The sequence below is a fragment of the Meles meles genome, chromosome 7, assembly GCF_922984935.1.
Source record: "Meles meles chromosome 7, mMelMel3.1 paternal haplotype, whole genome shotgun sequence".
NCBI lineage: Eukaryota > Metazoa > Chordata > Mammalia > Carnivora > Mustelidae > Meles > Meles meles.
The window spans coordinates 24,977,641-25,082,090 of NC_060072.1; the positions used below are offsets into that span (position 1 = coordinate 24,977,641).

General features: G+C 38.6%; 2 protein-coding genes and 1 pseudogene across 2 annotated transcripts; 1 reads left to right on the forward strand and 2 right to left on the reverse strand.

The window, feature by feature from the left end:
* The first annotated feature begins 6,196 nt into the window (after nt 1–6,196).
* CCDC38 (coiled-coil domain containing 38) lies at nt 6,197–50,528 on the forward strand. The gene is made up of 16 exons (XM_046010562.1): nt 6,197–6,236; nt 9,881–9,981; nt 11,814–11,979; nt 16,988–17,052; nt 18,743–18,906; nt 19,014–19,094; nt 21,502–21,662; nt 23,114–23,203; nt 23,934–23,985; nt 28,293–28,362; nt 37,645–37,796; nt 39,046–39,181; nt 43,278–43,463; nt 44,459–44,664; nt 46,603–46,696; nt 49,517–50,528. The coding sequence occupies exons 1-16, from the start codon at nt 6,197–6,199 to the stop codon at nt 49,628–49,630; spliced, it is 1,878 nt and encodes a 625-aa protein (XP_045866518.1). The 3' UTR covers nt 49,631–50,528.
* Nucleotides 50,529–50,658: 130 nt separating this feature from the next.
* On the reverse strand, nt 50,659–57,435 carry SNRPF (small nuclear ribonucleoprotein polypeptide F). Its single transcript, XM_046010564.1, has 4 exons — nt 57,300–57,435; nt 55,319–55,444; nt 51,380–51,444; nt 50,659–50,783 (listed from the first exon to the last, which is right to left on the reverse strand). The coding sequence occupies exons 1-4, from the start codon at nt 57,300–57,302 to the stop codon at nt 50,717–50,719; spliced, it is 261 nt and encodes an 86-aa protein (XP_045866520.1). The 5' UTR covers nt 57,303–57,435; the 3' UTR covers nt 50,659–50,716.
* Nucleotides 57,436–62,156: 4,721 nt separating this feature from the next.
* On the reverse strand, nt 62,157–62,554 carry LOC123947158 (annotated as a pseudogene).
* Nucleotides 62,555–104,450: the final 41,896 nt, after the last annotated feature.

Here is a 104,450-nt window from a genome sequence, read left to right on the forward strand (position 1 = left end):
CATTGGCGCCTCTGCCCAGTGTCCCCTAACGTCTTCCTGAAGGATAGGTTTGGACGGGCACCTGGATACGAACTCTTGCAGGTAAAAGTGGTTTCAGCTCCGTGCCCGCCCCCATCATCACCCCAACTGTATCTGGGGCGGGGTGGGGTGTGGGGGTTGCTACTCTCAATTTGCCACCAAGGTTGGAGACAGAATCAAACTTGTTCAAGGAAGATGGTCGGTAATTTTCACCCACATCTCTCCTCACCTATCAACTGCTGTGAAAACACTGGCAGGCACTGGGTTTTAACTCTTAATTATTTTATTCTATTTATACACTTTTAGTAGAAGCTCTGTGTTAGGCTGTGGAACATAGAGACAGAAATGGCACTTTCCCTGCCTAGCAAAGACTACAATCTAAAGGAAGACACTTTATAAACAGGAATAACAGACCATCAAACCAGGCTGAGGCCTGTAAAACCATAAAATACAAAAGTAAGTCAATTGTTATTTTAAAAGCCACTTAAAAACAAGAGAAAACAAAAAATCCTCTAGATGAACACAATAAATAATATACTTTAGTTTCGTATTTTGGTCTTACAGAGAGAAATCAATTGGTAGGAAAGAGAGAAGAAGAAAAAAATGGGAAAGAAGTCGGTAGAGGATGTGAGTAAAAGAGACCAGATGGGCGGAAAAAATCCATATGTTGCTTACAGCTCAGACATAAAATCACAAACAGATGTGTGTGTCTATGCACAGTTTTAAAGAGAAAGATATATAGAGAGAAATAATACAAGAGAAATAGTGAAACGCAAACACATAAAATCACTAATTCATAGAGAAATACTAAAATTTTCTCTCTAACATTTCTGCTAAAGACTTGAATCTGTTCCGTTTGCTATTACAGGTATATTTGCAGATTTAGGAGGTTGTAGGTGTAAAGGAGGGAGGGGCATTATAGAAATACAGAAGGCTTTGGTCTTCCCTAAACTGGTCTTAATCCCACTCTGTCACTGATGAGCTGTTTGACCTTGGGAAATGTCCTTCCTTTTCCCAAACCTCAGTTTTCCATCCATCTTCTCATAGGGGAATTGTTTCTTTCTATTGTATGGTCTTGTTTGAGTTTTAGAGAAGATGAATGGAAAACACTTCGCCCAGTCATTAGCTCTAAATAATAGGTGTTATAATCATTATTATTATTATTATTATTCTGCTGCTGCTGCTGCTAGTTTGTTTTAATCCTGTTTTTTCCTCTTCTTGGTCAATTAAATTCAGTATAAGATTCCGGCCGTGAGGTCCCCTTCTGAGTTCACAGAATGTACCATGAACTGAAAGCTTACACGTTTTGAGGAAGTCAAAAAGGAATGGTCACTCTATTCACGGGGATGATTTGTGGGTGACATAGACATGGCCTGAGTAGCCCCTGCAAGCAAGAGGTTTGCACAAGCAAGGACAAGGGTGGGCTTCTCTCCTCCTTGGTCATTTTTAAATACATAATTATAGATAATTTCCTCAGTGATTACCAACATCTCTATAGCACCTCTTCGTTCACACAGTACATTTTACCACCCCCAGGGTTGTTTTGTTTTTTGTTTTTTTCAGTTTGCGAAAGGGGCAGTCAGAAATGTCAACAGGAAAGTCTATACAAAATACGCCAGCAGGGCCTTAAAGGTCAAGCTGAAGGTAATTTTCTTATCACTGTGCTCTGCTTCTGACCTAATCAAAAGAGGCAGGTCATTGAACAGGCCAAGGACCTACTGGCTCCTGGCTCTCAGGTAAACAAAAAATTGCTAGCTCTGGTTCTCCACACCATCCAAGGACACGGTTTACAGCCTTTTCTCCTAGTATTTGTCCAAGTGGGTGGGAAAGAGGTGGGCAAAAACCGCAAGGCTTTTGGTCTGAATCTGTCTAATCTTTGTTTGCATATGAGGGATCAACAAAGCTTTTTATGTCCTACTGAGAGACTGGAAATCCATTTTCCCTGAGTTGTAGAGAGTGTTGTTGAGAAAATCAAACAAACTGCTTCAGATAATATTGGGTAGATACTGTTATCGTTCATTGTATTTGGAGTTGGTCTTGGACTTTGGGGTTGGGCATTGTAAAACCCCACTCCTCTTTTTCTACTTCAACGAAGCTTGGAAGGTTAAGAATGTGCACAAAAGTGGGTCAGGTTCCCCACACTTGCACCGATATTGCTTGAGATTCCTCTCAAGTGAATCGGTTTTGAGAATTTGGGTTCAGGGTTTCTTAAAAGAGTTGGTTGTCAGTTATCCCTTCTTTTCAATGCTGGTCGTTATTTGCAAGACAGAGCAGACTAGAGAGAAGACAGATCTGGAATATCGACTTTAGGAAATTATAGGCAATTAATTATTTCCTTATCAGCCTACTGTGAGTAGGCACATTGCATGCATTACTTGTGGTTGAAAATTTCAACAAGTCTGTTAAGGAAAGTATCTGTACTAGAGAGAAGAACCTAAGGTGCACGGAGTTTCTCAGATAGGCCTAAGAGAAAGAGCTGGTAAGAGCCAGAGGCAGGATTCAAACCTGCCTGCCATCAAGGCCATGGTCTTTCCATAGTGTCATCCACGCTCCCGCCGTGATGATACACATCAAACATCTGACTCAGCAGCCACATGTAATTGCATAATGTTAGTGGAATGCTAGCATTCATTAAATCAACTGGTATGGTGTTCACTTGGGAGAACAGTGTATTTTACACCCACACCTCCTTAGATGTCTAACATATCTCAAATGTAACATGTTCTCAACTGAAGCTTTGATGTTCCCAGTTGCCCCTTCCCCCACAGCCGCTCTGTCTCCATCTATTCCAACTCCATCCTTTCTTTCCTGGGCTCTTCATCTCATACCCCACGCCCAGACCATCAGACAGTCCTGTAGGCTCTACTTCCCAAACGTATCTGGAATCTGACCACCTCTCACCGCTTCCATGGTCTCTTGCTCCCAGCGACCGTAGCCTCCCAACAGGGGGCTTTATTCCCCTCTCACCCCCTTGTACAGTCTCTTCGCAGCTCAGCAGGCAGAGTGGCTCATTCCAGATTCTCATTTCACCGAGGAAATGACCCACAGGGCCCTCGTGATCTCTCTGATCTCATCGATTACTCTGCGCTTTGTTCACCTCGCTTAAGTTCCACGGATCTCCTTGCTGTTCCTCGTACATCCCAGGCATCCTCCTCTTTAGAATGCTTTCCCCATGGACTTACGCTGCTGTGGTGCTCACTGAGCCCCTGATGCTGTCCAAAGTGGGGGATACATGTTAACTCACCTAACCATCTCCTGAGCTGGGTGCCATTCTCACCCGCCCTTTTGAAAGATGGGGAAACTGAGGCGTGGGGATTAAGGAGCATAATGACAGTCCTTGCTCTTCACAACTGGCCTCTGCCACCTCTGAAAATGATGGCCTAGAGTCACACATAATCATTTTAAGGCCCTCCTTTTTCTGAGCCCCTCATCTTTTTCATCTGCCAGAAGTTGGATTTGAACATACATTTCATATTTTTAACATATATTTTTGATGTGAATTGGCAGGCATTTGCTATGCAATCCAATGACATTTCCCCCCTATTTTAGTACAGAGTCTTTGTTTAGTCATGCTACTTTGATTTTGCACAACTAAGATATTCACTGGCTTTGACTTTCTTTTCCTGGTTGGCCCATTATATTGGTTTAGTTCAGAGACCTTTACAGTCCCTTCTAGAAACAGCTGGCTCTCTTCTCCCCTAGGTTCTCACCAACCCTTCAGTCACCAGTGGGGAGATAAATATGTATGGAAGTACAGAAGTGTACCAACTTCTAGGGACTGCTGGTTCCATTCGCATGTTTTATGAATTACTGGAAACATGGAATCAGAGCAGATACCTGCTATTAGCAGTTGGCTTCGAGGAACGACAAACTCTGATTTTTCTAGCAGGGAAAAAGTGCCAGAACCCAGGGATGAAGATTTTTGTTCCAGGTAGACTTAAGACAAACGAAGGAAAGTGGAGCTGGATAGGGGAGTGAATTTAGATAGACAGGAGAATTGAAAGAGGAAATGTATGTCAAGAAAGAACTGAGCAGAATCTTAGGGATTTGGGTGAGTGCAGAGCACATAAATATATAAAAACCTACAAATCTTTACTATTGGCCACCCAAATTCCGAATACATCAACCAAGGAGACTGTTGTCAATTTTTCACCGACCCTTCTTTTCCACTGTCAGAATGAACCCAACACCTGCGGAAAAAAATCTTAGTAATCTGAAAAAGTATAACATCAATGACATAGGTTTTTTGTTAATCTTTTCTCTTTTATAAGCTCTAACATAATTTCTTCCCTCTTTTCCATTTTTGTTTTTTATAATCACTGGAAGGAAAATCACATTCTCCTTGGTAAATATTAGCACAAAATTGCTGCCACTTACTGAGTTTGCTGTGTGTGCTGGGCACCCTGCCTGCTGGTTTATACACATGTCATTGCAACCTCATGAAAGCTTGAAGAGGTGAAATTATATTCCCATTTGATGGATTAGGAACTGAGGCTCAGAGCTGCTAAGTAATTGACACGTAGGCCCCACAAAGAAAGTGTGTTTTTTTTTTTGTCTTTTGCTGTTGGTGCTGTCATTTTTAAATTGCCCTGTTTGGGGCACCCAGAATAGTGTCTAGCACATAGGAGGTACTCAATAAATATTTTTTGAATGTTAAATGATCTTGCTCACTATCTGTAAATTCCCATCTGTAAATATCAAATCTGTAAATATCAAGCCGGCTTCTCCGTTCCAAAGTGGGCATCTTTAATCATCTGCTAGAAATGCCTCCGGGAGTCTCTTCAACTTGGCTCTTTGAGAGACTTGAGGCATAAATTTAAATGGGCAGCTTGAAACGGGATGTTTTTCCCATTGTTCTTGTGTGGACACACCTTTTTATATAAACTCCTGAATATCCTTTTTTCCTCCCCTGTGAAAGTATCATTATTACTTTTTTCATTGTAAACATTACACAAGCTCATTGAGAAGTAATAATATAAAAAGTGTAAAAAGTCAAGACAAGGATTAGGTGAAGCAAGGGAAACGTTTACCTTTGGTGCAAAACCTAAGGGGAGGGCAAACAAACAACATTTTAGTTCACTGTTTTTAAAAATAAAAATGAATGCAAAAATTCCGCGATGGACAAAATATCAAAAATGTACATAAAGACGAGATCCGTGGGCCGGAACGAAGGTGTGTCAAGGGAGGCGCTCACTCTCCAGGTCATGGGGCGCACAGTCAGATCCCGTCTGTATTAAAATCCTAATATTTTGTTCACCATGGACTTTTCCCCCTGGAATTCTTAAAAAATTGCATTAACATGTTATTGATTTTGATAACCAAGTTTTGGGGGTCACTTCCTTAAATTTGGTACCTAACCTTAATCCCAAACCAGATAGAATGTGAGGAGGGGTTGCTCCAAATTGAAGACCACACCCCCTCATTGACGTTTGGATAACTATTTTTCAAACATCTGATTTGGCAGGTGTTCTTTTATCCACACCACTCCCGACCTTTGGAAATATTTTGTTTTTCACTTTTTTTTTTAAAGACTTTATTTATTTATTTGACAGGGAGAGATCACAAGTAGGCATAGAAGCAGGCAGAGACAGAGAGGGGAAGCAACCTCCCTGCTGAGCAGATAGCTCGATGTGGGGCTCGATCCCAGGACCCTGGGATCATGACCTGAGCCGAAGGCAGAGGCTTTAACCCACTGAGCCACCCAGGTGCCCCTTGTTTTTCACTTTTGATAGATAGCTAACAGAGGGACTAGTGACCTGAGCATTGTTTTTGAGGGACCACAGGGCAATCTGTGTTATGGGTATCCCAGAGTTATTTAATCAACTCCCTGTTTATTAAATAACATGTCAGCAAACATTATTGTACATACTTACTTTGCCCACTTACCTGATTATCTTCTTGGGGTACATTCCCAGACTTGGAATTGCTGGACCAAAGAGTTTGTGCTTTTAAAAGCAATGAAGGCTATTTGGAATCACTGGTTGTTGAACTCAGCCCCTTTCCGCAAGGTTTACAGAATTTTTTTTTTAAAGTTTTTATTTCAATTCCAGTTAGCATGAAGCGTTATATTTTTTCAGGTGTACAATCAAGTGACACTTGCATACATCACCTGATGCTCAGTTTTACAGAATTTATTTTTAATACATTTCCTTTTCTTTGGACAGGGCCAGGAGACAAAATGTCATCATCTCTTTTGCCGGTATCACGGGCTGCTGGAGGTAAAGAGGAAATCTGTCAATGAGTTCTTGCTTTGTGCCTGGTATGGTCAGTCTCCACGGTGGATTGGGAACGTAGCAAAAGGAGAACGGCACACGACAAGCATCACACATGGCCTTTCTATGTCAGGAGTTTATCAATGGCCTACCGAGAAGAGAAATTTCTCTTCCAATTTTAATTCTGCCAAGCAAAAATCTTCACATCGGAGAGGCATTAAATGGTCCTACTTAGCTAGATTGCTAGGGAATTTCATAACATAAAACAATTAATTCAATTATTTGTCATAATAAAGGACATGAATAACCACATTTTATCAAAATCTGTCCTCTTCTTTCCTTTTCCAGCCTTTCTCTCCTCCTCCTGCTTCCTTAAAAGTATACAAGGAATTCATATTTATTGGTATAGAAGAATAACTTCTTTATCACTGACAGGTTGACAAAGCTTCGAACATTGGATAACACCAAGAGTGTGTTACAGGGGACAGGCGTTCCATAGGCACTTTCCATGGGCTCAGGGAAAGTCATGCCATAGATTCTTCCTCAGAGACTCCGGAAGGAACCAAGCCCACACCTTCTTCTTAGACCTCTGGCCTTCGGGACTGGGAGAGAATCTGTGCCTGCTGTTTTAAGCCTCTCTGTTTGCAGTGATTTGTTGTGGCAGCTCCAGTTCCACGTGACTAGGAAGTCATTCAGGTGGAGAGAAGGACTGGCTAAGGGCCAGTGCTTAGAGTGAGTTTATAATTCAGGAGACTTGTTAGAGTGGGTTGAAAGTGGTCCCTCCAAAATGGTAGCTCTCCCTGCGACGTGACCTTATTTGGCAAAAGGGTCTTTCAAATGTAATTGAGGTAAGGATCCCAAGATGAGATCATCCTGGACTTAAGGTGGGTCTTAAATCCTAAATGACAAGTGTCTTTGTGAGAAAAAGAAGTTCCTGTGAACACGGAGGCAAAGATTAGAGTTACACAGGCAATGCATGCCTAAAGCCACCTGAAGCTGGAAGAGATGAGGAAGGATTCTCCCACAGAGCCTTTGGAGGGAGCACAGTCCTGCTGACACCTTAATGAGGGAAGCCTGAGCTCCAGGACTGTGAGAGAAATTCTCTTTTCTTAAGCTGCCAAGTTTGTGGCCATTTATTATGGCAGCCATAGGAAACTAATATACTTGGTGTTTAGAGTTTTACTTTTTTTCTATTTCTTTATAACCAAAAGGAACTTGGGTTTGGAATTGGAGGGGAAAAAAATATCTTGTCAATCCAGATCACTGAAACCTGGTCGGACAGAATTTAAACTCAGGCATTCCAGGCTTTAAGCCACCTAGGATGGAGTGGACAGCAAGTTTACGAGGTTTTTCTTGGGAGGAGAGAGGGTTGGTTGTCCCTCTATGTCTAGCCTATCAATGGTTCGCCCTTTGGAGGACATCAGCGGTCCCTTCCTGGGATGCCAGGCCTAGCTCTGGCCTGAGAGTGTAGGTTACAGGAGGGTACAGTACAGGGTACAGGTCATGAACTCTGGCAATGCCACTCAAGCCCAAGAACCTTTGGGTCCTTGACTTCTCTTGCCTCCTAGGCCTCAGCCTGTTGGCTATGCCCTTCCATACTCCTGCTGTCTCCAAGCCCAGCTGCCTGGACCCCCCTCACCTGTCTTTGCTCATGTATTATAAGGCCCAAGATTTCATGTATTGTCTTGACCTCTTTGATGTGGCCCTGTATGGCAGGTGGTGTCCTCCTCCCTGAACTGTGAGTGTAAGTGACTAATAAACCTCTATCTATCTCATCAGTCCAATGTGGAGTGTCATATGTTCAATCACCTCATCACTATTTGGGGCAGGGGATCCCTCCTTTACCCACAAGGTCAATCAGAAGCTCAAAGCTTCCACCTTTGCAATTTTCTTTCTTTCTAAGCCATTACCCACAGAAAAACGTGCTTAAGGTTTCTATCCCAGACATTCCCACTTTCCCAACCGAATCCCTGGCAAGCAGCTCATTCTCAGGCAGCCTTTAAGCTCCAGACCAATAACTCCTGGCCCTGTTGTCTCTTTCAGCCACTTAGAGAGGAGGGGCACTTTTCAAGATACTCTGGTATTTTGGGAGGTGAAAGTGGTTCAGGGGCTGGGGCAGGAAGGGGAATATGTTTTCAGTTGTCCCCTCCCCTTCTCTGACTTAAGGTGTCAGTTGTAAGCTCCAGAATTCCTGCTTTTGGCTCTTTGGTATCTGAAGCTAAAATTTCCACCCCCAAGCATTAAAAAGCCAGAAAGAAAGAAAAAGAGAAAGACCTTTTATCATTTCAGATTTTTAAAAAAGATTTTATTTATTTATTTGACAGACAGAGATCACAAGTAGGCAGAGAAACAGGCAGAGAGAGAGAAGGAAGCAGGCTCCCTGCTGAGCAGAGAGCCCGATGTGGGGCTCGATCCCAGGACCCTGAGATCATGACCCAAGTTAAGGCAGAGGCCTTAACCCACTGAACCACCCAGGTTCCCCATCAGATATTATGAATAAAAACAAAAAGTTCATTCAGAAATTCAGTTGACTTCTCTCTCCCTCCCTCCCTTCCTCTCCCTTTTCTTCACCAGCCCCCTTATGGCCAGGCTTCCTTTTTTACTAAGTGTTTAAGTCCATGCTTTGCACTCACAGGTATGTGCCACCATCACCACAGTCCATTTGAGAACACATTTATCATCTCAGAAAGAAACCCTGCATCCCTTAGCTCCTAACTCCCGTCCAGCCCTAAGCAACCGCCAATCTACATTTTGGTTCCATGGTTGAGCCTATTCTTGACATTTCATGGCATATAATGGAATCTTATAATGTAGGGACTTCATGTGGCTTCTTTTACTTAATATAATATAATATTTCCAAGTTTCATCAGTCTTAGAGTATGTATCCTTCTTACGACTAATAGTCCATTGTATGGATATACCACATTTTGTTTACCCATTCATCGGTTGATAGGTATTTGGGTTGTTTCTATCTTTTGACTATTCTCTATAACACTGCTATAAATATTCATGTACAAGTTTTCATGTGGACATATGTTTTCATTTCTAGGATGGAAGTGATGAGTCACATAGCGACTATATGTTTAACTTTTTGAGGCTGTTTTCCAAAGCGGCTGCACTATTTTCCCTTCCCATTAGCAGAATGTTAAGATTCCAATCCCCCCACACACTTGCCCATACTTGTCACTATCTTTGAATTTTTTTTTTTTTTGAAGACTCTCTAGTCTGGACCGAGGATGTCCCTAAGGGTAGTGACTGCGTCTATTGCTGCCAAAATGGCAGTGTAAGGGTAATGGTACATATATTTATTTGTAGTGACCAGAAGAAGCAAAATCTTAATGCCTCAAGATAAGATCCCACTATCCTGTAATAGGCCCCCTTCTCTATTTACACAACAAATATAGACTCATTCCCCTGAAGTATTAAGCACTGTGCTTGGTGCCAAGGGAAACAGACAGATGAGCTGTGTCTTCTGCCCTTGAGATCCAGGCCCTGAATCTCTACCTCAGTTGGAGGGGCAAGGGCTGCTTGTGCCCTCCAGCTCAGAGACCCACGCATCCACCGGCTCCAGCCTGGCTGGTGGAAGCCTGGTCCTTCTGGTCAACAGAGCAGGGATGACAGTTGTTTTCCTTTTTCTTTTTTTTTGACAGATAAAGGAAAAGATGAACCAGTCAAAAAGGACAAGCCATATAGGATCTTTTTCAAAGATCTCTTTCTTTTCAAAGAAAATGAAATGGCAGCAAAGAAAAAGGTAAAGTTTTATTAAGAGCCCAATCCAAATTAATGTTAGAAATTTATCCTCTTATCCTTCCCTTTTATGAACTCTGCTGGGTGAAGACAAGGGGTCAGGTGTGGGTGTGTGCATCGCCCGCTATGCTGGGGCATAAGCACGCACAACAGGAAGAGCATCCAGCCCATGGGAAGGACCCAATGATCATTGCCTACTGGGGGAAGACAGACACACTATGACCAACACATATGACAAGTATGGTATATCCCACTTCATTGATTCCAATGCCCATATTTTTTTCCCACATTTTCTCATTCCTGAAATTGGGATCCCACTTATATAGATGGGATGCCATGCACAATGGGCAGTGCATAAAATAATAGTGCAGCTGCTACCAATGATATCTTAGAGCTGATACATTACAGTAACAGAGCAAAGGACATGGACATGTAGAGAAAGGAGTGAGCATTTTTGTTGGAGAGGATGATGGTGGTGGTGTGTATGTGTGTGTGTGTGTGGTTGTCTCTGTGCACACACATGCACAAAGACGTCACTGAAGAGATAGCCAGGGCTGAATTATTAAGAATAAGTTAAAATTTGCCAGGCAGATACAGATAGAGAATGTGTATGTGTGTATTAGGGAAGAGGGCAGGGAAGGAAGAAGGAACAAAAGTGGAGGAGGGAGTCATTTTAGAATTATTTGGTATGAAGCTAAATTAGAGATGAGGCTACCAAAGCTGTGTTTTGCTTAATATAATATTTCCAAGTTTCATCAGTCTTAGAGTATGTATCCTTCTTACGACTAATAGTCCATTGTATGGATATACCACATTTTGTTTACCCATTCATCGGTTGATAGGTATTTGGGTTGTTTCTATCTTTTGACTATTCTCTATAATACTGCTATAAATATTCATGTACAAGTTTTCATGTGGACATATGTTTTCATTTCTAGGATGGAAGGGATGAGTCTCACTACTTATATTATACTATTTAATACATGATTTAGATTTCAAGAGGTTTGCTTGTCCTTATTCCTAGAGATAAAGATTGATTATAGGATTTTTTTTTTTTAAATCCCATTTGGAATGAAGAAGCTATCTTGAAATGCTCAATAACAGATTCATCTGTAAGGTGAAAGATTTATGCTTGTGTTGTATAGTTTTATTGAAAGTGTCCTAAATTAAATTGAGCAAAGATCCATGAACTTCAAAGTCTGATTTATTTATGTGTACTGGGGAGGTCCTTTTCCTCTCAAGTTTTCAATTCAATTCCACAGAACCAGTCCTTTCAAATCAGTGGAATTTCCAAGTTACCTGCAGTTGGGCAAGACAAGGATTAAAAAATAAAAAATGAAAATGGGGGCGCCTGGGTGGATCATTGGGTTAAAGCCTTTGCCTTCAGCTCAGGTCATGATCCCAGGATCCTGGGATGGAGCACCTCATTGGGCTCTCTGCTCAGCAGGGAGCCTGCTTCCTCCTCTCTCTCTGCCTGCCTCTCTGCCTACTTGTGATCTCCGTCTGTCAAATAAATAAATAAAATCTTTAAAAAAAAATGAAAATGAAAATAAAGGCAAAACCCTTCCCAGGCTCATATTTATGATGTGCATGTTTAGTAAAGGTTGAATGTTTTTATATTTGTGCTCAGCTTCGTAAGAGAAGGAATTGTAAACTATACCCACTCCATCTGAGATAGAACTCAAAGTTGCTTGTTTAATGTATCTGTAATGAGAAATGTACCAGTAATGAGAAAAAGACTTACTGTAAGTGATAGTTTTATATCTGGTCATTATTTTTAAAGACAACATTATTTTGGTATATTAGAAATTCTTTTCAACTTTTGCATTTGGGCAGGAAAAATTTATAAACCGCAGCATGAAAGTCTACCAGAAGTCTACATTTTCATCTCGAATGAAGAGTCGTTCACACCTGGGCCAAGAAGCCTTCTACTCTGACACAGCTGGTGGTGCATTCGAAAAATTTGGGCTAGATCCCTCTCTTATTCTAAGATTAACAGAAGGTAAGTCTAGATTACTGTTTAAGAATATTGTTTTGAGTATTTACTGTTAATGTCAGGTTTAGGGGCTTTTTTGGAGGTTAAAAAGAAAAGTATGCTGTTTCATACTATGGTTGGGGAGGTTGTAAATGGAAACTGAGAGTTGGGACAAAATCTATTTTAAATAAGAAAACATATTTGTAAGAAATACACTGTTACTCATTTTCATGGCTCTAAGGAAGAAAGTCATGCTAAAATGATATAGTATTAAAGGTTATGGCTACGGCCATTAAAATCCATTTCTAAATGTAGAAATATATAGAAACTTTCTAAAGAAAAGTGTTGATTTTCTGCACCATACAGCTCATATATCCAGAATCAGGAAGCTAATAGAATTTAATAGGTTTTCCTGTTGTTGCAAAAACACAACCTGTTTTAATGGCACTTGAGGACAACAAGATAAAATATTACAGGATATGAATTATTGCTCTATGAAAAGGAACAATATGGTAATCAAAATGTCATTGACTTTTCTTACTTATCAGATCAAGAAGTGCTTACAAGTGAGATAGAAAGCAGTTTAAAGTGTGGTTGAACTGATTAATGGTAGGATGATGGGGTCATAAAATCTTCCCCCAAGATGAGCCTTATCTAAATTTTTAAATTAAAATTAAGAAGAAAGGAAGGGAGGAAGAAAGATACATTGAATGCCCAGGATTTGCTGTGGTAACTTAAAAATTTGGTAACTCTGCCAAACTGTGATTAAAAAAAAAAAATCTTCAGAGAGCAACAAAAAAGAAACACTTGGGAAAGAACTTTGGAGTCGATAATTAGTGTAGAAGAGGGAAGCCATGTTAACTTTTTTAGATCTTGGAGGTGCGTATTCTTCACTATAGTTGTACGAAGAAGTGCAAATGTCAGGCAACGTGGCGGTATCAGTGACTATACCATGGATAGGGTAAAGCTAGCTTCAGTCTTGTGTCTCATAGCTCACCTGTGTAGAATGGTGAACCCTAAGTCATCAAGAGCCCTTAAAATTATACGTGACATGTTTTCGAGTTCTACACAAAATGGCTACCTTCAAAAATCCATGCCACACTATCACTTCTGAGAGAACAAGCAAATATGACTTTGCAGATGACCCTACTCGACACCAGGCTGGTTGACAGAGGGGTTACTGGTCTCTTAACAGTAAATGAAATACACTAGACTCTTAAAAAAGGAAATGGTAAAATTGTTTGGTATTATCCAAGACCATCTGAGCTCTGTCAGCAATGGAAATCAGGTTGCCAGTTTCTGCTGATTACACAGATAAGAAATTTGGACGTTTTCATTGAAAATAAAGAAATCCCCCTCAGACTCTTTCTAATCATGAGTCGATTTGGTGAAGCACCCATTTACCAACCTCACGTTTCCTGCCTGAATTCTGATTAAAGACAAGCCTATGTGGTATAAAATGAGCAAGTGACCCCTTCTTTGGGAGCCCAGTTATTTTATTTTTGTGTATGCAGTAGTAGCCAACTGCTAGATCACCTCAACGAAATTACGCAGGCAACCGTCACAGACAGATGAGTTGGGCTGCGTCTTATAAGTGCCATCTCCCCCTCCAGGGAGCCGGCAGCCTGACCATGGTTTTACTCTCAAGGGGATCACATCCCCAGTGAGTGGTGAGATTCTCTGGTGTTGAGGGACACTGGTGCTTGGAAGATGGTTTTCAAAAAACCATGGTCTTGTTTCAAAAAACCTTCTGGATAGCTAGAAGAGCCAAAGTGGGAAACCCACTATAACTAGTCTATTTACCCGAATAAAGATAGTATCAGAATCTTTCAGAATTACCAGAATAAAGATCACAGAAAGAATAAAATCACATCAACTCAACCAGATAGTATCATGTTAAAGTAGTCTGAAATGATAAGAATGACTCTAATATTTAGTAAATGGACAGTACAGGATTTTTAAAAATTGAAATGTATTCCAATTCATGTGACCCATCATAAGTGATGGAACAAAAGTGACAGTAAGCACTTTCATGCTTCTTTTCTATTAAGAATATTCTTTAGGCCAATCGAACCTGAATCTGATCAAGTAAACATGGGCAATTGAGCACATGTTAAATAATACCATGAGGATGCAATCTGCCAGATCCATTATACAGGAAATTCTACAGGGAAATTGGTCTGGTTTTTGTTTTTTTTTTTAAAAGAGGGAAAGAGGCGGGGAGGGGCAGGGGTTTGGAGAGAGAGAAGGTTAAGCAGACTCCATGCCCCCATGGAGCCCAATGTAGAACTCGATCTCATGACCCCAAGGTCATGACCTGAGCCAAAATCAAGTCAGACACTCAACTGACTGAACCACCCAGGCGTCCCTGATCTGTTTCCTTAAACTAGTAAGTGGCATGGAGAAAAGGTCGTGTGTGGGGGGACGTAGGGATGGCAGTTATAGATAAAAAGTTGACTTTAGGAGTTATACCAACCAAATTGATTTTTGTTTAGATTTTAATTTTTTTAATTCTAAAAAGTTATTTTTGAGACCACTGGGAAAATTTGAACCGAGACTAGGTGTAAGATGATCCTAAGGAATTGTTCATTTTGTTTGGGATGATAGCTGTATTATGGCTATGTCTTAAAGCTTTTTCATCTGATGGAATTACATACTAAAGTATTTGTGGATTAAATGATAATGATGGCTTGCGTTTGCTTTAAAATATGCCAGTGGGGGGGCGGGGAATGAGGGATAGCAATAGATGAAACAAGAGAGGTAAGATGTTGATCGTGTTCAAGTAGGTGATAGGTACAGGGCAGTTCATTTTATGAATGTTGAGGATCTCTCTTTTTTTTAACATTATATTTATTTATTTGACAGAGAAGGAGTACAAGCAGGGGGAGCAGGAGAGGGAGAAAGAAGCTCCCTGCTGAGCAGGGAGCCAGATGCAGGGCTGGATCCCAGGACCCTGGGATCATGACCTGAGCTGAAGGGAGGCACTTAACGACTGAGCAAACCAGGCACCCCGAATGCTGAGGATTTCTATAATAAAAAGTTTTTATGTATTAAAAAGAAAACCGATATAACTAGGTGCTTATTATCTTCACATATATTATTTTATCTAATCCGCAACAAAATGCTGTTAGATGTTTCTCTTCTCCTCCTCTGATGAAATGGCTCAGTGAGATTGAATCACTAATTAAAGGTCACTAGGTGGATGCAGAATTCAAACCAATGCCTGTCCGAATCCAAGGCTTGCTGTTTGTCACCCATAATTACAGAACTAATTTTTATGATTAAAATAAATAATCATTATATTGCTATTATTGACCTGGAAAAATTAAGTGATTACTCATTCCAATTGTATTTTTAATAATAGCTAACAATTGTTAAGAAGTTGTTATGTGTTGGGGTGCCTGGGTGGCTCAGTCAGTTAAGCTTCTACTCTTGACACGTTGGGTGTGGAACCTGCTGAAGATTCTCTCTCTCCCTCTCCTCCTGCCCCTCCCAGCTCACGGGCTCTCTCTCATTCTCTCTTTGTCTAAGAAAAAGAAGTTATTATGTTTTATGAAATGTTGCTTCACTTCCTTCTTCTCATAATACCACTATGAGGTAGAGGTAATAGTAATTACCCACTTAGACTAATTTTTGCTGTGGTCATAAACCATTCCTCAATTTCAGTGGCTTGCAACAACGTAAGTTTATTTGTCATTCACCTTTCAACGTTGGTGCTTTTCGTTGGGTCCTGCACTGAAGGAACAGCCCCTGACTGGTATGTTGCTGGAGTTACAGCAGAGGGAGGAAAAGGGAACCAGTGGTGGTTCTTAAAACTTCTGCCTTGGGGCGCCTGGGTCGCTCAGTGGGTTAAGCCTCTGCCTTTGGCTCAGGTCAAGATCCCGGGGTCCTGGGGTCGAGCCCCGCGTCGGGCTCTCTGCTCACAGGGAGCCTGCTTCCTCCTCTCTCTCTCTGCCTGCTTCTCTTCCTACTTGTGATCTCTGTCTGTCAAATAAGTAAATAAAATCTAAAAAAAAAAACACCAAAAAAAAAAAACCAAAAAAAAAACTTCTGCCTGGAAGCCATGCAGGTCACTGCCACTGGCGTTCCATGAGCCAAATCAAGTCAGTGGTCAAGCCTGACACCAGTGAGGGGAGGAGGAGATAATCTTCTTCCACAGAGGGGCAGAAAATAGTTCGGAACAATAATACAATCTACCACAGTTAGGATCCTCATTTTTACAGACAAAGAAACTGAGCCTCGGAGAGGGTGAGTAATTTACTCAGGTCCTCATAGCTACTAAGAGGCAGGGGCAGAATATGACCCAATGGGACTCTGGGCTTCCCAGGGCATAGGCTCACTGGTTATTCGGGAAACACTATTTTATTTCTACTTTTATCTATGTTTTAATCAAGAGACTTTGTTTTATACCACATTCTGTTTGTTTTTCATGAAGCGAACATTGTTGAAATGCAGCCTACATGTAACTTTTCCAGAATGAAGAAACCTTAAAAGGAAACTTTAGTCTTTTTTATTAGATGGTAAAGCTAGTTGTCATCTTTTTCCTTCCTGCCGTAAATTTGGTTTGTGATCCCCACACACGTTTCGCTAAAGGACTTTGGTTTTATATCCAGATTGGCCGAAACACTAAGATTTAAAACAGCTCCGTCTCCTTCAGCACGGGCTTCAGAGTCATATGCCCCTTCTGCCATGTGTTAGCTTTGTTATCTTGGGCAAGCGTCTTGACATCTCTGAGCTCACATACAGGATAGGTTCAGAAATATGTACCTCATTGGGGTTATTGTTAGGATCAAATAAAATGATTTATTTAAAATGTCTAATAAAGTTCTTGGAATATGATGGACACAAAATAAATGGTAGTTACTATTAGGAAATTAGTTTTTTGGTGATTAGAAAAAAACTTTATTTGAAGGGATAGTGGTTTTTTAAGTCAGATACATACCATATACAGTAATTTAATTACATAGCTTTTATTTTATAGGCGTTCTTGAGGGATAATGAACTAAACCTAGGTCTATTTCAATTTTTTTTGAAGGTGCAGACACAAAAAGGACTATTCATGAATTTATTAATGACCAGAGAGACAGATTTCTGCTGGAGGTAGTAAAAATAATTTTTTTCTCCCATTAGTCACACAGAGGACTTCTGGCAGAGCATTGCCAAATTTTCACCCCAACAGCTTATTTTTTTCATTACATGCTCCAGATTTATTGCACCTCTGATTCTTTCCTAAACAACTTCAGTTGGGCTTTTATCCTCATCATTCCACCAAAACTGCTTCTGTGAAGGTTCTCAGTGACCTTCCCATTGCCAAGTTCAAATTGTCACCTCACAGTCTTGCTTTTCCTTCCTTTTCCTTCCAAGTAGCAATTAGATCATTTGGTTACTTCCTCTTTCTCGAAATGTCTTCTTCGGCTGGTTTCCAGGACCCACAGTCTCTGGTTCTTCCTTGTCACTGGCTGCTGACTTCTTCACAGTTTTTTTCTCTTGTTCCTCTTCTCTCGGATCTCCAAATGTTGGAACGCCCCCAGACTCACCCCTCACCCTATGCTCTATCTACCCTCCTCCAGGCCCATGGCTTTAAATTCCACTTCCCAGTTAACAACTTCCAAACTTCTTTCTCTACCCTGATCCTCTTCCCTGAACTCCAGACTCACAAAGGCAACTGTAGTTCTTAACATCTCTGGTTAGACACGCAGTAGGCACCTTGGACTTCCCATTTCCAAAATTTTGCCCCTCCTATACTCTTCTCTACCCCTGCAGATCTCCATCTCATGGAGTGCCCCCATCGTAGCGAGTAGCAGTTTCATTTTTCCAGTTGTTTAGGCCCAAAACACTCCTACCTACAACCCACATCTGAATATGCTTTCAAATGTATTTTTTTCCAATATACCCATACTCACACTACTTTTCATGACCTCCCCTGCTGCCACTGTTACCAACATCACTTGCATGAATTATTGTTACAACTTCTGAACACTGGTCTGCCTCCACTTTGCTCCCTACAGTCTGTTCTCCACATGTGTCCCACGTCAACTGAAGAACTCCGGTGACTTTGTCTGACCCCTGGCTCCCCAGTTGTTATTTCTTTAAAATGATCTCATTTACATATTTTAAATTCATTTATATTATAATGTATGTAATTTTATTTATAATTTCTTTTTCATGCATGGCATTAAAAGCCATAGTGAATTCTTATATTCTGTACTAAAAAAATAAAAGCTAGATATCAAAGTTGTATTTGGGGATTTACACAGGGTTCTTGGAGGCTGGTTAAAGACCCCTACCCTTGGGCAGCTTGGCGGAATGTGTCATAGGCATAGCAGGGTGAAAACCTCATTGTTCTGGGCTGCTTCCTAATGGAAGAGGCTTTGTGACTGCAGACCACCCGATATCCCAATGGCCAGAAATATGGGGGGGGGGGGGTGGCTATAGTGGATCATACCAGGTAGACCTCCTCTTTGGAGGGACACATAGTTGTTGTTGTTTTAATTTTTATTTTTTAGGCTAGAGCCTGAGGGGATATATAGCTACTTTTGATTTTTGGGAACCATATTGAGCCTTTTCATAAAAGTGAAAGAGAAGAATGAGTCTCCCTACTAAAGATCCCAAAATAAATTCCTTCATAAAATAAAGGCTATCGTCTCAAGACTTTGCAGCTATTATTTCCAATACAAGTGATCACTTACTATGCAAGTTACTTTCCCCTTTATTAGCAGATTGATGAACTGTACTAGCAATGAGCTGGAAATGTGGCATAATGTTGCACTTCTGTTTTCAATATTCCTAGTATGCCCTGTCAACCAAAAGAAATACAATTAAAAAGTTTGAAAAACACATGGTGGCAAAGGAACGGCAACTCACAAGAGCCGAAAAAAAGCTCCAAGAAGACGCAATGGCCTTTGAAGAGTTCCTTCGAGAAAATGACCAGCGATCTGTAGATGCTCTTAAAATGTTCGTTTTTGTTACTCGGGCCAAATTGCCTTTTTCCCTCCCTCTTTCTTTTTAGTTTTTCAGAATACAACACAACACAAAACGAACTAATGCCTGTTACTTTTCAGTGCAGCACAGGAAACTATAAACAAACTCCAAATGACAGCAGAACTCAAGAAAGCCAGTATGGAGGTGCAGGCCGTGAAAAGGTGAGCCCGGGGCACCATCTTTTCCTTCTCAAATGTCCCAGCACCATGGAAATTTCCCTGTGCTCAGCAAGACCTTTATGGGAATATTCCTAATCAGTTGATGATTTCCTACATATAACCTTATTTTTAAATACGTAATCTGTCTCTTTTAAATAAGGACCATCTGTCTCTGCCTGGATATCAGAGCACAGTGACCTCTGGCTGAAAATTTTCTGTAACTCGTCAGTGTAGAAGCCCAGAAACTGGTTGAAAAGAAGCAAGCCAATGTTAAGAGTGTACCACAAATTATTTTCTAAGTGCCCTCTTTCACTCATCTGAAGGCGTATTTCTTTCCAAATTTTTAACATCTCTAAAATTGGGATTCATTTTTACAACCATCTCTCTACTATAATTGGCAGGATTTTTTATAGTTATACTTATTTGAACCTAGAATTGATATTAAAAGCCAGAATCTATAATGACAAATTTACAGGAAGAAGAGTTGGGATAAAATTATACCCCCCACCACTACCCCCCCCAAGCCTGAATGTTTTCTTCTGTAGTCAAGTGTATCTCACTTGGTCTAATTTTAAAAATCTAAAGAAGCTTCCTTCTATCATCATTCTTGGACAGTAATTTCATGACCCAGGAGACACTAGTCTTGGTATCAAGTCATACTATAACTTCTTTTGTTTTCTTTTTTCTTTTTGAGGATTTGATACTTACTCTTCCTCTAAAACTAAGTCCTAGTTTCTGGAGAAGAGGACACCAGCTTGTCTAAAATATAGCAAAGGAACCGGATGGTAGTTTCTTTGAAACCAGCCAGTTGATATTAACAGAATGTGTGTTTTCAAACACATCCTGGCTCCAGAGCCTCTTCTATTTTAGAAGCCTAAAGTTGAAGGCATTCCAAGGTGGAGCACTCCCTTCCTGCCTTCACTCTGTCGTGTAATTAGAAGATTCTGTTCTATCTGTGGAGCCAGAGTAGCAGCCTCTGTGCCTGCACGGAGTCCTGTGTTTATGCGCAATGGCCACCCCGCCAACAGCCCTGCTGAAAAGAGCTGGCTTAGTGTGTATGTGTCTCGTCATCCTAGAAAGGTGCAAAAGGTTATGAAAAACAAGCTGGGGACAGCACAAAGGATGCAGGCACCTGCTATTTATTTCCTTTTTCTCTCTGTGGCCTGACAGGGCCCAGGAGGGTTGTCCACTGCAGGTAGGGCTGGAAATCTGTTTACAAAGGGGAAGGAAGCTTGTTCTGAAGCTTTTGCTTGAAAGCTGTGCAATGCTAGCCATTTTAACCCTGTTCTTGCAGCGCCTCTGGGAGGCTTTCCAACTAAAAACAAAGTGGCAGCAGAATGAGGGGCCCCCAAGGTTGTTGATGCGTGAGCCAGCTGCTTGCTGGCTCTTGAATCTCACTCCCATCAGGGAGGAAGGAGGCACTGCCTGCAAGAAGTAGCGGAGCTGACCCCCTGGGGTAGGGGACACTGCTGAGGGCGTTGAAGAGGGCATGACTGAGGACGCCCGGAGGAAACGGGTGGAGCTTCCTTTCATGAGGGCCTTCGTGGCTATTTTAAATTATTTATTTATTTATTTGAAAGAGAGAGAGATCACAAGTAGGCAGAGAGGCAGGCAGAGAGAGAGAGGAGGAAACAGGCTTCCCGACCAGCAGAGAGCCTGATGCGGGAACCGATCCCAAGACCCTGAGATCATGACCTGAGCAGAAGGCAGAGGCTTCTGCTCCCACTGAGCCACCCAGGCGCCCCCTTCGTGGCTATTTTAAACATTCCTTCAAGGTCCACTTTGTAGCACGATTATGGGAAAGCAGTGTGAGGCTGGGAAGAGCTTTCAGTCCAAGTCCTTGGGTAGCGGAGGCGAGAGCTTGGGCCTCTGAGTCAGCGACAGCCCCATCTGAGTGCTGACTCTGCCTTTACTAGACAGATGACTCTGTAAGTCATTCATTTCTTCTTCCGAAAGGTGGGAATCGTACCGATTGTAAAGTGCTGTACAGAGAATGCAATGGTATCAGTCACGCGTCCTGCGTATTGCCCACTCCATAGTAGGAGCTCGCTTATGTTAGTTTTCTTTTTTCTTCTCACATAAGCCCCATCATCTGCTGCCTACTAATTTCCTCCTATGTCTAAAATTTAATACGAGATTTCCCTCAGAAATAATGAGTAAAATTGCATCAGTCTATTCCATGTGTGTATATCCTGGGCATGTTTTATTCAGTAGCACTTCCTATGGGTTTTTTCTTCTCATCTTACCTTCTTGATGCCCATATTTTTATGACCCTACTTACAATTTTTGTTATATAAATTGTTACTCAAATACATAGTCAAGGGAACAAATTTGGTGAAACCTTTCTTTTTTTAAATGAACATGCTTTCACATGAATATTTCTAATGATATCTTCATTTCTTTTGAGTAGTGAAATAGCAAAAACAGAATTCCTCCTTAGAGAGTACGTGAAATATGGATTTTTTCTGCTGAAATTGTCTCCAAAACACTGGCAAATCCAACAAGCGCTGAAAAGGGCGCAGATGAGAAAGAGTAGAGAGAGTATGAATGTCAGTCTTCCAGTACTAACAAGTGAGTCACATGTTCTTAATTTCAATTAAGTAAATATCCCTAATTCTCAGATGTTTCAATGTTTATTTGAGTAATTTATTAAACAGTCAGAATTTCTGTTTTAAGCAGAACCTGAACAAGAATTCCCACTATCTCTGATATTATTTTTTTAAGATTTTATTTATTTATTTATCTAAAGAGTGAGTGTGTGCTAGTTGGGGGATGGGCAGAGGGAGAGAATCTCAAGTAGGCTCCTCACTGAGCATGGAGCCCAACGTGGAGCTCCATCTCAGGACCCTGACTGAAACCATGACCTGAGCCGAAATCAAGAGTCAGTTGCTCACACTCTGAGCCACCTAGGTGCCCTGGTATTACTAATCTTTTAAAGTATTATATAATATGTTATCACAGATCTCAGAAATTAACACTGCATGGTACTTGTATTAGGAAGTCAGCTCAATGGACCAAAAACAGATCTATTATAGGTAAGAATCGAATAAGTGATCAGAATACAAATCAAAGAGGAAAACTACCACTTCCAGCAACATTGGGGTGACATGGACCAGATTTATCCTCCTGCTTAAAAAAAATGTGAAAAATAAATATGAAAAATATATGAAGGTTTCAGGCATCAGGCATCAAGGAGAGAAGCAGAGATATCCATGAGAGAGGAGAGACAAATGAGATAAGCCAAATGACGGTCTCAGCGTAGTGCCTAGGGAGGATTTCCAGGATGCAGCAGAGGAAGGAGGAGCCCAGCAGTCCCCATGAACTGCAGAGATGGAGCTAAGGGTATAGGGAGGCTGGAGTTCCCAGAGCAGAGTCCTGGAGAAGAGAGAGCTACATAGAGAGTTCTCTCCAGAGTCTTCAGCTGAGCGCTGATCCTGAGACTCCTGGATAAGAGCATTTACCCCATAGAAGCCAGTAAACTACAAAACCAGAGAGAACTCTTCCAGAGAGCTGATGGTTAAACACTTCCCAGCTCAGCAGCGGTGGCTATCACAGCTCACTTTGCTGTGATTACATTAGATCATGTGTACAGTGTATTGAGCACAGTAATGGCACTGGGTTAAACTCAACACAGTTCGACAAGAGAGAAAACCTATAGAAAGGAAAATCAGGAAGTAATTGCATTTAGCAGCTTAAACTTCAGTGCTCCTAGACTTGTCCTTTAACTAGAGGATACTTAGAAAGCAAAGAGTCCCTCAGTCTAGAGGAGTGAATGGCTGACACGGGGATTATAGAAGTTATCAGGCTGTCGACTGAGGCAGGAAACAGGGACCTCCCTGTGCCCTGCAGGTCAGTTCCCCTCCATTCTGCCTGTTCCAGAGACCAGCCCTTGCCTTCAGCATCATACATTTGCTTGTTACAATGCCCCCATCCTATATTTCTGTCCTTGTATCATGAGACAAACCTCTCAGAAGTGTTTTCCCCTTTCTTCTCTCTTCCCTTGCCTTTTTTTTCATTTCTAGAATTAAATACAATGAAAACAGATGGCAGTACTGAGGATCCCAGGAAGATATCATTTTCAGATGACTATTACGTGGAAAGAGATCGCCAAGGTAACACCAGAGATTTGGGACTTCACCTAGGTGCCCCTTCACCCAGATTAGGGCCACCCAGGTGCCCCTACTTTGACCAGAAAGGTGCCTATCTCAAACTGAAAATCCGGGACCTCTGAGCTAACCTAGTAAACAAACGGTAGTGACCACATCACCCGGAATCGTTGGGAGCTAGAAGTTCTATTTCTTTCTCTCTGACATGATTATAAGACTCGCAGAGGTGGATGAATGGACACGACAGGCACAGAAGTCAGGGGCAGAGAACCTGGCACCAAGACATCCCCTCCACAAAATGTAACAACTGAAGTGTTCATCATTTTTATTTTTTGCCTTGATTTTTTAAAATCTGTGATTATATTTGAAATATACCTGGCTAGGTTAAAAAAAAAAAGAACCATGATTTATATTTCACAATTTATGCCCCTGATTTGGGACTATCAATAGTTATATCATGTTTTTGACAATACATACCCTGCACTGTCCCCCCCACCCCGCCCCGCCCCACCACTACCTTTGATTTTATTTTTAGGCTTGGAATCCAATTTCATTAGAATAAATAAGCTCAATCCCCTTTCTATTATTATCATTCTAATGAAAAGAATGGGCATATCCATGCAGAAAAAATGAATATCTTGCACCAAATAACTAGGACTCATTTCTAATTCTATGTTATTTCTTTTTACCTCCACCATCACCAATGATGTGGACTTTGCCGGGACATTATGAATAGGAAAACCACACAAGAAGCCCACTCCAGAGAGTAAGAAATCATCTGTATCAAGGTACGGTACCTACTTCATTAACTCTTTTGGAAATGTTTTTTTAGAAAATATCCCTTTTAGCCTTTCTTCAACATAGAGACCACCTACAAATACCTGTCCTAACAGATACAGGAAGTGGTCGCTGTCATTTCCGGGTGCTCCTGAGGTGGCTGAGCTCCCACAGGCCCACGCGCATTCTTTGATGAGTGCCTGCCACTGCTGTTTGCAGAAACCACCTGTCCTCTGCATCCTGGGTCTGGCTCTCTCAGAGAGCTAAGATAAGCTACCTGCTGACTCCTGTGTTTGCAGTTTTATCACATCATTCAAAATTGCTGCAATTGGATCACAAAACTTTTTTGTTTGTTTTGTCCCTTACACGATTGTTGACTTGTTAATACTCATTATTTCATAAGTTGCTAGTTCTCAACCCTGGCTATTTAAGAAAATATATTGATGTCCAAGATGGGTACACTGGCCCCCAGGAGAGGATCTGGGCCAGCAACACAGTATCCATGCCAATCACACATGACAAAAGTCAACACAGACACTGTACTCTAAATTCTAGGGACCCTGAGATCACTCCACTTCTGTGGCACTTAAAGAGTCATTGTTTTACTTTGCTTTGTTTTTTTTTTTTTAAAGATTTTTATTTATTTATTTATTTGACAGAGAGATACAGTGAGAGAGGGGACACAAGCAGGGGGATTGGGAGAGGGAGAAGCAGGCTTCCCGCTGAGCAGGGAGCCTGATGCGGGGCTCGATCCCAGGACCATGGGATCATGACATGAGCCGAAGGCAGATGCTTAACACCTGAGCCACCCAGGTGTCCCTACTTTGCTTTTAATTAATTTTTAAAAAATTTTGAGATAGTTGTAGATTCACATACAGTTGCAAGAAATGATACAGAGAGATCCGTGTACCCTTTATCCAGTTTCCCCCAATGGTAACATCTTGCAAAACTGCATTACAATATCACAACCAGGATATTGGCATTGGTACAGTCAAGATACAAATAAATACAGAACATCATCACAAGGATTCTTCATGTTGCCCCTTTGTAGTATACCCACTTCCCTCTCTCTTCCTCTCCTTAAGTCCTGGAATCACTAATCTGTTCTCTATCGCTTTGATTTTTACCATTTCAAACTGTTACATAAATGGAATCATACAGTAAGTAATCTTTTGGGAGTGGATGTTTTACGGATCATACATTCTCTGAAGTTTCATCCAAGCTGTTGGGTCTATCAGGAGTTGGTTCCTTTTTATCGCTGAGTAGTATCACAGTTAAACCCTTGAACAATATGGGTTTGAACTATGCATTTTCCCTTATATGTGGATTTTTTTAATAAACATAGTATAGTACTGTAAATGTATTTTCCTTATGATCTTCTTGACATTTTCTTTTATTTAGCCTACTTTGTTGTATGAATATAGTATATAATACATATAACATACAAAATGTGTTAACTGTTTAAGTTATTGGTAAGGAGTTGGCTTCAGGTCAGCAGTTGGCTATTAGTGTTAAGTTTTGGGGGAGTCAAAAGTTATATGCAGATTTTTGACAGTGTAGGGGTTGTTACAGGGTGAATGATAATATGGTATGGACACACTACAAATTATTCACTCACTGAACGACATCCAGGTTGTTTCCAATTTGGGGCTATAAAGAATAAAATCGCTATAAATATATTTGTGCAACTTGTGTGCACATCATTTCCATTTCTCTAGAATAAATGCCTAAAGTGCAATTGCTGAGTTGGATGGTAGGTACATGCTTAGTTTTTAAAGAAACTGCCAATTTTTTTCCAGAGTGGCTACACCATTTTACATCCCCACCAGTAATGAACAGGGATCCAGTTTCTCTACATTCTCATCAGCATTTGTTTTCATTATTTTAAAAATTTTAGCCATTCTGATCAATGTATATATCTCTTTTTTTTTCTATCTCATTTTTTGTTAATTATTTTTAGATGTATATATCTTATTTTGGTTTTTTTTTAAAGTTTATTCTGGTTATTTTTTATTTTTTTATTTGAGTTTAGTGGACATACATTGTTACATTAGTTTTGGGTGTACAACATCATGATACAATGCTATGCTCATCACAAGTCTAGCCATCACCATGCAGCACTATTATGCTATCATTGACTATACTCCTTATGCTGTGCCTTTTATTCTTGTGACTTATTCATTCCATAACTGGAAGCCTGTATCTCCCACTCCCCTTCACATTGTGCCCATCTCCCATCCTTCCTCAAAATGGCTGGGCCGCAGGGTGAAAGTGAGAGGCTCAAGGAGTGAATAGTTCTTGTATCATGAGCAGGTAAGCAGTGGTGCTTTGTCCCAAGGGTCCTGGGGAGCCACTGATGGTTTTAAGCAAGGGTATAACAGAGACTCAATCAGATGTACATTTTAGAAAATTGGAAGTGGGAGTATTTTAAAGAATGAAATGGAGGGAGACAAATCTAGAGGTAAGAGGGTCCAGTTAGGAGCCTGGTGTCACAAGTCAAGGGAGAGATAATGAACAACCTCAACCTCAACCACAGAGTGACAGTGGGGACAAAGAAGAAGGGCTGTAAGACACCTCAGGGAAATGGCATTGATAGGATTTGAAAGGCTCGAATAAAGATCAGAGGAAGTATGAGGAAAAGAGAATGGTCAAAAATAACTCACAGAGTTCATCAAGCATAACTCCCAAATCTCTGTATGGCAACTGGGTGTATGGTGTTGACATTCAGTAATACTGGGAACATTGTAAAGGAAGCAGGCCTGAAGGGAAGATAAGGAGTGTGATTTTTGGATTTTTTAGTTTTAGCTCCTTGTAGGACAGCCAAGCAGACACTGACGTCCAGTTGGAAGTTGGACACTGAAGTCTAGAGCTCAAGAGAAAGAGACAGATATGTGGGAGCCATTAGTATATTAGCAGTGATAGAATCCATGAAAGAGGGTGAAATAACCCCTAAAGAGTGGGTAAAATGAGAGGGGAAGAAGGCTGAGGAACCACAGACATTTATGTCAAAAAGGAAACCAAAAAGGTAACAAGAATTTCAGAGAGGTGGGAGAAGACTGGTGAGAAAATGATACCATTGGATCAAGAGAAGAGCTGGTGGACAGTAGTTATCAAATGCTTTCTCAGGGGATGTTTCCCAAATATTCATTTACTTCTATGGCTCTTTCTCCATGTTCCCACATTTTATTTCCTATGCCTTAAAGGGCAGTTCCATTTTGTTCCCTCAAACTCAACACAAACAAAGCAGATATTAATTTTTTTCTTAGTTCATCCTTTAACTGTTTTCCATCTTATTAGGATGACTTCCATTATTTCAGATTCACAGACTACAAATGTTGGAGTAATCTCTGTCCCTTCTCTTTTGGCTCCGGTAGCTCTTTCTACTCACGGTTCCAGGATTTCATTCTTTCATGTATCTCTAGATTCTCCTCCCATCCCCAGCCCATTTACTCACTCTTCCCTTCATCACTATCCTCTATTTGAACGTGTTCATTACCTAGATCACACCAACAGCCACCTTACTCTCTCTAGTCTCTGACTCTTTAATTTTCCAATCATTTTCAATTTATCCTTCTTAAAGGATTTTTCCAAAGCCACTATGCAAACCACAAAATTATTCTTTAAGAGTGTACCTCATCTCCTGTCCCCCCAACCAACATTCCTCAGCTGGATCAGAAGATATTTTAAAAAGTAAAATCCACTCTTCAGAAGACAAATATTGTGTTACTCTGGGAACAAACTTTGTTTTGAGCACCAGAACACATGTTTAGTTTGTCAAGAAGACTGCATTAAAAGAAGCAAAACAGATGCAGCAATATAGGTTGTCATGTGTTTCTTTAAAAAGATTTCTTATAGGGGCGCCTGGGTGGCTCAGTGGTTTAGGCCGCTGCCTTCGGCTCAGGTCATGATCTCAGAGTCCTGGGATCGAGTCCCACATCGGGCTCTCTGCTCCGCAGGGAGCCTGCTTCCCTCTCCCTCTCTCTCTGCCTGCTTGTGATCTCTCTCTATCAAATAAATAAATAATCTTTAAAAAAAATAAGATTTCTTATAAATGCACCTCAAATAATTAGTACCATATGGTTTGGCCCTTCCTTGTGGTCTCACTTGTTTAGATATGTCACCCTTGTCTGGATGGAATCTGATTTTCTTTTGCATATGTATGGAATACATTGATTCCTGCAAACAGCAGTTTCCTAAAAGGCTAAAAAGGCTATTGAAAAGGACTATGTTATAGTTAGGTTCCAAAGACAATTTAGAAATGAAGCAAATCTGTTGACTGAAAGTGGCTCAGAAATCAGACGTTTTCTTTCTTTTACAGCCATGCTGAGAGCATCAGTTCAGAAGACAGCTCGGAATTATTTCTGGAGAATGATATGGACTATGATCTGGTAACAAGATTATCTTTTTAAAATTTAAATATTGTGTTTGGTGAAGAGAATAAGAGCTCATTTTTTTCTTTTAAAATTAAAATTTCCTAGGGGTGCCTGGGTGGCTCTGTTGTTAAGCGTCTACCTTCAGCTCAGGTCTTGATCCCAGGGTCCTGGGACTGAGCCCCACATTGGGCTCCATGCTCAGTGGGAAGTCTGCTTCTCCCTCTCCCCCTGCTTGTGTTCTCTCTCTGGCTGTGTCTCTCTATGTCAAATAAATAAATAAAATCGAAGATGGTGGAGGAGTAGCAGACTGAAATGACATTAGGTCACAGGAGTTCAGCCAGATAGTTATCAAACCATTCCAAACACCTACAAACTCAACAGGAGATCTAAGAGAATAAAAGCAGCAATTCTAGGAACAGAATATTGACCACTTTCTGAAAGGCAGGATGTGCGGAGAAGTGAATCCTAGGCGATGGAAGATAGACCGTGAGGGGCGAGGCTAGATCCTGGCAAGCGGCAGAGCAGTGGAGCACAAAATCCAAACTTTTAGAAGTCTGCTCCAGTGAGGGACATCGCTCCAGAGGCTAAGTGGAGAAGGGGGAGCAGTAAGCCCTCGCAGGACAGTACAGTCTCAGGACCTGCGGGGTCACTGAAAGATCGGAGGTGTTAGAGTGTGGCAGAGCTCCCAGGAATTGGAGCAGGGAAGCCGTGTACAGAGACAGAGCCGAGGAGTGAGCTCTCAGCTCGGAATTACCTTAAACTGTGATCTGCGGCACAGCTGGACCACTGTTCTTTGAGCAGGGACGCCACAAGTGGCAGATCTGGGGAGATTCACCTTCCTCCTCTGGAGGCAGGAATCTGCTGGGTTTGGAGACTCCAAATGGGGCTGTGCATCAGAGATAGAAACGCTCAATCACAGGCTGGGTGAACTCAGAGCAGAGCCGGAGACCAGGGAGACGGGAATGACTGACCCCTTTTCTCTGAAGACGCACTGAGGAGTGGAGACCCAAGCTCTCAGCTCCTCCAGGCTAGAGATTCCCATTCTCCAGAGCTCTACAGAAAGCGTTCAGGGAACAAAAGCTCCCAAGAGAGAACTCGAGCAGATTTCTTAGCTCAGCCCCTGGCAAAGGTGGTGCAATTCCGCCTCAGGCAAAGACATTTGAGAATCACTACAACAGGCCCCTTCCCAGAAGAACATCCAGCCAAGAACAAGCTCACTGATCAAGGAGAACAGCGGAACTCCATAGCTAGGGGAAAGCAATGCATGGAATTCATGGCTTTCTCCCCATGATCCTTTTAGTCTTGCAAAGTAAAATTAAATTTTTTTAATTTTATTTTTTTCTTATTCTATTTTTAAAAATTTTTCCTCTTTCCTCTTTTAACGTTTTTTTAAACTAGTTTATCTTAATAATACCTTTCTAAAAAATTCTTTTTAAACTTCATTATTATAGTCATATTTTATCCTTCATTGTATTTAACCTTATTTTTTGTATACATATAGGGTTTTCCTTTTTCTAAAAAATGTTGGGATATAACTTCTTCTAATAGATCAAAATATACCCCAAATCTAGCACAGGCTTTGTTCTAGTCTCCAGCCTGAGCACATTCTCTCCCCCACTTTTTTTTCTTCTTTCTTTTTCCAACCAACTTATAAATTCTTTTTTTAGAATGTTTTTAAGATTTTCATCTTTACAGTCATAGTCCATCCCTTCATTATGCTTACTCTTATTTTTGTATGTATATAAGTTTTTCTTTCTTTAAAATTTTGGGAGGTAGTTTTTTCTAAGAGATCAAAACACTCATAAAATACTCCTAAAAATACTCCAAAAACTCCTAAAGTGGGTGGCTCTGTTCTATTCACCAGTCTAATATATATATATATTTTTTTTTTTTCTTTTCTTTTTACCCCCTTTCTTCTCCCCTCAGTTTGGGGTCTCTTCTGATTTGGTTAACATACATTTTTCTGGGATCTTTGCCACCCTTTTAGTGTTTTATTCTCTCGTAGGATAAAATGACAAGGCAGAAAAATTCACCACAAAAAAAAAAAGAACAAGAGGCAGTATTGACGGTTATGGACCTAATCAGTACAGACATTGATAATATGTCAGATCTAGAGTTCAGAATGACGATTCTCAAGGTGCTAGCCAGGCTCAAAAAAGGCATGGAAGATATCAGAGAAACCCTGCCTGAAGAAATAAAACCCCTTTCTGGAGAAATAAAAGAACTAAAATCTAACCAAGCTGAAATAAAAAAGGTACTAATGAGGCAGAGTCAAGAATGGAGGCTCTTATCTGTACCCCAATGTTTATTGCAGCAATGGCTACAGTCGCCAAACTGTGGAAAGAACCAAGATGCCCTTCAACGGATGAATGGATAAGGAAGATGTGGTCCATATACACAATGGAGTATTATGCCTCCATCAGAAAGGATGAATACCCAACTTTTGTAGCAACATGGACGGGACTGGAAGAAATTATGCTGAGCGAAATAAGTCAAGCAGAGAGAGTCAAGTATCATATGGTCTCACTTATTTGTGGAGCATAACAAATAACATGGAGGACATGGGGAGAAGGAGAGGAGAGAGAGTTGAGGGAAACTGGAAGGGGAGATGAACCATGAGAGACTATGGACTCTGAAAAACAACCAGAGGGTTTTGAAGGGGCGGGGGGGGGGGGCGGGTGGGAGGTTGAGGAACAAGGTGGTGGGTAATAGGGAGGGCACGTACTGCATGGAGCACTGGGTGTGATGCCAAAACAATGAACACTGTTATGCTGTAAATAAACAAACAAACAAACAAACAAAAGAATGGAGGCTCTTACTGCTAGCATAAATGAGGCAGAAGAGAGAATTAGTGATATAGAATACCAAATGATGGGTAATAAAGAAGCTGAGCAAAAGAAAGACAAACAACTACTGGACCAAAAGGAGAGAATTCGAGAGATAAGTGATACCATAAGACAAGACAATATTAGAATAATTGGGGTTCCAGAAGAAGAAGAAAGAGAGAGAGGGGCAGAAGGTATACTGGAACAAGTTATAATAGAGAAATTCCTTAATATGGCAAAGGGAACAAGCATCAAAATCCAAGAGGAACAGAGAATCCCCCCTCAAAATCAATAAAAATGGGTCCACACCCCATCATCTTAGCGACAAAGAGAAAATCCTGAAAGCAGCTCGGGACAAGACATCTGTAACATACAATGGTAGAAATATTAGATTGGCAGCAGACTTATCTACAGAGACCTGGCAGGCCATAAAGAACTGGCATGACATATTCAGAGCACTAAAGGAGGAAAATATGCAGCCAAGAATACTATATCCAGCTAGGCTATTATTGAAAATAGAATGAGAGATAAAAAGCTTCCAGGACAAACAAAAACTAAAAGAATTTGCAAACACCAAACCAGCCCTACAGGAAATTGAAAGTGGTCCTCTAAGCAAAGAGAGAGCCTAAAAGTAGCCCAGAAAGGAACAGAGACAATATACAGTAACAGTCACCTTACAGGCAATACAATGGCACTAAATTCATATCTCTCAATAGTTACCCTGAATGTAAATGGTCTAAATGTCCCAGTCAAATGACACAGGGTATCAGAATGGATAAAAAACAAAACCCATCCATATGCTGTCTACAAGAAACTCATTTTAGACCCAAAGGCACCTCCAGATTTAAAGTGAGGGGGTGGAAAACTATTTACCATGCTAATGGACATCAAAAGAAAGATGGGCTGGCAATCCTTATATCAGATAAATTCGATTTTAAGACAAAGACTATAATAAGAGATGAGGAAGAACTCAAGGGTCAAGACTCAAAGGGTCTGTCCAACAAGATCTAACAATTTTAAGTATCTATGCCCCTAACATGCGAGCAGCCAACTATATAAACCAATTAATAACCAAATCAAAGAAACACATCGACAATAATATAATAATAGTAGGGGACTTTAACACTCCCCCCTCACTGAAATGGACAGATCATTCAAGCAAAAATCAATAAGGAAATAAAGGCCTTAAATGACATACTGGATCACATGGACATCACAGATATATTTGGAACATTCCATCCCAAACCAACAGAATACACATTCTTCTCTAGTGCACACGGAACATTCTCCAGAATAGATCACATCCTGGGTCACAAAGCAGGACTCAACCAGTACCAAAAGATTGGGACCATTCCCTGAATATTTTCAGATCACAATGCTCTGAAGCTAGAACTCAATGACAAGAGGAAAGTTGGAAAGAACTCAAATACATGGAGGCTAAAGAGCATCCTACTAAAGAATGAATGGGTCAACCAGGAAATTAAAGAATTGAAAAGATTCATGGAAACAAATGATAATGAAAACACAACTGTTCAAAATCTGTGGGACACAGCAAATGTGGTCCTGAGAGGAAAGTATATAGGCATACAAGCCTGTCTCAAGTACACAACCTAGCTCTACACCTAAAGGAGCTGGAGAAAGAACAGCAAAGAAAGCCTAAACCCAGCAGCAGAAGAAAAATAATAAAGATCAGAAAAGAAGTCAATGAAATAGAAACAAACAAACAAAAAAACCCCAACAGTATAACAAATCAACAAAACTAGGAGCTGGTTGTTTGAAAGAATTAATAAGATTGATAAACCCCTGGCCAGACTTATCAAAAAGAAAAGAGAAAGGACACAAATAAATAAAATCATGAATGATAGAGGAGAGATCACAACTAGCAACTAAGAAATACAAACAATTATAAGAACATATTATGAGCAACTATATGCCAGCAAATTTTGACAATCTGGAAAAAATGGATGCATTCCTAGAGACATATATATAAACTACCAACACTGAATCAGGAATAAATAGAAAACCTGAACAGACCCATAACTACTAAGGAGATTGAAGCAGCCATCAAAAATCTCCCAAAAAACAAGAGCGCAGGGACAGATGGCTTCCCAGGGGAATTCTACCAAACACTTAAAGAAGAATTAATACCTAGTCTCCTGAAACAGTTCCAAAAAATAAAAATTGAAGGAAAACTTCCAAACTCATTTTATGAGACCAGCATTACCTTGATCCCCAAACCAAAGACCCCATTCAAAAAGAGAATTACAGACCAATATCCTTGATGAACACAGATGCAAATATTCTCACCAAAATACTAGCCAATAGGAACCAACAGTACATTAAAAGGATTATTCACCACGACCAAGTGGGATTTATTCCTGGGCTTCAAGTTTGGTTCAACATCCGCAAATCAATCAATGTGATATGATACATTAATGAAAGAACAAATAAGAACCATATGATACTCTCAATAGATGCTGAAAAAGCATTTGACAAAGTACAGCATGCTTTCTTGATCAAAACTCTTAAAAGTGTATGGATAGAGGGTACATTCCTCAATATCATCACAGCCATCTATGAAAAACCCATGGCGAATATCATTCTCAATGGAGAAAAACTGAGAGCTTTTCTCCTAAGATCAGGAACATGGCAGGGATGTCCACTATCACCACTGTTATTCAACACAGTACTAGAAGTCCTAGCCTCATCAATCAGACAACAAAAAGAAATTACAGGCATCTGAATCAGCAAAGAAGAAGTCGAACTCTCACTCTTTGCAGATGATATGCTCCAAAACTGCTAGAACTCATACAGAAATTCAGTAAACTGTCAGGATATAAAATCAATGCACAGAAATCGGTTGTATTTCTATACACCAACAGCAAGACAGACGAAAGAGATATTAAGGAGTCAACCCCACTTACAATTGCACCCAAAACCATAAGATACCTAGGAATAAACCTAACCAAAGAAGCAAAGAATCTGTACTCAGGAAACTATAAAGTACTCATGAAAGAAATTGAGGAAGACACAAAGGAATGGAAAAGCTTTCCATGTTCATGGATTGGAAGAACAAATATTGTGAAAATGTCTATGCTACCTAAAGCAATCTATACATTTAATGCAATCCCTGTCAAAATACCATCAATTTTTTTTCAAAGAAATGGAACAAATCCTAAAATTTATATGGAACCAGAAAAGACCTCGAATAGCCAGAGGAATGTTGAAAAAGAAAGCCAGAATTGGGGCATCACAATCCAGACTTCAAAGCTCTATTACAAAGATGTCATCATCAAGACAGTATGGTACTGGCACAAAAACAGACACACAGATCAGTGGAACAGAATAGAGAGCCCAGAAATAGACCCTCAACTCTATGGTCAACTAATGTTCGACAAAGCAGGAAAGAATGTCCAATGGAAAAAAGACAGTCTCTTCAACAAATAGTGTTGGGAAAATTGGACAGCCACATGCAGAAAAATGAAACCGGACCATTTCCATACAACACACACAAAAATAGACTCAAAATGGATGAAAGACTTCACTGTGGGATAGGAATCCATCAAAATCCTTGAGGAGAACACAGGCAGCAACCTCTTCGACCTCAGGCACAGGAACTTCTTCCTAGAAACATCACCAAAGGTAAGGAAAGCAAGGGCAAAAATGAACTATTGGGATTTCATCAAGATCAAAAGCTTTTGCACACAAAGGAAACAGTCACAAAACCAAAAGACCACTGACAGAATGGGGAAGATATTCACAAATGACATATCAGATAAAGGGCTAGTATCCAAAATCTATAAAGAACTTATCAAACTCAATACCCAAAGAACATATAATCCAATCAAGAAATGGGCAGAGGACATAAACAGACATTTCTGCAAAGGAGACATCCAGATGGCCAACAGACATATGAAAAAATGCTCAACACCACTTGGCATCAGGGAAATACAAATTAAAACCACCATGAGATACCGCCTCACACCAGTCAGAATGGCTAAAACTAACAAGTGAGGAAACGACAGATGTTGGAGAGGATGCAGAGAAAGGGGAACCCTCCTACACTGTTGGTGGGAATGAAAGCTGGTGCAGCCACTCTGGAAAACAGTATGGAGGTTCCTCAAAAAGTTGAAAATAGAGCTACGCTACGACCCAGCAATTGCACTACTGGGTATTTACCCTAAAGATACAAATGTAGTGATCCGAAGGAGTACAGGCACCCAAATGTTTATAGCAGCAATGTCTGCAGTAGCCAAACTATGGAAAGAACCTAGATGTCCATCAACAGATGAATGGATAAAGAAGATGTGGTATATATATACATATATAAATATACACACATATATATACACACACATATATAGCATTCCATTGTGTATATGTATATACATATATATACACACACATATGTAGCATTCCATTGTTATGTATATATATATGTATATACATATATATGCGTGTGTGTATATATATATGTGTGTGTGTATATATGTATATGCATATATATATATATATATATATATATACACACACATATACACAATGGAATGCTATGCAGCCATCAAAAGAAATGAAATCTTCCATTTGCAAGGACATGGATGGAACTAGAGGGTATTATGCTGAGCAAAATAAGTCAATCAGAGAAAGACAGTTATTATAGGATCTCCCTGATATGAGGAATTTGAGAGGCAGAGTGGGGGGGTCTAGGGGGTAGGGAAGGAAAAAATGAAACAAGATGGGATCAGGAAAGAGACAAACCATAAGAGTCTCTTAATCTCATAAACTGAGGGTTGCTGGGGGGAGGGGGGTATGGGGAGGATGGTTGTGTTATGGACATTGGGGAGGGTATGTGAAATGGTGAGTGCTGTGAAGTGTGTAAGCCCGATGATTCACAGACCCATACCCTTGGGGCAAATAATACATTATATGTTAATAAAAATAATAAAAGAAAAGGAAACTAAATAAAATATTTTTTAAAAATTAAAATTTCCTATTCCAAATATTCCACAACTTTCCAGAAGGGATGGTTTTGACACTGTTTCCCAGTTGCATCTATAGTTCATCTTTGTCATCATCTAATGAAAAATGTTTATAAAAAGTAATAATTTAGGGGCACCTGAGTGGCTCAGTGGGTTAAGCCTCTGCCTTCAGCTCAGGTCAAGATCTCAGGGTCCTGCGATCGAGTCCCACATCGGGCTCTCTGCTCAGCGGGAAGCCTGCTTCCTTCTCTCTCTCTGCCTGCCTCTCTGCTTACTCGTGATCTCTCTCTGTCAAATAAATAAATCTTAAAAAAAAAAGTAATAATTTAGAAGATATATATATTCTCTACAGTCTTCCTGCAGAGCATAAAATAGTCACTTTCTGACTGCTTATCATTTTACTGGAGCTTGAGATATGCTGTGTAGCTGTACTGTAAGACAAATTTACTTTCCACGAAACAATCCTTTATTTTACAAGACTGACTTTGAGCTAACCCCATCCTGAATATAACCACAGAAACTCACAAGAAACAAAAAACGCTTCGAAACGCCATCCCTTATTACATGTAACACATCTTATACAAGTGATCTTTTTTCAAAATTGCGGTTAAAAAAAAAAGTAACAGAATTTATCATCCTAACCATTTTTATATTTAAACGTACAGTATAGTGTTAACTATATGCACATTTTTGTGCAACAGATCTCTAGAACTTTTTCATCTTGCAAAACAGAGACCTGTACCCACTGAACCTCTCTATTCTCCCTCCCTGTAGCCCAGGCAACCATGGTTCTACTTTCTAAGAGTTTGATTACTTTAGATACCTCATAAAAGCGGAATCATGCAGTTTTGTCTCTCTGTAACTTGGCTTTTTTCACAGAACCTAATGTCCTCCAGATTCACCCATGTGGTAGCATGTGCCAGGATTTCCTTGTTTTTTAAGGCTGAATAATATCCCATTGTATGGCAATACCATGTTTTCTTTATCCATTCATCCATTAATGGACCTTTAGGTTGCTTGCACCTCTTTGCTATAGTCAATATGACGAACATGGTGTGAAATACCCACGCCATCTTTTTAAAAATTAAATTTACTTAAAGTAATATGTATATTTATTAAGTTTTGGGAAAATATAAAATAAAATGGAGGGAGAAAATGACCTTCACTTAGCCTCCTTTTTCTTTCTTCTATTCCCTTTCCTGCCTTTCCCTTGACCCATTTTCCCCTTCTTCCTGCCTTGGCCTCCTCTTCTCCATCCCTTCTTCTTTCTGTTTTCCTTACCTTCCTTTTTTCCTTCTATATTACCTTGCATCTCCCCCAGCACCCTAAATGTCCTCTTGCTGAAGTCCAGTTGTCATGGAGATAGGCTCTTTTGCCATTCTCTGCCTACCTCCCTCATAATCAGAATGGCATTCCTTTTCCTCACTGTATTTTTCTAGATAAGTATAAGTAGCATATTTTTAAGTGAATTATATTCATTACTGACTAATTAGGAGCCAGAGCTTTACTTCAAAGAACCAGAAGAGTTACTTCAAGTCCTCACAGAGCTGGAAGAGCAGAATCTAACTTTGGTACAATATTCCCAAGATGTAGATGAAAATCTTGAAGATGTAAATAAAAGAGAAAAACTTATACAGGATAAAATGTAAGTTATTAAGAACAAGTAGATTTATTCCATTAAGCAGTCTCTAACCAGAGACAGACTCCATCTTATTCCTAAGTGAACCTTCCTCAGGGTCTCTCTGGATTTAGGGTGGGATTTTTATTAATAATAATTTATATTATAGGGTGTAAAATGTAGAAGTTATGTTTACGCAGAATAGACTTTCATTTTAGTCTCTACTTCCTTTCACTTGTCAAAATATTTTCCTAGCTAGCAATAATAAAAGGTAGTTTGAAAGATTATAAAGAATTAAAAGGTACTGTTTTAATTTTTTTCTTATTGAAATAGAGTTGACACACGTGTTACATTAGTTTCAGGCACACAGCACAGTGATCCCACAACTCATTAGGTTTTGTTTGGGGCAGTTTTCACTACCATCCGATGAATCAAATCAGGCATTTTCCTGGTATGACTCTCAACAAAGTTATGTGCCTCAAATATTATAGCATTTTATAACGTACATATGTAGATAGAGCTGGCCTCTCATAAAAGGGATTTCTGTCAGGGGAAGGAGTCTGGATTTGATGACTCACAAAATTCCTTCCGTAAAATTTTATATACCTGGAAGTAATATTGGAAGCTACTGGCAAATAGCTTCGAATTGCAGAGACTAAATGTGTTTATCTACCCATTATAAAAATGTGTAAAGCCTTTTTAGGAAGTTTTCTGGGGCAAAAGATGGCAGTCTTTTCAAACAGTAGGTGAAACTACACTGAACTTTGGAACAAATTAACTTACTCAAAAGTTAAGACCCTACAAATCATGATTTTATAGCCACCCCATTACCACTAGTGTATCCTTTTCATCCTTGTCTCCTCTCTCCCAATCCTTACCACACATGGTGCTCTCACCCTGACAGTATGAGTTTTGGGGACGATGTGGGTAGGTTGGGCAGGAAAAGGGGATCTATGTCAGAACAGAATCTATCTAGATCACATCGCAACTTGGCTTCCTGACACATCATCTCTGCTGTTATTTGGAGGGTTTCAGAGAAACCACAGGAAGAAAATGCTTCCTGGTGGAAGTTAAAAGCAGCACCTATGCATTTACTATTCTCATTTTACCTGAAAAGTTGCATGTAATTTGACAAAGTCTTAAACTACAAACTTGTATTTGGCTTGCTAGACATAGGATATTGATACATGATATGGTAAGTGTTGAAAGTCCTGACTGATGATTTATTTCTAAACCACAAATTACAGACAAGGGTCTCTCTCTTCTTTTGCCATAGAAATAGCAATATAGAGTTTCTTCTGAAGCACAAGGAAATGCTTAAGGCTAGCTGTGAGAGAGAAGAAGAAAAAGCAGCAGAACTGGAATTAAGGTCCAGGCTATTTAGTTTTGGAGAATTTCAGTCAGACACTCAGGTAATCCTTCTTTGCCTATGGTAACTTTATTTTGGCTGATATTAATAATAATGTGCATTCCTTGTCCACTAAGCATTGGAGTGGGGAGTTAAAGCACACCTAGGCTGATGACAGGCAGAAAACCAGCTTGGAATTATCGTGTCAGTACGCAATAATCAATTTACAGAATAGAAAGCATTCAAATTGGCAATGGGACTCTCTTAAAATGTTGCTCTAATTATTACAAGGTCTGATATTGACCTTTTCCCCCCTATAGATACATTTCTTTTAGTCAGAGTGTATATACATGAAGTAGTTCATTGCTTAAGATCATTTTGAAACAGGGGAAGCACTGAATCAAAACTGAATGGAGTATCTGCCCAGCACTGAGCCTCTAACAGATTTTGGCTTCTCTTGCATATGTAGATCCATTATTGGAGCCCCCATAACACACATTTATGTACTATTTACCTGCACATCTCTCCCAGCTGGGTGCAAATCCCTTCAGGGCAGGGACTGTATGAACCTTCCTAGTTCGATATGGTTAAGTGTCCCTATAAATAGTAGGTGCTCAATAAATGTTTGTTGAATGAATGATTAGTTTCTAGACCCACAACAAACTCCCACTAGCATTGATTTCCTTGTAAAAAAATCTCAAATGAAATAAAAATTCAAATCTCATCTGTGAGGCTAATAAAACATTTATGGTTATGAACTTGATTTTCAAACGGAGGTAGATTTGGGGGAATTCATTCAGAAGATTGTCCTCCCTAACCATAGGATGGGTAAGGTTACAAAAGCCAAAGTTATCTGTGACTCGTTCACACATAGACATATCCTAGGGTGGTAGAGTAAGTATCCTGAGTTAGGAGGGAAAGGGGTCATGCACTGCTAGAGCACAAAGTGTGATGACAGCCACGTATCAGTTCTTCAGTGTCGGCTTTTTCTAAACCTTGTGTGCGGTAAAATATATGTAACAGAATTGACCATTTAACCATTCTAAGTGGACAGTTAAGGGACATTAGGTGTATCTGCAGTGTTGGGTAACCATCACCACCATCTATTTATAGAATTTTTCATCATCCCAAATAGAAACTCTGTACCCATTAAACAATCTTCCTGGCCTCTGGTAATTTTTATCCTCCTTTCTGTCTCTATAAATTTGCCTATTTTTAGGTACCTCACATAAATGGAATCATATAATAGTCGTCCTTTTGTGCCTGGCTTCTTTCTCTTAGCATCGTGTTTTCAAGGTTCATCCATGTTGTAGCTTGCGTCAGAATTTAATTGCTTTTAGGGCTGAATAATATTCTACTGTATTTACATTCCACATTCTGTTTATCTGTTTGTCTGCTGATGAACGGTTGGGGTGCTTCCACCCTTCAGTTGTTTTAAATAATTCTGAAGCTGACTGACACAAAAAAATGTCAGATAAGTATCAGCGATGATTCACCCTCCCCCAACCAAACCTTCTTCATCCAAGTTTAGGACAGTTATATAAAACAGTAACATTTTCAATACTCTTAAATGTCGAGGCAACTGGATCCCTAAACACAGTAGGTAGAATTGATCTGAAAATTACTTTTTAAAAGATAAATTTGGGTCACAAGTATAATTTTGGTATTCAAGTATTGCACAATCTGGGAAAATAGGCCTAATAATTCATAGTGTGTCCTAGAGATGCAAAATGCTAGTGTGGAAAAGGGGGGACAGAGCAGGAAAATTGACAGGGGAAAAGTATCCTTAGAATCACTCCCATTCTTTCAGATGGGCAAAACATAATCCTTTATGAGTAAACAGTTTTATCTAATTTTGATATTCATAAATCATCATAGTTACTTTGGATTTGTAATGATAAAAATCAGTATTTTATTCTTTCAAACTTCCACACTCCTAATTACTTAATCCCTAAAAACATTTTTGATTCAATATTTTACTTTTTTTTTTTTTAAGATTTTATTTATCTGAGAGAGGAAGAGAGAAGCATGAGATGGGGAGGGTCAGAGGGAGAAGTGGACTTCCTGCTGAGCCAGGATCTGGATGTAGGACTCTGATACTGGGGCTCCAGGATCTTGACCTGGAGACACTTAATGAAGACAGGCACTTTAACCAACAGAGCCACCCCAGGCATTCTTAATATTTTAAAATAAAATTTAAAATTCATTTATAATGTAATATTGAAAAGCACACAAATTGTAAGGTGATTATAAATTATCTCTTAAGAAAACTATCTCAAGGGGCGCCTGGGTGGCTCAGTGGGTTAAGCCTCTGCCTTCGGCTCAGGTCATGATCTCAGGGTCCTGGGATCGAGCCCCCGCATTGAGCTCTCTGCTCAGCAGGAAGCCTGCTTCCTCCTCTCTCTGCCTGCTGCTCTGCCTACTTGTGATTTCTCTCTGTCAAATAAATAAATAAAAATCTTAAAAAAAAGAAAATTATCTCAAGAAATTTCTTCACAGTGAATATACTCATGTAACACCCCTCCACCCTGGATTAGAGAATCGATCATTATAACACCTCAGAAGCCTCCCTCATGCCCTCTTTCCTGTCTCTACTATCCCTCAAAGGGGATTGTGGTCACAATCCTGACTTCTCTTACCATCAATTAGCTTTCATGTTTTGAACTTTATTTAAATGGAATCATGTAGTATGTCAGGCTTCTCTTTCTCAAAATTGTATTTGTGAGATTCATTCACGTTATTTGGTGTGGCAGTTATATTTTCATTGAACTTGAAATGGAATGTAAGCTACTGCACAATCTGCAGGATGTATTAATCTCTTGTTTCTTTCTAAGAGGGAGCTGATCTAGTTCAATTGGGAGTTATTTGCAGTCAGCACACAGGCTTGAACTACAGAAACTTAAAATGACAGAAACAGCTCCTGCTCTTATCCAAATTTGATATATCACTCCTAAACATCACTCTGGTCAGATCACTTCCCAGTCATTGTTGGAAGGCATCCAGTCCTTACTCATCCGTTTCTGGTCTCCCACAATTTTGGTCCACTCTACCACTATTTTGGCCCACTCTACCTCTCCAAACAGCAAGAGCTCCTCCCATCTTTTGCAGCCTCCCCCGCAGCCCCTCCTTTGAGGGACTTTGGGCTGCGTCTGCCATCTAGTGGCAGCTCCGGAGATTGGACACCTTTCACTCCTCTGTCATCGGAAGACCTGTGCTGTGAGCTCCCCTTTTCCTTTGCCCTTTTGCTCTGTTGGGCCAGGCCCTCAATCTTTCTCATACCTGAGTATTTATTCCTTAACTTCATTTCCTAATCCTATTTCTTCTGCTGTTCTTACCTTGTTATCTTAACAAAACATCTCTCCTTGTCTTTTCCTTTCCTGTTTCACAAGGAAAACTTAAAAAAAGGCATTCTGGAAAAAAGACATCCTGAAAGGCTACTGCCCATCTACTCCTGAAACTCTTAAGTGTTCAAGAGCTCTCCTTCAGAAATTTTCATTAACTACTAACCGTTCTTATTAAAGTTGCTTTTTTCTCAGAACCAAGGTTCAAAATATTTTTAAAAATAGGACTCCTACTGCAGCAAAATTGTTTTTACATACCCAATACATACTTCTTGATGGGTGGGCTGCTTTTATTTTCCCTTTTATAGTTTTCTGTATTTCTAAAGTTTTCTAAAAGGAATACACTGATATAAATAGGAAATATAATAAATATTATGTAGGAAGAGAGAGCAAAAAAGAGCTTTATGGCAAATAGGCCTTTTGCTTTTTTCTTTTAGTATTACTTTGTGCTTCTCCAAGTTTTCTAAAACGACCATTTTTTAAAGTTTTGAATTTTAATTCCAGTAAACAAAGTTTTATCAGTTTCAGGTATAAAAAGGAGCATGTTTTAAATATAAACAGGAAACACCTAAGTGTCAGAGAAGAAAAGGGGTGCTTAGTGGTACACAGTACCATCAGAAAGGTGGTTAAATCAGGAGGTGGGAAAGACAAGCTGTTGGAAGTAAACTATTAGTAACAGGTCTTGACTTGTAGTTAAGTGTTGGTGGCTCTGTAAGGAGACTGTGATTCCAGGAAGGGTTTCCCATGGCTCCTGGAGCCACATCTGTCTTGAGTGTTATTTGTCGCTGGCTTCATGATGATTCTCATCTTCTTGAGCAGAATCAGGAATTGGGGCAGGATGCTACCTGGAGAACGATTTACTTTGCCCAGCAGTTTATTGAGATCCTCTTAACTGCGAATGCCAAATTCACGGAGGAGAAAGAGGCTGAGAGTTTTTTGGTCCCGAAACACGTTACCTACCAGCTCGAGCGTATCTACCAACAGTTAAGACGACGCAGTGGCCAGGTACAGGGATCAGCAAGGTTTGGCCTAAGTGTCTGCTTAGACCAGAATACTGCAATGGCTTTCCAATGGCAAGAGTGAAAATTAAACTCCTTGAAAGACTTTGTAGGTCAGCCTGGCAATCTGTTTGCTTGTAACTTTTTTTCCCTCTGAGAATGCATTCAGTCATTTATTCAGCAAACATTTATTAAGTGCATAGTTATGAGCAAGGTGCTGCTTTAGGTATAAATGTAAACATAAGAAATAACTCCTACCCTCCAGGTGCTTACAGTCTAGAAGGGGAAATAAGGCAAGTATGCAAATAACTTTCATACAGGGATGACTGTAGTTTCAGCAATGAATAGTAAGTGCAAAAGAAAACAAAACAAAACACCAAAGCTCACACGCTGTGTTGCAAGGAAATGCACTAGCTTGGCAAAAAACAAAAAGGATTTAAAATGTATATATACGTTGCCTCTACCTGAATGCTCATGGAATCAGATACACAAAAACACTCAAGCAAAAAGATACTGTCATACTAAAATTGCTTTTTATACCTAGACTGCAATATCTTTAACAGAAAATAGTCCAAGATGTTACTACAGTATAATTCAGATTATAAATTTTATTGCTGCTGCATTTTCTCACCGTTCTATGTTAAAGTTTTTCTTTTATTTTAAAGATTATTTATTTATTAGAGAGAGAGAGAACATGAGCAGGGAAAGGGGCAGAGGGAGGAGAGGGACAAGCAGACTCCCTGTTGAGCAGGGAGCCTGCCCTGCAGCACGTGGGCTCAATCTCAGGACTCAGATCATGACCTGAGCCGAAGTCAGGCCCTTAACTGACTGAGCCACCCAGACACCCCCATTAAAGTTTTTCTTTTAAAAAGGAAGTATGTAGTAGCATATAAGAGCCTTTTCATTGTAAGATAGTAAAATGGAATTTTACATTTATTGAATGAACAAGAAAATGGTGATGAGATGTTATGTTTTCTGTTCCCTTTTTCTTTTCAATCTCAGGAAAAACTGATAGACTCTCTTAGTAAAAAAATTAATCAAGTATACAGAGTCTGCATTGGAGATGCTGAAGTTGGCAGCCTCAACCCGGTTCAAAAGCTGGTAAAAGTAGAGTCTCGCCTGGTAGAACTGAGTGATCTCATTGAGTCCATGCCCAAAGAAAATGTGGAGGCAATTGAGAGGATAAAACAGAAAGAACGGCGGCAAAAGTACAGTCAATGTCTTACGATAGAAGTGTAGTGAGCGACTTAATGAGATGAGAATTGATCTTTGCTGGGATTCCACAACACTGAGCAAGCCCCTATTACATGGCAAGGATCACGATAAAGATGCAGTAGACCCAAACCCAGACATGCCCTTCTCAGAGCAATTACTTAATGTGGAAGACACACTCATCAAATATTCTTATGAAATAATGTGTCATTACCAATAATGAGCATTGTGAAGAAGAGTTCACTGGGGCAACTGATCTAGTTTGAGATGGATAAAGGGTCACTTTAGCCTGAAAAAATGGATTTTCAGAATGAGTATTCACTACTTATTATTTTTTGAAGAGGTATCTCTTGCACTTGTAGTGGAGGGCCCAAAGTGTAGAATTAGGAGCCCTTCACTGCAAGACTTTATATAAAGGAATTGTTTGAAAGTCAAGAGCCATGCAATGAGGGTTTTTCTTAGTGCATGACTAGCAACACTTACACACAGCATCTACACATTTACTCATTCATTCCTCAAGACAACTTCATGAGAATTATCAACCCTGGAACAGCACCCTCTCCTCACCCCGACATACCCACATCCTTGCCTACCTGCCTTTCCAGGAGATGTACTGATTTACAAACTTCCATATCAAGTTAAATAAGGATAACTACCTTTGAGGCAATGATTATAAAAACATGATCCCTAGTATAATGCAGCAGGTAGAGAATGCTTATAGGTGGACTATTGTTCCTGTCATAACAACAATAACAAAGTTAAGAGGCAAACAAGCACTATGGCTGACCTGCTTGGCTTCAATGCAGGTTCCGCCATTTACAATTTCTGTGACCTTAGGCAGGGTAAATAACCTCTCATAAGTCTTAGTTATCTGTAAAATGGCAGTAATAATGGCACTTATCTCATAGGGTTTGTGCTTGGCACATAGTATTCAAATATTAAGCATTAATGTTAGATATCTTGTTATTGCTTACTGGTTGGTATATGGGGGATATTGTTTTCCTCATATCAGAACAAAGTCCAGAATATATTAAGGTGATCCTGATGGGATTTTATTAAATATAAAGCAAAAATTTTTAATTAAAATTCCTCCTTCTGTAAGATGACCTATGACCAATTACATTAATAGCACTTGCATCTTTTCTGCAGTCGGAAATATATTCTCACTGAATTGTAATTATAACTTATTTTCAGTTGTGATATATGAACCTAGTTCCAATTGTTTATCCTTCTTATCAAAAAGAGAATTTTGTTTTTCCCAGGTACATAACACCTAATTTTGCATAAAAAATGTTCAGTAAATGTCATGCTTATAACTGTGTAAATCCATAAAATAGCTATCACTTATTGAGGGTCTATTCTGCACCAGGCATTCGCCTGGACAGTTAACATGGGTCATTTCATTTGATTTTATCCTCACAACAACCCTGAAGAGAACAAGAAAAAAAGCATTTCTTGGTCTTCATTTCGGGATACCATTGAGAAAGTTTAACTGGAAAAGTACACTTTTGTGGTAACTCACTGAACTGTATATACTGTGGTTTGTGCACTTTTCTGTACACTATACTTTACTAAAAAGGCTAATGGGGATCTGGGTGTTAATTCAAGAGGACTTGTACACATTAACTGTAAAGTGCTAAAATGTAAGTGGGGTGACAAGAAGGCTTTGCTGAGAGATCTAGACCAAGATCTGGGTAGATTTTAATTCTTCAAAATGGTGACGAGCAATTTTTTCCCATTTTAACACAAATGGGATCTGTTGCTGAGATTTCACTGGAATATTCAAATGTCATAGTATGGGTGAAGGTGAATTATTATGTGAGCTTTTAGGGAGATTTTTATAATATTTAGGTAGTCTATTACCCAAAAATAATGCAGGTCTTTTTTTACTTTCTGTGATTTATAGTTACAAGAATGTTTTCCCTTTTTGACAGGTTACGTGAAGAGAAAATGAAAGAAAAACAAAAACACCAGGAAGAAAGGCTAAGAGCTGCTCTGGAAAGAGCAGTAGCACAACCGAAGAAAAAGGTTTGTGTTTTGTTGCCAATAGGTCCAGCTACATCAATATGTGAGTGCTTCTGTAAAAACAAAATACCTAATTCATGCAATTTATCCAGCTTTGATTGGTCTCCTCCTGATCCTTGTTACTTTGAGGAAAATTCAAATTTCCGGGTCTACGGTTCTCCATTAGACCCACTTTTTTTTAGTAAAAGAAACCTTTCCCCTCTCCTCTTTTTCTTTAGCTCCTGGTTCATGAAGCCAGGTAATTTCTTCTTTAATTATTTGAATAGGTAATAATAAGCATACGGCCAAATTTCAAAAGATAAAATAATATTTAGTGGAAGTGGGGCGCCTGGGTGGCTCAGTGGGTTAGGGCCTCTGCCTTCGGCTCAGGTCATGATCCCAGAGTCCTGGGATCGCATCCGGCTTTCTGCTCCACGGGGAGCCTGCTTCCTCCTCTCTCTCTGCCTGCCTCTCTGCCTAGTTGTTATTTCTCTCTGTCAAATAAATAAAATATTAAAAAAAAATTTAGTGGAAGTAAGTCATCTTAGTTCCCCTCCCTGGATGCAACATCTTAAAGTTTCATCTGCATCTTTCTGGAAATATTCTATGTATTTATGTATATCTTCTCCTTCTTACATATAATAGCCATGAGCCTTGCTACTTTCAATCAACAATGGAGATAGCAAATCCAGAGAACTGCATATAATTGGGAGGGTCTTCTAATCCTCACTTTGTGAGAAATAATGAGATTAATAGTTGATGATTTACCCAGAGTCGCTTTAGATTTAGTAGTAGGTTCAGCACCAGAAGTCAAAGTTCTTCATATTGCAAGATTACCTAACCAATAAGAAGCATGGGATTAGGCAGTCACATGTGGTCCATGACTTCCCACTGGGTATGGAGGGCCTTGTGTTTCTATATGCCACTCTCCTCTGGGTTAGGGTCTGAAATATACTTGGGGAAGCTAATTTTATGGTTATCTACAAAGCTACTATGGACATTGATTCATACCACAGTAATAGCTAAACTATGGTGAATGCTTATTGTGTGCCTCACAACCAACTTTTCAGGTAAGTATTTGAAGAAGTTTCTGAAATATAGTAACTGTTAATATACATGTCAAAAGGTGTTGATTATCTTTATTTCATTTAAATAAGCATGTCAACTTAAAAAGGGTCTGGCTTCTCTAGTTCAGCTTTTCCTATGAAGACCTGACTTGTCCTCTTTCTCCCAAAGGCAAATTAACCATTCATCATCCTTTCATGTAAACATACTACTATTCACTAAGTTCACCAAATTGAAATGTATTTTTAATAGATCCAGCTTTCCTTCTAGACCATGAGTAACTTCTTATGACCTTTGTGTCCCCAGTGCCTGGTACACAGAGGAGATTCAATAAATGCTTACTGAATTAGCAGACTAAAAATGAGAGTGAAAACTAAAATGGGAAGAAAAATGAAAAAAATGATGCCCATTTGACAGCTGACAATGTACAAAGACCTCTAACAAAAGTTCTTATCAGTCCAGGCACTTTATCACTGGCAACTCTCTCAGACAGTATTGATAACAAAGACTACCAAAAGATCATTGAGAGAAAAAAACAAAATCTGACATTAAGAAAGGAATTTGGGGATTCCAGTCCCAAAGAACATTTCTGTTAATAAAATGATGGGGAGAACTGCCACTATTAGTTCTCATAGGCCAGGAATGTCAAATTCTGCATGCAGGGGACAGTCTCACATAGTGATAGTGCCCCTTTTGAGACACAGTGGAGATATTCCATCAAAACTCATTTTCAGGGACACCTGGGTGGCTCAGTTGTTAAGCGTCAGCTTTCAGCTCGGGTCATGATCTCAGGGTCCCAGGACAGAGTCCCGCATTGGGCTCCCTGCTCAGTAGGGAGTCTGCCTCTCCCTCTGCCCTGCCCCCTGCTTGTGTGCATTCTCTCTCTCTCAAATAAATAGAATCTTTAAAAAAAAAAAATCTCATTTTCAACAGAGTAACTTTCTCATCCATTTCTTTTACACAAATTCAGCTATAGAAGCAAAACCAAATAAATACATAGAGGAGGGGGGGAAAGATTAAAAAAGAAAAATAATTAGTATAATAAACTTGAGTATATGCCCCAGAGAATGAATAGGTACAAATCAAGGACTTTCCCTAAGACTCTCCTGGTGGGAACACATCTAAGGGCCAACAGGATTACTAGTGTTGAAGATATACATGGTTTTCTCAAGTTTTTGTCTAACAGAATTTTTTTTTTTAAAGATTTTATTTATTTGACAGAGAGAGAGAGATCACAAGTAGGCAGAGAGAGAGGAGGAAGCAGGCTCCCTGCAGAGCAGAGAGCCCGATGCGGGGCTCGATCCCAGGACCCTGAGATCATGACCTGAGCCGAAGGCAGCGGCTTAATCCACTGAGCCACCCAGGCGCCCCTGTCTAACATAAATGCCAGTCAACTGGTGTTCAGCAGAGGAAAGTGATCTATTCTAACCAATGGAGGAGAAATTTGCTATGGCACTGAGAAATGAAATGTTGGCCTCAAAACGTGGTGCTTTTCTAGGCCGACCATATCTGAAGCATAGGCTTTTTGATACTAACTAAATCTCCCGACTTTCCCATATAACCTAACTGCTTTGTCTCCTGCATGCTGTGGTGCTTTGTTACTTAATCCTGCCTAGCATGCTGGACACCCATTAGGTCATCAATCCCTATGTAACTGATTATTTACTATTTTGAGTCATGTTATTCCTTGGAAAAATCATGTTAATGTTATTATTTCACTGATGGTTCAACAGAAAATAGTTATGCTAAAAAATACTAAGTATTTTTCTTTTGTTTCAGCTGGGAAGACGACTTGTCTATCGCTCAAAACCTCCATCTGGTAACAAACATGAACTACTTTTAGTCAAGGATACAAGAACAAAATCACTAGAGGATGAATATTTTTTCACTTGAATAGAAGCAGTAAGACATTTATTACCAGAATATTTTAGGCATATTTTGTAGATTCTGGTTTCCATTAATGGCAATATTCTGCCCCATATGCGGGCCTAACCAATTTGAGGAAGACCACACTTATTCTAGTGGTTATAGGATTGGGAATGGGAGTTATTTTCCTTTGTTGAAAGCTTTTATTAGCATATACTAAGTAAAATTCCATACAGATGAACATTTTTATCCTTGAGTTGCCCCAGTTGGGGATACACATCCAAAGTTTACCTTACAGGTGTAACTATGTGGTGAATGACCACTGAAGTCCAATGGCATTCTCTGACAACTCCGGACTTTAAATGGTCTAATTTGTTTTTAACCAGTCCACAGTTCATAGTATACATTTTATCACTGTGGAGAATACATTTTAACAATGTATGATTCTAAATGGTTTTGAAGAGTTTAAAACATAAATGAAAACCACTAGTATATACTCAGAATTTAACTGTGAGACTGGTTTTTAATTCACATTAAGGAGTTCGTTCAGAACACTTAATTCTTGCAAGTGAACAAACCATATGCTTTTAGCCTAAGTATCAATTCACAGTTTCTACTGTGCTCTATATCCACAATCATTTTAATTTTCCGGTGATGTTTCAATTTTAGCTATAATATGTACATTACTTAGATTATACTGACAGAATTTACATGTAATTTGTTGACTATGTAAAACAGTATATATTAATTCTAAGAAAATATTTAACTTTATATATGTCAAAGGTTGTTCAAAAATAACTTTGAAAGAGTTGTTTTTAAAAGGTCTCAGTTAATATATAATTACAAGAAAAGGGCTGAAATTCACCTTCATAAATGTTTATGAAGCAAAAAAATTAGCCCTGTAGAAAAAGAGAGTACTGAGCTTACAAAAGAAAACCAACTTGAATGAAGCTGAGTGGCTCTTAAAGTATTAATTCTGAATAATCTTTCAATTGTTTCAACATCTGAGCTCTACATTTAAATATCTGAATATGAATAGTTCATGAGTCAAGTTGAAAAAAAAATGTTTATTGTCTAGAAATATATATAAAAAAAACTTCCCCACAAAAGATGCTATTCTCTCATTTCCCCATCTTCTTCTTCTTCTTCAACACCCCTGATATAAAGGACATTATTACACCTGTAAACAGAAAAACAATCCATTTTGTTGTTCCAACTGGAAACCACATCAAGATTTGAATTACTATTGCTAGATATTTTTGGTTACAAAAATACCGAATGCTAAATTTACAGTGTATCATTTCTTTCTTTTTTAAAAATGTTTTTACCATTCATTTGTTAAAAAGCACTTGGCACTTACTCAGTGGATGTTACAAAATAGTATATTTATGATCTTCCAAAAGGAATGACTCAAATTTGAAAATGTGACTCTAGTTCAAGAAAATGAATAAAATAAAAATACCCAACTCCAGGTAGATCCAAGTAAAATTCAAAACCAAGCTCTTGCAACTAAAACCACTGAAAAAGGTTATAGCTAAGAGCTAGAAAGTTTAATATCATCACTAGAAAAATCTTACAGATGAGTAACTCCAAAAAATTTCCATCTTCTTGGACAAATTAAAGGATTTCAAAATTCTTTAAGTCTAATTGCAGAATATGTTAAATTAATAGTGATTTAAACAGAGTAATTCTGAAATTGAGGCACTAGTCTATTTAAACAGGTTATTTCTAATGCTCTCTACTCACTCCTTATATATATTACTGCTGTTTTGTTACCTTATTAAAACTTCACCCAAATGTCCAGACAATGCTCCATCTATGTATTCTTCTGTGTTTGCAAGCTTTAAATCAAAAGAAAATATATTAGTATAACACAGGAGGAAAGTAGTATAGCACTATCTAAAAAATTATTAGATAATACTGGTGAGAGAACTTATTAACTGAGACCTTTCTATACCAAAAATTATCTATAATTAATAGATTAGCTTTTACTACTGCAGTACCTTTGGGTTTTATATAAACATTCTGTAAAGTTAACACTGATGGATGTAGAATATATAATAAAGCTTGTTTCAACATAATTTTTTAGATCTCTCAGTTATGTAACATTTCTATTAGACATTAAAACAGTATATTAAAGAAGACAGTCTCCAATTTATGAATAAGTTATGATTTTAAAGCTTTCCAAAAATTCAGTTACACAAAGTTACAAAATTCAGAGCACAAAATCTATGGCTAAAATATCAAATACTCTTATATTAGTTAAGACCCAAACCAAAAAACTGAATAGTAATTTTTTTTTAAAATTACTGTTCTGCTAACAGAACAAAGTAAGTTAAGAGAAAGTTAAACAATTCAGAGTTACCTTTATAGCTATTTCAGGAAACTAATTTTACAACAAAATGTTTAGTTTCCTTCCATATATAAGTAATAAACTTTGTTACTTTTAAAAACCACAGTCACTTAAAAGGCTCTCTATGTCTACCGTTCCAACCTTTTTATCCTCTTCCCCTTCAGCTTTTTAATTTAATTTTCTATTAAATTTTATTTATTTATTTAAGAGAGACAGAGAGAGCGACAGAGAGCACAAGCAGGGAGGAGAGGGAGAAGCAGACTCCCTGCTCTGGCACAGGGCCCAATCCCAGGGCCCTGGGATCACCGCCTTAACCTGAGCCAAGGGCAGACACTTAACCAACTGAACCACCCAGGCACCTCTGCTTTGGCCTTCTTGCCCTGCCTTGAATACACCAAGCAAGTTCCTGCCCCAAGGCCTATGTACTTACTGCTCCCTTAAACTGAGAGTCTCTTCCTTTGATACTCTCTTCAGTTGCACACTCAATCCTTTCTCTGCTTAAATTCATTTCCTCAGAGAACCCTTCCCTGGCTATCCTATCTAACACTGTACACTCTTGTCACTACCCCCCATTTTTGCTTTCTTTTTCTCAATAGTGTCTATCATTACCTGATATTGCATTGTATTGCCATCTGCCACCACTACAACACAAACTCCCTGAAAGTAGTGACTTAGTTTTGTTCATTGCTATATACACAGAGCCAAGCACATAATGGGCTCTTAATAAATGTTTGCTGAATAAACAAATTAAAAACATCATTAATGTGGCTACTCGGCTACATTTCATAACTCTAGCAGCTCAACAGAACTACATTATTCCTAAAATCAAATATTCAGTGGGTATTCTTTCTTTCTTTTATTGAGATATAATTCCCATAGCATAAAATTCATTTTTACAGTGTATAAGTCAGTGGTTTTTAATATATTCATAAAGTTGTATAATCACCACCACTAAGTCTGGAACTGAGCAGAATAGTACACTCTTCTGCTCTAAGGCCTTCGTATATGATTCCTACTTGAGGAATTTTCCAGGCCAAAACCATGCTCTGTAAGAACTCTGGGGACCTAAGCATCATCTGTTCAAGTAATAACCTCTTAAATTAAGGGAAATCTCAGCTTTCTGCCTACAAGTGCCCCTATTAGTACTTTTCCTACAAATACTCCACTATGAAATACTTGGGAGTCATGCTTGGACTGACTACCCATCTAAGTAACCTTTAAAATCCATCTGCTATCAATCAGTCACATAAATACCTATGCTTCAGGAAAATAAAACTTCAAACTCCCTCATTGAAAACCTGGCTGGAAACTACTACAATTAAGCAACAAAGAAATAAAACACCCAGTTTTGTTTTTTGTTTTTTTTTTTTTAATTTATTTGACAGAGATAACAAGTAGGCAGAGAGGCAGGCAGAGAGAGAAGGGGGGAAGAAGGCTCCCTGCTGACCAGAGAGCCCGATGCGGGACTCAATCCCAGGACCCTGAGATCATGACCTGAGCCGAAGGCAGAGGCTTAACCCACTGAGCCACCCAGGCACCCCAAAACACCCCAGTTTTTAAATGAGCAAAGGACATGAACAGGCATTTCTCAAAAAAAAAAAAAAAATATATATATATATATATATATATATATATATATATATATAAATGGCCAATAAGCACATAAAAGTCCCAGTATCACTAATCATTGAATTAATGCAAATAAAAACCATGAGATATTTTATACTGATGAGGATGCCTATTATCAAAGAAACTGAAAATAACAGGAATTGTGAAGAAACTGGAACCTGTATGCTTTGCTGGTGGAATGTAAAAATGATACAATTGCTAGAGAAAACAGTCTGGCAGGGCGCCTGGGTGGCTCAGTTGGTTGAGCGACTGCCTTTGGCTCAGGTCATGATCCTGGAGTCGTGGGACTGGACTCCATCCTGCCAGGTTGGGCTCCCTGCTCAGCAGGGAGCCAGCTTCTCCCTCTAACCCTTCCCCTTCTCATGCGCTCTCTCTCATTCTCTCTCTCAAATAAAAAAAGAAAGAAAGAAAACAGTATGGCAGTCCCTCAAAAACTTAATTAATGTATAATCTAGCAATTCTACTTCTGGATATATATCCAAAAGAAGTGAAAGTAGAACCTCTAATAGGTATTTGTACACCCATGTTCATTGTATTATTCACAATAGCCAGAAGGTGGAAAACAATTCAAATGTCTACCAACAGATGAATGGATTAAAGTGTGGTATATACATAAATGGAATATTATTTCAGTCATTAAAAGGAATGAAATTCTGATATACGCTATAACATGGATGAACCTTAAAAACATTATGCTAAATGAAATAAGCCAGACACAAAAGGACAAATACTGTAAAGATTCCACTTATATGAGCTAGAACAGAAACAGAAAGAATAACATTTACCAGGGAACAGGCGAAAGAGGAGTTACTTTTTAATGGGTAGAGTTTCAGTTAGGGACAATATAAGAGTTTCAGAAATTGGTAATGGTGAATAATGTGAATATTCACATTGTGGTAAGGGTGAATAAATGGTGAATAATGTGAATGCACTTAATGCCACTGAGTTCTACACTTGAAAATGGTCAAAGTGGTAAATTTTATGTTAGATATATTTTACCACAATTACAAAAACAAAACAAGGGGCGCCTGGGTGGCTCAGTCAGTTAAGCATCTGACTCTTGATTTCAGCTCAGGTCACAATCTCAGGGTCATGAGATGGAGCTGCATGTTGGGCTCAAAGCTCAGCAGGGAGTCTGCTTGAGATTCTCTCTTCCCTCTATCCGGTCCCCACTGCCCCTCCAAATAAATAAATCTTTAAAAACAAAAACAACAACATCCATCCTAAACATTTACAGAAGCTAGCTTAACAGACATTCAGTCACAGTTCCTTTGGTTTGGCCTGTCCACTTCTCTGAGAAATTCTTTTACTGAATAACTTTGATATTATGTCTTTAGCATTCATTAAAAGACTTAAGAAATTCACTTGAAAAATTTCTTTCAGTAAAAAAAAAAAATAAGAAAAATTTCAGAGCTAAATGTTGGGAGTATTTTGCCTCCCAACAAAAACCAAAACCTCAATTGTGTTTCCCTTATGCCACCGTGACTCCAATATCTGAGTTCTTTTTATTTTAACCACTAGAAGTCAATTCTGTGGCTTAATTTTGGTTTTACAGGTTTCATACACAGTTTATCATAGATATAACATCCTCCCTGACCTTGACTTTATTTCTGAATTTTGTTTTATGTCTGTCGGTTTGGTTGATTGCATTCTTATAAATCACAGTAAACCTTTGAGGAGTTAAGGTAAAGCAAAATAAATACAATTTAATGATTCTTATAGCTTTAGCTTACCTGCATGTTCATATAGCCATCTACAGATACCAGGTAGCCTTTGTACTCCATTCCCCACTTAAGTTTCACCATTACTGGCTTTCCTGTTAATCCATTCAGGAAAGGTTTGGGATTGAGAGGCAAACTCTGCACAAAGAACAATAACAAGACTCAATCAATTACTTTTCCTTAGCTCAGTTTCCGTTACCTACTCCCCTCTACCAAATTACCAATATTTTATCGTATCCAAATAAAGCAAGCTCTGGATTCACTCTCACTTTATTACATAATTTTCACTTCTATTTGTTGAAAAGAGTTAGAGAAATTTAAATACCCAGTTAGGGAATTTCATTCTGCATTCACTTAAACAATGAACACCTACTATACATTACTCATTGTTTCAGGCTATCAAGAAACAAAAGTAAAAGCAGTGGGGGAAAAATGCAGATTACACTCCTTGTCCTCAAGCTCACAGGAGGAAGAGAGGCAAAACACATACAGACAGACATTACATTGCAATGTAGTAAGAGGAAATATGCTATGTATAAAGGTACCAAATCAACCCAGAGTCAAAAGGAGAGGTTGCCCCAAATAAGGAATGCCTCCATTTTAAAGGATGAGAGGTATTTCCAGAGGGGAAAGGGGTTGTTCTAGGTAAAAGAGGCTACCTATGTAAAAGGAGGGAACAGTAAAGCAACAAGGCGACCTCACGAACATACAGAACAATTCAGAGATGTCAACAGTCCCAAATATGAGGCTACAGAGGGAAGGAGGGGGCAAATGGCATTTGACAGCTTTCACCTAAATTCCAGGAGCTTGGTCTGGTGGGTCTTATTTGACTTAGCAAAGCTGCCTATACATATGGGCAATCATTTAATGTTTGTTTATTCAGCAAACCAGTAGTAGTATGCCTCTGAATTCAGACTTTTCCTTCCCTCATCTGTATCACCCATCAGCCCAAAGAAAGAAATGAACCAAGAAACTTGAACTAAAGTTCTTTAGATAAGCATATTCAGAGTGATGTCAAAGAACATGGGAGCTACTGCAATGACTTCCTAATAGGTTTTACTTGTCTTTCTCCAACTTATGCACACGGCAAGTATTTTGACCATGGGATATCTCTGCTTAAAATGCCTCGATGGCTTTCAACTGCACTTTTAAGTAAAATCCAGACCTCCTGACATGACCTAAAAGATCTGCCCGACCCTATCTCATAACCACTGTTCTTGCAAGCTTAACGGCTTTCTCTCAATTCCTCCAACTGGTCAAGCTTTCTTTCCGGCCTTGGGGCCTATGCTCATGTTCCCCGTCCTTTGTACACTCTTCCCCTTGCTCTTTAAGGGGCTGGCTTTCGTATTTCCCATCATGTAGGTTTCTGGGTCCCATCCCTGACCATTCTTCCAATGTACCACCGCGCATCTTCATAGCATCCCGTTTGCTCTCTTCTTAGCACTTCACATTATTTGCAATTACATGTTGATACTATTTGATAGAACCTGTCTCTCATACCCGACTGAGTAAATCTCGAGCGAGGTCCGCGTCAGTACTTTTCACCGTATTTTCTTACGCCTACAATAGCACCTGGTAGGTAGCAGGAGCTCAAAAAAATATTTGGTCAACGAACAAATGAATGCTCCAGTGCTTGTGCTCTGCATTCCAAAGGGCTGCGGGGCTAAGAATCCCAACACGATGAAATGAAAGAAAGCCGATTCTGGGCGTGATAAGTGAAACCTGAAAACCGCTTCATCTTTACCCCGACCCTGCGGTCCCAGGCAGCAAGGATACCTCAGGCTCACATTCAAACGAAGAGGAGAAGGGGCCGGGCACTTAGGGGAAGGGCATCCGAAAGAGAGCGCGCTCCTTAAATCCCCAGAGCAGGGAGAACCGGGCTGGGGACCTGGTGCGCGGCTCCTCACGCGGATGAATGGGAAACGCGCGAATCAACCACCAGGCCCGGCGAGCTGGTCACCGTTCTCTCTTGCTCTCCCTTTTTCCTCCTTACCATCGCGACTACAAGCAAATGTTGCAGGTAACTCGCCGCCGACCCAGGTGTAGTCCGTCCCTCGTGACTGGAGTAGCTCCCGCCGGGCGCGAATCGCGGAGCTTCCAGAGAAATGGCCGCCAAACAGCAGCGTAACCTTTCACCTCCGACTACAGATCTCTCAGCTTCTGTGATTGGGCACAGAGAGACGCGTCCTGATTGGAGGAGATGGCTGAGCAGTGTCTCCTGGCAACCAGCTGTAGCACTACCTTTCGAGCCTTCTGCGCGGCGCACAGCCCTGTGGGAAACTTCAGTAGCACGGCTTGCGGTAAGGGGTCCCGGATAGGCTGCAAACGCAGGGAGCTGGTGGGGGTTTCTTGTCTGCTCACCTGCCTGGAGGGTTCGGCCGTGTACCCTGTACAGAGCAGATATGATTTCTTGCCTGCCTAGCTAATAGGGGTTTCTTCTCATTTTACACCTATGAGGACGGATCCTTGGCTCTTGCTCACTTTCCCACAGGTTCTGTGATTTGGGGACTCCTATACCACAGCCCCCTTCTCTATTTTGTAACGCTTATTTCAACCCACTTTAAAGGAAGGGGGAGAAGCAGGACTAGACTAAGAGAGGTGAAACTCACCAGAGAAAGTCAAGTACAGAATGTGGTTCAGAGGAGATCGAATTGATTCTAGAATATAGTGTGGTGGTCTCCCAGCAGATCTGTTTCTTTTGCGTTGCCACCAGAGACCCGGCGCAGTCTTTAATCCTTCGGGTTTGAAGGATTTAATCAACGGTATTAATCAGAATCTCATTTCAGCTCTGATCTGAAAGGCTAAATGCAGTTCTTGGAGAATAAGCACTTTGAGAAAGTGCTGGGTTTTATTTTTGTTTCCTGTTTTGTTTTTGCGGCCCTAAGAAAATGGATTTGGAATTGAGGTTTGAATGTTGCCTATGGAGGCATTACGGAGTCGTGGGTAAGACTTTGGAGGCAGCTTGAGTTCAGAACCTCTGTCCATCACTTAGGGACGGTGCTGGGTAGTTTCTTAACTAAGGCCTTTGTATCCTCCTTAAGAGCTTTGTTTACTTAGCCGCAAATGGCCTCAAAACCGGTACTCTCCTAGGGTTTGTGAGGAATAATGTAAAAGCGGTTGGGACTTAAGAGCTAGTGAATGTTTACTGTTATTTTAATGTCCTTGAAGATGGTGGAGAATACTGACAAAATACACTAATTTTTAGTGTAATTTATGCCGAACAGTTGGAATTATTTACCCCAAAGTTCAATGGGTTTTCCCTTAGTTTGACCATCCCTTAATGAACATTTAGCCTTTGTACAGACTTTGCGTTCCTATTATTTGCCAGCCTCCTTCAGTTGCTATAATGGAAGTCTTACTATACAGCCTATGATTTGGGTGTTATGCTCCCATTTTAGAGATGAGGAAAATGGCTCAGCAGGCAGCCAGACGAGGGCTACATAGCTGGCTTTTACTCTGAAAACTCTGCTTTTTCTACTTCATAAAGTTACCTTTCAAAAGCTCAGTATATGCTTTAAAAGTGATTTTAAAAAAAAAAACCTGTTTTCTGAATGAAGTGAAACAAAGTATTACCATAATCTTTGTAAACATAGCTGTGTTTAAAGTTGTTGTTGTTTGTTTGTTTTTTTAAGTAGGCTCCACACCCAATTCAGGCCTTGAACTCACAACCCTGAGATCATGACCTGAGCCAAGATCGAGTCAGATGCAAAACTACCTGAGCCACCCAAGTGATCCTAAAGTTGGTTTTTATCCTCATGTTAAATATTAATCTTATCTTTTTGAAAATAAAGTGGGCATAAGGGCATTAGTACTTTTTGAATTTTAAAAACCATATGTACATTTTTGTGAGAATTTGGAAATACAGGAAGTTCTAAAACAAACAAAAATAACTAATATTACCAAAGTAAACAACTTCACTTTTTGGTGTACTATTTATTGTAACATATGCACTTAAGATATCTACATAGAGTCTTTAGCTGATTTTCTTCACTTTATATTGATCAAATGCTCAAGTAATTAAATATTCTTCTAAGGGCGCCTGGGTGGCTCAGTGGATTAAGCCTCTGCCTTCGGCTCAGGTCATGATCCTAGGGTCCTGGGATGGAGTCCTACATCGGGCTCTCTGTTCAGCAGGGAGCCTGCTTCCCTCTCTGTCTCTCTGCCTGCCTCTCTGCCTACTTATGATCTGTCTCTGTCAAATAAATAAATAAAATCTTAAAAAAAAAATTCTAAAAAGTAATGTAACATCTATTATGCATAATTGCTATTATATATATGTGCAAGTATATTAATCATTCTATTGTTCCCGTTTTCCCCATTATAAACAATGTATTTTGTTTTAAGATTTTATTTATTTATTTGACAGAGACACAACGAGAGAGGGAACACAAGCAGGGGGAGCGGGAGAGGGAGAAGCAGGCTTCCTCCTGAACAGGGAGCCTGATGCGATGCGGGGCTTGATCACAGGATCCTGGGATCACGACCTGAGCCGAAGGCAGACACTTAACAACTGAGCCACACAGGCGCCCCTAAACAATGTGGGGTTTTTTTTGTTTTTTTTTTTTAAACAATGTGTTTTGAACATACTTTTGAACATGAGTCTTTGAGTATATCTCTGATTCTTTACAATAAATCTATAGAAGTAAAATTTCTGGGCTAAAAGGCATAATTATTTTAAAAGCATATATTGTCAGGTTAGCATATAGCTCAACAGAATAGCCATCAGAATAATTGGCTCTAATATGGTAGAAATACAGGGTCTATATTTTTTGAAGATGAGATAGAATACATTTTGAGCACATTCTGAGAAAAACAGCCCCTAATTACTAATTAGGGTGAACAGTTTGGTAAGACCTGGGTTCTACTGCTCAGCATATAACCCAGAAATTCTGGTGGTAAATAAACATTTAAAAAGTAGTTTGTTTAGTGACCAAGGAATATTTATTAAGATGAATAAAATGAACATGTGATCTCTGCCTCATGGAACTTGAAACCTCTTTGAGAAGAAGGGAACCAATACATATTGAGTGCCTGCTATGTTATGCTAGGATATATCATATAATTTATTTAATATAACACTTTCAGGTAGGTATAATTAGCCACAATTTAGAGATGAGAAGACAGATTCAGGAATGTTATGTATTTTGCTAAGGGCCATGTAGAAGGTGAAATGTCTATAAAACCTAAGATTTTTTCCTGGACACAATGCTGCCTGTCCCTAAAATGTGTTTGAGTACAAATAAATACATGGATTTGTATGGATTATATCAAATCCATACAAATATATATCAAATATATAGAAAACATAGAAATATAAACATAAATGCAAGACGAAGTGGGATCGTTTAGAAAGTTACTTATGAAATTGACAGGCTCTTCCTTTTATTTTCTTTATTCCCATAATCTTAACATTTTGTTTTCCCATGATTATGGTCATAATCAGTTATGGCCAAAGTAGATGTAAAGGGGTGAGGCAGAAAAGGGTAGGAGTGTGAGGAGGGAGGCAAGAACTGAGGGCCTTGGTCTGGTGGAAGCTTTACACATACTATGTCAAACTTGAAAGGTGTGTTTTTTCTAGAGAAGAAATTAATGCTCAAAATATATTCACTTCCTTGATCACATAACCACTAAACCTAGATTAGAATCCAGGCCTTTTTGTGGTGCAAGGCCCATATTCTTTCTACCATCATAGAGAGAGAATCATATTTTAAGGGAAACCTAGTATTGTGATTAGGAATCAAGTGTGCTCCAATTATTAAGTTGGCATTGATGAATCATTGAATTTTAAGTTTTCTTTTTAAATGAAGATTTTACTTATTTGAGGAAGAGAGAGAGAGCACAGCAGGGAAAGGAGCAGAGGCAGAAGCAGGCTCCCTGCTGAGCAGGGAGCCCAATGGGGGAATCTATCCCCAGACCCGGGGATCATGCCCTGAGCCAGAGGCAGACACTTTTTTTTTTTCCCCAAGCCAAATTGTATCCAACTTTATTAAAGATACTTTTCATAAACAATCATGGTATTTCAGGCAGGACATGGGTAGATGATCAACAGTATACAATAACTTTCAAATTCCCTTCTCCAATGGATTACCAAAATCAGAAAGCCACTATAAAACCCAGTGAAGTCTTCATGTGTTGCTCTGAACAGGGAAAGTTTAGAGTGAGAACTGACAGTTCATATTTAGCATGTCATTTAGCATGAAAGCTGACCCTTTCAGGAAATGAAATGAAAATGGTAGAATTATCCATCTGAAGATCCAAGAGGTGAAAAAGAAACTCTTTTTTTTCCATTTTATTTTATTTTATTTCTTTTCAGTGTCCCAGCATTCATTGTTTATGCACCACACCAGTGCTCCATGCAATACGTGCCCTCCTGAATACCCATCATCAGGCTCACACACACCCCCACTCCAAAACCCTCAGTTTGTTTCTCAGAGTCCACCATGAGAGACTTCTCATGGTTTGCCTCCCCCTCCAGTTTCCCCCAACTCACTTCTCCTCTCCATCTCCCAATGTCCTCCAAAAAGGAACTCTTTTGAGGGACACCATCTCAGTGGTGACACTGTAAAATCCAGATTGTCTGACATACTGGGAACCATGTCTTAGGGGACAGTTCAAACACATCTCTAGATTTAAGGGAGTCAAGTCTATGTTGAAGGCAGAGAGGGGGGAAAGGACATAAAAAATGAGTTCTAGTTTTTCTACACCACCCAGGGGTTTGTGCCAAGACGGCTCATGCGTGTCAATGTCAAGAAATCCCTTGGGAACCAAGAGGAAGTTTCTCAAAACTAGAAGGGAAAGGTGTTTTTCCCCTTGTGTCATTACTAGCTTCGGAGATATTCTATTTGTGACATGTGCCCTTCCCTCAAAACAATATAAAGCTTAAAAAAAAAAGTAAAACAAAATTCTGCATTTTTATAAAACTTGATAAAAAGGTAGTATTTCCAACTGTATGGTCACCAGATATACACAGTTATCAAAAATGAGCGCACTTCTCTTGGCCTCTCCAGCACCTTCAGCTTTCTGTGCCTGGTCTGTTTTGGCGACTCCATTTTCTGCAGGGCTTTTCCCATCCTTGCTGGCATCAGCTTTCCCCTTTTTCCCTTTGGGTACCTTCTTTCTCGTCTTTGCAGGGGCCTGTTTAGGCTTGGGCTCTGGCTATGAAGGAGCAGATTTAGCAGATAACCCTGCAGATCTTCACGGTGGCTCATCCTTCACCTTGGCTTCCCCTTCAGCCTTTCTCTTGGGCATGGTACGTGCTGATGGCGGGGATGCAGCGGCGCGTGGGCTTTGCCCCGTCGGTTGGGGGCGAAGGGGTTGTTCTTGCCTCTTCACACTGCTCCCCGAGCCAGACACTTAACTGACGAAGCCACCCAGCGGTCCCACATCACTGAATTTTGAACTTAGGACAGAACCTAGAGATACCTAGCCTAAACCTAAAATTTTGTAGATGATGAAAACATGGTCATCACATGATTTAGAGAGAACCCCAGAATAGCCTCTGTCTCTCATTTTGTGCTTTTGTTATTATTCTTAGCTACATTGTTTATCTTCTGGATATTCTACAAATGATTTTAAGTTTCTTATAAAAAACACACAAAAAGAAATAATGAAGTAATGAAGGATGAAGAAAAAATACAACCAGATATAAGATTAGAATGCAGACATCTACACCATATTGCTTTATGCACTGGGTAGAGATGGACTGCACATTTCTCTCTAAACTTTTGGAGTCCTAGCAAAGAGAAATATGATTGGTTACATGATCCAATTTCCATAATATTTTTTTAAAAAGTCATTCAGGGAAAACACAGCTGTTTCTATTTAGTCTGATAGAAGAGAAATTTCTCCCATAGTGTCAAGTCTGTGATTCCTGTAATTGGACCCCAAGGCAAAATTTAAGTGTGAATGTTTTATTGGCAGGCACAATCCCAGGGCAGTACGCATGAAACCAAAAGGTAAGACAGGGAAGAATGAGAAGCAAATACTAGGTTTCACATTATTGAGCTGCTTACAGCTCCTTACAGAAATAGTCAGTTGGTCAGCCATGCAGGATGTCTCTGGACAGGTTTATTAAAATATGCACCGGAACTGTCCCGAAAAGGGTGCCTAGGTATGGAGAGGGAATTTCCCTACTGATTCTGTCCAATCTCCTGGCTGAGCATAGCTGAGGAAATCAGCTCCCAGGCTTTACAGCTTAGTGTGGTGGGAGAAGCCTAGACAGTCAGCCTCAGGTGCAGGAACCTAGGACCTCAGGAAGTAGTCCTTGCAGAGGCAGAACCCCCGAGACAGATGAGACTGAGGAAATCTGAGTTGACACATAAAATGTATTCATATGAAAAAATTTATTCATATACATGAGGTTATATTAAAAATGGTAATATAATTTATAATGCTGTGGATGGAACTGGAGGCTGTTGTGCTAAGTGAAATAAGCCAATCAGAGAAAGACAATTATCATATGACCTCTCCGATGGGAGGAATTTGAGAAACAAGATAGAGGATCATTGGGGAAAGGAGGGAGAAAATGAAACAGGATGAAACCAGAGAGGGAGACAAACCATAAGAGATTCAATCTCAGGAAACAAACTGAGGGTTGCTAGGGGGGAAGGGGGTGAGCGGGATGGGGTGGCTGGGGGATGGACACTGGGGAGGGGATATGCTTTAATGAGTGCTGTGAAATGTGTAAGACCGATGATTCACAGACCTGTACCCCTGAAACAAATAATACATATGTTAATTTTAAAAAGGGCAATATATAAGATAGAAGTTGTCACTGAATACATTCTTGTGGTGGATTTAATAGCACATGTTACGTGATTGGTGGCTAACTGATTACACAGTGGGGAAAAATAGCTTTATAGTGAAAAAGCCTGGCAGGTACCACCTTAATCCAGTGATTAAATGACCACTGTTAGCAATGGGACAAATCAAAATAGTGTGCCACTCGCTAAGATGCAGCTGAAAAGACACACTTCTGTGGTATTCTTACCAAAAACACATAATCCAAATCTAATAATCAGGAAATATCAGATGAACCAGATTGACAAATCTGGTTTCTCTAATTAACTAGCCTGTGATATTGAAGGGTGTCCATGTCTCAGATGATCACTGAAGTAAATTACTGAGAAAAGCCCAGCACAGAATAACTTATTTAACGTGCTACCTGTGTGTGAAAAAAGAGAGGAGATAACAATCTACCCATTTGTTTCTTTATGCATCAGTCTCTTGGAGGATTCCTCAGATACTAAGAGTACTGCTTACCTGTAGGTGGGTATGGTAGGAACTGGGCTGAAAGTGGACCAAAGATAAGCTTTTCACGATATACCGTTTTTAAACTTACTTTTATTATGAAACTCACCTAATATGAAATTATTAAAGTATACAGTTCAATGGAATTTAGTATATTCATAATGTTGTTGTAACCACATCTCTGTCTGGTTCCAAAACATGTTTATTATCTCAAAGAAAATCCTGTACCTTTTAGGCAGTCACCTCCTCTTTCCCCCTCCCCTGTAGCTGCTGGCAACCACCAATCTGCTTTCTGTCTCTGTGCATTTACCTAGTTTGGATGTTTCACATAAATGGAATAACATGTGACCTTTTGTCTCTAGCTTCTTTCACTTCATATAATATTTTCAAGGTTCATCTACATTGTAGCATGTAGCAGCAGTTGATTCCTTTTAATAGCTGAGTAATATCTCTGTGTGTGTGTGTGTGTGTGTGTGTATGTGTGTGTATATATATCTCATTTTACTTATCCACGCATCTGCTGATGGATATTTGAGTTATTTCCACTTTTTGGCTACTATGATTAATGTTGCTATGAACATCCAAGTACAAGTATTTATTTGAGTACCTATTTTCAAGTTCTTTTAGATATACGCATATAAGTAGAATTGTTGTGTCATATGGTAATTCTATGCTTAACTTTTTGGAGTACTACTCAACTGCTTTTCCAGTGCATGCACATTTTACATTCCCACTAGCAATGTACAATGGACACTAGCAAGTGTCCACATTTCTCCACATTCTCATAAACATCTGTTTTTTTTCTATTTAAAAATTATTGATAGCCTAATAATAATTTTTAAAAACCTTCTCATTGGGCGCCTGGGTGGCTCAGTGGTTTAAGCCATTGCCTTCGGCTCAGGTCATGATCTCAGGGGCCTGGGATCGAGTCCCGCATCGTGCTCTCTGCTCAGCAGGGAGCCTGCTTCCCTCTCTCTCTCTCTCTCTCTCTGCCTGCCTCTCTGCCTGCTTGTGATCTCTGTCTGTCAAATAAATAAATAAAATCTTAAAAAAAAAAACCTTCTCATTGTAGTTTTTGATTTGCATTTCCCTAATGACTAATGATGTTGAGCATCTTTTCATGTCATTACTGGCCGCTTGTATATCTTTGGAGAAATGTCTGTTTGAGTCTGGATACATTTACGTACGTTCTATTTTTGGAATCCTTGAATGTATTGCCTAATTAAAAATTAAACTAAATTTTTTGAAATAAAAGGAAGAGTCATTTAACAGTCCTGGGTCTCATTTTCTTCATTTGTACAATGAAGGGGTTAGACTAGACCGGGGTTTTCAACCTTTGGTACTACTGACATTTTGGGCCAGACTATTCTCATTGTGAGGCCTGTCCCTGTATTGTAGGATGTATGTATTGTAGCGGCATCCCTGGCCTCCACCAGCTAGATGCCAGTTGCTATCTTGCACTCCCCCTCTTTCCCAAGTTGTGACAACCAAAAATGTCTCCAGACATTGCCCAGTGTCCTCCAGGGGGCATAATCGCCCCCTGTTGAAAATGAGTGGATTAGATCAACCATGGTTTATAAAAACATGCTCCCCAGACTTGGATCACTTTGTAGGTAGTATTGGAGCTTGGCAAACTATTTTTATTATTAAAAACAAAACAACTAACCAATCAAATATAGTTGAACAAGTGTACATTTATCTAATGTAGAATGTATAAAACAAATCTTGTGCTTTTTTGCTTTTATTAGAATGAAATCAACTCAAAATATAAATACTGGTTGATTATCACGGATCAGGAGCTCTGATTGGCATTTATATTTGTATCTGATTTATAAAAATAGGAAAGCAAATTGTCAATAAATGATAATTTAACTTGGGGTGGAGGGTAGATCATAAAAAAAAACTTTGGAGATAAAAAAGCCGGGAATCCCTCAAATGGAGGACCAACATTAAATATTGACTTTAAACATACTGCAGTTCCTTGTCCTCCTTCCATGGGGTGGCATTGGTGAGTTTTGAGTAAAATTTGTAATTGACACACAGGCATTTGCAAGTTAATCTGTACAAATGGGGACTTCACTGTTTGCACAACACAGATGAAACGAAACAAAAGCTCATGGAATTTCTCCCACAGTCGCCTGTTTTGTACAATCTCCTCCCCCCCACCCCCCCACCCCGCCACTTTCCTCATCTGGCAAATATTTACACTGAAAGTTTTAAAAAATAAACCTTGGTATCCTACCTCTTCACCTGTTACCCACCTTTTACCAGAGGTGTCTCTGAACTTGCCTCCTCCAAAACAAAATGAAAATCTGGACATACAATTCTGTTGCTTGCCAGCCTTGGATGGTTCCCAATTACTAACAGCCTGAAACAAACCCTTTGCCCATGTTCCTCTCCAACTTCATCTCTCTCCATTCTGTCCCACAAATCACAATGCCTGCCTTTGAATCACGGACCAGCCTTCTTTACAACACATGATATTCTCTCTGTCTAGAAAGCCCTTCCCCTATTTGCTTTCAGCCTCAGCATTACTGATTTTTTTTTTTAACGTGGTAAAGTATACATAACGTAAAATTTACCATGTTAACTATTTTGAAGTATACAGTTAATCGGCATTAAGTACACTCACGTTGTACAACCATCACCATCATCCATCCTCAGAACTTTTAATCTATGGATATTTTGGATCAGAGAATTCTTCACTGGGGTGGTTTTGGGGGGGGGCTGTCCTGACCTGTACGTTGTAGCATGTTTAGCAGCATCCCTGGCCTCTACCCATTAGATTCCTCTTCTCCCAGCTGCGATAATCAAAAATGTCTTTCGACATTTTTGTCGAAAAATGTCCTCTGGGAGGCAAAGTTGCCCCTAGTTGAGAATCCCTGTGTCATTTTAACTGTAAAGAAATAACTTCGGGGGGCGCCTGGGTGGCTCAGTGGTTTAAGCCGCTGCCTTCGGCTCGGGTCATGGTCTCAGGGTCCTGGGATCGAGTCCCACATCGGGCTCTCTGCTCAGCAGGGAGCCTGCTTCCCTCTCACTCTCTCTGCCTACTTGTGATCTCTCTCTGTCAAATAAATAAATAAAAAAAAGAAAAGAAGAAATAACTTCGGAAAAATGCATTATGGGCATTCATTAATATCAGACACAGAACTATTTGTAACTTGACTGTGTGTCAGATCAGTTGTGCTTTCAGTAGTAAACAAATAGAGCATTTAATTGCCACAATGGTGATAACATAATCACTGTGATTGGCATTGCTTCAAAATAGCAAGGACTAACCAGAAAAAGTCTAGATTGGAAATGACAGCTTTACACGCATGACTGAATGTGTATGGGTGAAAATTTTTCAAGTATAGGGTTAAAAAGTCTATTTTAGTTTTTTTTAAAATCATAATTACTGCAAATTTTATAGAATGACATCAACTGGCCTACAGGAACAACCCATTCTGTGTTATTCTTAGACCAAAAGAATATATCTGTCAAAAAATATTTTATTTGATCTTGTTGGCCAATATATAATGTAGTTACAGTGAACAAGACAATACAGACAAATAATTGAGAGAGATATTAATTGTATGTCAGGAAATGCGTAAAATTTCCCAAAGCAGAATATTCTGCATCCAATGCTGTGTATCCAACACCTAAAATGAGGGATTTTGAGTACGACTTTAACTTTCAGACATTAGAGAATGTTTCCATGTGTTATCAAAATAATGTGAGCTATTATTCAAAGAACTAGAAGTGAGGCATTTAATGGTATCCACAATATTCCAAATAGCTGAGATTTATCCTTAGGTGTGAAACCAGTCAAGTTAGAAAAAGTCAGGTTTGTCCCATACCAAATTAGTGCCATTATTTACTTCTATCATTTATCAGGATATATTATGTATAGGCGCTGCAATACCAAAAACAAAAATGTTAAAGTACCACACTTGCTATTTGGTTATGTCCCAGGCCTTAGTTTTGCCTCAAATTGAGGAAGTGAAATAGTTCACTTTAAGGAAATTTTTAGCTTAATATACTGTCGTTCTCTGATAGTTTAAATTAAAAACTGGAAAAAATAAAGATTAAAATAAGTAATATCCCTTGAGTTCTAACTATGGTTTCAATTATAGATTAACCCTTTATCCTCTTAAAGGACAGAATCACTTTCCAATTTAAGTAACAATAAGTTTCTAGAAGGCTAAACCTTTCAGTTGACCATGTATGTTGAGGACATTCGGCAGGAAAATATAATTATTTTAAAACCATACACTGAAAAATGACATCTTTCGATGATGCTGTTAATACTTATACCCAGATTCTCAAAATATGGTAGAACAATTAGAAATGTGATAAAGTAAGAATGGGAACTAAAACTGGTTCTGTTTCTGCCTAATCATTGACAGTAAGTTAGATTGTGTTAGTGACAGTACAAGAGAAAAAATTTATCAACAGAATATATTTTTCTTCATCATGTAGTTAATTTATCCATACATATTTAGGTTTAATAAAGGTTTTCTTCTTCCTATCAGAACATACTATGTTCAGAGAAAAGTCTAGACTATCCTTGAATCTATATGATAATAATAATAATAATAATATTTAAGCCAGCAGCAACATCGTTATGACTGCCATTTTTTAAGCACTTATGTGTCAACACTTTACATATATTATCTAATTTAATCCTTAAGGCAAGTCTGTGAAGTAGACGTTATTAGCTAGAGTTGCTAAGTAACCTGTTCAAAATCCTACAATGAACAAGCCTCAGAGCCCACATCTGTCTTTCTCTAAACTTTGTTCCTTTGCTCTTCTAACCCAAACTGTAAGAACTTTGGGGAAGACAAGCAAGCAGTTTTAATTCTTAATTACCATTTACTTAATAACAGCCTCACAAAGACAGTGAAATCCTGGTGCTGCCGACTGAGTGTGAATTATTTTGACATTTTTGACTGTCAACTTAATTACCCATACACGTGACCTTCTGTATAGTATCAGATTCATCTGTCAGTCTCTGAATTAGGTTTTGGTGAGTGGTCAAAATTAAGATCACTCTTAAATCACAATGTCTGCTATGCTTCATTTATTCTCTGTCTGTAAGCAGAAGGCCCACAGAAAGTACCTGGAAGTTGAAATTAGGGGAAGACTTTCTTAACTTCTCACAAATCTATCCTCTCTTTTGAATGGTAGTCCTTCCTAGGCTTGCTTAAAGAGTAGACATTTTCCCACGGCCCCCTGCTGATTCTGAATGAACAGATTCTCAGCCCCCTGCTGACTGATGAATATATTGTTTATCCTCATCTTTACTCTTTACTGACAGCCTTCATAATAACTTGCTTAGAAGACAAATGGCACGGCAGAATCTCTGACAACTCATTAAGGAAGAATACAGTAGATTTTTGCCAAATATCCCACCATTTTAACGTGAAATAATAGCAGGTTTTTATCAGGACAGAATAAGGAAAAATGCTGCTGAGCACTATTGCCTTCTGTCAAAAACACATCATGACTCTTTGCATTGTTGTTTTTTAAAATATTTTATGAAGAAGCCAACATACAAACTATCAAAAGCATTTTACCTCTGCATATGCTGTTCTCTCTGTATGGAAGGCCTTCTTTCTCTCCTTCCTCTGCCTTTCTTTCCTTCCTCTGCCTTCCTTTCCTTCCTCTGCCTTCCTTTCCTTCCTCTGCCTTTCCAGAGCCAGCCCAAGTGGAACTTTCCATTTGAGCCCTTCCCTGACTCCCCAGCCTCACTTGTTCTGAGCTCTGACCCCACTTTTTTCCTACCTCTATGATAACAATTATCATGTTGCAGTGTAGTCTCTATAATTATTTGTCTATCTGGACTCAACTAGAAACATCTTGAACACAGGGACCATAGCATTCATCTTTGCAGATCCAGATCAATGCCTAGCACAGAACATGGTCTAAGTTCCTGATTATTAAATGACTTCACTACCATAGTATGAATTTTTCCTTGTTGGGGTCCAGAACTTCTCAGAGTACACTGGTTGCAATAGTGGAAACTATTGACAAGGACCAGTCCTGCTAATTTCTTGATGTGTAGCCTTTCAAGTTTCCCCATTCTGTAAATGGGAATCATAATGATACTTACCTCGCAGAAGTAAGTTTCTGCAAATGTTTCTAGGTTTTTTTCCTAGTTATAGATCTATTCAGGTTTTCTGCTATTTATTCTTGAGTCAATTCATGTAATTTATATTTTCTTAAGAGATAGTTATATCGGGGCACCTGGGTGGCTCAGTGGGTTAAGCCTCTGCCTTCGGCTCAGGTCATGATCTCAGGGTCCTGGAATCAAGCCCCACATCAGGCTCCTTGCTCAGCAGGGAGCCTGCTTCCCCCTCCCCCTCTGCCTGCCTCTCTGCCTACTTGTGATCTCTCTCTCTCTCTGTCAAATAAATAAATAAAATCTTTAAAAAAATTAAAAAAAAAGAACCAGTTATATCTTGTTTTATTTTCATAAAACGCTAGTAAGTATTCTCCTATTGATTGATTTTATCTATACTTCTGGTTTTGTCCCATTCCTCACTTGTATGTATATGTGCTCCCCTGTGTTTCTCTTTTCCTCTTTCTTGAAAGAAATATGTCAAAATGTTAATAGTTGTTTTTTCCCCAAATGTTCAGAAATCAATGTATATATTACTTACATAGTCACAAAAAAAATACTTAAATAAAAAATCTCTTTCAGATCCTTTATTTCCAAACAAGGAAACTGAGGCCAGGAACACAGATAAATCATGACCTTATATTGGAACCAGGAAACCTGTACTGGACCAGCCACTTTTTGCTCTAAGGTAAGACCCATGAAAGTACCATGCTTTCTCTAATTCTCATCTGATATGAAGAAACATAGGGGTGCCTGGGTGGCTTGGTTGGTTAAGTATCTGCCTTTAGCTCAGATCATGATCTCACGGTCCTGGGATTGAGCCTCATGTCAGGTGCTCTGCTCAGCTGGGAGTATGCTTCTCCCTCTCTCTCAAATAAATAAATAAAATCTGTATTAAAAAAAAGAAACTGAGCCACTAAACTATGTCAATTCCCCTCTTGTTTTCATCTTGCGTAGAGGTGACAATTATAAAAGAGTTGGGTGAAAGATCACTAAGAATTTGTTTTGGGGCCTGACTCACTTTATGTGATAAACTGAATTTTTAGGCAACTCAGCATTATAGTTGGTGATAAAAGTAATTACTATAGTAGTAAAGAGCAACTTAATGTGTGAGGATAATACATATGACAATGAGTGAAATATTTGAATGTGTAATTAGAAGGTGGATCTATATTTTTGATATTTTTAAATTTCCTATGATTCTGTAATAAAATTTTTAAAGGAAAACTATTTTTAAGGAATATTTTTATTTTTATTGGAGGAAAACTAATTTTTTAAGTGACGTCTATACCCAATGTGGGGCTCAAACTCACAACCCCAAGATCAAGAATCACATGTTCTAACTGCGCCAGCCAAGTGCCCCAAAGGAAGACTATTTTTTTAATAGTCTTTTTTTTTAATAGTTAAGATTTATATAGTTAATATTTTAAAAAAAATAGTTTTTTTAATAGTTAAGATGCCTGGCTGGGTCAGTCAGTAGATGCAACTCCTGATCTCAGGATTGTAAGTTTGAGCCCCATGTTGGGTGTAGAGATTGCTAAAAGAAAAAAATCCTTGGGGCACCTGGGTGGCTCAGTGGGTTAAAGCCTCTGCTTTCAGCTCAGGTCATGATCTCCTGGTCCTGGGATCGAGCCCCACGTTGGGCTCTCTGCTTGGCAAGGAGCCTGCTTCCCTCTCACTCTCTGCCTGACTCTCTGCCTACTTGTGACCTCTGTCTGTCAAATAAATAAATTGTTTTTAAAAATCTTTAAATTTTAATCAAAAACAAACAAACAAACAAACAGGAGAAGGCTCTTTGTGGTTTTCCAGCTCAGCAAATTTGCAGGAAGAGATATGCAGTTCAATTTGATTTAACACATATTTTTTGATTACCTACTTTGAATCTTTTACTAGACCACATGCAATAGAATTGCATGCTCTACCAACTGAGCCAGCCAGGTGCCCCAAAGGAAGATTGTTAAAAAAAAAAAAAACACAAAAAACTGTGTGGGAAGGGGTGTCATCTAATAGTAGAAGACATTTATCAACGTGCCAAACATTGTGCTATCCCTTGAATGAATTATTACATTTAATCCTCACAACAATCCGTGAGATGCCGTTAGCATCTCCATCTTGCTGAGGTTTAGAAAGAGTAGGTGACTTACTAAAAGTCACATAGCTTGAAAATGGTTTGGCCAGAATTTGATCCAGGTCTGTCTGATTCCAGAACTGGATCTCTTTACTACTCTGATCACCAAACTTAATAAATACTTGGTTCAGTGAGTAAGTGAAATTTCACTTGCAGAAATTTGTATTTATCTTGATCACTTTTCTTTATTGTTTTTCTTTAAAAAGGAAAAGATTTCTGATTTTATGAACACCTTCCCATAAGAAAGAACAAATACAAGTGTCTATGAGATTTTACTGTATCTCAAAGATGCGCCATTGTTTTATGTACCAATTTTGTGCCAATTATAATTATAGGTATCATTTAAGTATCAGCTTATGTATGAGTTATATTTGTAGACACCCATTGATTTCTGGTAATATCCGAACTTTAGAAACATTAAAATTTGTACTTTAGAATAGGTAATACAAGGAATGTGTGCATATGTATGTTTTCTTTATTGCAACATTAGTTTTTTTTCCTATAAGTTCTGAGGCAATGCAGCATAGTTGTTAAGCATGTAGACTCTGAAGCCAATCTGCCTGGTTTCAAGTCCCTGTCTGCTTCTTATCTGCTTGTAGCCCTTGGAGAAATTACTTAATTTTTCTGATTTAAAAACTTTATCTATAAAATGAAGATAGTAATATTTTCTTTTGGTTCCCTCATAGTACACTTCAATTAGGGATTTTTAGTTTGATTTCTAACGAAAAGATGGATCTGATTCTTTGCTTAAAATATCTATCAACTGTCGGGTATTAACCTTATAAAATAAAGCTGCTGGTTATTTTTGTCAGCAAAAGATGGGTTTATTCAGGAATAGCAGAGAATTGCAACCTAGGACAAGAAAGCTACGACAAAACCATAAACAATTCCAAAAAACAAAGGAGAGGTATGCCCTTTTATAAAGCAAAGGGGGTAGAGAAGTTGGGGGGGGCTATTTTAAACATAAAGTCTATTGGATTAAACTGGGAGTTCAAAGTATAGTGGCTTCTCATTGGCTAAACTGTGCCCCTTCTCATTAGCTGGGCTATTGGAGTGGGAGTTAGGGGAAGGCTTTCTTCCTTCTGCTGGGATAGTAAAGTAGTGTCTCAAAGGTAAGGTCCCTCTGTTCTTGCTGGGTTTGCAACTGATCCTGCATGCTAGGGCATAAGAATGCGCCCTGCCAAACCTCTAACTCGGTTTTAGTGATGTATCCCTTTATTAAATTTCACAATAGGAACTGAGCCCTTATTTCTTCCTGTATTTTATTTTCAAAGACTATCTTTTTTTCTTGTAAAGATTTTATTTTTTTTTCTTTCAAGTTTTTTTTTTTTAAAGATGTATTTATTTGAGAGTGGGGAGGGGCAGAGGGAGAGAGAAACTCTAAGCAGAGTCCATGCTGAGCACAGAGGCTGAGGTGAGGCTTAATCCCATGACCCTGGAATCACTACCTGAGCTAAAATCAAGAGGGGGGTCACTTAACCAACTGTGCCATGCAGGTGTCCCTCGAGTTTTAATTTAAGTTCCAGTTTGTTAACATACAGTGTAATATTAGTTTCAGGTGTAAATTTTTTTTTAATATTTTATTTATTTATTTGACAGAGATCACAAGTAGGCAGAGAGGCAGGCAGAGAGAGAGAGGAAAGCAGGCTCCCGGTTGAGCAGGGAGCCCGATGTGGGGGCTCGATCCCAGGACCCTGAGATCACGACCTGAGCCAAAGGCTCTAGAGGCATTAACCCACTGAGCCACCCAGGCGCCCCTCAGGTGTAAAATTTAATGATTCATCGCTTATATACAATACCCAATTCTCACCCCAAGTGCCCTCCTTAATTTCCAACACCTATTTAACACATCTCCCTGTGCCCCTCCTCCACCCACTTCCCCTCCAGTAACCCTCAGTTTGTTCTCTATAGTTAAGAGTCTGTTTCCTGGTGTGCCTCTCCGCTGCCCACCCCCGCCCCCCAACATCCACGTTCATTTGTTTGGTTTATTAAATCCCACATCTGATACAGGGTTACTATCCAAAATATACGAAGGAACTTATAAAACGGAACACACAAAAAACCAAATAATACAGTTAAAAAATGGACAGAAAACATGAATAGACTTTTTTTTTCCCAAAGAAGATATACAGATAACTAATAGATACATGAAAAGATGCTCAACATCACTTGTCATCAGGGAAATACAAATCAAAATCACAATGAGATATCACCTGACGCCGGTCAGAATGGCTAAAATGAACAACATGGGAAACAACAGGTGTTAACAAGGAGTGGGGAAAGGGGAACCCTCCTTCACTGTTGGTGGGAATACAAATTGGTGGAGCCACTCTGGAAAACAGTGTAGAGTTTCCTCAAAAAGTTAAAAATAGAGCTACCCAATGATCTAGCAATTGCACTACTAGGTATTTACCCAAAGGATAAAAAAAAAACACTGGTTTGAAGGGATATATGCACCTGATGTTTGTGGCAGCATTATCAACAACAGCCGAATTATGGAAAGAATACTAATGTCCATCAACTGATGAATGGAGAAAGAAGATGAGGTGTGTGTGTGTGTGTGTGTGTGTACACACTTGTGTATATAAATATATATATTTAATGGAATATACTATACCTACAATGCAATATTACTTGGCCATAAAGAAGAATGGAATCTTGACATTTGCAACGACGTGGATGGAGCTAGAAAGCATTACATGAAATGAAATCAGTCAGAGAAAGACGAACACCATGTGATTTCACTCATTTGTGGAATTTAAGATTTCATTAAGTAATCTCTACACCCAACATGGGGCTTGAACTTACAACCCTGAGATTAGGAATCATATGTTCTACCAACTGAGCCAGCCAGGAGCCCCAAAGATTATCTTTTAATTCAAAGACTTTTAATTGTCTTCAGGAGTTCTCCAGAGCAATGATGCCCTAAAAATAGCCATCCTAATACACTGAGTTCAAAGTAAGAATGTGATATTAATAAGACACATGTCCATGAATTCAATGCCCACGATAAGCCAGTTAATGTTGCATAAAGAAAACCTCCAATCCATAACCATAGCCTATACTCATTCTAACCACCTAAACAGGTGTTTCTTCCATATCTTTTTGCAATTGGAAGGTATATATTCATTAATATTTTCTTGATCTCTTGCTTTCTCCTTCTCTGCCTTCCCAGTTAGTGTTTGCAAAAATAATCTTAGCTCAATTCAAGGAGCAGGTGAACAGAATTTATTTTTGCCAGGTGGGTCTATGGGTCCAATGGATTTATTTGGAATGCCTTAGGCTACTTGTTAACTAAGGTGAGCTATAATGAATTTTTGAAAGCAAAAAAATTATATCTTACTCTAAGACTAGAAAATGTTTTCTGAAGTTTAGGAACTATAAGATGTGGACTTTTTGTTTGGTTTTGTTTTAGGCAGTCTAGATAGCTAAGAAAGAATAAAGATGTTGACAAAGGTTAAATGGGCAGAGGATGTAAGAAAGATCATTTTTTTTATACTCTTCTACATTTAAAACATTTCTACATTTAAAACATTCCCCCTGGAAGAGGGGGAGCCTAAATTACTCCTGTTTAAAAATGTCAGAAACCTCTTATCTAAAACATTATTTTATCATCTTAATACAGTCAATTCTGACTACACATTAAAACATCAGAGAACATTTTTTTTTAATGTCACGCTTAAAACCAAACACAGAGATTCCAGTTTAATTGTTCTGAGGTGGGACCTGGGCATTATTAATGTTTAAAAGTCCCCCAGGGATTCTAATTTGCAGCTGGGTGAGAAAGTGAATGGGTTAATGTGCTATTTTAATATCTCCCTGATCTCTGATCTCTGGGAAAGGAATTGATTCTAATACTTCATTTTACTGCTTATGAAACATTCAATTAATTTTTGTTGTTTGAACATAAGAAGAAAGATAAGAAGGAAAGATTGGACCTGGGATCTGACCTTTACAGTCCAATGATGTAATTGTGATCAATCAGAGACCCAATTGGTTTACTTTTTAGTATTATATCTTAGTACCATACATTTATTTTATGATCAGCATGAAGTTAAATTTCAATGCCTATTTCTGCTACAGGAACTAGAAATTTTACATCCATTACCAGAAATATAGTAGACCATGTTCCAAAACCTTTGTCAATCTATTCAATGAACAGGTGATTGGCCATATGCCAAGGGAATATGCTGCCCTCTAGAGGGTACTGTGTTGTTACAGATGAAAACACCATCTCCCTATGTATATTTCAAAGCTAGTGAGAAGTCATGAAACAAAACAAAAAGGCTTCATGGTCAAATCATTTGGAAAATGCTGCACTATCTCTGTGTAAGGAAATCACAATGCAAATTAATAAATAATTGATAAGTTCTACAATAAATTTGTTTCCCAAACTAATTGGACCATTTTCTCCCCTCCCCAACTCCTGTTAATATTTGGGGAACTAATACTATACAAATAATAGTGCTCTGTATTTTGTGTATGCTTTTGTGTTAATCTACAAATAACATTTGGGGTTTGGAGTAATTAAAACAGAAAAATTTATTGCAAGATTTCTTCAATAAGCTATAAAAAGGAGAAGATTGATAAAGCAGATGCATTAGAATAAAAAGGTCCTCTATCCATGCAGTGACATTTTGACTGGAGGTATACACTCTGATGTGGCAATGTGAACTACTATATGATACTATTCCTGTTATCTTTCTTCTTAGGTTTTTTTTTTTTTTTTGTCTTAATGCAACATTTGAAATGTTTGTACTGTTGCGAAACAAATGGAATTATGACTTGTGCTTTATAATAGAAACAAAGTTGATTTCGTGTACTGTCAAATGTGACAGGAATCTTAGTAGACCAAAAATATATAGGGTTCCACCCATAAGTTCAGTTAGTGTGGGTGTAAGTTCATTCATGAAATTACAGCTGTGTTTTCCTCAGCTTAGAAAGATAGCAAGTTTTATAGAAATAAAATGTTCTTAGTCAAAAGGCTTGGGTTCATTGTTTTATGTCACTAATTTTGTGATCTTTGCCAGTTAAATGCAATTTTCCTCATGTGTAAAAGGAAGACAAAGCTGTTGTAAGTGTTCAATGAGATACTATATGATGTGAAACACATCACACTTATAGTAGGACTGCAACAAATATAAGTTCAATGTGAAGATGATTGGTGAGCACAGAGATAACACCTTGACTAAAGAACCAAGGAGTCAGCTTAGAAGGAAGCTGAAACTGGAAGTAAGAATGAAAGTGACCAATCCTATCCTGCTTTACCAACAATTATCCCTGTTTTAACACTTATGGTCCCGCATTAAGGAAACTCCTCAGTCCTGGTCACAGTGGGGGTGGTTGATCATCCTAACTCAGAACAGAATAACCCAGAATAGAGGGCAAATCACTAAGGAGGAACTAGTGGTCAGAACACAGGCACAGAGTCTGGGAACATTAGGAAGAATGGTCCTGAGATTGACCAGTATTTCTCAGGTAGATGCAAACCAGGCTTAGCGTGTGAGTCGGGATAAAGCCATAGAGGGAGGTCAGTGGAAAGACTTGACCCAATAGAGGGAAACACAGGATACTATACAAGTAACAGTACCCAAGAGAAATGCTGCACAACTAATTTGTTGAGTGACTGTGGTGGTGAGACAAAAGTGAACAACGTGGGGGCGCCTGGATGGTTCAATTTGGTAAGTGTCCAACTCTTGATTTCAGCTCCAGTCATGATCTCAGGGTTGTGAGACCAAGCCCTGTGTCAGAATTCCAAGCCCCTCTTGGAATTCTATCTCCCTCCTTCCCAGCCCCTCCCCACTCTCTCTCTCTCAAAAATAAATAAATAAACAAACAAACAAATAAAATAAAGTGAACAATAAGGAAAGAATAGTCTCTTTAGGGAGTAATGCTGGCAGAATTATTATCCACAGGGGAGGGAACAATTCCCTCCCTCTCACAAAAAACAAAAATTAACAACGCAGAAGTCTAAATATGGAAATCACAACTTTAAACATTTTAGAAGGAAATAAAGGAGAAAAGCTTAATGAAGGATTTTTAAAATAAGCTATCAAAAGGGAAAGATGGATAACGTTGATTACATTAAAGTGAAAAGATCCCATGAACATAGTGAAAAGCTGAGACATAAACTGAGGAACAATATTTGCAATATGTCAAACCTACAAAGTACTTACATCAAAATTATGTTAAAGACCTTCACAATTCAGTAAGGGAAGTGTCAAAAATCCAACAGACACATGAGAGGAATAAACAATTCATAGAAGAAACTTTTGTGGGGGGAAAAAGACCATTATTTTTTTTAGGGAGCTCATTTTACTATGAATCCGAGAAAACAAATTGAATAACAATGAAATATCATTTTGCACCAAGCAGATTATCAGAAGTTTAAAAGCCTGACAATACTAAGTGTTGGTGAGAAGCAACAGAAATTCTCTTATGCTGCCAGTGAGGGTGTGAATTGGTACAACTCTTTAGAAGCGCGAATTCTCAGTATCTACAGATGTTGTAGAACTATACACCTGAGCACCAACTTCTAGGCATACAGACTAGAGAAACTTTCAAATGTGCACACAAGTAATCGCATTTAAGAGTATTCACTGCAGGGGCGCCTGGGTGGCCCAGTGGGTTAAGCCTCTGCCTTTGGCTTAGGTCATGATCCTGGGGTCCTGAGATCAAGCCTCACATCGAACCTCACTCGAGCCTCACATCAGGCTCTCTGCTCAGTGGGAGCCTGCTCCCTGCCCACACTGCACCTGCCTTTCTGCCTACTTCTGATGTCTGTCAAATAAATAAATAAAATCTTTTTAAAAAGAGAGTATTTCTGCAGGATTGTTTATAAGAGCAAGAGACTAGAAATAACTCAAATACCCATCAATGATAAAGTAAATTATGGTATAATCCAGCCAATTTATTAAAATAAATGAGTAGAACTAATGACCAATCTAAGTAAATCTGAAAAGCAGACCACAGAACTAGAAAAAGCAAGGTGCAGCAGAATTTATACAGTATTTTATTGTTTATATCAAGTGTAAAAAAATGCAATATTACAAACTTTATAGGTATGCAAATACATAATGAAAGTATGAAAACAGTCACAGAGATACTTAATTAACCACAGAGTGGTTACTTCTCAGGAGCAAACAACAGAAATAAAATCAGGAAGGAGTTCATAGGATATCAAGTATGTCTACTATGTTTTATTTTTAAACCGTCTAAAGGAACTATAGCAAAATGTTAAGGTTGGCCAAAACTGGGTGATAGAAACATGAGTATTTTTTGGTTCTTTAGACTTTTCTCTACATTTTGATTATTCTATTTTTCTAAGAAAGAAAAGACAATGTTATTAACATTTAAATTCAGGTTATTTCAATATTATTCTAAAATATAAAAAAAAAGAAACAAAACTATGCTTTTAAGAATTGATCAAGCCAAGTTTAACATGATTTCCAGAGTAAATTAAAACTACCCAGTGTTTTGACACATAGTTCACTGCCACTTAACCAACACTAGATGTCACTTTACTTCATGCATTTAGTTTAATATGAGCGCTTTCTGGTGAAATTAGATGAATTTGAATATGATTTATAATTGTTCTCCAGTGGATCTGGAGAATGAAGAAAACTAAGAGTGCTCGCTGCTATATAACCATTTGAGAAGGCAAGGACATGTCTGTTTGGGTTCGTAGTTTTATTCTCAACATCTACTGCACATAAGAGGATTGTAGAAGTCCTGTTAGTTCAACAGACAAAGGGTATAAGAACTTTTAACAGGAGAAATATTTAATGTTGCCAAAATGTACGAAGTTACATTTGGAACAGTTTTCTTTCAGATGGCAGGTGTATGAGAGACTTGCCAGGGAAATGTTATGACTCTAATCTCAAAGCCCAGTTTGTGGTCAATGGGGAGGGGACATCATTTCAGATCTTTTAATTCGAAGTTATATTGCAGTTCATTGGAGCACTGCATTTTTCACAAACAAGGACTCCTTCAATCAATAATTTTTATCCTTTTAGGGGGATAAAGACCTTTGATAACCATTAAAAACATGGACTTTCTTGGGACGCTTGGGTGGCTCAGTCGGTGAAGCATCTGCCTTCTACCCACGTCATGATCCCAGGGTCCTGGGTCCTAAATTGGGCTTCTTGCTCAGCGGGGAGCCTGCTTGTGCTCTCTCTCTCACTCTCCCTGTCTCTCTGACAATAAATATATAAATAAATAAACAAACAAACAAATAAATGAAATCTTCAGGAAAAAAAACCATGGACTTTATGAACATTTCTATATAAACATGTAAAAATTGTTTCCGGCCATTTCTGCAGATTTGCAGACGTGCTTAAGGTTCATGCATGGACCCCAGATTGGAATCCCTGGGATAGGCAGAAGCACTTACCCAGGTACTTCCCCCAAGTTTCTTAAACTCTGCGTTTACTCTGGCAATAACTGAGAATGGAAATCACAACTGAGGTTGTGGCTGAGGTCTGCACACATGATGTAGCTACAAAATTTAATTGTGTAAATAAATAATATGGACACTAACCCTGTAAATTCAGGTATTAACCAAACATAGGCACTATCTATTTTGGAATTATCTGGCTTATAGGTTCCAGTCAAACTAGTTACATACACATTTTTTTTCCATAAGAATATTTAAGAAAAAAAATTATATATATTTATTAAAATACGTATTTAGAAGCTTGATTTTCCCTGGGGAGCAAACTAAATTCCCAAAACTGCTCCATGAATTAAAAATATTTCCTTGTGCCTATTTGTCCAACTCTTTTCACTATATACATCCTAACTAGAAAGAACTAATTTAATATTTTTATTATTTTATTTTCTTGCAACATAAATATTTCTAAAGTAATCTTTAGCCCGAACGAGGTTATGCTAATTGATTTTATGAATACAAGTTAATGAAATTTCGCTACACATTGTAAAGACACTCAATCAAATAAGCTTGAAACCTTTTTATCTTCTTTGTTCTAGAAGTTTCCTTATTCAAAAGGCCTCTTCTGTTAGCCACATTATCCATCTACCATTATCAGGTGTTCAATGACAAACAGGATTCTTCTTTATCATGAGAACTTTTTTATTTGAGCTATGTAGGCCACAGTTACAATGGGTAAAATGGAGTACTTTTTTTAAAATTGTGGTTTTACTCTAGAGATTATGTTAATGCCATAAGAATGATATCAAATGGTACCAGAGTTTCTTTTTCTCCTTTTGTGCAATTTCTACTGCATGTGTTAAGGCTTGGTTAAATCAAACAAGAGTGTTTTGGAGACCTGCTTTGATGCGGTGACGAAACAGTCAGCTATAGCAGCCATTGTGAAATTACATGTGTAAAGTGGAAGCTGCTCTATCTTGGGTTCTAACCACTTGACCACCAAAAACTTCCACAACCCTCTCTAACAGATATAGGAAAACATGTGGCTTTTATCCAAGACAGAAAGGGCTCCATGAACAGTTTAATTTAGGCAGTTAAACAAAATTTCAGAGTTAAACAAAAATTCAGAGTTCTGCTTCCTTAAAACAAAGAGCCTAAGTACTGATCCTTCTTTGTTTATAATTCATAATGCCCCTAGGATGTTTTCTTAAAGAAAGTGGTCAGTATAAACATTTTAACTCCATGGAGAAAAACTTATATTTTCACAACTAAATATTTAACCATTTATCCAATAAAATCTGTAGATTTTAAGTTATTGATTTAACTCTCTCTCACTGCCCTTAAAACTTAGAAACATCTGACTTCTCTTTATGAAAACTATTGTCATAAGTGCTCTACTGAATGGTCAGTTTTTCCGTGGAGGAAGTCATCCTCTATGAATCACAGGAGGCTTAATCAATAGGCTCATATTTCTAGTTCTATAGCCAAGATCCAAGTTCCAATCCAATAATAACATGTGATCATTCTGTCAATTTCTGGTTCTATGATAAAATATTTTGTGCTTATGTACTAATACCCGATGCTGAATTTAAATGAAGTTAAATTAAATGTTTATTTTATCATCATTCTTGACAGTTAAACTTTTTTAAGTTTAGAATTTCTCAACTTGGGGAGAAGTTCAGTGAGGACTGCTGGGAGAGAGCCTTACACCCAGGTGTTCCTGAAATCTGGCTCTACTTCCTTATGCTGCTCCTTGGAAAAACAGACTTTCTTTCTGGCTCAAGTTGTATCTTCCTTTTATTAAGTTATGTATCTCAAGGTCTTACAGTCTTTTCTCCTTCTTAGATAACACAATAGGAGTAATTGGGGGGCGGATGGGAATACAATATCAACAATTTTGGTGAAACAGAAAATATGTTACACTCCTGATTAAATCCCACCTGCATCCCTCACACCAAAAAGAGCATTAAGTGTCCTGAGAGTAGGAACCTACCTGGTCTGTTTGATTTCCTTCAGAATCCTCAGTGCCTGAACCAATGACTGGCACCTAGAGGTAACTCAGTCAGAATTGACTGAATGAATGAGTGAGCAAATCCAATATTTAGGATCATGGGAATCTGGATAAGAAGCCCAGGTTCCCAAGTAGCATCAAGATTCTTAATGATAAACATTTTTCAAATTCGCAGAGAAAATTCTACCTCTGAAGTGACAGTATCCTGAGCCACTAAGTTGTTTAAAGACTTTCACAAGTGAATACATCAACTACATCTATTTTTTCATGCAAAATCATGAAATTTGTCAAGTTAGATTCACTTTATATATTTTAGGAGAAATTTTTTTAAAAAATCATAGACATCACTTGTTTTAATATCATACAAGTACAAGGTAATTATACTTTGTGACTGTTTCAACTCACTTAGACTCAAATCCTTAGAGTTCCAAAGTGTTCTTTGCTTGAAATCTGGATTTTTATGAGGCAAATGTACCTCGCAAGATAATGCTAGAAAATTTTAGAAGCTATTCAACCTTGTGTCTAATCTTTTGAGCTAGCCAACAGTGGAAGGGCCATCTACCCTGGAAAGGGTGAACACCTGGTCAGACTGTGAACTCTGCAGCCGGAGCCTGTATGAGAGAATCCTGGACCAGCCACTCACTAGCTCTGTGACCTGAGGCAAATGACCTATCCTCTCCTTGCCTCTTTTCCTCATCTGTAAAGTAGGGATGATTATCATACCTCTCTCACAGGGTTGTTATGAGACCACCTGAATTCATGTTTGAGAAGTCTTTAGAACAGTAACTGGAACATAAGTCTGCTGCTAAACAAACAAACCAACAAATAAGAAATGCATAACTGTAGATGTTAAATGGCTTTTATCCAGAGATGTTCTAAAAGAGATATTTGCATATTTGGAAAGATGACCTGTAAACTCCCTTCCCATTCTAAATTCTGTTATTCTACTCACCTCTGTGTACCCTGTTCCTCTAAGACATGCCTACCCAGTGTATCCCAAACATTCTCTATTCACTTTAAACCTTTACTCAATGCCTTTGGAGAATGCCCTCCCTGCCCGCTTTAGTTTATCCAAATCCTATCATCCTCTCCATCCCACTGCTCTTCTTCTGGGCATACCAGTCTCTAATGTGTTTTGTTGCTTTATATTATTCTCTCATTGTTTAATGTGCAATTACTGTCTTCCTGGATTGTAATGTCTCTTGAGAGTAGCCTTAATCCTCACTTAACATTTCCCAGCACAAAAGTAAATATTTTTTGAATGAATAAGTGGTTGGGGGGGGAAGTAAATTGGGAATCGACCTTTTAGTGATCATTAAATGCAAGTTAAGTGGACTATATATACCCTGTTTAGACTATTAATGAGCAGTTCTTATTTCTAAAGAAGTTTTGGTTCATAATCCCCCCACCACACACTTTTTTTTGGGTCTGATCTACTGTTGGTGAAATATTTGTAGATTAGCTGGTTCCCCTTCATTCCTTCTCTTCTGAAATGTGTGGTAAAGTAAAAATGCCTAGAGCAATAATTTGTGGATAAAAAACAGCTGCACATGAAAAATAATTGATGTGGTTTTAAAATTACTCTGAGGTAGAAATTAAAATGCCTTTTCAACCTATGCTCCAAAAAGAGTGCTAAAGCTAATTCCTTATAAATCATGAAATGTAAGCAGAGGAAGATACAAATTTGGGGGTAGCCATTGATTTCAAATAAATAGAGTTTAAAAATTCTGTATATAACATTAAAAAATATCCAGTCCACTGAGAGGACTTTGCCCTACTTAAAGAAAATCTTATCTACACCCTTAGTAATGTGAGTGTATTGTTTTTCCATAATTACAAATAAGAAATCTGATCACTTTGATTTCCTTATAAGTTAATTTTTTTAATGTCTTTGTAATTTTAGTTCTTTTTTCTACTATACCTCTGACATTCTCCAAGGAGTGATCCAAATGGCAAAACTTCTTTATTCATTCTTTTTCCTTAGAGGAGGTTATCTCTGTGGGGCTGCCCTAATGCCACTTAGCATCTGGTGTGCAGGTATGTGAATCATGCCAGACATTGGGATAAGACTGGAAGATTCAAAGAATAGCAATAATACAAACAATTTAAACATGACACAGACGATATTTGATTGAATTTTTTATCTAGATCTACACAGACCCATTCTTTCTGAACTTATAAAAATACTTTTATTCTATTCACTTGTTCCTTCATCTGAAATTCTTAGTTCTAAAAGAAATGCCTATTAAGAAAATTCTAATTCCCTGGTTTACTCTTTACATAGAGTAGTATTTAAAAACGAATACTTTTCCTTGAGTAGGAAATTAAGCAGGAAATAGAAGAGGTTTTAGTCATTATTCTTTAAAATTGCTGTAACTCTTAGCTAATTCACACAGGAAGCCTGAAAATTAAGAAGCATTAAAATGTGATGAGTCACTAACATTTTCCTGCTTGATTTGAGCCTGTTGTTCATTTCAATACTTCATAAATCATAGAAGTATAAAGATTAAAAATATATACATGTATTTTGTTTTATCATTGAGCCCTAAGACTTACGATGTTTAGCAGTATCTGTATAAAAATATAAAATATTCTAAGTATTTGTCATATTTACTATATTCTATCAGTATGCTTTGTTTGGGAATTTGTTAGGAAATTATATAAATACTGTAGCTGAAACATATGCACGGATTTGGGGGAAGTCACAGGCTAAGATAATAAAAGACAACAACTTCCAACTAACTATCTGAGGATTAAAATAAGATTGAAACAATGATTGTAATATACTAAAATTAGGCAGAGACCCAGAAAGGCTTGAATTTCAATCGCATATTAAATATGGTTAGGCATTTAGAGTGAGGAAAATTGAATGTTTCTCTATGAACATTTTACTGATAAATTTTTTTTTAAGATTTTTAAAATTTATTTGACAGAGAGAGAGAGAGATCACAAGTAGGCAGAGAGGCAGGCAGAGAGAGAGGAGGAAGCAGGCTCCCTGCGGAGCAGAGAGCCTGATGCGGGGCTCGATCCCAGGACCCTGGGATCATGACCTGAGCCGAAGGCAGCGGCTTAATCCACTGAGCCACCCAGGCGCCCCTACTGATAAATTTTTAAAAATCAATTGACAAAATACAATTTTTCAAGTAGATGGATAAGTTATAAAAGATATAACTCACATGAGTGCAGAGTATGTGCAAGGGACTATCCCTAGAACTTTATATGTAATGATTCATTTAATCTTCATAACAAATCTATGAAGTAGATACTATTACTACTCAACTTTACAGATGAGGAAACTGAGGCATAGGGAGGAGAGATAATTCGCTCAAAGTCCATCAGCCCAGAGGAAGATCTGGGGTTCTAAACTATAATGAGAATGCCAGAGTCTGGGCTTTTAGCCATTTTACCATTCTGCCTTTGCAGCATGATCAATAATTTGTTAATTCACTTCTGTTAAAGCAGTATGAGTGTCTGTTTAAAATAATAAGTTATAGTATGTTGTATTCCGTTACAACATGGAATATCCAAATGTGTTACGTAGAGTTTTTAGAAACATGGGTATATGCTAGAAACCACATTCTTGGGCTACAGAAACTGAAGACACAGAGTGATACTGAAATTTTCTTTAGGCTAATTAGGAAAAAAAATATCCGTTATACCTGATAGGAAACAGATAAATGATAGTTAACTTTATTTACTTGAGAGAGTGAGAGAGAGAGCAGTGTGAGGGGCAAAGAGAAAGAGAATCCTGAAGTGGACTCCCCACTGAGTGCACATGGGGCTCCCCCCTAGGACTCTGAGATCATGACCTGGGCCAAAATCAAGAGTTAGATGCTTAACCAACTGGGCCACCCAGGAACCCCAATAATAGTTAACTTTTATTAAATGTTTACTATGTGTCAAGCATTTTTCTAAGTTCTTTTATTAACTTACTTCATCCTATCAAAACCTGTAAGATATATGTTATTATTATTTCCACGTTATGAATGAGGTTAAGTGGGAGGTAACAAGCTCAGCCTGTCCTCTCCCACCTCTATTCTTTGTTACTGGAGATTTCTGGGTCTTTGGTGTTTTCTTGTTTTATATTGGTGGGTAATTTAGAAACTTTTAGATGGCTTTTTTGGGTAAGGAAGGTTGGAGTCTTTGGGTTGAAGGATAATTGCCGCTTAATGATAGAATAGAAAAAAAAAAAAACAACATCTGGCGTTCTGCTTTCTACCTGCTATGTAACTTCTGCATAATCTAGTTTTGTAGAATGGTGATGACCAGGAGTTCCAGCCAACTTTTCAAACCCTGGCTCTGTCTCTTCTTAAGTGGTTTTGCGCAAGTTACTTAACCTCCAAGGACAGTGCTCTTGAATTGATTAAAGCATTTCTGTCTTGTAGGGAAGGTGCGGGAGGGATCTGGGGGGTAGGAGGAGAAAACTGAGTGTGAAAGGGAAAGAGAGAGGCAGGTGGTTATGAGAGTACCTAAAATGTTTCTTCCTACCATCATTCAACATTTCCCATTACCTATGTGATGTTTTCTACTTGTTTAAGGATGAAATCTGTTCACATTTCTGTCAGCTTCTTCTTAGTCATCTGAGAACATTCTAGAACGAATGTGCTTTTATGAGAACTGACCTACCAGGCCCACCCATGCTGTTATAGTGAGATCACTTCTTGCAGCACTTGTTCTTGGTCTGTTTGCCATCTTTCCTGATGTGTCACCAATCCTGGGCTGAGAACCACACCCACAGAAACAACTCAGAAACAGACTTGCTTTAGCCACATGATATTAGTGAATTGGAATATTTTTAACTAGGTCACATAGCAATCTAGTTGATCATTTTTCCTACGTTTTCAACAGATATTTATTGGGAACTTATTTTTATCCAGCCCCAGTGATATAAAGATGAGTTAATCACAGCTGCTGCTCCTTGGGCATCTTCTAGGAGTGACAAGACTAGTATGCCTTATGCATTGCCAGAACTTAAGTTCCTTTCCAACTCTTGACTATTCATAACATTTTTCTTACAACCTGTAATCTAGATTTTTGCCTTCTGTTTAGCTCCTATGCTAGCATCATTATTTGTAAATACATCAGAGCATCCAAATTTATCAATTTCTGTCAAGGCTGTGATTAATTTACACTTATTTTGGAGACAGGTGCTTTTTTCTCATAGTGGAAGTTAGTGCATGTGCTTACCAAAGTACCTAGCCCATGTTACTTCCTTTGTGACATTACCCCTCTGGGAGGTCTAGACCTGTGCTATCCAATACTGAGTGAATGAGTGAGCTGGGGGTGGGGGGGAGCTCTAAATGAGCAGCTACAAAGATGAATTGACTATAGTCTTTGTCCTTTTTACTCTATAATTAAAGACCTGCTTTTCTAAAGATGACTCTAAGGTTTCAATCAGATAAAATTAATTTTGACCTAGCTTGGGCATGAGATAAGAGTTCAAAAGGTTACAGTTGAAAATCTGGTGTCACTGTATGTTTGGCATCCATTTCTTAGTGAGAAACTAGGAGCTGTGCTATATAATCCTTTCTCTCTCTCTTTTTAAAATATTTTTTAATGTCAGAATCTAAGCCCCAGTGTAGCTTAAATCTGGAACTAAGCCAAATAACTAGAATTCATTATTTTCACCATCTTACCATTATCTCATCACAAATATTATTACCACTAATGAGATTTATAATTGTGTGAGTTTATGATGATTCTTTCCCCCAAGGAATTCCTCCCCACTCTTTCCATTTTTTTTTTCTCAACCTAAGTCTATTTATACAAACAGGGTGATGATTTACTTAATTACATAATACTAAAAGAACACTGAATCATTACTGATTTGGGGTAGAAGAAGGAGATTGCCATACTAAAGTTATATTACAGAAACATGTCTTCCAAACATAATATTTCTCTGCTTATAACCAAACAATCTTTTTGAAACACATTTAGGATCATCATTTTTAGAGTCAGATAGCTGTAGATTATCACTACTTGTTTGGGACAGACCCCACAGTCCTAATTAGACAGAATAGTAAAATACATAGGCAAGGTTACCACATCAGTCTTGCAGGTTTTGCACTGCATAATTCCAAGGCATGCCATTCACACAGACAATGATGTGAGTGGTGTCTCTGATGTTGTACAATCAAGCAATCTGCATGTTTGGAAGTTCTGGAAACATAGAAAGAAATAAAGAACATTTCACTAAAAGTGTTAGGTAGACCCATTGTCATCTCGTTGTCTTGGAAAGAAATTTTATTTTTAAATTGAGTTTTTCCTGAAAGCAATGAGTGTTAAGAAGTAATTTGAATAGGGGCTCCTGGCTGGCTTAGTGGGTTAAGCCTCTGCCTTTGACTCTGCCTTTGGCTCAGGTCATGGTCTCAGGGTCCTGGGATAGAGCCCCCTATCGGGCTCTCTGCTCAACAGGGAGCCCGCTTCCCCCGCTCTCTCTGCCTGCCTCTCTGCCTACTTCTCTCTGTGTCAAATTCAATAATATCTTTTTTAAAAAAGTAATCTGAATAAACAGAGAAAGACGATTTCTCAGTAGGGAATTGATTTCACAATCAATATTCAGTTTCCAAAAAATACACCATTGGAAATGAGAAAATTTAATTTAGAACATAGACTCAGAAAGTGTATAAAGAGCAATTCAACTAGTAGAAAAGATAAAAATATGGGAAATGATTAAAGATAAGAAGTGAATCTGACAATAGTGAAGATTAGATAACTTAAATTCTTGCTGTACAAAACAACAGCGCAGGGTGAAAAAAGAAGAAAAACATCTTCTAAACACACTGCTTACCTCACATGAGAATAAGGAAAATCACCAGTCTTCCAATATTGTGACTATTCAAAATGAACTAAATGTTCTAGCCAGTATAATTAGCAAAGAAAATTAAATAAAAGTTAAAAGGATTGGAAAAGAAGAAACAATGTATATGCATGTGATATGGTTGTTTATACAGAAGAATCCAAAAGCCTACAAGAATCTAATAAGGTTGCTAGATATAAGATCAATATTCAAAAAAATTACATCCAATATACCAACAACAGAGCCTTAAAAAATATCATTTTAAAAAGATATCTTTTATAAAAACAACCAAAAATACTGTCTAAATTGTAAATTTAAAAATTGTAAAAAAATTGGCAAGATTTTCATGAAGAAAGTTATACATTGGGAAGGGTATGTGCAATGGTGAGTGCTGTGAAATGTGTAAACCTGGCGATTCACAGACCTGTACCCCTTGAGCTAATAATGCATTATATGTTGATAAAAAAATAAAAAATAAGTTATAAAACTCTATTGAAATGCCTATAAGAGGACCTAAATACATGGGGAATTATACCAATCTTCATAAAAACGTGAATTCAATTTCCTAAAGATGTAAACATTGCTAAAATTAGCTATAAACATAAGTTAATTCCAATTCAACTCAACCCAACAAATGCAGAACAAAATCAAGTTGCTGGTATTTGAGGTGAATCTAAAATTTGGGGGGAGCTTAGTATAATTAATGGTACCTCAGACAGGAAAAAAAATCCACATAAACTTTGTTATCAAAAGGATGAAATACTCAGATATATACTGCAAACAGAAAGCTATCTGATTTACCAAGAACTGGAATATTTATGTCAATATTAAGAAATTAAGAATGTGATTTCTTGGCAAAGGAATTGTTGTCTCAGTTGCAAGATGGCATTTTTCATTTATGACTCAAAAGGGAAGTCTGGAATACATGCCTCATGCCCAAGATATAGAATTCTAGGTTTCCAGGTCTAGAGAGGAGAATGTTTAGCAAGTGCACCCCGCCACACATGAGAGCATCCAAAGCATCCAGAGGTATCTGACTGACTATACCTCACAGAAAGGCCACTTGTTAAACTATAACAGACATGCCACCTGTTCCTTCAGAGGCCAATAAGTGATCTTTGAACAGGGTTGAAGTTAAAAAGTAAACTAGGCTTCACGTTTTTGCATTGTTGTAACTAAAATACTTACAACAACTGCCTTGACATAAATATGCAGTCAGTGTTTGCTTCTAAGATTGACTTGGTGTTTATATTTTAAAGGAAGAACACATTTGTTATGAAAAAGATTTTACAAATAGTCTGATTGCTTTTGAAGCAGCTCTTAAAACTATAATACTATGTAATCAGCTGAACTTTCTGTACTGCAGTACCTTTCCAACTCTATAACCATGAGCTTGTGACATTTTACAGTGAAAACAGGCCCAGTTCAAAATACAAGATTACAGATGCTCCTTTTTTAAGTGTTATGTTTTTACTCTTCTCATTAAAAACTATGAATTCTCAGAAAGACTGATAAAGATAAAATCCCTGGTGGGGGGCTTGGTGTCTAACTCTTGGTTTTGGCTCAGGTCATGATCTCAGGGTCATGGGATCAAGTCCCACATGGGGCCCCCATGCTTGATGTGGAGTCTGCTTGTCTCCCTCCCTCCCCCTTTCCTTCTCCCTCTACTCCTCCCCTCCCTTCCCCGTGCATGTGCTCTCTCTCTCTCTCTTTCAAATGAATAATAATAAAAAAAAACTTAAAAAAAAAAAGTAAAATCTTTGGCAATAAGCTCCCCCCCCCCCCCCCCGCCCCAGTAGGCATGAGAGCATCATTCAGAATATGGAAAAATCTCAGACTAGTGACGTGACTGGTGTTTCCTTTCAACATTTTCTTCTGTTTCTGGCTCACCCTCTCTCCCAGCTTTTTCCTCTCATACATCCTTTTCATTGTTAGAAAGAGGTAATAGACAAACACTAAAAACTTCATGGAAAGCATATATGGAAATCTGTTTCCTACAATATAAATTTTAAGTATAATTTAGCTTTTTATTTACTTTTCTGTTGTCTTGTTCACTGGTTGCTAAAAATGAGTTCAATTTGAAAAGGGTTAAGAGAGTAAGAATATAGATGGCTTGAACAGATCAGTTTAATTGAGTTGACGTTTATAGAGTACTCTGTTCAACCATAGCAGAATACACATTTTCTCAAACTCACCAAGATAGACCACATCTGGGTCATAAACTATATTTATTTAATTTAAATTTAAAAGAACAGGAATCATGCAAAGCACATTCTTGTACCACAATGGAATTAAACTAGAAATAAATAACAGAAGGATAGCTAGAAAATCCCCAAATATCTGAAAATTAAACAACATACTTCTAAACAATCCATGAGCTAAAGAAGAAATCTCAAGAGAAATCTAAAATATTTTGAATTAAAGAAAAATAAAAGCACAGTTTATCAAAATTTGTGGGACAGAGCAAAATCAATCTGCTTAGAGGGAAAGTCATAGCATTTTTTAAACGCATATGTTAGAAAAGAAGAAAGATCTAAAATCAAAACCAAAGTTTCCACCTTCGGAAACTAGTGAAAAGGGTGAAATAAAACTTATTAGCAGGCACAGAAAACATTTTCAATTTTACATACAATCCAATCAAAGAAATGGGATTTTTAAATATCGCTTTTCACATGCTGAGTTAGGAAATTTGTATTTTTTAAATATAATATTCAGGACTGATATGGGTGAAGTGAAACAGGCACCACATATTAGTGCAACATTTTTTGAAAAGATTTTATGTATTTATGAAAGAAAGCAGGAGAGAAGCAGAGGGAGAGGGACAAGCAGACTCCAGACTGAGTGTGGAGCCCGAATAGGGACTGATTCTCAAGACCCTGGGATCATGATATGAGCTGAAACTAAGAGCTGGACACTTAACAGACTGAGCCACCCAGGCACCCCTAGTGCAACACTTTTGAAAAAGAAATTTGGCAATCTGGCTTTAAACATACTTTTTCTTTGCCCTGGTATTTCCTTCTTAATGATTATAAAGAAATAATCCCAGATTAAGAAAATACTTAATTCACAAATATATTTATAAAAGTACCATTTAAAATAGCAAAAGTGTCCCAATAAATACAGTATTAAATAGAACAAGGTATATACTCATTGGAACAGAATGTGGTCATGAAAATTGATATTTTGGGAGAATTTCTAGTAACTTAATAACAACAATAAGTGAAAAAGAGTATGGAACAAAAATTGTATGGATAGAAATAAGATCAGAAAGAAATGTGCCAAAATGAAAACTAGTTTCTTGGGATGATGGGTTTGCCCTTCTTGCTGCTTCTCTGTATTTCTCGAAGACCCCTGATGGACATGGTGTGTTTGTTCATGAGCTTTGGAGATCTGTGGTTTGGGTTATGGGTAACCTGTTTGCCGTGAGTCTCAGTTCTCATTTGTAACGTGAGGATGATGATTACAGACCTCTTCCTAGGAGACTGTGAGGATTGAAGAGAATGTATGCAGAAAGTTTAGCACAAGGCCTGTCATACATTAAGTCCCAAGTAAATACTAGTTATTGTTACTGGTTAGAAAAGGGTGGGAGGAGTCCTATCAAGATTTCAACTTCATGCAAATTTGCATGGGGGGGGGGTTTACTTCTACATACAACTCTATTTATTTATTCCTTTGGATAGTATACATATTTAAGACATGTATTTACTGATTGCAGGATATTTTGAGTTCATAAAGGGGCAACTGAACATCCTTTTGTGCACAAAAAAAAAAAAGAAAGAAAGAAAAAGAAAAAGGAAAACAAAAGAAAGAAAATATACACTAGGAAATCTTAAGTGTATTTGACTCTGTATATTAAAAAATGGTACACCCAGGACCACACCAGTGAGACTGAGAAAAGAATTTGAAGCTACTGGCTTTAGCTACTTATTACCTCAAGTCTGCAGGTTTTGTTTTGTCTTGTTTTTTCAGAGTAAGAGATAGTAATCTGTACTTCCTTCTTTTCCTGGGCTGGCTGGATGGGAGGCCAGAGAATATGATAGCTCCACAGAACAAATTTCCTATAGGATCATTAGTAGACCGAGAAATCCCCTGATACTTCAGGATTCTATTTAATATAAATTTTGGTGTTGTTTTAAACAATGTTAATACAGTGTCCTATGGTTGTTTTTTTGTTTTTGTTTTTGTTTTTGTTTTTTGTAACATTCATTTATTTATTTGGGAGAGAGAGAGAATGGGGAGGGGCACAGAGAGAGGGAGAGAGAGAATCCTCAAGCAGACTCCTCCTGGTCCCCTAATGAGTATGGAGGCCAAAGCAGAGCCCAGTCCCAGGATCCTGAGATCATGACCTGAGTCGAAACCAAAGGTCAGCCGCTCAACCCACTGAGCCACTCAGGTGCCCCTTCTCTATGTTTTTACTACCAAAAACAGAATTCTGTCCACAATAGGAATATCCTGTATCCTAATAATAATTAATAATTTTAAAAGAAGATTCCCTCTTCTCTGCTTACAGTAAAACTTGCATTCACTCAAACATTCTTAGAGGAGGGAAGCAAGTGGAAAAATGAAGTACTGTCCCTTCATGATGAAGAAATCTTCTATAGTTATGTTCAGAGATTAACTGCATGCATGAAAAAGTGCTTGGACTTCACCAAAGTAATGAATATCTTTGTATTACCTTTGTATTAACTTTGGCTTTAAGGTTCTAATTCCTCAAATATAATAGGGAATATTTCTGTGAGTAATAGCATTTATAAGGGGAAAGTTTAAGGTGGAACATTGGAGGTGTTATTTTAGATTTTGCAGGAACATAAATGAACTTTTTATTAAAACCTTGGGTGTCTACGGACTTGCAATGTCTTTTACCACTTATTTGCAGGTTTTTAAAAGACATTAATACTGGGATGCCTGGGTAGCTCAGTTGGTTAAGCATCAGCCTTCAGCTCAGGTCCTGATCTCAGGGTCCTGGGACTGAGCCCCAAGTCAGGCTCCCTGCTCAGCTGGGAGTCTGCTTCTCCCTCAGAGTCTGCTTCTCCTTCTCCCTTTGTCCCTCTCCCCGCTTGTGCTCTCTCTCTCTCTCTCCCTTACTCTGTGCTCTCTCTCAAATAGATAAATAAAATCTTGAAAAAAAAAAAAAGACAGGGGTGCCTGGGTGACTCAGTCATTAGGCGTCTGCCTTCGGCTCAGGTCATGATCTCAGGGTCCTGGGATCAAGGCCCACATCAGGCTCCCTGCTCAGCAAGGAGCCTGTTTCTCTCTTTGCCTTTCTCCAGGCTTATGCTCTCTCTCTTAAATAAATAAATATCTTGGGGGGAAAAAGACATTAATATCCAGAAGTTATTACCTTGATCTCTGAAGATGCTGTTATAATCAGACATTGCATAATGAAGTTCTGATTTTCCTAGCAACTGAATCTCTCTTCTAAGGTAAGGTCCATTATACTGAATTTAGGTTTAAAGCAGATGGTGTCATAGACTGGCCCTCTAAATTGCATTGCAATCTTGTAAGATTTGAAATAAAAAATTTATCAAACTGCTGTTTTAGGAAATTGTGGGCTTTTTTTTTAAAAAAGATTTTATTTATTTATTTGACAGACAGAGTGAAAGAGCACAAGCAGGGGAAGTAGTAGAGGGAGAAGGAGAAGCAGGCTCCCTGCTGGGCTTGATCCCAGGACCCTGGGATCATGACCTGAGCCAAAGGCAGATGCTTAATTCTCTGAGCTACCCAGGTGCTCCATGTGGGCTTTTTAAAAATTTTTAAATTCAATTAGCCAAGGTATAGTACATCATTGGTTTTTGATATAATGTTCAATGATTCTTCCGTTCAGTATAACACCCAGTGCTCATCCATCACATGCTCTCCTTAATGCCCATCACCCAGTTACCCCATACCCCCACCAACCTCCCTTTCTGCAACACTCAGTTTGTTTTCCTGGAGTTAGGAGTCTCATATGGAGGAAAGTGTGGGTTTTTTTAAAATGGTTTTCTGTTTTTTGGACAATGATTTCTTTGATTTTAAGCTAAAGAGCCAGAAAATTTAAGCAGAACCTTTTTGTTCTTGATTGCTGATGTAAGTCACTGGGCAAAGAGAAACCGCAATGACAATCCAGTCACTAATCCTAATGAGCTGTATGACTTTGAATACCCTGGGGTTTATGATAATTGGGCTTTAGGTTTTAAATGTATATTTTCAATGGTTCTCCATTTTTTCATGTTGAAAAAGGAGATTGGCCCAAATAATATCCAAGGTCTTTCCTAAACTAATGTTTTATCATGATAATTACAAATTATCTAAAGTTATAATACTGGTGGTAAATGTTCTTAAAATAGCCTGCTTCTCTTGGGGATTTCTTTTCTGCTTATTATTTCAATTGTACCTTTATGTAAATGATTCCTAAACTTGTATCTGGAGACTTGACTTTCTCTGCTAAGTTCCAAAACCAGGTTAACTGTCTGCTGGACGTGACTGGCCTGCCATTCGCTCTAAATCAACCTTTTCACAACGCAGCTGGCCATTTCTTATCGTCCCACCTCCTAGACTAGCTACATTTCCTGATTCTTCTATTTATGGAAAAGAAACTATCATTTTTTCCCAACTAACCAGATTCAGAGCCACCAAGGCATTCTTAACTTCTTTTGCCAATTCCACCATCAAGTGGTTGCAAAGCCCTGTTAATTCTTTGTATTTCATTTTTTCTTCAATCTCTCTTTTTTCCACTTTCCCTATCACCACCTTGGTTTCAACCCAGCTCTTGTCATAGAGTAGCCCTTAATTCCTCTTCTAGGTCCTCTCTTTTCTAATCTATTATATGCCATTTCCAGATAAAGACAACTATAATATAATTTCCCAACACAAATGAGCCTAATTCACAAAAGCCTTTAACTGTTTAGTCTTAATCTACTTTTTCCTCCCCATCTCCCACTGATTCCCATGAATCCCTTCTCTTAATGGATGCTACTCACTGTCCAGGAGGCACTTTGTGTGGCCTGAGCATTTATGTGACCATCACCAACGAGGCTTACCCACACCTGCCACCAAATCCATCCAAACCTATTCAACCCAGCTTAGTCCACATGGGACCCTTCTCACCTCCGGAGCCTACAGTGCTCCACCTGCTGCTAACTGCCTACTTTAGATGACACTCTTCATGTCCTGCTTTATCATATTCTGCCTTAAGTTGTTCTATTTTGGGAATAAAAATGTAATCATAACAATTATATGGCTTGCTAAAAGTTTAGAAGTCAGAGAACCAATCATCTCTAATATTTTGATCTATTCCATGCCTTTTGCATGTGTCTGTTTCCTACAGTTATAATTAGAGCATAAATACAATTGTGCATCCAGGGTTGTTGTTTTTTTTTTTTTTTCACTCAGTATACAAGGGGGGAAAAACACCTCTACTTTAGGATAATATAGTAATGCAGAGGAGGATAGGGAAACAGATAACCCTGTTGGAAGGGGAGAGAGTCAAAAAGGAGCTGTGACAGCAGTTTAATTGAATTTCTGAGGACCTGCCAGAGTTAGCCGGAAGGAAGAGAGAAAAAGAGGCAAAGGCAGAGAGTGTGCAGAAGTAAGAGGCACGGAGCACTGCTGTCCATCTCAGAGATGGCAGGTAGTTCACTGTGGGATGCACTAGAGAGCCTGTGGCCAGGAGCTGATAATGTCACTGAAGGTTTGGGTGCCAAGCAAGCAACATGAATACCATCTGCCAATGATGGGGAGCCCCTTACTGTTAGTAAGTGCTTGGGCCAAGTATATGGGTGAAATTGCTAACTTTTGATGACATATACAGCTAATTGTCTACTCAATATTCAGCCTCCTTTTCTTTCTAGTAGGAGCCTGATTTTGTAAAGGGTGGCGATAAGCCAAATTAAAATACTCATCTCCCAAACTTCCGTATGGTCTGAAGAAGCCATATATAACCCAGTTCTGCACAGTTAGATATAAGCAGGCATGCTGCTGGGAAAGCTTTTAAGACTTAGCCGACTTATATCTTTTTTTCTTCTCTTTCGTTCCATCTCTCTTGCCTAGAATGCAGACAAGTCCTAGAAGTAGAGCAGCCATCTTTCAACCAGGAGGAAGAAAACTGTACAAGTCCTGACGACTTTCTTGAGCCATTGTACTTGTACTGGGCTGTATACCTCCTTGTATACCTTTTGCCATGAGAAGAAAATCAGTCTTAGTTTGGTTAAGCTACTGAGTTAGATTCATGCAACTGAGTGTGATCCTATCTAATAGAATGCCATTTCCATTCTTGGAGATTGTTTTAAAGATTTTATTTATTTATTTGAAAGAGGGAAAGAGAAAAGAACATGAGCTGGAGAGGGGGTGCAGAGAGAGGGGGGCAGAGGGAGAGGGAAAAGTAGGCTCCCTGCTAAGCATGGAGCCCTAATGTAGGACTCGATCCCAGGACCCCAGGTTCATGACCTGAGCTACAGGCAGATGCCTAAACAACTGAGCCATCCAGGCGCCCCCATTTCTTGGAAACTTGAACTGAACTTAGCATCTAAGAGATTCTGAGAAGTCCTATTTAACTTTAACATACTGTTAAGATTATTTGACTACAGAAATCTTTTTCCTCACAATACTTAGTGTGTCTCACTGTGCATGAGTGTTCTGCAGAAGTCTGGAAAATGTTACTCTTTTTGGGTTGATCCAGAAGACGGATAGTTGTGACATTCTATAGGATAGGGAATATAGGAGGAATGACGTAAGTTACGGGAGCAAGATGATGAATTTAGTTTTGAACGTGTTGAATTTGAGGTATCTAAATAGAGCTGTCCATTGGCGGTTGGATATACAGGCCTGAATCTCATAACTGAGATTTGGAAATAAGCAGGTAGATGGTGCTTAAAAAACTGTGATTGTCAAAGTAGAAAGCATTCTAGGAGTGTTTTTAACTGATGAAGAAATTAGCAGTCCAGTTTTGATCCCTTCCTTTAACTGCCTGGCTACGCCACCTCTCTGAGAAGACTCCACTGAAAATCAGACACATCAGACGTCAAATCCTCACTGGTCTGCTTACTGTGACCCAGCTCAGGCATCTAACTTCTCTGACCGTCATTATCAAAGGGTAGACAACCTAACGTTAGAGGGTCGTTGTGAGAATTGTAACACACTCAACACTGTGTCTGGAAGCTGCAGCTACTCCATCAATGCTAATGTCCCTCTCCTTCTAGCTGGAGAAGATCTGTTACCTCATACTTTCATTTCCTGTGTGATGCTTTCACAGACGGGAGGCAACATTTAAAATTAAGTCAGGGCGGGGCGCCTGGGTGGCTCAGTGGGTTAAAATTAAGTCAGGGCAACAATGTAGTTTCTGCCTATTAAAGATCTCTATGTAACTTGAAGATGAAATTCCAGGGCGCGTCAGAAGAGATAGTATATACATGATGGATTTGCATTTTACTATTGCATGGATTTAACAAAACTTAAAGTGCTTCCTGGGTCTGGCTCTTGTCTACTGCTTCATAAATATTAATTCATTTAACATTAATAATAATCTTATTAATTAGGTGCTATTATTATTCCCATATGGCAGAGGAGGAAATGGTTGCACAGCAGGTTATTTATTTATCATTGCCCATAGTCACTCAGCTAGTAAAGTGGTAGAGCCAAGTTCCCGCCTAGGGACTCTGGCCAGTCCTTGCTCCTAAAACTCTACGCTACTACATAAAAGACACAGATAAATAAAGGGAGTCACCCATATTGATTACTGTTCTTTCATCCTCCTGCCAGCCTTTAGTCATTCTTGCTTTGCCTATTTTCTTACATTTAAAAGAACAGTAATTTGCCTCTGAGCATCTTTTCATCACTGTCAGGAGTAGCAATATGTATGGAAAGTTTTAGTTAAGGGCTATTTAGAGGAAAAGTTTTAAAATTTGTGTCAGTACAGTGCTGTCCAGAGTAGCTATCTCTGTAACAACAACACTGTTCTTGTTTGTTTGAACTTTCTAGGCTCCATATAATTAATTTAAACATGAGAGAGCATGCGTGCATTTTTTTTTTTTTCTTTTTAAGAAACTACTGCTTACCTTCCTGGAAGAGCACATGTAGTTTCAAAGGCTCTCACTCCCTTCCTAGGAATGAGCAGCTGTAGCCAGGAAGCACATGAAGTAAGAAACAGTGCCAGTGTCAGGAGGCTTAAATTAAAGCTTAAGGAAATTCCCAAGGTGATGTTTTAATGGGCATAGACCTAGGTAGGGAAAAAAACACAGGATTATTTCAATGGAAATAATTCTCAGTCTAATTTTTTCCCAAGAGTCTTCTAGGTCCAAGAGAGGTAAGATCGTATTTATGGAAAATTGATGGATAAACAATGATTTCTTTAAAAAAAAAATTTGAAACCCATGTCTGATCTCCAGTGTATATTTATTGGATGATCTAAATTTGGCACTTACATCTTTCACATCACTTTCTCTCTCTGTAAATGCATGCAACTATTCCTGTTCCCTCCCACACACTGATACTTCAAGGATAAATGAGATTATGTTTATAGTTCAATGAGGAAAGATACTAGGTGTACGAAAAATATCACTAGTTACAAAGTTCTTCCTTCCCTTGGAAAAGTATAGTAATACCACGTGTATACATACACTCTTGTTGAAGAATCAAATTTTTCCACAGAAGTGATTATTTTTTTCAGAAAATAGATATTTATCCAATTTAGGACTAACAGTTTCTTTTTAAAATTTTAACCATTTTTCCAATTTTCTAATTTGAACTTGTTGATTTTTTTCTTTAAATTAATATTTATTGGGGCGCCTGGGTGGCTCAGTGGGTGAAGCCTCTGCCTTCGGCTCAGGTCATGATCTCAGGGTCCTGGGATCGAGCCCCGCATTGAGCTCTCTGCTCAGCAGGAGGCCTGCTTCCTCCTCTCTCTCTGCCTACTTGTGATCTCTGTCTGTCAAATAAATAAATAAAATCTTTAAAAAAATTAATATTTATTGAATGCTTACTACCTGCAATGTACTTTAATAGAACTCTTTCCTTCTGATTAAACAAAATGTATCTTATCTTCTATCAAAAACCCTTCTTCATCCATAAATGAAAAGGGAATTTGAATTTGCTTCAAGGATAATATCAGCCAACACCACAAAGATGCTAATGCATTTTTAAGCTATAGGAATATAAGCCCTAGACCTAAGTTAAGGGAACTACTAGTTCTGTCTTATTCTACACCAACCCAGATAAACCTGGACTGGAGTCCTAGATGCACAGTATAGGAACAACATTGATAAACTGTAGTATATCTGAAAGGGAGTGACTGAGCTGGTGAAAGCTGTGGAAATCATCCCACTTGGACAATTAAACGAACACTTGGAGAAGAGAATAGTTAAACGGAGCAATAAAACTTAACTTCAAATCTCTGAATACCTATCAGAAAGGAAATTGGACTTATTCCACATAGTTGCAGAAAAGTAAACTATAAACATAGGTAGAATTTTTTTTTTTAGTTTTCTTGCTATTTTTATTTTTTATTATTTTTTTTTTAATTAACACATAATGTATTGGGAATCTGGGTGGTTCAGTTGGTTAAGCAACTGCCTTTGGCTCAGGTCATGATCCTGGAGTCCCAGGATCGAGTTCTGTATCGGGCTCCCTGCTTGGTGGGGAGTCTCCTTCTCCCTCTGACCCTCCCCCCTTCATGGTCTCTCTCTCTCTCAGATAAATAATAAATAAAATCTTAAAAATATATATATATATATATTCTTTGTTTCAGGGGTACATGTCTGTGAGTCATCAGTCTTACACAACTCACAGCACTCACCATAGCACATACCCTCCCTGATGTCCATCATAGGTCCAACATAGGTAGAATTTTAAGAAGAGAGATGTCCCAGTTAAATAAAACACTACCAAAAATGAAAAGGGCTTCTTTGGGACTTTTGTTGACTGAGATTTCTAGAACAGAAACTGGATGACTATTGGACAGAGATTTTGTGGAGAGATTTCCTACAGGGTGAGAAGTTGGGCTTAAGGACCCCTAAGGTCCCTTCTTGATGCTGAATATCCTGTATTATTCGGAACCTCACTTATTGTGGTAAGTTATAACAGAGTGACACCTTTTCAGCCTTTTAGTGCTTTGTCTCTGCACTAAAAGGCCTCACTCAGGGGCACCTGAATGGCTCAGACTGTTGGGCATCTGCCTTCAGCTTAGGTCATGATCCCAGGGTGCTGGGATCCAGCCCCATGTCGGGAGGCCTGCTCAGTGGGACCCTTCTTCTCCCTCTATTCCCTACCCATGCTCTCTTCTCACTATCTCTGTCTGTCATCCTCAAATAAAGAAATAATTTTTTTTTAAAAAGGTCTCACTCAGACTGCTATGTGTTTTTTTGTCTTTATGGCTATTTTTTTTTTTTTTTTTTTTTTTTTTTTTTAAAGATTTATTTATTTATTTGACGGAGAGAGAGATCACAAGCAGGCAGAGAGGCAGGCAGAGAGAAGGAAGCAGGCTCCCTGTGGAGCAGAGAGCCCGATGCGGGGCTCGATCCCAGGACCCTGAGATCATGACCTGAGCCGAAGGCAGCGGCTTAATCCACTGAGCCACCCAGGCGCCCCTATGGCTATTTTTTATAGTTCTGTCATCCTTCTTATTACAAGGTGGCCTCAACTCATTCCTTCTTTTAATGTCATCCCACTTCATTTTAATTTGTTACTTCGAATATGTTGTGGTCAAGGAAAACAGAATAACCAAACTTATTAACATTGCATGAATAATTTAAATGAACATCTGAAGAGGTCTCCCATGAATAAGGTCTTTGGTGCATGGACTTTTTGTCATTTGTTTTAGTTCTTAAAGTCCTTTTTAGCTTTCCTCCAAGTTCTTGGGGGTATTCTAGATTTAATTCTGGAAACTTGTTATTGAAATTCTATAAGTTTGCTAAGGTTCCTACTAATTCATAAAATTTAAGAAGAAAATTCTAAATCCATTACTGATTTTTTCCAAAATAATCATAAGCAGTGATATACTCATCACTGAGCAAGATTTTCCTTATGTAGATAAACTTCCCCTGAACATCTTCTTCAGAATGGAAATAGAATTTATAACTAGACTATGTAACCAAATGAAATTGATTAGAATGCTAATTACTTTTCTCTCCTGAGCTGTTTCACATGGAAAGGATTGGTGTAAAAGTACAGATTCCTTTAGAATATGGGGAATCATTCTGATTTTGTTGGTTTTCTTCTTAACCCTGTACTTATATATGGCAATAGTTTAAACATAATTCAACAATATTTAATGAGGTGTGTCTGGGTGGCACAGTTGTTAGTTAAGCTTCTGCCTTTGTGACTCAGGTCTTGATCCCAGGGTCCTGGAATGGAGCCCCTCATCAGGCTCCCTGCTCAATGGGGAGCCTGCTTCTCCCTCTCCCACTCCCCCTGCTTGTGTTCCCTCTCTCACTCTCTCTGTCAAATAAACGAATAAAATCTTCCAAAAATATTTAATAAAACCTTTTTCTATACCTAGCAAGTGCTCTCAGTTAAGAATAATGAAGACTATAAGAAAAACATAATAGGGACACCTGGGTGGCTCAGTCAGTTAAGGTGGCTGCCTTTGGCTCAGGTCATGATCCCAGGGCCCTGGGATCGAGCCCTGCCATGTCGGGCTCCCCTACTCAGCAAAGACTCTGCTTCTCCCTCTCCACCTGCTGCTCCGCCTACTTGTTCTCTCTCTCTTTATCAAGTAAATAAATAAAATCTTAAAAAAAAAGAAAAACCTAATAATGTTTTATATAAAGTAAGTATGAAAGACTACTTTGCCATTGAGGAACTTAATGTCTTGTTAAAGAAGCAAGAACCAGTTATAAAGCAATCAAGGAAGTATCTTATGCAGGCAGGACTGGTGCAGATAGTAAATGTTTTTGAAATCTGTAATGAGAAATGGAGTAGCTCTGCCTCAATACCACAGACTGGGGGTTAGTAATAAATGTGCTCTTTTTTTTAATTTGCTTTCGCCATTAGGTTAATATTGGGGCTATGAGACTTTAGATATTATAATTTCCTATCATTTATTTGGTAAAAAGAATAATTTGGAGAGGTGTTCCAGTGACTCAAATGAGAGTGTCCGTAAGATACGAAGAAAACCCCAACACTGCCAATATTTGAAAACCCAAAGGGTTTATTTCCTAAAGTGTTATATAAATTGCTGTCCCATACCTTTTGCCACTCCCCAGTATTGGCCAGAGGAATAATTTTAATGTCTCCCAAATAGATGAAGCTGACTTCATCCCAGTTCTTCTTGGGAGATACAAATTTCTTATATATCCCCAGGTGAGCCATGAAAAATATGAACTTGAGACCCAAAACTCTGAATGTCATCATCAGTAACACACAACTGAATTAGGTACTTGTAATGTAGTTAATTTTCTGGGAAATATTCAAAGGCACAAAATGAACATGGCAATAAAACACGGCTGTCTACTTAACTTTTGCCTCCTCCTTGATGTGTGCGTGGAATCATATTT

What these genes read in the sequence shown, in the direction of transcription:
- CCDC38 (XM_046010562.1), top strand. Translation starts at nt 6,197, where the DNA reads ATGTCATCATCTCTTTTGCCGGTATCACGGGCTGCTGGAG. An exon ending in AAATGGCAGCAAAGAAAAAG is followed by an intron (nt 9,982 to 11,813) that starts GTAAAGTTTTAT and finishes GCATTTGGGCAG; the next exon opens with GAAAAATTTATAAACCGCAG. An exon ending in TCTGTAGATGCTCTTAAAAT is followed by an intron (nt 18,907 to 19,013) that starts GTTCGTTTTTGT and finishes GTTACTTTTCAG; the next exon opens with TGCAGCACAGGAAACTATAA.
- SNRPF (XM_046010564.1), bottom strand. An exon ending in ATGGCTATATGAACATGCAG is followed by an intron (nt 51,445 to 55,318) that starts GTAAGCTAAAGC and finishes TTTGATTTAAAG; the next exon opens with CTTGCAAACACAGAAGAATA. An exon ending in TTGGGTGAAGTTTTAATAAG is followed by an intron (nt 50,784 to 51,379) that starts GTAACAAAACAG and finishes TTCTGTTTACAG; the next exon opens with GTGTAATAATGTCCTTTATA.